Below are 143,765 nucleotides of genomic sequence, written 5' to 3'. Positions count from 1 at the left end.
GATACCTCATTACCCCCCTCACTTTACTAGTTCATCTGCCAACCATTGGCAGCCCTTGGAATCCACTTCACTTGTGCTTGCAAGTCCTCTATTATTCTTTTTAGCTCTCTGAATACGTATCAATAGCTCCAAGCCACTTTTTGCTCATCCTTTAACCATGCAATGACTGTTCTTGAATTTCCATCAGTTTCCACCTCCTTGAAGTTCTATGCTTTTAGCTCCTTAAACCTGTAACTGCTACCCGAATCTCTTCCTTAATTGAGTTTCTTGTTCCCAAAGGACCTACAAGAATTTCTAAGGTATTTCCATTTTCATCCCTGATTGCTCCACCTATGCCTGATGGCCCAGGATTACCCAGGCTGCATCCATCAAAGTTCAGTTTTAGGTGTCCCAAGGATGGAGGTGCCTAGCTAACCACAGGTTTTACTGTCCAAAGATCTGACCTTGCCACTTCTTCCAATTTCTAATGATGTCATACACTGCAAAATCAGAGAATATATCCAAAGTCTTCACCCAATGCACTACTTTGATTGAGATGTTGTCAATATGTTCTTCTAGTTTCCTTTCCTTATCTTTGAAAAGGCGACCATTCCTTTCTAACCACACACTCCACAAAATTGCTGTCCTTGTGAAACTCCAAAGCACAGTTCCCCTTCTCTTTGGCAGGGAGATAAATGAGTTGAGAAATAAACTTTTCAGATCCAAAGGTGGGTCCCACCTGTTTCCAGATAAAGAGAAAAACTCCAGATAGTAGACAGAAAACTGCAGGAGATTAGGAGATGAAAAGAGCTTTTATCATGTCCTCTAGACAGAAGATAAACATTAGGAAATAGTATCAACCAAGGTTTCCTTTTTTGTAATGTACTAATCTTATCGTGATATACCTCCCAACAAAAAGCTCTAATTTTAGGTGGGGTTGGGCCTTTCCAAAAGTTTAGATTTGTCAAAAATCCCTTCAATTCTTTACCAACCAAAAGTATATGTGTTTCTGAATTAAGATCTCACATGATGATTAAATATAATCCCTGTAGTAAGTAAATATATTAACATTTCTGGACTTCTTCAGGTGTTGCAGGAACGAGGTGAGAGCACATCACGTCATGGGCGTGCTACTTTTTCTGTTCTACTATTTCAGGTATTACTCCCTTTTTGGATAAGTGTTAGCTCAATAGGCTTGCTAGTAGAAGATATTATCATAAAATGATTATTGCAAGTTCAATCCACAGTTCAAGTAGTGACTACTGAATTACAAAATGTTTCTTTTTTTTTGGATAAGCAATAGAATTACACAATGGTTCATCATGGGCTTATTTTTAAAAGTAACAAATTAGTTAATTTATTAATACAAAGAACAGGTCAAAAAAGATCTGTTATTGGTGATTTTCACAACAGATATCACTGAAACTGATGATTGAATATGAACTTGAAAGAGAGAAAACAATCTAGCAGTTGGCTGCAAGTTTTCTGGTAAAATAATTTCAGATGTGATCTCATTATGTTCTGGAAAGATGCCTTCTAAAGTAGGGCAATGATGACTTAAAAATAAAAGTACAAAAGTACCCCTGTGCAAAAATTGCTGAAATAACCCTTTTTTGTGACTAATAAACCTGTAATAACCAATTCAAAGATTCTCTAACATCAATAAATCAGCTATTTTTTTGGTAAAACAATAAATCAGCTATAAACTCAGGAAAATATCTAGAAACAACCAATAATTATTAAAGCAGAAAGTAAACAACTAATAGAATTTAGGAATGTGACTACTTCCCTTTCTTTTTCTTTCCTTTTGATTTGTCACATGCCTTCTCAATTTGTTCTTTTTTATTTTGTGATAAGTTCCTCAAATTGGAGTTCTTTAGATTCTAAATAAGTCCCTACACTTGAAGGAGGACTCATCCCCAAGTCTTGCAATACTGGAATTGGAAGATAATATACTCATAAAGATCAACAACGTTGATAGTCTTGGATGTATTCATGGAATTAGGAAGATCCATCATATATGCATTGTCACTAATCTTCTCCAAGATTTTGCAAGTTCCAATCTTCTTTGGGATGCGACTTGTATTGGTTTGTAGGATAAATGTCCTTCCTTGGAAACACCATAACCTCAAAGCCTTATTTGAAAACCTTGGAATGCCTATGCTAGCCAGCTGCTTCTTTATACATGGCTTTGGCTGCTGTTTGCTTCAAGATGTTTCTTTACATCTTCATGACTAGAAATGATCTTATCAATTAAGTGCTCTCCTGCCATTGCTATACCTTGGTATTTTAGGAAGAGGAACTAGGTCATATGCATGTCTAGGAGTACGCCCACAAACAATCTTAAATGGAGTCTTTCCTATAGATAGATTCACCTTGTTGTTATAAGCAAAATCCATTTCTGCAAGAACTAAATCCCATTGCTTAGAAAGGCTACACATATCGTATTGCCAAAAGTTCTATTCATCCCCTTTTCTGAGAATCAGTCTGAGGATGACAAGTGCTGCTGAAATGTAATTCAGAGTGAAGTTATCACAACAAAGTTCTCCAGTAGTGATTAAGAAGCTTTGTTTTATATCTAATATAATGGATTGTGGAATACCCAAGGTTCTAAGTATCGATACACCTTGATACGGTGGAAGGGGTGTATCAGTACTTTGTACCAATTCATTCCTTTTTTTTTTAGTTTTTTTCCCCAAAACAGGGAGGGGGTAGTATCCATGGTTTCTTTTAAATTGGTTGGGATGCTGGGGTATTTCGACGGGCTTTGCTCACAACACCTTGGAAGGCAATTTTTGTCACCCTCCCTAAATTCCTTAGGTTTATAGGGTAAGATGTCTACTCTGGTAATTCTATTCCTTTTCAGGAAGATGTTTTTGTGGGTACTCAGTCCTTGAAAGACTGCTTCCCCTCTCTATTCTATCTCCCTCTTTAAAAAGGAGCTTGTTTCAAAGTTCCTTTCTCCCTTGGTTCTCCCATTGACATTAAATTGAGACTTTGGGTTATGTAGAGGTTTAAGGGATTATGAGTCTGCTTGTGTCTCTGAGCTTTTACTTCTTTTGGACTTTGTTTGTTTGGACCCCCTTAAACTTGATAGAAGAATTTGGACATTGACTTTGAGTGGCTCTGATGGGGATCAACCTAAGGCATATCAAAAGAGAACCAAAGCTGCTCCTATGCTCATTTGGCATCATTGTGAAGACGTGGGGCCCACATGGGAGCTGGGTTATCTGTGCATCAACTTGGGAAGACCCTAGAGTCTTCAATCCACCCTAAGATGCTCTTTGTGTGGTTGAGCTTGCTACTGGACAGGACTTAGTTGGTATATGGTTTTCTTACACTTCTGGACAGCAAGGGTATTTTTGTAATTTTTCATGTTTAGTGGGTTATGTTTGGGAACAGGTCTTCGTCTAGTAATTTCCCTTTGTTTGGCTTTGTGTTTGTAATTGTTTGGGGCAGGTTTAGTCTAATCTAGCTTCTTTTTGTAAGTGGCTTGTTGGGCAAGCTAACTTGGGGGGCAAGTTTCTTTCTTTGGAAGCTTCTTCTTATTAAGCTTGTAAGGTTCATTTGGAAAGACAGTTTTGACTGATGAACAAAGAAGGTTTCTCTATAGAGTTTGGTGTGATTTCCCTCACCCTTAGGTGTGATTGGGTTATCTTCTTTCATCTTCTCTTCTCTTCTCTTCTTTCTTTTAATCTGATATTTGTTACAACCTGAGTTTAGTTGCAAGAATAGTGCTGAATCACAAAGGTCCTGCACTGGGCTCCTTCATTTGTGCCTCATTCTTCAAGTCCCTTTGTTCTACTCCTTCCTTTTCGGTGTTCCCTATCAAAGAAATCTGGTCAAGGCCTATCCCCCCTAAAATAGCTGTTTTCTGTTGGGAAGTTTATTATGGCAAGATCATTACTCTAGATAACATACAAAAGAAGAGGCCTTATTTGTGTTTGTCCCCAAATTGGTTTATTTTGTGTACAGTGCAAAGTGAGGACTGTCAGCACTTGCTGAAACCTTGTTCCTTTGCTTCTAATATTTGGAATTGGGCTTTTATGTTGTTTATGTGTAGGTGGAACTTGCCCTTTGAAGTAAATTTTCTTTTTGATCCTTCTACTTTTGGGTGGCCAATGAAGAGAGGGAAACTAATGTGAAAATGTATCAGAGCAACTATTTTATGGACCATTTGGGAGGAAAGGAATGCTAGAATGTTCCAATAAAAGGAAAGAAGCCTCAATAAAGTAAAGTAGTGTGTATTGACAAGGACAATTCTTTTGCTGAAAACTTCAGACCTTTTTATGAATTATTCTTTTGATGATTTTCGAAAAAGTTGTGTAGAGGTGACCTCCATAGCCTCCAAAAAGAATGGAGACCCCCTTCAGAGGGTGTGTTAAAGCTGAACTTTGATGGAAGCAGTCAAGGTAATTCATGATCTTTGGGTATAGGAGAGATTTTGAGAGATAAGGATAGCAACATTCTACCCTTATTTTCAGGACCAGTGGGAGTTGGCGATTCTACAAGGAATGAGATATTTGCTATGCTACAAGGAATACAAGTAGCCAACCAACATGGAGTGGAGAACTTGATAGTTGAGGGAGACTCTAAGGTGGTAGTAGGTTGGTTGTCTGGTCCAAAAACAATTTTCTAGGGTTATAGGGATCTTCTCAAGAAAGTTAATTGGCTTACAAGGAACATGTCAGTCAAATTTTAGTGGGTTAGCAGATCGGCAAATACTATGGATGATTTTGTGGATAAACAAGGGGCTTCAAGGGTTGAGTTGTTTTGGGCTACCTTATAATTGTATTATGTTAAGAGTGTGGTTATGTTCTCATTTCTGAGGGGAAGTAGCGTCTCATGCCTCCTCTTTTGGTAATTGTACACTTTCTTCTCTTCTTAATAAAATTGCCATTCATTTATAAAAAAAAAAGAAATAAAATGAAGCCAAGAGGAATATTCCACTTAGACAAGGAGTTATATGTAGTAGTGCAAGTTCTACGACATTGGCGACACTACTTAATATCTAAGGAGTTTGCGCTCTATTCTGACCATGAAGCCTTAAAGTACTTGAATTCCCAAAAGAAACTACACTATAGGCATGGAAAGTGGGTATCATTCTTACAAGAATACCAAGCTGGAAATGAGAATAATGTGACCAATGCACTAAGTCGGATGGCTTACATACCTCATTTCATGAATGTCCAAGTCGTTGGTTTTGATTAATTAAAGTAAGACTATGTTGGTTGCAAGGATTTCAGCAAGATGAGTATCCTTCCTTTTCGCTACATAATGGTTATTTGTTTTATGATACCTGCTTATTATTATTTATTATTTATTTTTTATGGTACTTGCTTATGTTTGTCAAATACCTCTTATGGGACTGTTATTTGGGAGTTACGTGCTAGAGGTGTAGTAGGTCATTTTGGTAGAGATAAGACCATTGCTATGGTGGAAGATATATTTTATTGGCCTACCTTAAAGAATGATGTTGCTCATACAATAAAGCAATGTAGAACATGCCAACTTGCCAAAGGATGAAAGCAGAACATTGGGCTATATACACCCCTACCTATTCCTCATGAACCATGGCAAGATGTATCCATGGATTTTGTCCTTAGATTGCCCAAGACTGGTAAGGGTCATGGCATAATCTATCTTGTGGTGGATCGTTTCTCCAAGCCCATTTCTTACCTTGTAGCAAAACACATTATGCTTCACATATCGTTACTATATTTTACAAAGAAGTGGTTCGACTTCATGGAGTGCCTTCTACTATTGTATCAGATTGGGACACCAAGTTTATGAATTATTTTTTAAAGACACTTTGGAAACTACTCAATACTCAGCTGAAATTCTCTATACTGTTTCACCTCCAAACAAATGATCAAATTGAGGTAGTGAATAAAAGCTTGGGAAATCTTTTACAATGTCTAGTTGGTGATCATACTTATAGATGGGATCTAGTGCTTCCAATAGTTAAGTTTGCTACTTTGCTTATAACAACTCGGTAAATAGATCCACAAGAAGAAGTCCATTTGAATTGGTGAATAGTATTCAGCCTAAGTGGCCAATTGACTTAGTTACCTTACCACCAAATACATGTACTAGCGTTGAAGTAGAAGCATTTGCTAGGCACATAAGAGAGATACATGAGGACGTTAGGAGGAAAATTGCTTTGAGAATGATTTATACATGGCTAGAGATGATATTCATCGATGGTTGGTAAATTATCAAGAGGGAGACATGGTTATGGTATGTATAGTTTTAAAATGTCCCTAATTTTCCTAATATTTCCATGACATATTTCCATTTCTATGGGTAGTGACACAAAATTTTGCTAGAATCAACATTTCCCTAATGAACACTACCAACACTACGTGGAGTACAAGAATAGTTTCCATGACATACTTCCATTTCCACTTCCATGGGTAGTAACATGAAATTTTACTGGAATTGACATATTCCACATTGAACACTACCAATACTATGTGGAGTACAAGAGATAGTATTCTAACATAAGTTGGTGACAATATTGTAGGTATGTGAAGTAGCAAGTTATTGTCTACCTAACTTATATGATTACCATTTTGAGCTAACTTAATGTTCATTTCAAATATGAAGCTAAATATTAGTTTTTTTATTTGTGTAATAGATTATTTAGTTAATCTATTACAACCATTTACATTTTCTATGAGTTTAAATTTTGCTTTAACTCATTCTATTATGAAGCTCTAAATCTTAAGGTTTATAGGGCAACTTTAGAACATATTCTTTTGTCTATAACCTTAGTTTCTTAGCTTTGTTTAATGATTTAGAATAAGATAATAATTTAAAAAGGTGTCCCTATGCTTCTTTTATCATTTAAAAAAAATACCATTCTATATTTTGCACATTTTATAGTGTTTCCACCATATCTATAATTTTTATGACATTCCCGTACAATATTTCCGACATTTCCGACATGTTTCTTATATTTGGATGACCGACATTTCCACCAACATCGACATTTCAAACCTTGATGTATATGACCAGAGTGTTTTCCTAAAGGTGTGTAGCTCCACTTCAAGAGTTTAGGCCCTTACAAAATCATCAAGAAGGTAAGTTCTAATGCCTATGTTCTAGAGTTGCCAGATGGGCATGGGAATTAGTCTTATCTTCAATGTTGAGGACTTGACTCCTTACCATGACATGTGGATTCTTTTAAGATTACTATGCCTAATTTGCCAACTATTGCAGCTCTAAATGACATTCTAGAGGATGTTTTAGATGAGGAATTAATATCTACTATTACAGGAGGGCATAAAAAATTCCTTGTCAATTGAAAAAGCAAGCCTATATCTGAGTGTTCTTGGATCATTGCTGAAGACTTTCATCATCTTGACCCAGATCTTTATTTAAGATACCATGGTTTTAAATCGCTGGGGTCGTGTTCTTTCAAGTTGGGGAGAGATGATAGGAATTGATCAGCACCCTTGAAGAATTATTCTAGAAAGAAGGCCTTACAACAGGTCCTGATATGGCATAATGATGGTACTTGGGATTTGGAATGAATTAGAACCAAGGGTATTTTTGTTATTTTACAATTTTTCTGTAGGGTCCAATGATAGGGGCTGAATGTCTATTTATAGTCTGTTAATGTTTAAAATTTCAGAGTCATCGAATAAGTGGAATTAAAGTTTAGTTTGATTCCTACTAGGATTATTATGAGTCTAACTGTTTGACTCCTAGGACTGTTATGAGTCTAACAGTTTGACTCCTAGGATTAATATGAATTTAGAGTCTATAAATATGTATGGACATTTTACACAAAGAATAATGAAGTTTACTGAGTTTTCTTCAGCTTATGCTAAATATGGTGACTGATTCCCATGCCCTAGAGTGATTCTAGGCACCTTGTGAGTGATTGTAGTATTTTCTCTCTTCTTTCTCTCCCTATTTTCTTTCTTATTCCTTCAAGAAGCCATTACAGTCATCAAGAGCCATCAATTTCTGAACGAAGAATGCCATTCAACATTCTCTAAGGACTAGAATGATATGATGTTGCACATCCATATTGTTATATGCATATAATATGGCATCTTCAATTCAATCGGATCAGACTGGAGTTCAGCCTTGTTGGATTGAACTGCCCTCCAAAGCAATTCAATCTCCTGTTGGTTTTTAAAACATTGATTGTAGAATTCTAGATGGAGTGGCCAACAGTGGAATTAATCTAAGGTAGCACTCAACCTTGGGATGCCCACATACTTTTCGAGAATTTTGATAGATTTGTAATGCACCTTGAATTAGATTTGCTACACTGTCAATCCGCCACATCAACTCTTGCTTGCAGTTTGGAAACTATGAATTAATGCTCTTGGTTTATATTGTAGATAGCATTGCAATAGTCCAACTTACCAATAGTATCTGTCAAAGAGCTTCCCTTGAAACGTTAGATAACCCAATTTAGCAGCTGTAACACAGATCTCATATTTCACTGGAGAATGATGAAAAGATGCTCAAAGTAGAGTGAACCATGTTAAAAGTTGAAACCAAGCTAACATTTGCAATGAACTATAATATAAACTGTAGATCTCTACACCAGATGGCCTGGATCCTTTCAAACCTAGGAATCCTGCTTTATAGCAAACTGAATCCTTTCATAGTTTTAGAAGCTTTCCCTCCCGTTCTTGCAAGAAGTTGCAACATGCTACATATGAACCTGAACCAAGGGAGCTGGCATATCTGGTTATTATGGGAAAGACTTAGTATCATTTTTATTACTCTACTCTTGAAATCAGAATGTGACCAAACATTTCCTGACACTTTTATTAGGGCTGCAACTTGAGTGGGCTTGGGTTGAGGAATGAGGATTTGTTAAATTTTTAATGTGTCTTGGGACTGATGAAGTGGATAATTTTCAAACCGGGTATCCAAGTTGCATCCTAATTTTTATCCTCATTGGAAAGGCCTATCTAACCAAGAGTGATGTAATACCATTCAAAACATAGTCAACATAGCAGAAACTTTTATTCAATTGATCTGCATAAATTGGTGCTCTGTATATGGATGTCTGGGTATATTTTCTTCAATTGTAATCAGCTTATTCAAATGTCTGCTCTAACACCATTAAGTTGCTAATATGTTGCTATATGCCAGTAACCAACATGGTCAGCATAGAAAAATCTAATTAATCTGCATATGTTGGTACTCTGAATTGTGGATGCATGGATCTATATTCCTTCTTGATCCTTAAACTCCTATTCCACATTTTTCATTTTATTGGGTTAAATTATTGCTTCTTGATTATGTTGATGCTTTATTTTGATCCTTGAGCCTGATTGCTACAATCTTCTCATTTTTTTTTTCTTTCTTTTTCTTTCCTTGTCTCTTTTCAGGACTTGGCTGTTGTGGTGTTGCTAATACTGATCCCTCTTATTTCGCCAAATTCTTCCAAAGGAGGGGTAACCTTTTCTAGAATTAACCCTTATGCTGTTGTGTACCTCTGATTATTTTATGTTTTATTTTCAATAGGGATTGTTTTCTATTATTGTTCATTTTTATCTTTTAAAAACAGCACACATGCAGAGGAGTTTGAATAGTCTGCTTAGTTACATTTATACCTATGTGAAAGTCCAAAAATGGTTCAATGGCAAGACACTTTGTCAGTCATGGAACTTAGTCTAAAAGTTGAAGTGCCCTTTTTTTTGGTAGAAGCCTGAAATGGATATGGAGTAAATATAAGGTATACATGGCTAACCAAGGTTTTGCTTTTCAGGTTAAAACTGTTGGATTAAAACTTATGACTTCAAGGATTGATAGAAGACATTAAGCTGAACATTTATAATTAGAGGCCAAAATACAAAAATAAAAAAAAAGAAATTTTGTATTGAACCTTGTATCTTGGTTTACAGGGAACTGAAGATCCTTTCTCTGAAGTGTCATTCCAATCATATTAGCCTAAAAAGTAAGCGTAGAATGTGTTCCACTCCCAGAGAGGATGCCATAATGTCCCCACTAACATATGATATTAAGACTTAAGAGATGTTTTGCCATGTTAACATCAAAAGTGCTAAACTTGTTCAAATATTAGATTACATCAAATATGCTCTATTTATCTTCTCAAGACCTGGGTCATCATGAAGATATTATCTTTTTACTGTTCTTTCATTTCTCTTGGCATCATAATTAATTACACTTTGTTCTATCTATCTTTTGAATACCTAAACTGCCTAGTTCCATTATCAAATCTTCCATTATGTTGATAACTCTACATCCATTTCTTGCATCTTTCCCCTTTTCCCTTTTTCTTTTTCTTTTTTTTTTTGTTTTTTGATGCCATGGCCCAACCCCTGGTTTAGATTCTGTATAACATCTTATAATTCTTTACAACTCTTAGGTATATAATTATATCTTTATGATTTTTTAGGACACATTTCCATTTTAAGGGTAAGCATCTTCTGATTATTTTGTGGTATTTGTGGGGTAATATTGTCTTCGGTGTACAGGTTGGTTTTCAGGCCATAGCAGAAGCTCTTGGATTAGCAGCTGCTAAGGCAATTGTTGCTATCACTGCCATAATTGCTGGTGGGCGCTTGGTAATTTTCTGCTTTAAGACATTGCCTCTGCATGAGTAATGGTTCATAGTTTTTTTTTCTTAAGTCATAGAACTTGGAATTTTGAAAAGGCTATTTATTTTGCATTTTTAGTTATAGCATGTTAGAACTGTTGTGTCTATCCTTCAAATTAGCATGAACTAAAATATCACGAAAACTGAATTTGAAAGTTAAGCTTAGGGGTGTGCCAAATGCTTTGAAAATAGGCCAAGTCTCCCAGTACCCTCTATCTATGGATCCAACTAAGCATGGATGGCCTTTTAACATGCTTGCACCTGACAGAAATGAGGTATTCTCTGGATGCCTAGAAAAATAAATCCCTGAACCACCAATAATCATTTATGAATTGTTAGAGTCAGCAACAATAAGGGTAGTTTGGTCTTTTGTTATGTAATTAGAGTTGAGTTGTCTATTTTGTCTCTGTTTAAGTTATGTGTCGCATACTTAATGAGGGACATAATTGTCTTTGTATATCAAGATACACAACCTATAAATAAAAGGGGAGTCAGCTAAGAGAGTAAGTTCTTTTTCTCTGGCCAAACTCTCTATTTTCTTCTCTCTTCTTCCTCTTCTTCCCCTTCTCTCTTTCTTTCTTATTTCAGACCTAGAACTGAACTAGTGCTAACCGAACCACTAACATGGTATCAGAGCTCTGGAAATCAGTCTAGAAATCAGTTTTTCTTCTTCCTATCTTTTTCTTTGCATCGCCATATCAGGTCTGAATTTTTGAGATATCTCATCAACCAGTTAGAAGATCAATAAGGGATCAGAAAGGGTTGATTCTTTTTCCTTATAGGAGGTAATCAGCCTCCAAGTGGCTGTGGTGGTGCTTGTTTCAGTGGTGTGCTAGAAATCCTCTACTTGATGACTCGAAGAAGGCTGGTTTGTGGACAGGTGTGAACAGGTCTTCATAATTGGCTGATAGCATGGTGTTTTCTACCCCATTCAAATTGGATTCCAATTGTTTAGCAGTGCTGGTTAGCATGTATGTGTAGGGACTGATTTTCCTTCCTATTCGTGTCTGAATGTGACAGCAATGAGTTTCAGTGCTGAACCCAGAACCCTACAACAGTGAGTATTTCAGCAACAATTAATTATTTGTGGTGTGGTGTGTGTAGTGAGTGCTGAATAATGAAGGGTGGTATTGGCGATTGAAGTTTTCCTGTTTTTTTTCTTAACAATGGCAACAATCGGAGAGAGTACTGATAATAAATCAGGTGTTATGATTTCCCCCAATTACCTCAATGTACAGAAGACATCCATCAAATTAAATGGTGAGAATTATGTTCCATGGGCTAAGTCGGTAGAAGTGTTTCTGAGAGCCAAGAAGAAGGTAAAACATGTAGAAATTTATTGATAAAAAAAAAAACATGTAGAAATTGCAAAACTCCAATCTGGTTTGAAACCTGTGATAGAAAAGTAAGAGGAAAGAAGATTCTGTAGAGAAGAGAAGAGAAATAGAAAAGAATGGGAAAAAGTGAAAATCAGATCTGGTTGCCCCTTTCATTATCTTATATACTCATAAAAAATCTGGTTACAATGACAAGTATACCCTTAGTAAGTCGGCTACTACTAAAAGACATAAAAAGAACTCTTAACAAAAGTCCATGGTCAAACTTGGCCAGTGCATCGGGGAAGATGGATGCGGAGAAGGGATTCAGAGTGGTTGGAAGATGGCGTTCAGAGGTGACAATGGAAGCCAAGTTGTTCAATTTGGAAGAGGAATGGACCAAAGGTAGTTGTGCTCTGAAAATCAGAGAAAACAATAAGGCGACAATATTGGTGCCGGAGAAGTCGTTGTATGGGTGAAAGGTTTCGTGGATGGAGCTATCAACTCGTTTAAGGAGGAAGGGTGGAAAAATACTATGGCAGTTCCAGGAAAAACCTTTGTAATCGAAGTAAGGAGAAATACCAAGGGGTGGTTCATTACTATGACTGAGCTTTTTGGATTAAGGGGAAAACAGATGGTTTTCTTACCAGAAGGTAAAAGGCAGAAAGGTTGGTTGGTTTTTGTGCAGGTGTTGCAGGCTTTCCTTGTGGCTGTGGAATGGAAGAAGAAAAAAGATGAGAAGGCAGTTGTCCAGAATTCAAAAGCTAGTGACCAAAAGGTTCAGATGGAGGGTATGGTTGGAACCGGTGGGAGTGTAGAGGTGCATGGACCTACTGCTCCTGGTGTGGCGGTTGCCTGCTCCTCTGTACATCAGCGAATTTTGGTGGGGGATGGCACAGATTTTTGGAGGAAATGACTGGTGCTAGTGGCTGACAGGAGCGTGAAGGATTAGCAGAAGGTTCTGGATACTGTAGCTAAGGAGGTAGATTTGGAAAACAAAGCCAGTTTGTTTCCATTTGCAGAGACGAAGGTGATTCTTGATGTAGGCGACCAGGAGCTGTGTTTCACACGGTGGTTGTGGATGGCTGCCTCTTTCAGCTTCAGAACTGGAGCCCTCTCTGCAACAAAGTGGAGGTGAAAGAAGGCTGCTTACGGTTGAAGTTGTTAGGTCTTCCCTTCAATCTTTGGAGGGACTCTGTTCTTGAACAGATTGCTTGTTGCTTGGGTGGGGTTCTGATGGGAACCAACAAAAGAAGTCTGGGGACAGTCGAGCTTCAGGTCGCCGGAATCAAGCTTGAAAACGTCCCAAGATCCCTTGATATCAGTTCAGATGGAGCTTGGGTCAAGGTGTGGGTAGTGTTTGAACTCAAACAGATGTGGTGGGGAAGAAGTCCAAAGGTTGAAGACGAAGCTGTGCTGGCTGGGTGGTGGACACGTGGAGGAAGGAGAGTGGGAAAAGAAGCAAGCCTGCATGGGAATGCCAAAATAGCAATTAACCAGGTGGTGGGGGAAGTCCAGGCAACAAGTCAGCCATTTAAAAGAAATTAATTCAAACTTTTTTGAAAAGAGCAAAAGTGGGGCGGGTTTTTTAACTTTTTCTAACGTGGAGAAGCTCTCAAGTGAACCAAAATTTTCTCTTCCAAGGGCCTGGTCTGAGCCGGGGGGGGGTTATGGTCGGTTCGGTTATTAAACCGAACACTATCTTTAGTGACCCATGTGACCACTTAAAACGTCATGTGGGTCGGGGTTAAGGAGGTGGGAGTTGGGCCGACTATGGACCGCCTCATCGGTCTGTCTTCGTCTTCATTGGGGAGTTCTGTTGGGGACAAGAAGCAGCGGCAGAAAAAGGTATGCAGGGTGAGTTGCTGTGGTTGCGCTGACAAGTTCGTGAAGTTCCAAGCTCTCTGAGATGTTCCGCCAAGAAACCAAACCCTAGATTTGAAAGAGAAAGGTGCGAAGAAGATGCTAGGGCGTACGAAGGATGGGTTCGTTGTAGGGAGATCAGTGAGAACTCGGACGGCAACTTAGTTAGCGGTTCTAGTCTTGGCAGAGTGAAGGACGAGGCAGGTTTCGATGAAGGTGTTTTGGGCATGCACATGGCGGGTTTATTTCAGGGGGACATAAAAGAGGTGAGGAGATGTAGTCCAGGCAGCTTTGAAGGCTCGATTGGCACAGTGGGGGGTCCTGGAACATTGGGAGTAAGTGAGACTGTTGAACCTTATGGGAGTAACCCTTCTTCAAGCCTTTAGATTGTGCAATGCGCAACTAGTGTGGCAAATCAGAAGAACCTGAAGTAGAGCATGAATACATCACCAAGGGGTAAACATTGGGGAGAGAGGACAGATTGCTAGATTAGCCAGAGAATATATTTTGACTCCCAACCAACTTAAGGGGACAGCTAATTACCAACTTCTTGAACCAGTTCGGGAGGCCGAGAATTTATGCTCGGATGTAACCCCACCCCTCCAGTTAATCCCAGGTAACCGAGTCAGTTCAGTTTTTGTTACTGATGAATCTTCTGTGTCCTTTGTTCCAGATTCCGATCCCATTCCAAGCTCTGCAGCCTCTGTATGTGAAGCCAGTGTTGAAGGTAGATGCATTAGTTTTGCGGAGAGGCTGGTGAAGGATCAGGAGGGGGAGCTTATAGGAAGGTATAGAAATGAGAAGGTGTGGGAAATTATTGAAGGAGTTTTCAATGAGTTGGAACAAAATGTCTTGAGGAGGGAGGGTATGATTGAGATCAGAGGGGAGGGGTCTAGAGGGAGTAGATTAGGAAAGAAGAGGAGAGATGAAGGGAAATGTTAGGGGGTGTTTTGGTGGAAGGAAACAGGAAAGGGGATTCAATAGTAAAATTTGTGGGGAAACTAGGTTGTAGATTGGAGAATTTGAACATCCTGAAAGGAGGCTTACAGAAGAGAAAGGAGGAGATCAAAGTGAAGAAAAGGAAACTGAGCGAAGTTGAGAGGTTGAGAAGGGATGTGGAAGGTGATAAAAAGTTTGGGGTGAAAGGAGATAGAAGAAAAGGGGGGAAGTAGTGGGCAGGTGAAGAAGGGACGTAAGAGAGAATTGTTAATGAAGATTCTTAGCTGGAATGTGAGGGGTATAGGAAGTGCAAGGAAAAGAGCTACGATCAAAGAGGTGTTAAAGCAGTTTGATCTTGACATTGTATTAATACAGGAGTCCAAAAGAATGGATTTTGATGGCAGATGGGCTAGGAGTATTTGGAAAGCTAGGGGGATCAGTTGGGTGGCTTTCCCCTCTTGGGGAGCCTCAGGGGGATAGTTACTTTGTGGAAGAAGGATGTGGTTGAAGGTGTGGAGGAGCTTATTGGGAAATATTTAGTTTCACTGAAGTTCAAGCAGCAAGCGGATGGTTACGAGTGGGTTTTGACAAATGTTTATGGTTCAAATGATTACAGAGAGAGGAAGGATTTTTGGGAGGAACTAGTTGATGTCAGAGAACTTTGGGATGGGCCTTGGTGTGTGGGTGGGGATTTCAATGTGATTAGGTTCACGGAGGAAACCAATATTAGCAATCAGAGGGTGACAACTAGTATGAGGAAGTTTAATCGGTTTGTGGATGCTTTTGAACTCAGAGATACCCTTAGCCCAAAAGTCATTCACTTGGTCCAATCTCCAATCAAGTCCTATTTGCTCTAAGCTGGATAGGTTTCTTTTCTCTTTGGATTGGGAAGACCATTGGGGCAACCTTGCATCTAGGGCTCTTCCTAGACTAACCTCAGATCATTGGCCAATTGTGGTATGCAAAGAGGAGAGAAGGAGTGGAGGCCCTTCCCCTTTTAGGTTTGAAAATATGTGGTTGCTCCATCCTGGAAATTCAATATGAAAAAGAAATTCAGCTTTATTATTTTTTTAAGGAAAAGGATTTCTACAATGTTTGCTCAGCTGACAAGTTTGACATTTCAACTCTATCAGGGATACTGATTTAAACAATTTTGGAAACAAAATTTTCAATGACTCAAAATTCAAATAACCAAGACGACTATGCCATAAATAAACCTAACTCATATTGGATTGACTCATAGACTCTGTAGCTGTAAGACCAGACTTTGTGGCTTCAAAACTAGCTTTATTCTCCAAGACTCCAATACATAGAGACCATCGACCATACTACCTCTACCAATTGTCTCCGCCGAGATCAAATCCTATATTACACAAGGAGGGAAAAAGGTTACTAAGCAATTCACTGAATTTGTAATGCTACACATGGAAAACAAGTTTATGGGAAGTTTAGGTACATGCAATACATCTGAGAGTAAGGCTAAATGCAAGAGAAATGGTTACTTGATCAGCTATGGTGGAGAATGAACCATCAGCTAGTCTCAGCTTATCTCTCCTAGAAAGTAGGTTATAGGACAGAAATGAATTGGACTTGCTTGTCATATGATTCGAGGTTCTAGAATTAATGATCCCGGAGATTCTGAAGCATGAGAGGATATATGGAAGGATGTGGCAGAGTTATTTGATGTAGACACAAGGGAAGTCGGGAGTGGTGCCAGAATCCATATGACGAAGTGTCCTACCATACAACTCTAGATGGTCACAGAACGAGTTAATTATATCTTCTTGGGATTGGAACTAGAACAAAGATCTTGATACATAGTGGAACCTGAAGTCTGATGTTCCTAAGTGACACCATGTTGATGAGTTGTACTTCTTCTGATCCTGCTAACTAGGCTTCTTGTTTTGTTCTGGATAGATTTCTTATTTAATTCTTGAGCCCACTTAGGCTTTTCATAGAGATCCCAACAGGTGTCCCTAGTGTGTCTGGATCACTGGCAAGAGTACACCAAAGTTTATCATTGTCATGATGTCATCCACCTTTTTCTAAAAATCACCCTTCTTAAAGGAACTTCCACCACTTGCATTTGCACCTCCACTAACTGCCAAAGCAACCGGTTCCCCCCTCTGAACTATTCATCACATTCCTCCTCTCTTTTGATTGTACCAAGGAATATACCTCCTGGACTGAAGGGAGATCTTTGCTTTCCAAAATCTGCACCCTGATAGACTCATACATAGCTTTTGGCCCCAAAAGAAAAGCGAAAACCTGTCCCTGGGAAACTAGAGACTTGTAGGCCTTGGCATCCTCATCACACTTCCAGTTCATATTCAGATAGTGATCTTACTCCCTCCAGATAGAGGTCAAATTGGAGTAATAAACTGAGTGACTCCTTTCCCCTTGTCTACACGTAGAGGATCAACTTGCAATTGATAGATTTATGCATAGTGTCTTTGCTCAGAGTATGTAAATTGAGCTTGCTCCCAAATTTCACAAGTTGTCTCTGTGCACATAAAGTTTTTCCTTACTTGTAGTATAGAAACTAAAAGCCACAACATCACCATACTATTTTCTTGGTTCCACTTATCATGTTCTGCACTCCCAGACTTTGGCTCCTTAATTTTTCCATTGATGTATCCTATCTTCCCTCTTGCAGTTATGTAAAGTTTAATCCCCTTTGACCACTCTAGGTAGTTAAGTTCATCTAGGGAAATAACAGCCATAGGGAAGTTCAGATCATACCCCCACTCACTCCACCATGAGTAGCAGACACACCAGAAGTGGCTGAATCCTCAGAGACATGGGCAGAGAGCTGTTGTTACTGTCCAGCCACACAGGAAACAATAGAAGAGCAAGCAGCAGACCCCTTAGTCTCACACAAACAGCACTTAAAAATTGTATTCAGTACATTCCACATATAACACGAGGCACTGGAACACTGCAGGAACAGATAGAGGGTCAAAAAGTGACAAGAAACAGATCAGGATGGGTCTAGATAGGCCCTGCGAGCATCAAAAACATCTCCTCTAGGGCATACGATCACTACTTTTTCAAGAACATACTTGCTGTTACTGCAGGTACAGGCCATTCCAGACCTACAAAAGCACTCACCTGAATGCACAAGGATCATGTGATCCACCAAAAAGATGGGAGCACACTTCCAACACCTTCACAGTGGCTGTCACCACTTCTCAGACTATATCTTGGTACATGGCTAAGAGAAGAGGAAAAAAATAGCTGATCCCCTCAAAATCAGTGAATGTGAATATCCTGTATTTAATCCAGAAAGAAAACAGTAGGAAGACAAGGAATCTTTGAACTGCCTTCAGACCCAAGATTCCTGGAAGAAATCAAAGAGTAGAGGAAGGAGAGAAGAGAGAAGAGAGCTGGCAGTGCCAGCTCTACTATTTATATTAGGGCGTCCCTATGGCTCTAAGTACATGTACTGTTAACAGTATCTTCCATCTTCTTTCTTGTATGGACTTTACTTGTGAATGTTCTGCTGAGGGAACCTTTCCCTCCTTTTAATACAAAGGTCCATTACTTAAAGAAAAAAGAAAAGAAATGACAGAATTGTACAAACTTTATTCTTTATGTTCTTTGATGAGAATCATGTTTGGGAAGCTTGAACCTTTTTATGGAATCTAGATTGTCATTTTTGACATTTTACTTTACTTTATTATTTGAGCATGGGGTTCCTATTTACATTTCCCTCCTGTGTTTTGGCAGTTGCTTCGACCAATTTATAAGCAAATTGCAGAGAATCAAAATGCAGAGATATTTTCTGCAAATACACTCCTTGTTATTCTAGGGACTAGCCTGCTTACAGCAAGGGTAGGTGCACTACTGCTGTTAATTTTCCCCCATACACTTCCAACTAAAATTTATGCTTCCCATTTTCTTCTGGAACAGGCTGGGCTTTCTATGGCACTAGGAGCATTTTTGGCTGGCTTGCTTCTTGCAGAAACTGAATTTTCCTTGCAAGTGGAATCAGATATTGCACCATATCGTGGGCTTCTGTTGGGTCTCTTCTTCATGACGGTATGGATTTGATTGTGATTTCAGTGCTCTTGTTTGCATACCCAAGGGTTTCTGATTGATTACTCTTTTTCAAAGACTGCCATGCTAATCCACTCTGAATGTCCTGCTTTCTTGCTGTTTTCATTATCTTCTAACAATTTAGCGTATTCATTTCCTTAACCTGCCTTGCTGTTCCTTAAGCTTCTTTTCTATACTTAGTTTGTTGCATTTAATATTTATTTTTGGTCAACTATTCCATTTTATTCTTTTTTTCCCGTCACATTGTTGCTTAATAAATTTTCTTTATCAGAGATTTAACTGTCCTATGTTATTATGGAATCTCACTTGGATATCTGCAATTGACTTTTTTCATTTCTTCTGGGGTTTCAGGTTGGGATGTCCATTGATCCGAAACTTCTTGTGTCAAATTTTCCAGTTATTTTGGGAACACTGGGACTCTTGATTAGTGGCAAGGCTATATTGGTTGCTTTAGTTGGTAGACTTTTTGGTATTTCAATCATAGCTGCAATAAGAGTTGGTCTTCTTCTTGCACCTGGTGGAGAGTTTGCATTTGTAGCTTTTGGGGAGGCTGTTAATCAGGTTGGCCGTCATTTGAATAAACTACATTGTGTGCAAGCTTTTGTTGTTTTAATACAGGTTACTATGCTTTCTGGTTCTCCTGCATATAATATCTAAATTTGGCAGTTAAATGCTTAAAAAATACAAGACCTTTTCTCTATTAATTTTCCTGTATGATTTCAAGATGATTCATTCAACAGTAGCTTTACTTTATGCATTTTGTCCTAGATAGGAACATGTTTGGTAGATGTGCCTGCATTTTGACCTGGTTTGTGACTCACAGGCTGTTTAGGGGGATATGATACAGTGGATATTTTTTATCAAGATATCTTGTTCTCATAAAATATGTAAATACAAAAGACATTTATTATATACTCCCATTGTACTGTCCCTTAGTGTACAAGGGCACATTTTCACATTTGCTTATTAATATAATATTTTACAGTTTCAAAAATTAATAAAAGCTATCACTATAAAGAGGTGTGTTTTTGTGTTTTCACTAGGGATGTACGTGGTTTATCAAAATAGGATGTATCAAAATCAACACACACACACACACAAATACGTGTATAGTTGTATACATACAAAAATATAAGTATATAGGGAGAAGTCTGTCATATCAAAAACTCATGTGATGAATTTCTATATTATCATTAATATCTGCATAATTTCTTTATATCTGGATGGATCTATGAAACAAATGAACACTTACTACCATGTACATCAACTTAAATAAGGGCATAGTTTTTGTGTTATATACTCTGACCAAGTGATAGGAATTGATCAGCACCCTTGAAGACTTGTTCTAGAAAGAATAAGGCCTTACAACAGGTCCTGATATGGCATAATGATGGTACTTGGGAATTAAACACCAAGGGTATGTTTGCCATTTTACAATTTTTCTGTAGGGTCCAATAATAGGGTTTGATTGTCTATTTTATAGTTTGTTTATGTTTAAAACTTTAGAGTCATTGCATAAGATTAGAGTTATTTGAGTCTTCTTTGAATTGAAATAAGATATGACAACTTAGTTTGAGTCCTATTAGGATTATTGAGCCTAACAGTTTGATTCCTAGGACGGACTATTATGAATCCAACAATTTGACTCTTAGGATTGTTATGTGTTTAGAGTCTATAAATATGTATGGACGTTTTACACAAAGAGCAGTGAAGTTTATTGAATTTTCTTCAGCTTATGCTAACTATGGTGAGCGATTCCCATGCTCTAGAGTGATTCTAAGCACCTTGTGAGTGATTCCAAGTATTTTCTCTCTTTTTTCTCTCCCTATTTTCTCTCTTATTCCTTTAAGAAGCCAGCCATCAACAGCCATAAAATTCTGATCAAAGAACATTCAACATTTTCCAAGGACTAGAACTGAGCTGGTCCTATCAGTTTGGTATCAGAGCCAAGGTTGTAGGCTGTTATCATCATGGCTACATGTGTCAAGGAGTATAGGTGTTGGCTGACTGATAGACAGAGATTCAATGATGTCTACCCTTTGCATGAGAGTTGAAAGTTGAAACCTTTAAAGCACAAGCAAAAGAGCTTCAAGAAGCTAAAGAAGAAGAAATCCAGCAAGAAGCACCCCTAATCAATGAAAGGGATTGAAGACTAAACAAGGGATTTGTCCATGAAGATGATAATGGTAAAGATGAAGGATTTGTTTATCTTAGAGGACGACAAAGAGCTGCAAACTGCACAAGGGTATCACCTGCACAAGCTAATCGAGACTCAAGTACCCATCAAGGGATTGATCAAGAAGCATCGCTCACAAATCTATTTGATGAGATGATGGAACAGGCTGAACATGGTGGTTATGCAGATGATATAGCCAAGAAGGTAAAGGTGGATGTTTTTGATTTCATTGGAGACTTGAATCCTCAATTTTTTTTATATTGGCTGGCTGCACTTATTAGACAGTGTATGCCCTTAGCTCCAATCAGATTGATGTATTTATTGTCATTTATTGTAAATGAATAAAAGTGCATAATTGATTAATGTGATTTGGTGTGTTTCTGTGTAATACCCTTGAACTGGACACTTATGAGACTCGTGTTAGTTTAGAATCTTCACCGTCGTTGGATAGATCATGAGAGATTTATCCTGCCATGGTTGACACTGATGTGCCGCCAAGTTGGTTAGGGTGGCTTGTCTCAGCTACCAGGGTGAGACCTGAGGTACATGCAGTGTGGGTTTTCTTGAAACCCTGAACCAGACCAAATTCCAATATTGCCCTGGACCTTGGAGATAGATGGACAAAACTGAAATGTTACACCTGACCCCTAGACTTGATTATGGTACTTCACTAGGTGTCGGATTAGTCTTTGATATGCCAATCAGTGAAATCCTTAGAGGGGGTCAAAACCTAGGTATATTGGGGCAATCCGAGAATTCATCTGATTGGGTGATCATAGTGACAGGATCAGCCCCTTTGTCGGACAAAGTGAATGATCGGGGAATGCACTCTCTCTGATGAAAACCTAAACTACCAGTAGTGGATTTCAAATGTGTTTGAAATTTGGTTTTGCAAAATATATTTATATAGAGATATACTTATATATTATAGTTTCAAATTGCTTGCAAAAGGTTTTAATTCCTGGGATCCATGTGAGTAGAGAGTGCAGCACTGTACCTTGCAGCCGAGGGAGAGGTCCTCTCTTGTCGGGCAGTGTATAATCATTAAGGGCTGAGAGGTTAAGTGTAAGACCATTTAGGGATAATAAACCTGATGGGCTAATCTCACATAAGTCCATAGTTCCTGAGCCTTTATAAGGTGGCTGGACTCAGGGACCATCTAGTGTAGATGTTGGGTCCACTATGAGCCTATATTGATGGGTTCAGGGGTTTATTTGGCCAGGCCTTGTAACAGAGGCTAGGCTGAACCAATATGGCTTTTGTGGAGATCAATGCTAGGGTCCCATGCCATACAAAGAGAACCAAGTTAGCCAACAGTTAAAGGAAGTGAGCCTAAAAGATTAATGGGCCTTAAAAGCCCACATCGAATTGGGTATTTAATTAGATTAAATAAAAGGTGACAAATTGGGTTTATAATCAGAATAGGATTAGCTAATGGATAAGATAAGTCTTATCCATTTAAGAGTCCAGATTCAAATATAGATTTGAATCAAAAGAATTCTTTCCTAATCATATTAGGAAGCTGATCCAAAAGAGGATTATAAATAGGAGGGTGAATTCTCTTCACAGAGCACTCAACTCAGAATTCTTAGTTTTGCTTTTCTCCCTCTGTTCTTGCCACCACCTACCCTATTCGATCTCCATCTTGGACTGGTCAAGATTTGATCTCGATATTATTTCTTGCTAGAAGAAATAATTTGAAGCTATGCTCACATCCTTGACGTGATTCTTGCTGAAGAACCTCCCTATTGATCTTGCCTCATCCTAAGCTGTGTCAACTTCAGTGGATGACGGATTTGCACTCTCTTTGGATGTGAACACCTACATTGGGAGGAGCATTTGCATGGATTCCATATCAGGTATCTCTCTCCCTAATCTTTGGTCCAGATCTGGTCTGGCTTGTTTCAAGAACGATCCTTGAAAAATGTAGTTTTTCTAAAATTGGGAATAGAATTCCTGGAAGGGAGAGAAATTTTTTGAAATTTCGCCCAGCCTTCCTACATGGTTCAACCATCCATATGATGGATCTCCCTTCCCTTCAGCACTAGAGGAATTTTTTGATTGGTATGACATGATTGATGATCAGAGGAGCAAATTTGCACGTATGAAGCTTGGTGGTCATGTGAAAGTATGGTGGAGAATCATGGAGCGACGATTGGAGAATAGAGGTGATGGTCCTATTTCTACATGGTCAGAAATGAAGAAACATTTGAGGGACAAGCACCTACCAATGGACTACTGAAAGTGAGAGGCAAAAGTTGGCTCGATTCAAGAATGGACTAAGGGCTGAAATCAAGAAAGAGATGGTAATTGCTCAAGTCTTTGACTTGGAGGATGCTTACCAAGTTGCTGTCAAAATTGAGAAGAGTTTAAAGACAAATACAAGGCAATTTGTATCACAAGCTCAGAGTATGCAAATCGTAAGCAAGCTGATGGGGAAAGACTTCTAGGCCGACATATTCTAATGCCAGCTCTAGCCTAGTGGGTCTAGACCTTATCAAGGGGTTGACTATAAGAATAAATCAGTTGCTAGTGGTGTTACTCAGAAAAAAACAGACTGATACTAGTTGCTTTAGATGTGGAGGAAAGGGCCATATTGGCTTACCAATGTCCTACCAAAAGCCTTAATACCATTTATAAAGAAGGCATTGAAGTGGTAGATGATCCAGGTGATGACTTAGCTGAAGAAGAGGGTTATTCTTTCACTAATGATGATGCTTTAGATGAAGACAACAACTATGTTGTAGTTCGGCATATTCTTGCATCTCCAAAGGAAGAAATCAAGGAAGATTGGCTTCGTACAACAATATTTCAAACTATAGTGAAGAGTGGAGACAAGTATTGTAAGCTTATCATAGATGGTGGCAATAGTATGAATGTGATTTCTGAAGGCCTTGTGGATCGGCTAAAGTTGATACCACAACCATACAATTGCTTGGGTTGATAACACAACAATTCTGGTAACTAAATGAGCCCTTGTTACTATTTCTTATGGTAGTTATTCTGATTCTGGTGTGACATTGTCCCTATGAATGTCGGACACATTATTTGGAAGGCCTTGGTTGTATGATAGGGATATCTACCATTGTGAAAGGAAGAAAACATATAACTTCTTATTTAATGGGAAGTGAGTTATCATGAAGCCAATGTCACTAGAAGTTATTAAAAGGCATGCCAGGCCACCTCAAAAGGAGACTTCCAAAGGTCTGTTGTTTAATCTAAGAAAAAACCATTGCATTTGCTCTCCAAAAAAGAGTTTGAAGTAGAAAGCAAGGAGATATGAGTTGTATTTGTTGTAACATCCAAGGAGGCAAAGCAACCAAATGTTGTTCCACTTACTCAAATGCCTAAAGAAATGGTCCAAGTGTTGGATTAGTTTTCAGATTTGGCACTAGAAGAGCTACCTAATGAGTTACCCCCTATGAGAGACATTCAACATTGCTATTGACTTGCAACCAGGGTCACAATTGTCCAACTTACCAGCTTATCGCTGAACTTAAATGACAAGTTGATGACCTCCTAAAGAAAGGTTTTATTAGAGAAAGTCTTAGTCCATGTGCTGTTCCAGCTCTTCTCACTCCAAAGACAAATGGTTCTTGACATATGTGCGTTGATAGTAGAACAATTAACAAGATTACTATCAAGTCTAAGTTCCCAATTCCTAGGTTTGATGGCATGCTTGATATGATGATTGGAGTGATTTTTTTCTAAGATCGATCCAAGGAGTGGCTATCATCAAATACGGATTAGGCCTGGTGATGAGTGGAAGATAACATTTAGGACAAAAGATGGCTTATACAAATGGTTAGTTATGTCATTTGGACTAACCAGTGCCCCTAGTACTTTAATGTTGATGATGCCCAGGTGCTTTGGTCCTTCATTGGCTGTTACCTAGTTGTTTATTTTGATGATATTCTTATATATAGTCATAGTTCAAAAGAGCATATTGATCATCTATGTCAAGTGATGAGAGTTTTACGCCAAGAGAAACTCTACATCAACTTAAAGAAATGCTCTTTCATGACACCCAAAGTTATATTTTGGGGTTTGTTGTTTTTGTTAAAGGCATAAGTGTTGATCCCGAGAAAGTAAAGTCTATCTTAGAATGGCCCCTCCCTACCAAGCTTCCATGGCCTAGCAACTTTTAAAAGATGATTTATTAAGGGGTTCAACACTATCATGCCTCCAATTGCTGATGCAATGAAAAGAGGTGAATTTAATTGGACCAAGCAATGATTTAAAAGGCGTGCCTAGGCGCACAGGTGAGGCGCATTTTGGGGTATGCGCCTTGCCCAGGTCCTAGGCGCACCCCTTTCAAAAGGAGCATGCCTAATGCGCCTTGTGCCTCGGCTCCGTGAACCCCCTATTTGCTAATATTGTTCATTCATTCATTGCAATTAAATATCTTCTTAAAAGGCAATGAAAGTTATAAAATCATTATTTTTTTATGTAAGAAATAAGAATTTTAGACCCTGACATAGACTTGTTCGGGCTTGCCTCTAGGGGTGTGGTACAAAGGCGACTCATAGAATCAAGAATGCAATATGTTTTACATCACATTAGCTACTTGAAGCAATGCAATTAAGGAAAAAAAGAGATTGTGGGTTTTACATGCTTGAAAATGCTTTATATGTTTGCTTTTATTTTTAAATTTTCATTTGAATATGCTTTACATGTTATGTTTATGTATTTTAATTTTAGGTAATAGGTTTTTTAAAACATTTATTTTAAATTTTAAGTTTATATTTTTTTATTAACATTATGTTCAATACTTTTTGCATTTTGTAAAAAACTTTTGGCATTTTTTTGAATTTTCTGACTTTTTTTTTATTTTTTAGTTTTTTTTTTTGTAATTTTGTGCCTTGCTTAAAAAGGCCTTGCACCTCAGGTGCAAATTGGCCCTTGCGCTTTTTTTGCACCTTACCCTTTTAAAACACTGGGACCAAGTCAGCAACAAAAGCATTTGAGACTATTAAGAAGAAAATGATAGAGACACCTATTTTACAACTTCCAAACTTCTCTAAGGTCTTTGAAGTGGCATGTGATGCATCCAATGTAGGAATTGGAGGGGTTCTCATGCAAGAAGGCCATCCCATTGCATTTTGTAGTGAGAAAGTAAATGAAGCCAAGTCGGATGGCTTGGGGGGAGTGGGTTTGTGCTCTATTCAGATAATGAAGCTTTAAAGTACTTGAATTCGCAAAAGGAGCTAAACTATAGGCATGGGAAGTGGGGTTCATTCCTACAAGAATACACTTATGTTCTTAAGCACCAAGCTGGAAATGAGAATAAAGTGGCACATACGCTAAGGTGGATGGCTTACATACTTCCATGAATGTCCAAGTCATTGGTATTGATCAACTAAGCCAAGACTATGCTGGTTGCAAGTATTTCAGCATAATTTATATTAAGTTACAAGCTAGGAAGCAAGATGAGTATCCTTCCTTTTCACTATATATTGGTTATCTGTTTTATGATACCCGCATATGTCTACAAAATACCACTTTACAAAACTTTGTTATTTGGGAGTTATGTGCTGGAGGTGTAGCCAGGTCATTTTGGTAGAGATAAGACCATTGCTATGGTGGAAGACAGTTTTTATTGGACTAGTTTGAAGAATAATATTGCTCGTATAATAAAGCAATGCAGGACATGCCATCTTGCCAAAGTATGGAAGTAGAACATTGGGCTATATACACCCGTACCTATTCCTCGTGAACCATGGCAAGATTTATCCATGGATTTTGTCCTTAGATTGCCCAAGACTGGTAAGGGTCATGGCATAATCTATCTTGTGGTGGATCGTTTCTCCAAGCTCATTTCTTACCTTGTAGCAAAACACATTATGCTTCACATATCGTTACTATATTTTACAAAGAAGTGGTTCAACTTCATGGAGTGCCTTCTACTATTGTATCAGATTGGGACACCAAGTTTATGAATTATTTTTGAAAGACACTTTGGAAACTACTCAATACTCAGCTGAAATTCTCTATATCGTTTCACCCCCAAACAAATGATCAAATTGAGGTAGTGAATAGAAGCTTGGGAAATCTTTTACGATGTCTAGTTGGTGATCATACTTATAGATGGGATCTAGTGCTTCCAATAGTTGAGTTTGCTACTTTGCTCTTAACAGCTCAGTAAATAGATCCACAAGAAGAAGTCCATTTGAATTGGTGACTAGTATTCAGCCTAAGTGGCCAATTGACTTAGTTACCTTACCACCAAATACATGTACTAGCATTGAAGCAGAAGCATTTGCTAGGCACATAAGAGAGATACATGAGGATGTTAGGAGGAAAATTGCATTGAGAATGATTTATACATGGCTAGAGATGATATTCATCGATGGTTGGATATGACAGCTTTGTTTGAGTCCTACTAGGATTATTGAGTCTAATAGTTTGATTCCTAGAACTATTATGAGTCTAACAGTTTGACTCCTAGGGTTATTATGAGTTTAGATTCTATAAATATGCATGGACGTTTTACACAAAGAGCAATGAAGTATATTGAATTTTCTTCAGCTTATGCTAACTATGGTGAGTGATTCCCATGCTCTAGAGTGATTCTAGGCACCGTGTGAGTGATTCCAGGTATTTTCTCTCTTCTTTCTCTCCCTATTTTCTCTCTTATTCCTTCAAGAAGCCATTACAGCTATCAAAAACTGTAAAATTCTTATCAAAGAAGAGCATTCAACATTCTCTAAGGACTAGAACTGAGCTGGTCCTACATCACCAAGATATCAAATTGCATATTGTGTTACATTTACACAATGGTCATGTAGGAAACCATGCACTCATGTTTAGTATTTCTACATGCTTGCATCTAAATTGCGTATACAAGTATGCCTTACTCAAATCATGTTTATGTATCATGTGGCATAGATAATTAGTTACATAAAGAAAGGAAATCAAACAAGCAGTTTTCTTAATGGATAGATCTAAGGCTCCTGTGCCAAATGATTTACAATGGCCTTTTATCAAGATTGCTGTGGCATAGTTAAAAATGATTTATTTGAGGTCTTTAGGGAGTTTGAGGATAATTTTGTTGTTAGCCCTGGAGTTAATGCCACTTTTTTTAGCTCTTGTTCCCAAGAAGGCAGTCACTAAGCATCCTAAGGATTTTAGACCAATCAGCTTGGTGACTAGCATTTACAAAATTCTGATGAAGATCTTATCCTTGAGGATCAAAGTTATACTCCCTTCTCTAATTACTCAAGCTCAAAGTGCTTTTGTACAAGGCAGATGGAGCACTCAAAGTCTGAGCTAGTGGTTGAAGCAAAGAGATTCAGTTTTGAACAGGGATGGTCCAAAGGTAAGAATGCACTGAAGATCAGAGAAAGCAATAGGGCGACAATCTTCTTACCTGAGGATGCAACTCTATGGATGAAAGGATTTGTCGATGGAGCACTTAACTCCATTAAGGAAGAAGGCTGGAAAAACTCCATGACTTTACCATGGAAGAACTTTGAATTGGAACTCAGAAGGAATAAGAAGGGATGGTATATTACCATAACCGAGTTCTTTGGCACTAAAGGAAGACACATGGTGTGTGTACCAGAAGGGAAAAAGCAAACGAGTTGGATGGCCTTCGTGGGAAAGATGCAGTCCTTTCTTGTTGCCGCGGAGAGAAAGGAAGCAGAGGAAGAGGACTTTGGCAAATACAATGAAAGCAAGATTAAGAGGCTCAGGGGGAGGCGAGCAAAACTGAGGAGATTAAGACTATTGAGGAGAAGAGATCACCGCCCTTTGGTGTTGCATTTGCATGCTCCTTTGGACACGACAGGATACTGGTTGAAGATGGGGTCAACAAGTTGAAGAGGAGGATGATTCTGAGGGCAAAAAAGGGAGTGAAAGACTGGACGAAGGTCCTGGAAGCAGTTGCATTGAAGATTGGGTCTGATGTTGAGGTGAACCCTACTCCCATTCGCAGAAAGAGAAGTTCTTGACATCGGTGAGATGGAGTTGTATTTTGACACGGTAATGGTAGATGGATGTCTGATACAAGTCCAAAATTGGACTCCAATTTGCAACGAGGTGGAGTTCAAAGATGGTTGCTCTATGTTGAAGTTACTAGGGTTGCCCTTCAATCTGTGGTGTGAGTCTTTTCTTGAACACATTGTACAAAGCCTGGGGGACTTTTGGTGGAGGTAAATCAGAGAAACCTGGAGGTAGTTGAGCTAAGTGTTGCAGGAATAAAACAAGAAAACTTGCCCCGATCGTTTAAAATCTGCTCCAAGGGAGTCTGGTATCGGGTGTAGGTGGCCTTGGAAGTTGAAGCGTCGTGGTGGGGAAGGTTTCCTGAGGTTGAATATGATGCCATGCTGGCAAGGTGGAGGACACATGGTCAGAAAGGAATGGGGGAGGCGAACATGCTGAAAGAGATTAAAATAGAAAAGTGTCAGTCAACAAGGGTAAACCAATCGACAAGTCAACCAATCAAGGAAGTTAATTTAAAATTTTTTGAATCAGGTTTAAACAGAAGGGGTGTGCTCTCTTATGCTGATGTGGCAAGGAAACATGGTAGCCTTGGTCTTTCTACCTGAGTTGTTTTCTCCGAACAAGCTAGGTTTGTAGGCGGTTAAACCAAGGTTTAAAATGTCGATGTCGATGGAAATGTCGCTTACCAAAATATAGGACATATGTCGGAAATGTCGAGGGGAAATATTGTAAAAATTAGAGACATTGTGGAAATATTATGAAATATGTGGAAATATGCAAAGATATTTTGTAAAATGATAAAAGAAGCATTAATACATATTTCTAGACTATTATCTTATTCCCAACCATTATATAAAGCTAAGAAACTAAGATCAATAACAAATTAGTAAATGACGACTTACTGATTTATTATGCATTTTGATGTTTTTACAAGGTTATCTGATATTTTCTTTTCTTATTTTTAGTTCTGATTTATTATAAATTCTAATATATTTATTTCACACTAGTAAATAGAAATACAATTATTCTGATTTTTTAAATATTAAAGTTATAATACATTATGTTTTATTATAAATTTAATAAACTGATTCTCCTTTTTGTAGTATTAAGTTTATGATAAATTCTGATTTCTTATAAAACTTGATGAATTTATTATGATTTTTAATACTAAATTTATAATAAATTATGATTTAGTATAAAATTTATTAAATTTATTCTGATTTTTTATATTAAATGTAGAATATGGTTTATTGTAAAATTTAATAAACATTTTCTGGTTTTAATAAATATTTTAAAAAATACTAACTAGTTAATATTTTATTACTTGAAAAATATTTTATGTTTTATATTATAAAGTAATTAATTTATTCTTTTGTTAATTCTTTTTATAAATATTTTATTTGAAATATTAATGGAATAATCTATATTAATATATTGTATTATATTAATATAATATACTAATATATTATATTTTTAATGTACATTAGTCGACATCCTGTTGACATTCGTCGACATCTTGTCGACATAATAGGAAAAACTGTATTTTTTTGGTTATTTGGACCGATTTGGTCGACATAATGTCGACCGACATAATGTAATTTTTATATTACCATCCATTTCCATGTCGGTGAGCCTCGACATCGACATATGTTGGGCGACATTAGCGACATTTGGCGACATTTGAAACCATGGGTTAAACCACAAACTCGAGCAGCAAAAACAAAGATCCATGTGACAACTTAAGTGGTCATGTGGATCGGGGTAAGCCTAAGATGAACAGGGTGACAATAGATGGAGCTTCCTGTTTATCATTGTCTAAATCAAAGGGTAAATGAAGGTAAGGAGATTGCAGGGGCGGGAACCAGCTCGAGAGAACTCTCTACAGTGGGTCTCTCGCCAAAACCTAGCAGGTGCTTTTGAAGATCATTGCCCTTCAGAGTGCTCGAACTCCAAGTATGCAAGGGAGAGATTAGAAGAGAGGGAGGAAGTAGATGCTGGTTGGGTGGACTGTAACGTGGAGGACGAAGACTATGTTGTAAGTTTAGATGAAGCCACCAGTATAGGAAGTGTGGATGAAGGAGGTGAATGCGTGGAGGTAGAGGTAGGTACTTTAAACCTTGAAAGGTTATTTCAAGGAGAGTTGAAGGGGAAACGGAGGTCCATTCCAGAGGGTCAGAAGGACGCGCCAAGAGAAGGAAATAAAATAGAGCGTGGCAAGGAAGTTGGGGCAGAAGGCAGTTGGCATAATGTCTATATTCCAAAAACTTCAATCTGTGCAAGGCACTAATAGGAAATAAACTAGGAAAATCAGGGGTTGTGTTGAAACACACCAGAAAGTCGTAAGCGACAAGGTGAGAGAAACGACCACTATTTTAACCGAGAGGCAGAAATGTATTCTCACCAATCCAAGGAGACCGACAAAAACCAAGTCTCGAAACATGGATGGGCAACTGACTACAATAGCTAGAATCCACCTTCCACTTCTTGTGAAAACCCAGGTAACCAAGTGAATTCAGTTTTTGCTACTAATGAATACTCTATGTCTTGAGCACTGATCAAAAAAAAAAAAAAAACTCTTTGTGTTGTGTTCTAGATTCCATTCCCATTCTAAGCCCAACAGCCCAAGGAAGTAAAGCCAACTTGGATGAATGCTGGTGTAAGTGGAGGGAGGGGAAGGCGAAGGGTAGTGGGGAGATGGTGGAAGAAAGGAATAGAAATAGGAAGGCGTGGGAAATCATTGAAAGAATATTTAATGAAGTTGAACAAAATATATTACAAAGAAAGAAGATAAGTGGAACAATAGGGAATGACTCTGAGGAGAGGGGAGTGAGGTGTGAAAGGGCGAGGGGGCAGGAAGAGGAGGAAAGGGTAGTGGAGGAGATCTCTAGTGGAGAGGACTCTATAGCAAACTTTGTGGGAAGACTAGGATGTAAAATGAAGAACTTGAATGAGCTGAAAGTTATGTTACAAAAGAAAAAGGAGTGCACAACTAAGAAGAGGAAATTAAGTGAAATGGAGAGGTTGAAAAGAGATGTTGAAGGAGACAAGTAGTTTGGTGCAAAGGGCGAGAGGAGGAAAGGGGGGAAGTAAAGGGGTGGTGTAGATGGGGAGCTAGGAAAAGGTGGATATGAGGATCTTAAGCTGGAACACGAGGAGTTTAGGAAGTGCAAGGAAAAGAGCTACTATTAAAGAGGTGCTCAAGAGGTTTGACCCAGATATAGTGGTAATTTAGGAGTCCAAAAGAATTGATTTTGATAGCAGATGCGCAAAGAGTATTTGGAGAGCCAGGGGGATTAATTGGGCGGCTGCAACATCTTGGGGAGCCTCAGGAGGGATAGTAACAATGTGGAAGAGGGATGTGCTTCAAGGTTTGGAGGAACTAATTGGCAAATATTCAGTATCTTTGAAATTCAAGCAAATAGAGGATGGGTTTGAGTGGGTGTTAACAAATGTTTATGGACCAACTGACTACAGAGAGAGAACAAATTTGGGAGGAGTTGGGTGATGTAAGGGGCTTATGGGAAGGGCCTTGGTGTATTGGGGGGGGGGACTTCAATGGTTAGGTTCATAGAGGAATCTAATAATCCTAATAAGAGAGTGACTACATGTATGAGGAAGTTTATCCAGTTTGTGGAGGCGTTTGAGCTTAAAGAGATCCCATTAGCCCATAAAACCTTCACTTGGTCCAATCTCCAGTCGTACCCGATCTGTTCTGAGTTGGACAGATTCTTAATCTCAATAGATTGGGAGGAACATTGGGGGAGCTTATCATCCAGAGCACTTCCTAGATTGACTTCAAATCATTGGCCCATAGTGATTGGAAAGGAGGAAAGGAGGTGTGGTGGATCAGCCCCTTTTAGGTTTGAAAATATGTGGCTGCTCCACCCAGGGTTTACTAAGAGAGTCAAATAAGGGAAGTGTAGCCCTTCAGTGGAATAGGAAGGAATGAGGTTTCACAAGAAATTCTAATTTCTGAAAGCAAAGATTGAGGTGCTGGATTTGAATGAGGAAATGAGAGATTTTGAGGAGGGAGACAAGGATCAAAGAGGGGGTTTGAGGGGACAGTTAGAGGATTGTTTCCATAATGAGGAAGTAAGTTGGAGACAAAAATCTCAATGTAGATGGTTGAAGGAGGGAGACAAAAATACTAGCTTTTTTCATTCTATGGCAAATGGCAGGAGAAGGAAAAATTCTATTTCTAGACTGGAAGTTGATGGATAAGTCCTGACCCACCAGAATGAGATAGTAGGGACCTTTATAGAACATTTTAAATCCATTTTTAGAAGGCCTCTAAGTGGGAGGGTGTGGTTAGAAGTGATGGATTGGCTGGATATTGGGGTAGAAAACAGGCAATGGTTGGAAAGGAGATTTGACGTGGAGGAAGTTAGGGAGGTTGTGTTTTCTATGGACAAAACAAAAGTTCCAAACCTGGATGGTTTCACAACGGCTTTTTACTAAGACTGTTGGGATATCCTGGAAAGGGATTTAATACTAGTGTTTAATGAATTCTATAGAAGGGGAGTAATAAATCTTGGGTTGAACTCCACTTTCATTGCAAAGGTGTTGTCTTTAAGATTAAAGCAAGTCTTGCCATCTATAGTTGCACCAAACCAAGGAGCTTTTGTGAAGGGGAGACAGATAACTAATCAGATTTTAATTGCTAATGAGTGTGGAGAATTTCAAAAGGGTCAAAAAAAGGAGTGGTGTGCAAATTGGATCTAGAAAAGGCTTATGATTTGGTGGAGTGATCTTTTTTTGAAGGAGGTTATGATTAACTTCGGGTTCGGGGGAAGATGATGTAAACGGATCTTGGGTGTGTCCGGAATTGCCATTACTCTATGTTGGTAAATGGGATAGTGGTTGACTTCTTCCTAGCTATATTAGGGAATAAGACATGGGGATCCACTCTCCTTTCTTGTTCACATTGACTGCAAATGTACTGTGGAGATTGATCATAGAGCATATTCAAGGGACCTAATTAGAGGATGGAGGATAGGAAGGGAGGAAATGTCTATTACTCATTTATTGTTTGCGGATGATACAATTCTGTTTTGTGAAGGCGGAGACCTGAGGTGGATTAGGAACATAAAGTTGGTGATACAACTCTTTGAGCAAATGTCCAACCTTAAGGTAAACTTTGAGAAAAGTTGTGTAGTGGGAGTAAACATGAAGGGGAGGTCAGGGAATGTGCAGAGGTTTTGGGATGTGAAGTGTCAAGTTGGCCTTTGAATTATCTAGGTTTACCCCTGGGAGACAACCCTAAGAAAGAGAGTTTTTGGGATCCGGTGGTGGAAAATTTTGAGAAGAGACTGACATCTTGGAAGAAGAATTACCTTTCTCTTGGTGGGAGGAATACACTTATTAGGGCCACTCTAGCCAATCTACCCATATACTTCTTGTCTATATTCAAGATTCCAGCAAAGGTGTCTAATAGATTGGAGAAGCTAATGAGAGATTTTTTGTGGGAACCAGGGGAGGAGAAGAGGGATTAGAGGGTGGGTTGGGAGGTGGTGAGTAGGAATAAGAAGTTATGGGAGTTGGGGCTTGGAAATATTAGGAAAAAGAATGAGGCCTTATTGGGGAAATGGATTTGGAGGTTCTCTTTAAAGAGGGAGAGGTTGTGGGCTAAGTAAGTGGCTAGCATTCATGGGCTGGAAGGCAATGGATGGGATTCCAGAATTCTGGCAAGGACTAAAGTGCTTCACCTTGGAAAGCCATCCATGAACTGTTAACTAGTCTTCTCCCCTCTAATCAGGTATGACCTAAACTCAGGCAATTTCATAAAATTTTGGGAACAAACATGGGTGGGGAATGTCCCTTTGAAGGATCAATTTCCATCACTTTATGCCCTCTCGGATTTGAAAAATGATCTCATCCTTTCTTGTCCCCTCATTGTTATGGGCCCGGGCGTAGGATCTCGTCACGGGTCGGTCCACGGGGAAAACCTCCTGTTTTCCCTTGTTCCTCCCTTTTCTTGAGGAACCTATCTTGGCGCCTTAATGGTGATTTGTTCAAGAGATCACCAAACTCTCCTCTGCTCTCTTTCTTGACTGAAATTCTCGATGATCTTATTCAATATTCTCAGCTCCTTAAATAGGAGATTACAAGAGATAAGAGTCCTACTTTTAGGAAGACTCCTTGCTAATTAGGAAGACTCCCTACTAATCTATCCTACTGAACTGATAAGATAAGATAAGATAAGACTCCCTTAATCTATCCTACTGAACTGATAAGATAAGACTCCCTACTAATCCATACTACTGAACTGATAAGATAAGAACACTGAATAGATAAGACTCCTACTAATCCCTACTACTGAAAGCAGATAAGGCAAGAATACTGAATAGATACAGACTGCTGCTGCTGCCGGCATCCACATCACTCATCTTCAAACTCTGGGTTTGGTTGGAATTTGGGGTTGAGAATAGCTGTTAGAGATACAGACTTGAACAGCATTTCAACTCTCCTTGGTCGTCTTGAAAATGTTTTCTTGTACCCCAAAAAGGATGACACTAGAATCTGGACCCCCACCCCATCGGGATCTTTCTCTTGTGCCTCTTTCTTTAAAGTCCTTACCCAGCCAACAAACCCCATTGGCCCTTCTTTCCCTATTAAAGAGATTCGGTGCAAGACAATTCCTTCTAGGGTTGGGAGTTTTTGTTGGGAAACTTTTCTGGAAAGAATCAACACAAGTGATTTGTTTCAAAAGAAGAGACCCAAGACATGCTTATCCCCTCACTGGTGTGTTCTCTGTAAAGCTGATGAAGTGACTGGTTTTCACCTATTGGTCTCTTGCCAGTTTGCAAGAACTATTTGGGAATGGACATTCTCCCTTTGTGGGTACAGCTGGACCCCCCCCCCACCCCACCCACACACACACACTGAATTTGCAGAGTCTATTTTCTTCTTCCTTTTTCAGGTGGCAGCCAAAAAGGGGCAGGACTACGTGGAGATGCTTAAGGGCTGTTGTGTGCTGGTCATTGTGGGAAGAAAGGAACTTAAGGTTTTTCTCCGAAAAGGATAGAAGGGCTGAAAACCTAATAGAGTTTATTCATGTGAGGGTGGTACAGTGGATGAAATTTTCAGAGTTGTTTATAGACTTTACAGCGAATGATTTGCTGAGAAAATGAGGAGAGATTGCCAAGTGTACTCAGGTCAAAACAGGCCAGACTGTGTCCTGGATTCCCTCTCCCTCTGGCTTTGTAAAGCTGAACTTTGATGGTAGTAGTAGAGGGAACCCGGGGATTTCAGGAATTGGGGGTGTGTTTAGAGACGAGAATTGGACTGTTTCTGCCTTGTTCTCATGCCCAATTGGGATGGGTGATTCTCTCAGAGCTGAAATTTATGCTGTTGTGAAAGGTGTCCGAAGAGCTAAGGAAATGAACATTAGAAGACTTGTAATTGTAGGGGACTTGGAGGTTGTAGTAGGGTGGCTGAAAGAAGACTAGACCGGGTTATGGGCTTACAACAATGAAAAGAAAAAGTACAGGTGGATGGTTAAGGACATGGATGTCAAAGTCAGCTGGGTGAAGAGATTTGCTAACTCCTTTGCTGATGGGTTAACTAAGTAGGAAGTTTAGCTCCCCCTCCTTGTACCTTATTGTTCAGATTATTTGATTAATGAAATTGTTGTTATTGATATAAAAAGGATCTTGAAAATGCCTACAATTTGGTGGATTGGAGCTTCCTCTTAGAGGTGTTAAGGAAGTGTGGGTTTAGGGAAAGATGGTGCAAATGGATTAAGGGTTGTCTCACTTCTTGCCATTATTCCATCCTTGTCAATGGAGTAGTTAAGGACTTTTTCCCAGCATGTAGGGGCCTAAGACAAGGTGATCCACTCTCCCCCTTTTTGTTCACTCTTGTTGCTGATGTGTTAAGTAGGATGATTTCAAAAGTGGATAGGGAGGAGCCTGTGAGTGTGTGGACTATGGAGAATAGGAAGCAGTGTTCCAGTGACCCACCTTCAGTTTGCAGATGACACTATAATCTTTTGTGAAGGAAGTGATTTGAGGAAGGTAAGGAACCTTAAGAATTTAATAATATTTTTATTAAGTGTCAAATCTGAAAATCAATTTTGAAAAAAATTGTGTGATTGGAGTTAATATGGGCGATTAGGAATTGGAGGCTATTGCAGATTGCATAGAGCGTTCCACCTCGTCTTGGCCCTTAACTTATCTAGGTCTTCTCCTAAGAGCTAACCCAAAGGAGAGTTAATTTTGGAACACCGTTGTGGAAAAGTTTGGAAAAATGTTGGCAACTTGGAAAAAGAATTATATTTCCTTGGGGGGTAAAGTGACTTGGATCAGATCCACACTTGCTAATTTTCCGGTTTACTTTTTGTCTGTCTTTAAGATTCCTACTAGGGAAGTTAAGAAGATAGAGAAGATGATGAGGGATTTCTTGTGGGAGCCGAGGGCAAGAGAAAGAAGGATCATTTGATTGGGTGGGAGGTAGTTAGTCGAAGTAAGAAAGGAGGACTAGGATTAGGGAATCTTGCTCATAAGAATGAAGTTCTTATAGGGAAGTGGTTGTGGAGATGGCCTTCAAAGAGGGATAGGTTGTGGCATGCAGTGGTGGTGAGTATCCATGGTTGTTCCGGAAATGGTTGGGATGCAGGGGTATCTAGACGCTACTCTTACAACACCTTGGAATGCAATTCAATGCATCCTCCCCCAGTTCCTCCGCTTTGTAAGGTATGATGCTTACTCTAGCATTCTTGTTCTTTTCTGGGAAGACACTTGGGTGGGAAATTTGCCCCTTTAGGACCTGTTCCCCTCTCTTTTCTCTATTTCCCTTTATAAAAAAGAGCATATGTGGCTGTGTCTACCTTTCTTTTATCCACGTATACCCCTTTGTCTATAAATTGGGACCTTGGCTTCCATTGAGGGTTGTGGGATGGGGAATCCTTATCAATTTCTAAGCTCTTATTGTTACTTGATTCTGGTTGCTTAGACTCCAAAAGGTTCGTTTACTTGTGCCTCTTTCTTTAAATCCCATTGCTCTAGTTCTTCTCCTTGGGAATTCCCAGTTAAAGAAGTCTAGTCTAGGCCTATTCCCCCAAAATTAGTTGTCTTTTGTTGGGAAGTTTACTATGGTAAAATCAACATGATGGATAACTTGTAGAAGAAAAGACCTTTCTTGTGTTTATCCCCTAACTGGTGTACCCCGTGCAAAGCGCAGAATGAGAACTGTTACCACTTATTGATTTCCTGTTCTTTCGCTGCAGCTATTTAGAATTGGGTATTTGATTTGTTTGGGTGCAGGTGGAACTTGCCAGCTGAGGTAAATTTGTTGTTTTCTCCATCTACCTTCGTGTGACCCACGAGAAGAGGGAGAATTATGTTAAAGTGTATAAGAGCAGCTCTACTATGGACTATTTGGGAAGAAAGAAATGCCATAATTTTTCAGAAGGAAAGAACCATTCTTGAGGTCGAGTGTATTTTGACAAGGGCTATTCTGTGGCTGAAATCCTTAAAGCTCTTTGAAAATTACTCCTTCGATGATATAAGTAGGAATTGGTCTGCATTTGCCTTCACTTTTTCTAAGAATCCTGGAATTCAAGTAACATGGACTCTGCCTATGGAGGCTTTTGTTAAGCTGAATTTTGATGGGAGTAGTCAGTGCAATCCAGGACCGTCTGGTATTGGTGTACTGAGGGCTGAACTTCTAGCTGCGGTACAGGGGGTACAGATTGCTTGTCAGCCTGAAGTGCAGAACTTAATAATTGAAGGAGATTCCAAGGTGGTTGTAGGATGGTTGGCTGACCCAGGTACTGTCACTTGGGGCTTCAAGGATATTTTAAAAAAAGGTTAAATGGCTCACGAGGAATATGACAGTTAGATTTCAGTGGGTGGGTAGATTGGCAAATGCCTTGGTTGATTATCTTGCTAAACAAGGGGCTACTCATGTTACTTTGTATTGGGCTTCTCTGTAATTGTCTTTGTCCTTTGTTCTGTTTTTTCAACTAAAGGGTTGATGGAATCCTCCATCTCCCATCCTTAAAGGGGAGGTAGTATCTCATGCCTCTCCCTGAATTGTACTCTCTTTGGCTATGCTTTAATAAATCTTACTATTCAATGATCAAAAATAAAAAAGGAAAAAACTATGGACACTAGATGAAAAGGTGATTGTACTAGTTACTGCTGCAGTATGGATAAGCACGTCTAGATTTGTGAATAGGTACTAGAACGAGATTTAGGTGGAATAGGTAATTACTTAAAAAAAGAAAACGAAAAAACTATGCACTGTTTTTTTTTAACTCCTTGAAACAGTTTTTGGATTGATAACCAGGAACATGAGGTTCCTTTTATTATCACCCAGGCACAATATTTTTTTAGTTTGCCTTGTTTGCAAATACACTGGAGTTTCAAGCCAGTATAACATTACTTGTGTAATTAGTATTTTGTTCCTATACAATTTAAGTTGTCAGAGAACATCCTTCATGTTGCACTTTAGTTTCATTGAAAAACTACTAGATTTTCATGAATAACCATTTCTCTGTTTCTAATTAACATTGGTCTTTCCCTGTTTTCATTTCATATGTCATCAAATTATGATGTAAAACTTAAACAGACATCTTTATGTAATAAACTGTTTATAGATGCATGATTAGTAACAACTTAACATCCCTCATGATGCAGCTAGTATTGGTATGACGCAAGCTACTCTAAGGTTCCATGTAGAACCTTTTCTTTGAATTACCATTGTTTTTTTTTTTCTCTTTACCAACATTTATGTTATGTCTTAATACCTAAGGCATACAGATTTATCAATAAAATAAACTGCTTCTATATGTGCTGATCATGATGATCTAAGCCTTATCCCAACACTATGTGGGGTTGGCTACATGAGTCGTGTTTCGCCATTACATTCTGTTTAGTGCCATATCCATGTTAAATTATGAGCGCTTAAATAAAATAAAATAAACTGCTTCTAGATGCATGATTGGTAACTTTGTCTTGTTCTTGTGAGGGGTAATTGTATGTAATTTTAATTACTTCAATGCATTACCTTATTTTGCAGGGAATACTGTCATCTCAACTTTCATCTTTGCTGTTTCTGGTTGTGGGCATCTCTATGGCCCTCACACCATGGCTGGCAGCTGGAGGTCAACTAATTGCATCTCAGTTTGAACAGCATGATGTTAGAAGTTTATTGCCAGTAGAGAGTGAGGTAAGATGTCTAGCAACAAGTGCCTATATGAATATGTCAATTACCAAGGAAATGGACAAATTGAACTTTAACAGTCTCAGATTTCATTGCTTCGAGTGCTTGGCCTAGCAGCTTTATGAAATTGATATAAGTTGCATTATATATGCTCATTATCATTGTCATCCAAGTCTTATCCCAACTATATGGGGTCAACCACATGGATCCTGTTTTTCCATGCCATTCTGTTTAATGCCATACCCATTGTTAAATTACGATCGCTTGAATCATTTCTTACTATTTTGACCCATGTCCCTTTTGGTCTACCCCAATGATTTAAAAGGCACACCTGAGGTGCGCCTGGGCGCACAGGCAAGGCGAATTTCAGGGTATGCACCTTGCTTAGGTCCTAGGCGTGTGCCTGATGCGCCTCAGCCCAGGCGTGCGCCTTTTGAAAATTTGATGCTTTTTTGGAACCCCGTGCCACACCCCTTGAGGCAAGCCCAAACAAGTGTCCACGTTAGGTCTTAAATTCTTTGTGTGAAAACTAAGAATTTAAGACCTAATGTGGACTTGTTTGGGCTTGCCTCGAGGGGCGTGGCACAAAGGCAGCTCGTAGAATCAGGAATATAATATGTTTTACATTACATTAGCTACTTGAAGTAATGCAATTGAGTGAAAAAAGAGATTAGAGGTTTTACATGCTTGGAAATGCTTTTATTTTTAAATTCTCATTTAATATATGCTTTACATCTTATGTTTATGTATTTTAATTTTAGATAATAGGTTTTTTTAAACATTATTTTAAAATTTAAGTTTATATTTTTTATTAATATTATATTTAACATTTTTTTTTGAATTTTTTGGCTTTTTTTTTAATTTTTATCTTTTTTTTGTATTTTTGCGCCTTTTTTCAAAAAGGCATGCACCTTGCGTTGCACCTCAGGTGCAAATTGACCCCTGTGCCACTTTTGCACCTTGTGCTTTTAAAACACTGGTCTACCCCTAGCCCTTTTAGCCTCTTCAACTTGCAATAGATCACTTCTTTTTTCGGGTGTTGTCGATGGTCTTCTATGCACATTACCAAACCGTTTTAATCTACATTCTCTAATTTTATTATCTATCAAAGCTACTCCTAGATTCCTTCGAACGACTCCATTTCTGACCCTATCCTTTCTAGTTTTTCAACTCATCCATCTTAGCATTATACATTTCTGATATGCTATAGAAAATGTTGATAAGTTGTTACATATGATTTCTGTTTTATGCATCTCAAGTTTTGGCAAATTGTGTGTTGCATTAATATTTTGAACTACTGCAACAAATGGATCCAGTACACTCGATAATTTATTCCAAGTTTACACATTTATGTTGCATTTATTTAGCATTACTCTTTTTCATTTCTCAAAGAGGTGTTTGAAAGCCACTTTGTATGAGATAATTCTATTTTAGTTTTTCATTGGATTTGAGTGCCTTGTTACATGATCTAAAATGTTGTTCTGACAGGATTATAAAAGAGATAATGCCATTTTATGATTTCAGGGAATTCTAACATTTCAATTTCATTTTTCCTTCTTACCATTTCTTTAGTACTCCATCTTTGATAATTAAGAAATGTTTTCATATACTATAAAAAAACTAAAATGGAACAATTTTGTTTCCATGTGGCTTTCCAAACATCCCATAAATACACAAACTGTTAAATAGGCAGTTTGTGTATTTATGTAGTAAATGGCTTATATTTCTTAGAAAATGTAGAGATATTGCAATTGTCCTGATACATTTATTGATCACTTAAGTCTTTATTTCTTTTGGTCCAATTTTATTTTCAGACAGATGACTTACAAGACCATATTATCATTTGCGGATTTGGACGTGTTGGACAGGTGTTCTCATGTTTTACATTTGATCTTTCACAAAATAGAAGCAAAGCTTCTTTATTAAGTTCACTCAAATATGCTTATTTATACATTATTGACTAATATTATTGTTTCTACAGATCATTGCACAACTTCTTTCTGAACGATTAATTCCATTTGTTGCTCTTGATGTCAGGAGGTAAGTTTGTCTTTAACATGTCACTTATATGACAGCAGTTATTTGAGGATAGCATGTGGAATTTTCTTCTTTATGAAACACTTGCAAGATAAAAGTTGAGGTTCTTCAATTGACTTCTAGAATTATGTTTAAATGATTTATCATTAACTGTCCATTAAATCTTTGTAATTTATGCAAAGTTTGGTGTTATATTGTGAAATGGTTGCCTCTATTTCTTCCTTTATTTTTGATAGCCATAAGAAAGAAAGTCTGCTAGAGGAAAACAGATCTGAGTAGGAATACCATACTTTCTGCAAAGGTTGTCTATGGGACATCCTCTTTGACAAGAGGTATGTTTTGCTAATGTAATAGACTGCATCAGTGTGGCTGATGGTTTCTGAAGATCCTACTGATGTAGTGTATGTACTAATAATTCTTTCATGGGCCTGGTGGTTTCACACAAGGTTTTAAACACCGGATGATTTGGTCAGCTGAACCTGATGCTAAAACCTTAGATACTGAAATTCCAGTAATTTTTCCTAAATTTTACACCTGGTTCAAATTTGCATCTATTTGTTTGTAATTGTAATTTGCATTATTAATGGATACAGAATTTGCATTTTTTCATTGCCAGTGAAAATTTTGCATCCCAAAAAACTGATGCAAAATTTGCACCATCTTCCTTTTACCTTAATTATTTCATACAAGGTTGGGACCACATAATTTCATTCTTATTTCACTCCTCTCAAACAAACAGCCTTTCTCCTGCCTTCATTTTCTTTCATATAAAGTGGGGACCACATCATTCCACTTCCTATTTTTCTCTTAAAAGAAAACAAAACAATGTCAAATTTGAAGCAAAAGTAAACTGGAATATACACTCAGCCTATTTGCACTCCCATGCATTTACAATAGTGAAATGAATTTGTACTGCAAACAAATTGAGCTTAGAAAAAGGATAAGGTTATTCTTTCCAAATTATTTTAGTCAGAAAAATAAAGTATTTTTACTATGTTATAAGACTAAGTTATCTAAAGACCAACCTATAGCCTGCAACATTGACCCAAACAACTGGGAAAAGAACAAATAATCTAGTAAAACTCATAGCAAGATGACATGAATATAATGACTAACATACCCCTATATACTAAAATAGTCCAAAAATTTACAATATACAGGAAAGTCAATTTTTGGTACACGACCAAAACATTTTGATAGTTATGAACTCCCTCTGAAAACATTAGATTACTGGGTTCTAAAATGGATTTATTGTTTAAATTGAGAATTGGCTCCTAAATGTAAGACAGATGTATGTTTTAGGATTTCAGCCTAACTTCATTTTTCTTTGACAAGTAACGGTAGAATGAAACTAAATTGATATGAATATGAAGGTCCTTCCAGTACAAAAAAAGAGAAATGCAAGGTGCAAGGAGCAGAGGATTTAGTTGATCAATCCTACTTTATAAAAGGGGTCTTTACAACTCTCCCCCTGGCCCAGGTGTACCTTACACAAGGTCAATCCTTGTAACCACTATTCTTGTTAGGGAATCTTCCAAACTACTTGGAGCTTTTAAAATCAACCTTAATGAGCGGCAGTTGAGATTTGTAGCCAAAGCTCTTACTTCTCTAATCAGAAACCTTAGAACCTATTGCGCTTTTTTCCTTTAATCATCAGATTTACCACCACTTGACAGTCCCCTTCAACTTCAGCCAGCTGTTGTAAAAATTTTAATCCTTGTAGTAGAGCTAATAATTCTGCTCTCAAAGGTTCCATCCTAACCTCATTGCAATGACCTTGAGTTCTCTACCTCCTCATTTTCAATAATTTTACAATAAAATAAGTTTGTCCAAAGGCTCAAGGGTTTTTTGAAATGGACTAGTAGGTATACAGTATACCCTGTGAAGGTAAGAGTTTGCGCAGGCCTTAGTATCAATCAGAAAATTGCAAGTAGGAGATGGGTGGGTAAAGTCACAACCAGTTTCCCTTTAACCTCCTTTAGTGTTTATGCATTTTACAAGAATCTTATAGGCAGTAATACAGCATGTAGCTGGGAAGCATATAGATTCTTTTACCATCATTGTTTCGTAAGAGGTTTGGGACTCGGTATTGTTAACCATGAATATAATCAAAAGAATCAGACAAGATAAGAGGGCTTATCTCTGAAAGGGAATCTATAGTATATACATCTTGTTTTATCTTTAATAAAATTTGAAAGTTATTGATCAAAATAATAAAAACAAAAGAACTAGGTTATCAATCATTATATTACATGTGAACACAAAGCCACTGTCCCTTAAATGAATGAACTTGATAAGAATTTCCTTCATGAGCTGCTGTAGGAACTAGTCAAGGGCTTAGTGGTACAAGTAAGAACTGTGTTTTTTTTTTTTTTTATTAGCACACAAGAACTTAATTCTCTTTAGCTATAAAGAGTTTGATTTATTATTGAAGGTCATTAACTTGAACCCGCTTAATTCCTTTGCAATTTACCTTTTTTATTTTGTTGGTCTGGTTAACGGAAGATGTTATTGATAATGATTTTACATGGATACTTAATTAAGCACCAAGGAATGAGACATATGTTACAATTTGGAATAGGCTGGTATTTCTATGGTACGATATGACATGCTAGACATATTAATCTCTTTCTAATTTCAGTGATCGTGTAGCAGTTGGGCGTGCACTTGATCTTCCTGTATATTTTGGAGATGCAGGGAGTCGAGAGGTAAATAAATAAAGCAAAAGTCAAAATCTGAAGTATCTTCAAGAAAAGTCAAATTTAAGTATGCTTCTTTGAAGATGGTATCTGACATTCTTCTTTACATGCATTGGGAATAGGTCCTCCATAAAGTTGGTGCTGAAAGAGCATGTGCTGCTGCCATAACTTTGGATACTCCAGGTGCAAATTATAGAACAGTATGGGCTCTAAGCAAATATTTTCCCAATGTGAAGACTTTTGTCCGTGCCCATGATGTTGACCATGGTCTCAATTTGGAGAAGGCAGGGGCAACAGCGGTATATAATCTATTACTTTTTTTGATAAATAATCCATTACTTTTTTATAAATAACTGGTAATTTATTGCCTAGTGAGTGAAAGAATGATATATGTACAAGAATGTACCCAGCACCCCCTTAAAATAGGCTATTCTGTCACCCATCCCTAATTTCACTTTTGTTTCACATAATTACAAACTTCTCCCTTAAGAAATCACCCCCAATAGAACTGATTTTTATTAGCTCCTTGTCTTGCCAGCATTGTCAGCAAAACCATTGGTTGATCTATGTCTCCATGTGAAGGATGTTCTCTGCTCTACAGACATTCTGCTCACTTCCCTTATATCATACCTGTAATTTTATGGGCTTGTACTATTTTGTTTGAACCATCCTACTACTTTACAGTCTCCTTCCACCACCAGGTTGCTGAACTGTAAGAAGGATGTTCTCAGCTCTACAGACATTCTGCTCACTTCCCTTATATCATACCTGTAATTTTATGGGCTTGTACTATTTTGTTTGAACCATCCTACTACTTTACAGTCTCCTTCCACCACCAGGTTGCTGAACTGTAAGGAATTCCCCAACCTCAGCCATTGCACAACTGTCACCAATTCTGCCATAGAAATCTCCAGCCCTTGCATTATTTTCTTTAGTTCTCTTTTTTCATTTTCCTTCTATTGAGGAAAACTGCAACTTCTTTGGTATTAAGTCTACAATTAGATGTTTTGTCTAACATGACTGTGTTGCAAAAAATAATAATTTACAGGTTGTCCCAGAGACCCTTGAACCAAGTCTACAGTTAGCAGCTGCAGTTCTTGCACAGGTGAACAGAAAGTTGTTGAATCGCATAAATTTGTTGCTTGCGACAAAGATTTTGTTGTTATTCTGAGCTACAAAGTGATTGCATGGCAATTTCTGAATTTAGCATTTCCTTTTTGTTTATCCTTTCCAGGCTAAGCTGCCCACGTCAGAAATTGCAGCTACAATCAATGAGTTTAGGACCCGCCATCTCTCTGAACTTACTGAGGTATAAAACCATGGGATGACTTGATTTTCCCTGTTTGTGCCAGTAGGTCATAGGGGTTCTTATGACTTGCCTTCTTGAGTTTTTCACTGCAGTTATCCTGCCTGAAATGCACGTTGTGATTCCCTTAAATTCAACCTTGTGTTTCTAAATCTAATATGGTTATGTAACTTACATGTATGAAAGAATTCTACCTTGTATTTGGTTGATTTATCAGGTTTGTTTGTCTGCGCAGCTATGTGAAGCTAGTGGAAGTTCTCTTGGCTATGGTTTTTCAAAGGTCATGAGCAAGCCCAAGTCTCAGGCCCCAGATTCTGCAGATGACGATCAAGTAATTGAAGGAACACTTGCAATATAATAACTGCTCTGACAGAAAGCAAAGAGGGAAAATTAAAAAAAAAAAAAAAAAGAGAGAAAAAACTTTGAGAATTGTACAGATTGTTTATTCTACTGATATAATTTGTACAGGAATATATGGGAGAAAACAGCAAAAGCATGCCGTGTTCACAAATAACCGCCCTTTTGATTGATTTTTTGATGTTTATTTGAAAAATCTTTGACCCATTTTTTTTAATTTTCTCGTAAATTGGAGAGTTGTACTTGCTCCTCGGAGTTGAATGAATTCCTGATACCCAGTTGAATGCTTTATCCAAGAAAAAAATTCTTAAGACTTTACAGTGTTTTTCCAATAGTCAGCTCTTAAACAAGATGAGACTTGCTTTCATAATCAGGACCATTCGAATGGGTGGAAGACTGGATGGTGCAGAAGAAATTGAAGGAAGCCGGAAGGCAACTGCCAACCTCCTCTAGTCCTCTTGCTGAATTCTGAATTGGGCATTCAACTTATATCTGATCTTCTCAAATGGCAGGTGTGTGCCACTGAATGCTCTGGAAATCCGAAAGGCATCTGCTTTGAGTTGGCAGGAAAAGGGTGGCCAACGCCAACTCATGGGTCTGCTTTTAAGAGAAAGCTAAGTTATATGGGGAAACAGGAAACTGGAGAAATGGGTTGATGTTCCTCCGTTGCCATAGAGATACTGCGTTCACGGTTTACCGATCAAGCAACCACTATTTATGGTGAACTTGGACTCCATCCAGCTAACTTTATAGGTGCATTGCAGTAATATTATCTGAAAACATGCTTTTAGGTATGAAATTGGTTTATGAAGCAAAAGAAAATAAAACATACTTTTAAGTATGAAATTGGTTTATGAAGCAAAAGAAATTTGGCATTATATGAATAATCCAATCTCATGTTACATTCTGATCTAAAAGGTATATGTGTAAATATTGTGTATCATTACAGCACAGCACCCAGTTATACATTAGAAACATATCCCTTCATGCTTCCCACATGACTACTTATCTCCCCTCTGAAAGAGTGTACATCAAGGTTTTGGCGGATATTTCTGATGTACGACTAGGACTAGATACTGTACTGTTAGCATGTTAATTGCACGCCTATTCATGATCTTCGGTTTAAGGCCCCTGTACCCCCCCCCCCGTACCAGGGGTCTGACCTGAAACTCCCCCTTTAGGGGTGTATTGGGAAGCCCCTGATACGGTATGTATCGGCTAAAACTGGCTAATACGTTGTGATTCTTTGATCCTTGGCTTCAAACAATGTTTTCAACATGTCATTGACCCGGTCGGTTGAGCTGTTCGAACTGTTATCTGGTTAGGATTCTGGGTCCAGTTCAGTCAAGACCTGTTAAATGGTCAAAAACTGTTGATTTGGTTAAGAACCATTTGACCTGGCCGGTTTGATCATTGATCCATTCAACCTGGTGATCGGGTCGTGGGTTGCACATCAATACATGCAAACTTTTGGAGACCATAACTTTGCACTCTGATATCCGATTGGGGTGATTTTTTGTTTTGATTTTGGGTAACTTTTTCGAGATCTATGCATTCCAAGGTGTCATAGGCACTTTGCCCCACTATTTTTGCAAAAAAAAAAAGAAAAACTCTTTTGTGGCCTCAAATTACAAATTTTAATATTTTGTATAAATAAAAATTTAAAAATTGAATTAAAAAACATAAATTAAATATAAAATAATAAATATTACATATCTAAAACATATTTATACATTATTTATTGCTAAAATATATATTTATACATATATACATAATTGCATATACACACATATATTCATATCTATATATATACACACACTTAATATGAATATATGTGATGGTGTGGCACGGTGGAACAGGTGATCCACTACCCGGAGGCAAAAATGCTTCGGCCTCCGGGTTGGTTTTTAAAACATTGGCTTTAAATTAAAGTCGCACCTCTATTCATATTTTACCTTTTTTTAAGTCACCAAAAAATTAAAATGTAAAGAACACTGATGTGGGCCCCACTGCAGTGGTCCCCACTGTGTTCGTAGGACAGCATGTGTAGTTATTTGTTCTAGTTATAGTAGTGTCAGTTTGAGTCAGTTTGTTAATTCAGTTGTTATTTATTTCAGCTTTTGTTTATTTTATGTATTATGTAAGTACTAAGGGCAGATGTGTCATTTCCATTATGTACTAAACATAACCTATAAATAATAAGAAAGTGGCAGCGGCAGATCTGTTAGAATCTGTCGCTCCTTTCAACCACTTGTGTTCTCCTGTTTCTCTTCTATTCTCTCACTTTTCTTCTGTTTTGTAAACCTAAAACCTATTAGGATTCAAGATTGATTACAGTCTTGATCTTCTACTTGGTATCAGAGCCTATCTAGGGCTTCTCATGTGTGTCTAGTCCATCCGACCACATGAGGACTAGCTAGGGTTGGAAGCTTTGAAGAAGTATTCGGTGGCTGAATCTTGGAGATTACCAAGAGAGGTTCGCAGTAGTTGAAGACTTGTTGCGGCTTGCAGAAAGTTGGTAATTAGGAATAAGCAGCGAAGGTTAGGGTTCAGGTAACCCTAGAAGATAGTAAACTGAGGTACATAAGTAAGTATTTTTTATTGAGTTTCAGAGACTGCAATCAGTCGAGATAGGTTGGACCTATCTAGAAGTAGGGGCCGAACTGTGTTCAAGTTTGTTTCTAGGGTTTGACTTGCCGAACTGTGTTTAAGTTTGTTTCTAGGGTTTGACTGTTGGGCCGAACCCCTTCCCTCTCAGAGGTGATTAGTTTTAGGGTTTCATATTGCCCTACGACAAGTCCCACTTGTGCGGATTGCTTGGAGAGTGCAGCTGAGCACTTATTTCAAACCCGCAGTTGAAACCCTAATTTTGCCCTTGCAGCAGTGGGCCCCATAGTAGTGATTTCAGAAAATAGCATCTCAGATTGACAGGTTGCCTGGTACTGTGCATGCCGATTGATTTTAGATCAGATTTGAGTTGATTCCTTGCCTATACTGCGATAAGCGATTGATTTCAGATCAGATTTGGGTTGGTTTCAAATCAGATTTCGGATCAGATCAGATCAGATTTGTGTTGGTTTCGGATCAGTTTTTAGACCTGCTTGTTTGACTCTGTTTTCTGGTATAGTGACTCTAACAATTTGTAGCCACTGAATCTTGATCAAAGATGGAGTTTAAGGGTCAGGGAGAAAGTAGTTTTGGAAACCACAGTTATGGTAGTGTATCTGAAACCGGGTTTTAGATTACAACTATGAGATTTGATGGGTCAAATTATTTGGAGTGGGCTCAATCAGCCATGATGGCTATTGGAGGAAGGGGAAAACTGGGTTACCTCTTGGGAGATGTGAAAGAACCTTCCAAGGAGGACTCAACATACACCAAGTGGGTTCAAGAGAATTATTTGGTTATGGTGTGGCTGTGTAATTCTATGCAGCCACATATCAGCCGAAATTACTTGTGGGAAAAGACAACCAAAGAGATATGGGATGTTGTGAAAGAAACATATTCCCAACCCCTTAATGTTGCCAGAGCCTATGAACTGAAGTGTGAGATGAACAGCCTTAAACAATGAGAGAAACCAGTTTCTGTCTACTTCTCTACCTTGAAATCCTTGTGGCATGAGATTGACCATCTAGAGACCCTTGAGTGGGAGAGTCCCAAAGATGCACAGACTCACAGAAAGCAAGTCGAGACGAATAGGGTATTTGAGTTTCTGGCTGGTTTGAATTCAGAATATGACATTGTGCGACGACAGATATTGACAAGGGATAGTGTGACCCTTTCTCAAGCATACTCCTTGGTGCATAGTGAAGAGACCAGGAAGAAAGTCATGATGCAGCCTCAGCCCTCTTTCCCAGCCTTGACAGCTATTAGACCTAAGCTAGGGGGTGACTCAGAAAGGGACCAGAAGAAGGAAGATAAACGGGATCTGGTAGAAGTGGGGCTGTTTTGAGTTTCTTTCCTCAGGGGGAGAGCAATGAGAGTGGAAGTGGGGCTGGTAGAAGTGGGGTTGTTTTGAGTAGGGCTGTTCCTTTACCTATTCCACTAGATAATGAAGGTTGTAGTGGTGAGGGTGGTCAGAGGGAGCCGGAGTTGAGAGTCTATCACAGGCGATGCAGGCAGGTTGATCCTAGTCATTGGCAGTCCCGGCCAGCTCTAGTTCCTTCCGCGGCTTCAGATCCAGAGCCTACTGAGATACCTCTCACCGTTGCCACTTCCCCTCTTGTGGATGACCTTGATCTCCCTATTGCCATTCGCAAAGGGAAACGACATTGCACCACTTCTACAGCTCACAGCATCTCACAGTTCTTATCCTATGATCGTTTGTCTCCATCTTACCGGTCCTATCTCACTTCCATTGCCGATGTCACTATTCCAAAAACAGTGCAAGAAGCCTTATCAGTTTCAGAATGGAAAGATGCAACGCAAGTCGAAATGGATGCCCTGTTGAAGAATAATACTTGGGCACTGGTTGACCCACCAAAAGGAAAGAAACCGGTGGGATGCAGATGGGTGTTCACTGTGAAGCATAATGTTGATGGCTCTATTGAAATATACAAAGCCTGGCTGGTTGCAAAGGGGTTCACTCAAACTTATGTTATAGACTACTTGGAGACCTTTGCCCCAGTAGCCAAGATGACCACCATCCGAGTTCTGTTATCCCTTGCAGCAAATCATTCTTGGCCCCTGTTTCAGATGGATGTTAAAAATGCCTTTCTGAATGGAGACTTACAAGAAGAGGTTTACATGCAGTTGCCTCCTGGATTCTATGATATAGAGACAGGTAAGAAGGTTTGCCGACTGAACAAGGCATTGTATGGTTTGAAGCAGTCACCTAGAGTTTTGTTTGATAGGTTCAGATTAGCCCTTGGAAAGTTTGGTTATGTACAGGCCCAGTCAGATCATACACTATTCATCAAGAGGGTGGAGTCCTCTCTGACACTACTTACAGTATATGTTGATGATATTGTGGTGACAGGAAATGACAGTCATGAGATTGAGTCCCTCAAACAGCTCATTCATCAAGAGTTTGAGGTGAAAGATCTTGGTGCACTACGGTACTTTTTGGGTATTGAGGTTGCTAGATCCAAGCAGAGGATTTTTATCTCTCAGAGAAAATATATTCTAGATCTGTTGGCGGAAACTGAAAAGTTTGGTGTTAAGCCGGCCAATACACCCATCGAACAAAATCACAAGATTAGTGCAGAGGGCGGAGAGCCTCTTGAAGACAAAGTTATGTTCCAACGGTTGGTTGGAAAGCTCCTATATCTCTGCCTCACTCGGCCGGATATCAGCTATGCAGTTAGTGTTGTTAGCCAGTAGATGCACTCCTCTAGAACTTCTCATCTTCTTGCGGCAGAGAGAATATTAGCATACTTGAAGAGATGCTCGGGTAGAGGTATACTGCTCAAGAACAATAATCACATGAGGGTGGAAGTCTATACAGATGCCGATTGGGCTGGGAGTGTTGATGACAGAAGGTCTACCTCTGGATATTGTGCCCTTGTGGGAGGTAACCATGTCTCTTGGAGGAGTAAGAAGCAGAGTGTTGTTTCCCGCTCCAGTGCTGAAGCGAAATACAGGTCAATGGCTAATGGAGTGGTTGAAATCTTGTGGCTGAGGTCACTACTTGAAGAGTTGGGTATTGACTATGAAAAGCCCTTAATGTTGTATTGTGATAATCAGGCAGTTATTAATATAGCCCACAACCCCATGCAGCATGACAGAACTAAACATATCAAAGTTGATCGACATTTTGTGCGGGAAAGAGTCACATCACAAGAAGTGTGTCTTCCGTACATCACATCTAATATGCAGCTCGCGGATATCTTCACCAAGGCTGTACCAAGGAAGAAGTTAGAGACAAACATATCCAAGTTGGGAATGATAGATATCTACTCCCAACTTGAGGGGGAGTGTAAAGAACACTGATGTGGGCCTCACTACAGTGGTCCCCACTGTGTTCGTAGGACAGCATGTGTAGTTATTTGTTCCAGTTATAGTAGTGTCAATTTGAGTCAGTTTGTTAATTCAGTTGTTATTTATTTCAGCTTTTATTTACTTTATTTATTATGTAAGTACTAAGGACAGATGTGTCATTTCAATTATGTACTAAACATAACCTATAAATAATAAGAAAGTGGCAGCGACAGATTTGTTAGAACCTCTTTTCAACCACTTGTGTTCTCCTGTTTCTCTTCTATTCTCTCACCTTTCTCTCACTTTTCTTTTGTTTTGTAAACTAAAACCTATTAGGATTCAAGACTGATTACAGTCTTGATCTTCTACTTAAAATAATGCTTTTGTTTTAGTTATTTTAGTATATTTTTATACATGGTTGGACTATTGAGTTAATGTTCCCATCTTTTAGTTATTTTGGGTGATTTTGCAATTGATTACCTTGTGCCTAATAAAATAGTTATATTCAAGCTCTTGTCGGTAAAAGCAACCTCAAGCCATTATTTCAAATCATCTGAAACTTGAAAATAGAAACAATTTACTTTTCCAAATTCGCTAGTATTTATTTCAACCTAACGATTTTTGTACTTCTCCTTTTCAATTTAAAACCCAAATTTCCTTTATGCCATATGAAAATAGAATAACAAAAAAAAACCTAAAAGAAAATTAGGTATGAAATACAGAATTGTGTAAATTTTTAAATTATCCTTACTATTTACAAAATTGACTAACTGTACCTTACTGTTTAAATTATCCTTATTCTCTAAGAGCAATCATCCCTGAGAGAATTTGAGTTAAAATCCTTCAAATCTTTCTGTGACCAGCAACTTTGGCCCATAGATGTAATCAATAGTGGCAAGAGACACCTTGGCATTCGAAATGGACTTTGTCTCATCCATCTCTCCCAGAACATGGTCAACAGCTGCCGCAATCCTCCTGATACCATGTCGGTGATTATATTTGTAGAACACAGAAGGGCGATGAAAACCAGACAGAATTATTTCTTTTGGATCTATAGTAACTCAGCGGTGGTAGCTCACTTTATCTCTCTCGACCTGGTACACTGTCTCTCCCTGTCGTTGAAATGTTGGCACACAAGGCGATCTGTTCACGCTCTCACAGGAGCATAATAAATTCACAGCCATAAGTTGTGACACCATCACTTTCGTGACAAATTCCTCCAATGAAAACTTAGCGACCGGGGGTCATCAAATGACATCCGACCAGCATCAAGAGAGAACCTGGGATCTCCGACTGGGGTCACCAAATGACATGCGACCAGCATCAATAGAGAACCTGGGATCTCCGTCCACATCCGTAATTTGCGATCTCCGATTGCGTCTCCTTGAAATGTCTACGGGATGGCTTTTCGGCCTGCATTGTAGTGGAGGTACCGTCAGCACCACCACGCTTCTTCATTTCTGCAATTTCTTGCTAAAAACCGATGCGGCCAACCAGAAACTGCCTGCAATTTCTTTTAAATCCTTTCCCGGAGGCTTCTTAGTCTGCGAATCCAGATCTATGTGATCCTTCATCGTCTTCACTTTGTCTTCTTCCACCTCTTCCTCCTCGTTGTCCTCCTCCTCTTCGATTTCTTCTGCTCTCTTTTCAACAACGATGCTATTCACATTAGTAGGAGCGCGACATCCTGAGAAACCCTAATTTCTTCCTCATTTCCTCCTCTTCCTTCGACTCAAACACCAGACCTGCAACCCCGAAAAACCCTAAGTTTCTGCTTTCTACCTCAATGTCACTCCAGACCTCTTTGCTCTTAGCCTTTCGTTCATCATCAAAGCTAAACAAAGACCAGAGAGTATTCTGTATGCGAACGTCGCAAGACTTCCTCTGCGGCTCGAACACGCCGAAGAAACCCTTGCCTTTGGGACCGGAGAAGGACTTGTTCAGGCGGAGTTCGGGGAAGAAGGAAGAAGAGGCTTCTGGTTGCGTTCTAACCAGAGCGGCGAAAGCTTCCGGTGGGGATGAGATGAATTTGGCGGGATATAAACACAGTCAAATAGGGTTGTCGGTTGAGAGGGAAGGGATGAAGGTAATATTGGGTTTTAAAAAATGTTAATCACATGTGTACAAATTTTAATGGAAAATTAACGAATTCTAACGGTAGGGGCAAAGATAATCAATTGTCAGAAAAATTAAGGATATTTTAAGATAATATAAAATATAGATAGTCAATTTCGCAAATAGTAGAAATAGTTTAAAAAAATTACTTTAAATTTTATATTAAAAAATAAAAATGTGTACTTTTGTATAGATAAATGCATCAACTAGCGTTAAAAAATAAATTTTATATTAAAAATTACTCTAAATATTTGGGCTCCAACGCTCCCACGCTCTTGTTCAATTTCAGGTACTTAAATAGGGGTGCAAGTCGGATCGGGTTAGTTTGGGTTTACGTTAACCCTAACCCAATCCAAATTGTTGAACCCCAATCCTAAAACTTCAGTTTGGCCTAGTTTCTATACTTCTATTTCTTTTTTCAAATGTACTTGTTTCTTAGACTTCAGATTTATGTTAATTCAATATTAACATTATTATGTGTAAAAATATAACTATGATGTTTTAGAAAAGAATTACCTTGTTTCTCAGATTTAAAGGGTTCATATTAATTTAATATTAACATTATTTTCTTTAAAAGAATATAGTTATCCTATTTAAAAAAAGGGGATTTTACCATTCCCTCCACCTAAAGGTGCAAATGGTTCAGTTAACTGAATCATGGTTTTTTAAAACCAAATTGGTTTTATCAATTTTTCTATATCTCCAAACTGATACCACTAGTTAATCGGTTGATCGGTTTAGTTTTTCAATTTTTGGTTTTTTATATTTATAACATAAATATATAATATACGTAATATATTTATAATATATTATATATTATAAATAGATAGTTATAAATATAATATATGTATATATTATATATAATACATATATATTTGGACTTTTTACAAAATATTATGGAAAAGTACGGACAGGCCCAATAAAGATTGCTGAATTCCACTGCAAATCTATAAACATTCAAAATGTCAAAAACCCCCACTCCATACACCAATACTCCCGTGTGAATTGGTATCAATTCTGAGCTGGCACCAACCCCAATTGTACTTTGGGCCTAAAAATTCTAACTTTGGGCTGAACCGTCATTCTCCCAAAAAATTAATACAGTTTTATGAATTAGCAAAATCAGATAAGTTTTCAAATATATTACAAAAGCAGTCAGCGGGACCAAAAGAACAACTTTTTTACCAAATTTCACCTTTTTACAAAAATATGCAAAGACAATGGAGAAGAAAGATAAATTACTATTCATTTGTCTTCCTCCTCCTAAATGGTAGCCTTAGCAAGAAAGGGCAAGAGTCCCATCTCTGTTCCAACTTTTGGCAACCCATCGAACGATGACCTTGGATTTATGGCAAGGTTTCTCACTAGCCTTAAGCAGTAATTTCTTTAGATTTCTTTACGTTCTTCCAGATGAAATCAGAGATCACGGCTTTGAAGATTGCTTTGCTATTGAGATCGCTTCTTTTGTTAAGAAGAAAAATGATAGCCATATGTCTTGTTGTTGAGTAGTATAATTAAATGATTTATTTAACTAAGATCAGGGAAACCAAAATCAATCAAGTTAAATTGTATTTCTTTGCTATAAAAGCTTTCTGGTAATGCAGCTTGTTGTCTTACCAAGAGCAAAATATGGGAAATTATCCAAATGCAAAATATAGGTTGGTAAAAGTAGGGGTGGCAACGAGACGAGCTTTTCACAAGCTGCTCGAGCTCGACTCGTGAAAAGCTCAGCTCGGCTAGTGAGGCTCGCGAGCCGGCTCGAATATATATATATATATATAATATAAAAAATATTATAATTCTTAATTTTTTAAATATCAAATAAAAAATATTTTTATATATAATTTTTTATTTTTATAAAATATTTTTTTCTCAAAATCAAGCTCAAGCTGAGCCGAGCTCAAGCTTATGAATTTTTTACTCGAGTCGAGCTCGAGCTCAAGGTTTTGGCTCGAACCGAGCTCGAGCTCGCCGAGCTTGAGCCTGGTAGTATTCATCTTGGCTCGGCTCGAATCCACCCCTAGGTAGTGAGACAAAACCAAATGCCATTTTAGTAAAAAAAAAAATTAGAAAAATAACACTAACGTTTGAATAGTATATTGGCTAAACAATTGATCATCGTGAATAGGTTGCTGGAGGTGGGGACAGAGGTTGCTCTGCTTTCATTCTAACTTTTCTTCTCTATATGTTATTATATGCTTCTCAAATCTTTTTTATTCTATTCTTTTTTTTTTCATCTTCTCTTTCAACGCTTCTCATTCTCATGTTTTTTGTCTTTTTGGAGTTGAAACAAGTGTTATTCATTTGATTATAAATGCATTTGTTGCTACCAAATGTAGAGCTAAGGGCAACAAGGTAATTTCCAGCGTCTGTGGCCAACAGGTCCAACCTAAGAGAAGAAGTATGCCAGAGGCCTGGGAGTTATCCCAGGGGCGGAGATTCCAACGATCAAGTTAGTGGAGAGTTGCGAGGGGTTGGACCAAGCAAGAAAGGAGATTTAGAGCTTAAGTTCTGGTGTATCTTTACCTCAATGTGGGAGAACCTTTTTATAATTAGAGATTCCTAAGAGGAGTAGTTGGGAGCACGTGGCGGCGGTTGGTAGTGGTTGGTGATAGGTGTTTAGGATACGCCTAGCCGACGCCACGTGTCAGGGTCCGCAGGATGGCTAGGATGTGTTCAGCCGATGCCATGTGTAGAGGTCGGCCAAATACTCCTACATCACTTGCCCCCTACTTTCAAGGTTGTAGAGGTCGAGGTTGTTTGATGGGTTGCATTGAGGCATTGGCTTCAGTCGAAGAGAGTATAGTGTACTTGCATGGAGGCATTGGCTTCGACTGCAAAGCTCTTCTCAGCATTTGAAGGCAATTGCTCCTCTGTTAACCCTTTGCGTTAGTAATGGACCATCTTGGGTCAAGGGGACATGACTGTGGCCGTGCCTCATACGACCATTGGTGCCTCCCGTCATATGTCCATATGCAGGACGGGCGCCATGTGTCTATACGTAGGATGGGCGTCGTGTGTCTGTACGCGGGATGGGCGTCGGGGTGGGTCGACTGAATGAGGCCATGCATGAGACGGTGCAGGGGGGTCCGGTTCGGCGTATCCTTGAGCCCGGAGTCGATAGGCGAACTGGCCCTATCTCTTGGCATTGTTTCGTCTCCTGAGGTCGGTGCCATGTGGAGCCTGTCGGTTTGGGCTGTCAAGTTGGCAAGTTGGCAGCTGTGGGATCAATTAGATTTGAGTTGTACATTTTTCTTTAAATAGGGAAGCTAGTTGAGCAACTCTCCACCATTTGCTTGAAACCTTTTGCCTAGGAGCTACTAAGTACACCTCGGCTATCAACTACCAATCCCCTTAAACTTTCTTCAACAAACATCTTTAGGTAGAGGATTCCTGTCCTCAACATGTCGGTTTCATATTCGGATTGTGAAGAATATAACCTTCTTAACTGGAGTACTCCTAGCAGCACTCCTAGTAGTGGCTGGAGTGACGGTAGTGACTCCGAGAGTTCCTCTCGGATGTCTAGCACCCAAGTGTTGAGGGAGAGAGTCGCATCTCGCGGGGCCGAGCACGATCAGTAGAGTGCGAACTCTACCGATAAGAGCACCGGTTCCACGTGGCCAAGGGTCGACACCCTAGAGAATGTTCTTGGGCACCCTGATGTGGTGGATGTGGAAGAGGTTGAGGAACCCACAGTTGAGGAGCAAGCCGAGGTTGAGCACCGAGGTGTGACGCTAGGGTGTTACCCCCACTCTAACTTAGGCAGCACTCTCAACAAGGTGCAAGTTAGCGCATTGGCCGAGAGGTACTACATTGCAGAGGACTATAGGGTTAGAGTCCCTTGCATGGGTGATAGGTTGTGGCTTGCTCCCGAAGGGGAGGTGTGCATCCACGAGCATTACCTTGACTTTGGACTGCGGTTTCCCTTGCACCCCCTCCTCCCCGAGATCTTGAACCATTACAACCTCACCCTTAGCCAGCTTGCCCCCAATGCCATTAGGACGATAGTGGTTGTATTGGTGATGGCCCATCTCCGAGAGGTGATAGTGATGCTGAATATATTTTAGTGTTTGTTCACATTGAGGAAGCACCCTAATGGGGAGGGCTTGTTTTACTTCCAAGGCTGATGGGGAAGGATGGTGGACAACTCGTCATCTGTCCATAACTAGAAGAAGAAATTCTTCTTCAGTAGTTGCCCTGAGGATTGGTCCTTTGGATTTGGTTGGGGGAGACCAGATACGTTGACCAAGAGGATTAAGCTACACAGCAACGACGAGAAGGCCGTGCTGACTCGGCTTTGGCTGGGCGAAATGATTCACGTCGGACCGTTGGTGAAGGAGGAGGAGGCCTTGGTGATGGCTGGCCTTAGTCCTGCCCCCCTCGGTATGGAAGCTCCCATTGTCAGTCAGTTGTGAAGTTGCTTGAGTTTTGTTGGCATTCTTCTAACTCATTTGCTTCTCTTTCACAAAAATGGAGGTCGGCAGAAAAGCGAAATTATTGGCAGCAGCGTCTAAGAGAGCCATCGAGAAGGAAACTACTGGGAGCATGCCTCAGTGTCAGCCAGATGAGTAGGTTGCATGACAATAGGTCAAGGTCGAGGCGGCCGGTAAAAAGACAAAGGTGCAAAAGCGCCCTGGTGAAACGGCCCGAGACCCCCAGGCCAAAAGGCTTTAGCCGCGTGAGTAATGCAGGCCTAAGGGGACCTCGGGCGGGTTGTATCATGCGGAGCCTCAATCGTTTGATCCCCGGGACAACGACCCGCTCACTGCTTGTCGGACCTTCTGGCCAACATGGAGTGTCTGAGAGGGGGACTCTTTGTTGGTTCCAAGCATCGACCATCAGCTAGCGATCAACATGGTCCTCCTCGGGGACTGCCAGTCCTAGACATAGTATTCGATGGATTCAGTCTGGGACACACTGTTAGACAAGGCCGCTGAGGTATGCACGCACTTCTTCTAGATTGTTGCATCGTCAAGGTCTTTTTGGCGGTATGTGATTAACATTTTTCCTTTCTTAGGTGTAGATGGTCACTTGCTCGAGTGGCCATTATGATAAGGTCGAGGTGTTGATTTAGCAACTTCGGTGGGCGCAAAAGGAGATCAAGTGCCAAAAGTAGTAAACGGTCGAGGCGCAATTAGTCGAGAAGCTGTCGAGGGCCAAGCACGCAATGAGCACGAGTGTCGTAAGAAGTTCAAGACCGAGGTGGCCAATAACAAAAAGCTCATGAAGTTGTTGAAGTCCTCCTTGGCATCGATGGATCAACAGTTGGAGGAGTCGGCCATAAAGGCAATCGAAAAATATAAGACCTTGGAGGAACATGAAACAGACTTGACCTTCTTTGCCTCCCAAGCTTACTTGGAGGGCTTTGAGGACTGCAAAGCCTAGGTGACGAAGATCCTTTTGAGTTTCAACATCAGCTACCTAGATCCGTTCACCGCTGAAACTCGACAAATAGTAGATATAGTAGGGATGGATGACAGTCCAATCGTTGATGTTGTTGCCAACGCCATTGCCCAAGCCACCACTTAGACTGGAGGGGGCCAATAAACTTTATTCTTTGTATTCTTTTGTTTGGGCCTGCATGCCCTTGATACTTGTGTATTTTTCTTCTTTTTTGTAAGGGGTCGATGTTTGGTTCGAGCATATAACCTTAAGGAAGGTTGTATGCTTTGGAGCCGATGTCTGGTCTAAGCGTATAACCTTAAGGAAGGTTGTATGTTGCGGTCGGCCGGCCGAGGGGTCCTAACAGCTGGAGGGAACAAGAACATTTACACAAAGAGAGATATGAGGTGAGAGGAACTTTGCACTTTTCATTCAAAATTTTTCACTAAGGCATTTACAACTCTATTGATAGTACATTTGGAGATTCTCAGAGCTCCAGGTGTGAGGCACTGGTCTTCCACTCATGTGTTCTAGCCGAGAGCTGTTGGGTCCTACTACTTGCTTGATTTTGTAGGGCCCTTCTCAGTTTGGACCAAGCTTTTCAATGTCAGTTTAGGGATCATGACTTTTCTGAGGATGAGGTCGCCTTCCTTGAAATGATGCTCTCTGACTCAGGAGTTGTAGTATCTTGCAACTCTTTGTTGGTATGTTGTGACCCTAATTTAGGCTTCTTCTCAGACACCTTCCAATAGGTTGAGATTGTTCCATAACTCTTCACTATTCTTGGCTTCCTGGTAGGCCTTGGTTCGAAGTGTTTGCTAGCCAATTTCTATTGGAATGACAACTTTTGTTCCATATGTCAAGTTGAAGGGGGTTTCACCTATGGCAGTTTGAGGTGTCGTTCGGTATTCCCAAAGAATGTTGTACAGTTTGTTTGCCCAAATCCCTTTGGCTCTGTCTAGTCTTGCCTTTAATCCGTCTAGGATTGTCCTATTGGTGACCTCGGCTGGCTCTGCTTCCCTTGGCATTGGAGGATTCATCTACAAACAAGGTCTAGGTCGGCATTTGCTCTTTCTCGTGTTCAAGGGCCTAGCTGTGGTTAAAGGTGCATTCAATCAAGAAGTCTACCAATGCTTGCGCCTTTATAACAGGTCTTAGCTGGTAGTGTAAATCAAACTTCAACAACTCGATAGCCCATTTGGTTAGCCAACCCAAGGTCTCAAGCTTCGAGAGCACCGACTTTAGGGGCTGGTCAGTTAACACCAAAATACTGTGGGCTTGAAAGTAAGGCCTCAGCTTCCTGGCCGAGATCACTAGTGCAAAGGCTACTTTTTCTACTTTTGGGTATCTAGTCTTGGCCTTGTGGTGCACCATGTTGATGTAATACTCTAGCCTCTGAACTCCCTTGTCTTCCCGAACCAACACTTAGCTTACAGCCTCATTCCCAATCAGGAGGTACAAGAATAAAATCTCTCTGAGGAGGGGCCTTGTGAGCAAGGGTGGTGACACGAGGTAGGACTTCAATTCCTCGAAGGCTTTCTATCACTCTTCTATCCATTGGAAACCCTTCAACTTCTTGATGGCTCAGAAGAAGGGTATGCAACAATTGACTGATTTGGACATGAACTAGCTGAGGGCCGCGACTCGGTCGGTGAGTCTCTAGGTTTCTTTGATTGACTAAGGGGGCTCCATGTCTAGTATGGCTTGTATTTTCTTAGGGTTGGCCTCTATGCCTCGTTGGGTGACTACAAATCCCAAGAATTTTTTCGATGTGAACCCAAAGGCACACTTGGTGGGGCTCAGCTTCATGTTATATTTTCTCAATACCCCAAATGTCTCACTAAGGTCCGAGGTGTGCTGGCTAGCCCTAAGACTCTTCACAATCATGTCGTCAACATAGGCTTTGACATTTCCCCCATCTACTTTTAGAAGATCTTGTTCACCAACCTCTGGTAGGTGGCACTGATGTTCTTCAGTCCAAAAGACATCACCTTATAATAGTAGGTGTTGTGCTCGATGATGAATGAGATCTTCTCCCAACAGTCATAAGCCAAGCATCTATATTGTGGCATCAACGAGGTTGTCAAACCTCGACAAAGGAAAGTTGTGTTTAGGGTAGGCCTTGTTGAGATTTGTGAAATTAATACAGATGCATCATTTCCCATTAGCCTTCTTAACCATGACCACGTTAGATAGCCATTTAGGGTAGTGTACCTCTCTTATGAAGCCAACGCCGAGTAGCTTGTCCACCTCCTCTCCGATGGTTTTCCAACACTCCGGTGCAAAGTTCATCTTCTTTTGCTGAACCGACCTACAACTCAAGTCTACGATCAATCTATGAGTAATGACTGAGGGGTCAATTCTTGGCATATCAGCGGCGGACCAAGCAAACACGTTGGGAACTTCATGACAAGGTGGTAAGATGAGACGAACGCCTTAAGTGTGTGAAAAGTCTACCTCCCTATGATGGCGTCGTAGAGCGAGCCTATCTTAACAACCAAGAACTTTGTCATCCGAGTGACATGTTGAGGTTCAGTCCCTATGGTGACCGGTAGAGTTATTTTTCCTTCAGGCCTGACAACTGCCCTAGAGAAGCTGACAAGTGGCACGTCAATGGGTTGTAGTCGGTCTGGTGTTAGCTGCATCTTCTCAGACGTCTCATAGAACAGAATATCGGCTGAGGAGCCATTGTCTATGAGGATCCTCTTCACCATGTAGTTGGAGATGGTCATTGACACCACCAACGCATCATCGTAGGGCATAAACACCCCTCATAGGTCATTGCCAGAGAAGGAAATAAGTTCCTCCAACCTTAGCTTCTTCGTTGCTTGGCTCTAGATGTTGTATTGCCTAGTGTATGCCTTTTGAGATGAGGTGGATGCTCCCCCCGAGGTCAAACCTTCGGCTATAACTTCTTTAACTCCGACGATGATTGCGGGGCTCAGCTTATGACTGTTGGGAGGATGACGTTGGGGCATTGCCTTCAACAAAGTCCTTTAAGTGCCCGTGGCAGATGAGGGACTCGATCTTGTTCTTGAGTTCGTAGTAGTCCTCGGTGTCGTGGCCGGTTCCACGGTGGTACTTGTAGTATTTCTTGGAATTCCCTCTTCTCAGGTTTCTCTTCAACTTAGATGGCCACTTCATGAATTCCTCCTTCCTTACTTGCATCAGTATGTGCGTTTGGGAGGAGTTTAGTGGTGTGTACTTATTGAAGGAAGAGGTTGACGGCTTCTTCTCTACACCTTAGTTGTTGGGACCGTCTTCATGGCCATCTCTTTCCCTTCCTCTTCTTTTCATTGGGCCTTCGGTTGGCCTCGACTTCTAGTTCTTAGAGGCACTTGTTGGCTTTAGCTCTTCGGTGGTGATGTACTTTTGAACCTTCTTCAAAAACTCAGCTTTGGTCTTGGGCAGAGTCTTGGAGAGGGACCAGCTGAGGGGTCTAGATCGGAGGCCATTGATGGTCGCGTGCATAGAGACCGAGGGGTCTATGTCCTTGACCTCGAGTTCTTCCTAGTTGAACCTCTTCATATATGCTCGAAGGTTCTCTTCGCGCTTTTACTTGATGGACATTAGGTAAATGACATTTTTCTGACATCGTTGACTGCTCATGAAGTGGCCCAGGAAGGGGTCCGCAAACTATTCCTATGAGCTGATGGAGTGTGGAGGCAGTGTGGAGAACCATCGACATGCTGATCCTTTTAACATGGCTTGGAAGGCCCAACACATGACAGTGCCAGAGTACCCGCGTAGGAGCATGAGGGCCCAAAAGCTTTCGAGGTGGTCTTTAGGGTTTGTGCTCCTGTCTTAGGTCTCTAATGTCGAGGCCTTGAAATTTGGTGGGAGGGATCAGAGAGAATGGAATCTACAAATGCCTCCATTCGGCTGGATGAGGCATGGAAACTGGTGGAGGCATCACCTTGGCCCTCCTTTAACTGCCAAAGCTGGTCCTGAAGGGCGCCAATTTGTGCTTGAATGTCTCCGAAGCACTAGTCGATGTAGGGCATTGTTTCTTCGGAATGATCTTGGTTCTCTTGTATGTAGGACAGGCCAACCTTGTTCCCAGAGTGATCGAATGCCAATATGTTCTGGGCCTTGCAAGCGCAACAATCATTGAGGATGTCGCGGAGGCCAGAGACTGGAGGGGGAGAGGCGTGGCGTCAGCCTCCTGCCCCCAGAGGGGGACTATGGTGGCCTGAGCGCCTGCCGTCGTCCTAGTTGTTCACAGTGTGATGATGCTGATGGTCTTGCTTCTTGCGATCGACATGGGATCCTACAGGGTTGCCCCCTCCGTTGGAGAGCCAAGGGGTCTTGGAATGGGGCTTGCTAGCCCATCGGCTACTATTGTCAGAATTTGAGCGGTTGACCCCTTTCGGGCCCCCCAAGTGTTGGCTTAGTGGGGTGTGGGCGGATCGCCCTCCGCGCTGTTCGTGGCTCCTAGCGGGGCCTACCCTGTGAGTGGCTTCCTGTTGGATGCCCTATGTTGTCTAATTGCTGGGTTAGGTTGTCTAGCCTGCTTAGGACCAGCTTGAACTAGTTGATTGTAACTAAGTTTTGGATGTTAAGGACAGGGTCTTGCTTGTCAACCATTTTAGGGATGCTAGTCGATTAAATTAGGTTAGTTTTTTTCTTAAGGGAAAGTTTTGAAGAAGTGTTCCCATAGACGGCACCAATTGTTGCTACCAAATGCGGTGCTGAAGGCAACAAGGTAATTTCTAGCGTCCGAGGCTGATAGGTCCAACCTGAGAGAAGAAGTATGTCAGAGGCCCTGGGAGTTATCTCAGGGATGAAGACTTCGATGGTCAAGTTAGCCAAGAGCTGTGAGTGGTCGGACCAAGCAAGAAAGGAGATTTGGAGCTTAAGTTCCGGTGTATCTTTACCTCAATGTAAGAGCCCCTTTTTATAGTCAAAGTTGCTTGAGAGGAGGAGTAGTTGGGAGCAGGTGGCGGCGGTTGGTAGTGGTTGGTGATGGGTGGTCAGGATACATCTGCCCGATGCCACATATTAGGGTCCGTGAGATGGCTGGGATGCGTTCGGCCAACGCCATGTGTCAAGATCTACAGGTCGGCCAAATACTCCTACATCAGCAATATTCATTCGCATTGTTTTGTTTATTTGGGTTCTTGTTTTTGTTATCTTATTTGATTTTAGTGAATTGGTTGAGTGTCACTATGTTACATTTGGGTTTTTCTGTCTCAACTTTGCAAGTTAAAGGACCTTTTGCATTACTTTTGATAAAAATCTAGTTTATAAGAAAGGATTGCAGGCCAAAACTTCCAAGCTATTGAGTACAATACCTCCGTTGTTACGATAGATCTACAAGCTTCAGAGATTCCAAGGAAAGGCTCCATTCCTAGAGAGAGAGAGAGAGAGAGAGATGGTGTAATGGGTGGGAATGGCCTTGCTGGTGGGATTTTAACGAGGGGCAATTCGGTGAAAAAAGTTCGATGTTTTGTCTTGCTAATTTTTTTTGTAATTTGTTTTGAAACATATCTGATTTTGTTAATATGTAAAACTTTATTAATTTTTTTTTTGTAAAAAGCCCTTTTATATATAATATATAGATAGTATGTGAGATATTATACATATATATACTAAATAAATAAATAAATACATATATTGGTCAGTTCAATTAAATGCATTTCTAGGTTAATCGAAAACCAAACCGATCCTTCATTTTTTTAGAAATATCAAACCAATTAGTTTGATTAACCACATTTTTCGATTTGATTTTCTTGGTTTAGTTTGATTTTTCATTTTTTCGGTTTTTAATGAGCACCCCTACCTCAAAATTCATAATTTGATCGTACAATTTGGGTTAGTGTCAGGGGGGAAAGATTCCTAATTCATGGGGGATGGTGTTTATTGGGGGAGCTGGGAATAAATACATTTTGAGATTATTCCCAATTCTGAGGTGAAATGGATTGTAAAAAGTCCATACAAATCAATGTTTTGAAAAACCGAATTGGATTGGCTGGTTGGATTGAGATCTAGCCCCATGGCTGGTCTGGATGTACCCCCAAAACCGGTGTGTTGAAAAAACACAAATAACCGGCCATGCGACTAGTTCAACCGGCGAACTGTAGATCCGATCCCGGTTTTCTATAACTGGTTGATTTTTTCCATATTCATATTTAGTACAAAAAGACAAAAAAAGCCAAATTGGGCCAAACAGGCCCTTAGGTCCAACCGGATCCTAAGTTTCCAACCTAGCCAAAGAAAAGTAGAAAACTATCGATCTATTTCTCTCCTCTTCCTCTCTATTCATTCAAACCTAACCTAACACCACCACCAGTGTCTCTAGCTCTACGGCTGCCATTACTGCCGCCGACAGGTACTCTCTCTCCTCCTCTTTCTTCTTCTTCTTCTTGTCGATGAACTCTGTTCACCACACACGTCCCTCTCCCTCTAAATCCACTAGCTGGTTCCTCTCCTCCTCCTCCTCCTCCTCCTCCTTCTTCTTCTTCTTCTTCTTCTTCTTCCACTGATTTCTAAATTAGAAACCTGATTTTTGCAACATTTGTTTTCTAATTCTACAACATTTATTCATTATTGATTAGGCTTTTTATAGTTTAGTTTATAGTTTACACTTAAATTTTTAATGTTTATTTTTTAATTACTGAACTTGATTATTTAATTACTCATAGTTTTGTAACTTCTGATTACAAGTTTGCTCAAAATTGAAATTCCAATTTGATTTTTGCTTTAGACTTGGAATTTGATCTTTCCTTTAGGCTTTCACTTCAATCCACCAAGTGGAGTTCCAACTAATTGTTCAGTGACTTTAGTCTTGCATGTTAGCCTACCTAATTGTCTAAGCCCTTCGAAATAACTGAAAATTGAAATTGAATTCAGAATTGTGATAGTGATAATGTGATACTAAAATAGCTGGAAATTGAAATGAGTTTTACTTTGATTATACTAGTGATGATGGTGGTTATAATTAGGATTGAGTCTTGAATTTTATTGGATTGTTGATGTATTTGTTTTCATCGTGGGACATACTGTCTTAAACCTTCAAAGTTTGAAGTGTTATCGACTTATTTCTATTTTGGACTAACTTTCCTTCATATTCATTAAGTTTTTTGAATTTTATTTATTATTACATTAACATGGTTCGACCTCCAGTTAGACCCCAGTCAGACCTTGACCCATGAACCTCTCTCATCGATAAAAAGCGCCTTTTAAACTTAAAACTAAAAAAAAAAATGCCTTTTCAATCCTAACCCTAATTCGAACTTCAATCCAACCCTAAGTTTTCGGGCTGGGTTCGGGTTGTGTTTGGGCTAACCCGCCCAAGTTGCAACCCTACTTTTAAACCGTTTGATGACTTTGGCTTCTATACGACCATATGTTGGAGGGTAGGTCCGACAACGGATGACTTGTAGGAACAAAGGAGCCACGTGGCACGCCCTGATCGCTAAACCTCACTCTCTTTCCTCTCCGTTTTATCCTCAACGATTCCCCCCGACACGAACTTTTAGCTCTCTCTCTCTCTCTCTCAACTCGACTATTCTTTTTCTGAGGCTGAGCAGAGAAAACCGCCATTATCTCAATGCTCCGTTTCTCCATTTGATGAATTCACTCCTGCTTCCCGGCCTTGGAACACAGTTAAGCAGATGGACGGTCTCACTCTCACCACCGGCTGCTCCCGTCGGTTTCTTCACTCCTCCGCGAGAGCTCGAACAATTAACCACCACTTTTTCTCTCGTCGACCTGGTTTTCTCGTTTTCGCTTCCAAAGACGGTCCCAATCTTGACCATTGGGACCAAATGGAGCTCAAGTTTGGTCGAATGCTTGGAGAAGACCCCAAACTAACCCTAGCCAAGGTCTGCCTCCTTACTCGACTCCTTTCTGCTAACTTCTAGCTTTCTTCTATGGTTCTTGCTTATTATTTGTGTACTTAGAAGAAGGAATTGCATATTTTTTCTGCAGATAATGGGAAGAAAATCGAACCCGGATATCTCTTATCTGGAAATCGAGAAATCATTTCAGAAGAACAGAGGCAAATTAAATGACAACATCAAGGAGGTTCCATTTGATGAGAGCAGTGAGGAAGGACAGGAGCAATTATCTACTTCCTTGGACAGCTTGAATTTGTTGCGACCTGTTCCGAAGAAAGGATTCAAACTTAAGGCCGAGGAGAAGGTGCCCGTAACCCAGATAAGAAAGCCAAGCCAACCAGTTGGCAAGGCAGTTGATACTACCAAGAGCAGCATTCCTAATGTAATATTGCGGAAACCTTCCACTTTTAATGAAGATGACGTTGATATGGAGAAATCTTCGTCGAGGTTAAAGATTAAGCCAAACTTGTTCTTGAAGATGCGAAAGGAGCAACCTAAGGAGAGTTTTAGTGATATTACGCTTTTGAAGAAGCCTGGACTGATAAGTGTCCCTACGGATTCTGGTGAAGCTGTTGAAGATCGCTTAATGTCTGCGTCTTCAAAAGCTGCTGATAATCTTGAAAACGATACTTTGAGCGTGTCTGCATCTGTTGGAATGGCTGACGCGGCTGAGAAAATAGGTAATGCACTAGTTTGCTAATTGTTTATTTTGGTGGTTGAAGTTCTAAAAACTAATGCCGTACTTTTTTTTTATTTTTTAAGGATTACAGCCACTTGAGCAGAGTGATTTGGGTTCTGCTGGAAAGAAAGCTTCTGTATCTCAGCCTTTGAATACACTCTCTGTAGAGACCGCATTGCTAGGAAAACCTCAGAGGTTTTCTAAACATCTCCATTTTTTATAGTTTCTCCATTTTCTGCTCGTCAAACGTTGCTTTGTCATTGAAGGGATTATTGAATTGTAGGTTGGACATATCTTCAAGAGAAAGATCACCTCCTGCTAGAGTAGAGTCTGTCCGTGTGAGTTCTGAAAACTATAGTGATGCGGCTGAAATTGAAAAGTTCCTACAAACTCCACCCCTACAGGTGATGGTCATTCTCTTACTTGATTCCTATATTTGAACTTCGAAATAATAGGTATATGTTCTTGATTACTGAGGAAGATAAGGATTTTGAAGAGCCATGCCAATGATCCTTTCTGATAAACCATTCTCCTAAATTACGTTTAGCCTCCTGCTTTTGAATTCTCAACTTTCACCAGTACAATTGAATTCTGAGTATGTTAGATAATTGCAGGAACATGAAGATGCTGACTGGACCAGGGCAGAAGATCTCCTTAAGACAGGAGGGAGGGAAGAAGTAGAATTAATTAGCTGTAGCACCAGAGGTTTTGTTGTAAGTTCCCTCAGAAACTATATTTCTTCTCTGCTGGTTTAGTATGACCTTCATGCCTAAGACCTTGTCCATGCTTTGTTTGTGCAGTAGTGCTATACAGCATGATTCTAACAATTTCATCATTTCTATTCATGTTGACCTTTTTTTTTTCTTTTTGTATCATTTCCAGGCATCTTTTGGCTCTTTGATTGGATTTTTGCCATACCGAAATCTTGGTGCCAAGTGGAAATTCTTAGCTTTTGAATCATGGTTGAGAAAAAAAGGCTTAGACCCATCTATGTACAAGCAAAATTTAGGCATTGTTGGAAGTTACGAAGTTCAGAACAAAAATGTTCCTCTAGATCAAAATCCCAGTCTTGTTGAGCAGCAAAATAATGGAATACTGACACCAGACATGAAATTGGAAGATCTTCTTGAGATTTATGACCAAGAGAAAATCAAATTCTTGTCATCTTTTGTTGGTCAGGTTTGGAGAATTCAACTTGGGATCAGTATTCTTATCATTTCCATTTTGAATCTTGATTTCATGCAAGCCTTTCTGTTTTGCAGAGGATCAAAGTGAATGTGGTGCTGGCTGACAGGAACTCTAGGAAGTTAATGTTCTCAGGGAGGCCAAAAGAAAAGGAAGAATTGGTTGAGAAGAAGAGAAATCTCATGGTAAGTTGGTTCCTGTTTCCTGTAGTGCTTGCAAATATCTATTGTTTGGAGAAGAGTTTCAAAGGGTTTTCATGAATTTCATGCCTCCAATAAAGCACCTGCAAAAATCTGATTTTAGCAATTAAGCCCTCCTTTTGCATGAAAAACCATTTTGCACTTAAGTTGCAAGTTTACCTATATGTTTAACAGACCAACTTTATCCAACGAACCAAATGGTGACGCTTGAGAATTATCAAAAAAAAATGGTGATGTTTGCCAACAATTGAAGCTTACCCTTGTTTGAAAATACCAAATTATGATTTCATTCTAAAACTTGTTTTTATTGTTGATGAATTCTCTTTTTTTTGCAGGCTAAACTCAGTGTAGGGGATGTTGTGAAATGTACTATCAAGAAGATCACTTATTTTGGCATATTTGTTGAGGTAAATTGAAGGTTCTGCTCCTTTTCTTTCCTTTTACTTTAACTATTACTCTTATTATCATCTTCAACATGATCATCATTTTAGTTCATGATATTCCTAACCCATATAAACTTTTGAAGGTTGAAGGAGTTCCAGCTCTAATTCACCAGTCAGAAGTCTCATGGGATGCAACCTTGGATCCCTCATCCTTTTTCAAAATTGGGCAGGTATTTGAGTGTATTATGATCAGTATATTGCAAAGTGTTTTTTATTTACGGATTTAGAATTTGTGAACTGAGAAAATAATTTATGGGATAAGTCTAAGAAGATACAATTATGGAGTCTGTCTTTGTCCATATGAGGCATGCCTTTCCCATTGCGTTAGCTGAATTAGAGAGAGGAATTTGCTTGGTCTTTCATTTGTTGCTGCTTTTAGTTCTCACTGTTGAATATCCTCTTTCCAAAATATTCTTCAAGTTCTTATGAAAACGATTGTGGTTTCAGATGGTGGAAGCAAAAGTTCATCAGTTGGATTTTTCACTTGAACGCATCACCTTATCCTTAAAAGAAACTACGGTACTCTTATGGACTGACCATTGCCATTATCCTGGTTACCTTATTAAGAAAGTTGTGATAAACTAATGGTTATTTTTTTATCTTCATTTTATCTTTTTTCTTTCTTTTATTGCAGCCAGACCCACTAATTGAAGCCTTGGAGTCTGTAGTTGGTGATCACAATTCTTTGGACGGGAGGCTCGAAGCAGCAAAATCAGATGTTGAGGTTATTGAATCCAGTCTGATATTGTGAATATATATATATACATGTTTTAGTATTTCAGATAAACTTGAAGTAAGTGGGTTTCAGAGATTATTTTAACGGTAGTTGAGACTTCTACAAGAACTTGTTAATAAAATGCAAGGCAATCATCTAAAATTAATCTTACGGTGGTATAACTTGTTCAATGATGTTCTACATACACATTTGTGTTACCATGAAAATTGAACCTCCTCAACTAGACTGCTCAAGCTGTAGACTAACTAAATCCAAGGCTTCTATTGAAGGTGTATTTTTTTTTTCCCTTTGGAATTTTAGGAGCTAAAGAAAGGATGTGAAAGAAAACTCACCAGAGAAACATCTAATAATCATTAAATCACAGATGGGATCAGAAAGTGGAGGGAAGTGGCAAGGATTTCTACAAGAAAGACACCAATAAGAAGAGATTAAATACCATATAAAGGTGGCTTCCTAAAGCTTAACTTTAATGGTAGCGGTATTGGGAATCTAGGTCCATCAGGAATAGGATGTTTTTCAGAAATAGGAAGGCCATATAGTGGCACTGTTTTTGGGTCCAATTGGCATAGGGGACTCCTTAAGGGCAGAGATTATGGCGGTTATAGAAGGAGTACAAAGGGCAAAGAAGATGAATATCACCAAGTTAATTATTGAAGGAGATTCAAATGAAAGCTATTGATATTTCAACTCTCTCACAATGAAGGAGGTGGTTGTGGATTCGCCAAGAGATATCAATGACAATCTCAAACTGTTGGAGAGAAATTTGGTGGGGCGTTTTGTTAATTATGATCCTGATGCAAAAGTAATGGGGAGATGGGTGGTTGTAGAATGGTGTCCTAAAAGTTCTCTTCATGTTAGAAAACTGAGTGTTGATTTTTTCCTCTTTATCTTCGGCAATGTGAAGGAAGTGAGAGATGTTTTAGTTTGAGAATTGTTAGACAATCATGCCCTTAGCTCCAATCAGATTGATGTATCTTTTGACATTTATTGTAAATGAATAAAGTACATAATTGATTCATGTCATTGTGGTGCGTTTCTGTGTAATACTCTTAAATTTGACGCTTATGACATTGGTGCTAGTTTAGAATCTTCACAACCATTTGATAGATTTGGGGAGATTTATCCTGCCAAGGTTGACACTGATGTGTCGCCAAGTTGGTTGGGGTGGCTTGTCTCAACTGCCAGGGTGAGACCTGAGGTACATGTAGTGTGGGTTTTCTTGAAACCCTAAATCGGACCAAATTCTAGTATTGCTCTGGACCTTGGAGATAGATGGGCAAAACTGGAATGTTACACCTGACCCCTAGACTCGATGCACTAGGTGTCGGATTGGATTGTCTTTGATATGCCAATCAGTGAGATCCTTAGAGGGGGTCAAAACCTAGGTGTGTTGGGGTAGTTTGAGAATTCACCTGAGTGGGTGATCATAGTGATAGAATTAGCCCCTTTGTCGGACAAAGTGAATGATCGGGTAATGCACTATCTCTGATAGAAACCTAAACTGCTGGCAGTTGATTTCAAACGTTGATGGACTCAGGGGTTCACTGTCTCCTACAGTGAATTCGGCTAGGCTTTGTAATAAAGGTTGGGCTGAACCCATGTGGCTGATGTGTATATCAATGTTAGGGTCTCACGCCATACAAAGAGAGCCAGCTGGGCAGCAGGTTAAGGAGTAAGTGAGCACATAAGCTTAATGGGCCTAAAGCCCAATTCGAACTGGGCTTAAGTTAGTTAATTAAAAGGGGGCCAATTCAGTTTTAAACTGATTAGGATTAGCTGAAGGATAAGATAAGTCTTATCCATTTAAGAGTCCAGATCCAAATATAAGATTTGGATTAGGAAACTCTCTCCTAATTAGATTAGGAGGCTGATCCAAGAAGGCCATAAATAAGGGCGAATTCCTCAGATTTTCACAACAGCAAATTGCAAAATTCTTCCCCTGTTCTTGCCGCCCCTACCCAGTTCGATCTCCACTTGTGGATCTGATCAAGAAAGGTTCTTGATATTGTTTCTTAGTAGAAGAAACAATCTGAAGTCGTGCTCACCAGCCCTTGCTCGATTCTTGCTGAAGAACCATCATGCTGATCCTGCTTCACTACACACTGTGTCATCTTTAGTGGAAGCGGGTTTTGGTCTTCTCTTTGGGTGCGAACACCTACGTTGGGAGTTACTGTTACTTCGTATCAGGTATATCCCTCACTTCCTAATAGTTTCAGATCTGGTCCGGTTTTGGATTCAAGAACGAAAATTGATAATGCAGTTTTCTAAATTAGGGAATACGATTCCCGAATGGGAGAGAGAAATTTTTGAAATCTCGCCCAACCTTCCTGCAGGGTTCGGCTATCCATATGATGGATCTCCCATCCCTTCAAGAACAGGGTATGACCAATGTTTTAAAACGCGGAGGCGTGACGCGAGGCGTTCCACTACCTAGAGGCATGAGGCGTAGTTCAGAATGCAAGAGGCGTAAGCCTCCTTAAGAGGAGGGGGGTTAGGAGGAAGGAGGAAGGGGAGGAGGATGAAGAGAAAGGGGGGTGGGGTTGGGTCTGGGGGCAAAGCCCCCTTGCCGAAGGGGCAAGGGGCAAACCACTTTCTTTCCCCTTATCTTTTCTTCCCTTCCCTTTCCTTTCCTTTTCTTTCATTTTCTCTCTTTTTTTTCTTCTCTTTCTTTTTCTTTCCCTTCCCTTTCTTTTCCTTTCTTTTTTTTTCTGTCTTTTTATATAAGATGTGCATACACCTCTAGCACGCCTCATGAAAAATGCGCATGAGGCATAAGTGGTAATGTGGTATTATACCAGTATTCTGCCCAAGACAGCCATTGAACCGATTTGGTGGGTCCGTCTCCTGCAAAGCACCTGAGGTAAGTCTTGAGTCAGCGGTTCACTACCTCTGTCTGGCCGTCAGACTGGGATGATAACTCGTGGAATGACACAACTGAGTTCCTTGAAGCCGGAAATATTCCTGCCAGAAATGGCTCATGAATGTGGGGTTGCGGTCTATTATAATGGCAGTAGGAGTCCCATGCAGTCCTGCAACTTCTTGAACAAAAACCTTAGCCACTTGTGCTGCTGAGTAAGGGTGGGATAGGGGTATGGCGTGAGCGTATTTGCTCAGTCTATCAACCACCACCAATATCACTATCTTCCCTGCTGACTTAGGCAACCCAGAAATGAAATCCATGGAAATTTCGTCCCATACCTGATCGGGAATGGGGTAGAGCTGTAGCAGCCCAGCAGGAGCCTGTGTGTTGTACTTCTGCTGTTGACAAACGTGGCATGCCACAATGAAATCTTGGATCATCTTCTTCATTCCTTGCCAGTAATAGTGTTCAGCTAGCTGTCTGTAAGTTCTTAGGACCCCAGAGTGACCTCCCAGAGGTGATTCATGAAAGAGATGAATCAAAGTCATTACTGTAGGATGAGTGTGGGGAAATGACCAGCCGATTCTTGTAGAATAAGGTGGTGCCTACCACAGAATATCCAGGTACTGCAGCTGGATCTGTCTGCCACTTCTTCCGCAGGGAGCCCAATTCACAATCTTGCTGGGCTTCCTCTTTAATTTGCTCTACTAAATGGTAGATGGGCTGGGAAACCTGTATGTGAAGCAATTCCTCCTGCCTGGACAGAGCGTCAATGGTGAAATCATAGCCCATGAGCCGAAAAACCCACTTCTGTTGTTCCAGTGTGAGAACTCGCTGGTCCAAGAGATGTTTTAGGCTTCGCTGGTCCGACCGAACTGTGAACCTGCCAACCTAGGAGATAGCCCCACCACTTGTGTACTGCTAGAGCTACTGCCATCAGTTCCTTCTCATAGGTGGACTTGCCTAGGGCTGAAGGTGTGAGTGCCTTGCTGAAAAAGGAGATGGGCTGTCCTCTTTGCATGAGAACATCCCCGTTGCCTCATCCCGAGGCATCACATTCTACCACAAACTCTTTAGAGAAATCAGGAAGAGCTAGTTTGGGGGTGTAGTAACTTCCTTCTTGAGATCAATGAAGGCTTCCTTGGCTTGATCAGTCCACTGAAAAGAGTCTCTTCGAAGCAGCTGGGTCAAGGGTGCCATCAATGCTCCATGGTGTCTAATGAAATGCCGGTAGTAACCAGTCAAGCCCAAGAACCTGCGAAAGCTTTTGACTGAGTTGGGCCTGGCCCAATTTGCCATGGTCGCTACTTTGTTTGGATCCGTCTTGACCTGTCCACCTGAAATGATATGGCCCAAGTAGTGTATTTGTGTCTTACCAAAAGCACACTTAGAGAGAGTAGCATATAATCTGTTTTTTCTGACAATGTCCAAAGTGGATTTGAGGTGCACCATGTGAGAGGCCCATGTAGGACTGACTGTATACTAAGATATCGTCAAAAAAGACGAGTATGAACTGGTTCAGATGTGACAGGAAGAGGTCATTCATTAGGGCTTTGGAAGGTTGACGGTGCACTGGTCAAGCTAAATGGCATGACCAAAAATTCATAATGTCCATTTTGCGTGCGAAAAGCAGTTTTGTGCACATCCTCTGGGTGGACCCGGATATGATGGTAACTTGACCGAAGATCCAACTTGGAGAAATAGACTGCTTGTCGCAGCTCATCAAGCAGTTCCTTTATGAGAGGAATCGAGAAACTGTCCTTTATGGTGATTTTGTTCAACGCCCTGTAATCAATACAAAACCTCCAAGTCCCGTCTTTTATTCAGACCAACAAGAAGGGTGAAGCATATGGGCTGTGGCTTGGTTGTATCCGTCCTTTATTGAGCATCTCCTATACACTTCTCTCTATCTCAACCCGCTGACAGAGAGGGTATTCGTAGGACTTGACCTTGGTGGGCGGGGCTCTTGGGTAGGTGGGGATTTTGTGGTCATGGGGGCGAGGTGGTGGAAGGTGCAATTGTTCATTGAAGACATTCTCATAATCGGACAGGAGCTGTTGGAGTTGATGTTGCTCCTCTGGGGTGGTATTGGGGGTAACAGGGCAAGTAAGAGTTGGTTCGTTTTCCATGGACCCAAAATGAATCAGAGTGGCGACCTCATGATGCTGATAGTATTTAATGATTGCTTGGGTGGTTTTGGGTGTGGGTCTGCCGAGCTAAACCCCCTGTAGAAGATAGTAGTATCCATTAAGTGTGAACTCCATTGTTAATTGGGCCCAATCACAGACCACTTGGCCCAATTGTTTCAACCACTGAATACCCAGTACCACGTCCAACCCAGTAAACTCTAAGGTGTAAAGGTCCACCTAGAAGAGACCTCCTTGTATTTTTAGGCCCACCTCCTTGCAACATCTATCACACCAAATGTAGTGTCCATTTGCCACCCGTACAGAAAACAGGCTCGTGGGTTGTATTGCTAGGCCCAACCGTTTGGTCAAGGCCGTGTTGATAAAGTTCATACTACTCTCACTGTCTATCAGAATCGAAACCCCTCTAGCCCAATGAGTCCATGCACTCACATTGTTTGATATGGGTGCAAACTGATTAAAGCTTGTAGGAAGATCTTGGCATGCTCTGTTTCCGAGATTTCTTGGTTCACTTCCTCGAGTGGGTCTACCTTCGGTTCGGGGTTGTCTTCCAAGGGGTCATCCAATTGAAGGGTGAAGAATTGCTGTGATTTGCACCGGTGATTGGGAAAAAACTTCTCATCACAGTTATAGCACAATCCTTTTTCCTGATGTGCCTGCATCTCTATCCATGACAACCTCTTGATGATGGGAACAACGGGCGGTGGGTTTGGCTTGGGTGATATCAGATTAGATTTGGGTGGGGGAGTCTTAAGTATAGGTCCCACGGGTCGAGTCAGGCATTTAAGGCAGTTGAGCCTCTCCTCTTGGAGTTTGGCTAGACCCACCATGGCTAGCAGGGAGGTCGGCTGCATTGCCTTAACCTCGATCCAAATATTGTCCCGCAAGCCCCCGATGAAACACCTTGTGAGGGCATTCTCCGGCCAGCCAATGACTTGGGTTGCTAGCCACTCAAACTCGACTTGATAATCCCTTACAGTCTTGGTCTGCTTTACACTCGACAATGCCTCATCATAGTTATCTAGACCCGACGGTCCAAAACGGACAGTGAGGGCTTGAGTGAACTCGAACCAAGAAACCTGGGGGTGATTCCGATGATACCATTGGTACTAGAGGATTGCTTCACCGTCCAAGTGGATGGAAGCAACCTACATCTTTTGGTTGGCAGGGGTCTCGTGGTACTGAAAGTACCGTTCAACACTATATATCCAAGGGATCGGATCCTCTCCTGAGTACAGAGGAAAGTCCACCTTGGCAAAACGTCCGGTGAAGCCTCCACCTCTCTTGCTGGTTCCACTGCTCAAAGCCTCTCCTTCGTTCTCTTTGGTTGGTGCCGCAATGATATTCTCGTACTGGACTACGACGGTGGAGAGGACCTCCTTCAATTCCCTCAAGTCGCCGGCTACCTTGCTGACTTCATTCTCCACATGGCTTACTCGATCATCCATGGTAGTGTTGGTCATCTCGGATCGTTGCTCTGATACCAAATAATAAGATTGAAAATTCAAGGAGCTACTTCGAGGGAGCTCAACCTCCTAAAATCAGATTACAATGGAGAGATGAGGGGGGGGGGTGAGAGAAGGAATGAACAGAGAGATGACATAAAGGTAAGAATTCAATTATTCTCTTCCGCCAAGTCGTTACATAACAACCTCATTTTATAATCACTCGGTAGCCTTCACTAGTGCTAGCTGTAGTGGGCTGACGTGCCCTTCTGGTGTATATGTATTTGATAGGAGGCTTGTATGGGATATTGCCTCTGCCTTTTGGAATATGAATTTGGGCTTGGGCCGAGTGCTGGGCCTAATCAAGGCGAGGAGCACTAGCTGGGTTCTTATTAGACACGTTCTCCAAAAGTTCAGGATTGGGAGTTGGTACCCATTAATCAGTGCGATTAGAGACATAGGTCCCTCAAGCTTGGTGTGGTTAAACATATATGGAATTCCTTTGCTTTTGTGGTGTTTCCAAACTTTTAAAGCCATGGGAGATGCGTGTGGAAGGTTCAGGTTCATGGATTCAAGAATAAGTTCTTGGCGAAACCTTGCTGTTGCTCGTATTTTAGTAAAAGTTGCAGAGATTCATTTGGTGCCCACATTGTTATCCCTGTGCTTTGCTGGAGAGAACTCCAGTCTAAGGTTAGTGGTTGAAGGTTTGTATCCACTAAGATTGGTTAATAAGTTGTCTCGATGGAGGGAGATAAGTAGCAAGAGTCGGTTGCCTTCTACTGTGTTGGAAGGAAAGACGAGCAGGCAAGTTGGAGAGGAAGGGACGAAGGTTGAAGGTGAGGGTAAGCTTTGGCATTAAAGAAAAAATTAATGGTTGTAAGGATAATTTGGCAAATGTGGGTCACATTGAAAATGGAGAGAGTAGGACCCCAAAAACTGGATGTGGGTTCCACTCAATTTCAGATAAGGAGGATCAGCTTAGCCTGCTCGCCCTAGCGAATAGGGAGGTTGGTGGGGAGGGGGGACACATGGAAGGCCAAGAGAAGAGGAACTTAGGGTTAGATAAGGGAGAGGAAGAGTCTCTATTTTGAACATTGAGATGCTTTGGGTTGAGAAGTTGGTATTAGGGTCGAGTGAGGCCCATTTCAAGAAGCCCAAGTCTTTTGTTAGAAAGAAGTGCAGTAGTTTGGATCATTTAAGGGTAGATAAGAGGAAGGCAATTATTTGCAAACACCCGAAAGTTAAAAAATGCAGGAGCTTGAAATCATTTTCCTCAAGGAAGGTACAAGAGGGGAAGGAAGAGTAATGGGAATTGGCACTCTTCAGATATGACAAAAGGAAGAAGGAGAAGGGCATCGAGAAGTCTGAGGTGGAGAATATGGAACATGAAGTTGATCGAAGAGGTATTTCTGAAGATTACACCCCCGTTTGTTGCAATCATAACAAGAATGATGCTGGTTCGCTTTCTGGCACAGTGAACTAGAAGACGGCTGAATTGAATCGGGTTGTTTTCTCTTCTGAGGAGGATTTTTTGGCTTGCAATCCTAGGGGATTTGTAACGGAGTGAAGGATAGGTCGGGGGAGAGGAGGAAGGAAGATGCGGTAGGGGTTGGCAATGTTGAATTTGGAAAAGTTTTAGGAGTTGTGATAGTGGAGCAAATGAGGTTAATGGTGCAACTGTCTGCGAATCTCCCCAAGTAGACTGCTCAGATGCCATTCATAGTCCTTTTGTGCAAGTGGTGATTGGAAAGGTAGGGGTGGCAAATGGAAGGTTTAGCCAGTCATAAGTTGGTGAGGAAACTGCAACTTTTGAAAGAAAAACTAAGAAGTAGAAGGCTGAAGGTTTGGGGTAGAGAGGAGAGTAGAAAGGAGGAGGTTCTGGAAGGTATGGCGAGGCTGGACAGGTTAGAAGAAGGGGCTTTAATGAGGGAGGCACAATTGGAAAGGGAAGGATTGAGGGGAGAATTGGAAAGAATCATTTTGAAGGAAGAAATAAGATGGAGGCAGAAGTCTAGGGCTATTCTAAGAGAGGAGGATAAGAATTCAGCATATTTTCATGCTTTTGCAAGTGCCATAAGGAGGAGAAACCTTATCACAAGAATTGAGGTAGGGGAGGACATGGAGGATACTTGTGAAGGGATTCAGAGTAAGGTTATGGAATTCTTCAAGGGGCTATATAGGGAGAGGGGATGGAGTTGGGTGGCTCTAGGGGGCTTGGAGCCTAAAAAGCTGAGCAATTTTGTTGCAAATTGGCTAGAAAGAGAGATAGAGATTGAAGAAGTTAGTGAAGCTCTGAAAAAAGTTAAATGGGGATAAAGCCCCAGGGCCGGATGGGTTTAGTTTCAATTTTGTCAAGGCTGGTTGGAGTTTCTTGGAAGATGACTTTGTTCAGATGATCAAGGAATTCTGTGATGCAAAAGAACTTGACAAGGGAATCAATGCCACCCTGCATTGCACAAATTCAAAAGAACTTGACAAGGGAACCAATAAGCTTGATCAGTTGCCCCTAAAAGCTATTAGCTAAGGTGCTGTCCAGGAGGTTGAGGGATGTGATTCATGAGGTGGTGGGAGAAACCTAAATGGCATTTGTGGAAGGGAGGCAAATTTTGGATGGAGTGTTGGTGGCCAGTGAGTGCATTGACTCTAGGATAAGGAGCAGGAGACTGGGGCTGGTATATAAAATTGACATTGAGAAAGTATACAATCATGTGGAGTGGGGATTCTTGGAAGAGATGCAAAGGCTAATGGGGTTTGGAGAGAAATGGAGAAGTTGTGGGATGTTTGCATGTATATTGCCTGTCTCTTTTCTTTACTTCTCAATGGTGTCTCTTCGTAGTTTTTTCATGCTTCTAAAGGGCTTCAAGAAGGGGATCCAATCTCCCCATTGTTGTTGGTGCTAGTGATGGAAGTGCTGAATTTGCTTATGGTTAAGGCTTCTCAGCTGGGTTGGGTTGAAGGCTTCAAAGTGGGTGAAGAGGGTCCTTGCATTTCCCATCTTCAATATGCTGATGACACTCTCATTTTCTTGGATGCCTCAGTTGACCAGGTGCTGAACCTTAGGGCTATATTGGCTAACTTTGAGATGCTCACAGGTTTGAAAGTGAACCTAGCTAAAAGCTCGTTGATTGGGGCGAGGGAAATAGGGAGGGAGGAGCTGGAGCAGTTTGCTACGGTGTTTGAATGTCAGATAGGGGAGTTGCCATTTCAGTATCTGGGTCTTCCAATAGGGTCTAAAGCTTTTGCAGCAGAAATAGGCTAGTAGTTGAAAGAGTGGAGAAAAGGCTTGAGAGTTGGAACGCAAAGTGCCTGTCTCTGGGGGGTAGAATCACAATAGTCAGGAGTGCTCTCTCTAGCTTACTGACTTTTTACCTCTCTACTCAAGATTCCAGCAAAAATGGCAGAAAAAAATTGAGAAGTTACAGAGAGATTTTTTGTAGGAAGGTGCAGGGGGAGCAATTGGGAATTAGAAGGGTCAGAGTTTTCAACAAGGCCCTTTTGGGTAAGTGGCTGTGGAGGTTTGGGCTGGGAAGGGAGAGAGAGTCTCTTTGGAGGAGGGTAGTGGCTGAGAAATATAGGTTGGTGAGGTTTGGTTGGGAATCAAGGGAGGTCTCAAATTCTTATGGGGTGAGTGTATGGAAAGGAACAGTGCAATTCAATCAAGTGTTTAAAACTTAAGTTAGCTTTAAGGTGGGTGGTGGGTAAAGGACAAGAATTTTGGGAAGACGAATGGTGTGAAGCAGGGAAGCTCTGTGAGGTATGTCCGAAGCTCTACAAGCTGACTGAGCATCAAAGTCAAGGCTGACCAATGCTTTTTGCAGGACCAGGAGGTAGAAGAATGTATTCATCTGCTGGAAAAGCTTCAGAAAATTGAAGTCTTACCCTTTTTGAGGGACGGGATGTGGTGGAAAGAGTGCAAGAATGGGGTGTTTTCTGTGAAGTCGTTCTACATGGTGTTGGTGAAGGATCAGCTGAACTCAGATCAAGTGGAGGGGATTTGGGGGAACCCTGTTTCACCTAGAGTGGAAACTTTCGCTTGGTTAGTTGCTTTGGACAGCATACTAACTGCTGACCATCTAAAAATTAAAGGGATCTACTTGGCAAATGTTTGTGTTTTATGCTGGGCGGGTGAAGAAACTGTTTTACACCTGTTCTATACTTGCAAGGCAGCAAAGGTTATTTGGAGATTTTACTTCTTTTTACAGCAGAAATCTTTTCTTCATGGCCAAATTTTAGAGGGAGCAGGAAAGCAAGGATAGTTTGGAGCTTCATTCCCTTTGCAGTGTGCTGCGTTCTATGGAATGAAAGAAACAGAAGACTCTTTGATTACAAATAAAAGAACACTGAAACACTAGTCTCTCTGGTTGGGAAGCTAGTAGCAGATTGGGTTTGGGTGCTACCAGATTTTGATCAAATCAGCAGATCAGAAATGGGGGAGAATTTTTGGAATGTTCTTGAAATTCAGTTGATGTAATTTGGATTAGTTTCTGTTCTTAACAAGAGTTTGTTTTGATGTGTGTATAGAGGTGACATCTTGTCACCTATTAGTTTGTATTTCACTTTTTGAATTAATGAATTTTCATTTACTCTTCAAGAAAAAAAGGTAGGCTGGACTTAGGTCGGAGAAGGGTGGTAGAGAATGATGTGGTCACAACAGAAGAGGTGGCTCCCAAGAAATCTCGTGGAGCAAGGAGTGCACACATTGTTCATGTTACCAAGATCTTTTCTTGCTAAAACTTGGTTTGGCGGGGGCAGGACCTACAAAAAAATTACAAAAAGGTTTACAAGAGGAGAGGGGCAAAGACAATAGTGCCCACATTCGAAGATACTAGAGGTGTGGACTTTCAGGTTAATAATAGTTCGGAATCTCAGATGGGTAACCTTCAGCTTGAAAAAGGAAATGGAAACGACTCCAGTTCTGAAGCGAGAAGTCCTGATAGTAGTCAAGACTCTTAGGTGGAGAGGTCTGGAAAGCTTCCTATTTGAGAACATTGTGGAGAAAGAAGTTGAGAATTGCAAAAGCCTTGGCTTGTTCTTTTGGGGAGGGGAGGAGTTTTCTAGGAAGGCCTTTGAGGAATTTGAGAGGAGGGAAGAAAGTTTGAAGAGAATGGAAATTGGGGAGAGAAGAGAGAGGTGGGATGAGGATATTAATGGACAAGAGGAAGTGTTCAAAGGGGAGGATTAGGAGTTGGTTGCCTGGTTCCTTTTGTATTCTCTTTTTTCTTTCAGTGAATTTCTCTTTATCCTTCAAAATGAAAATGTTGGTGATTGGGTGGTTGCAAGATGTTGAGGCTGCTCTATGGTCTTATCGAATTGAACTAAGAGGATTAAATGGCTGACTAGAGGAATGAATGTGAGACTTCAATGGGTAAAAAGGGAAGTAAATAGCATGGCTGAGGCTTTAGCCAAGCAAGGGGTGGGAAAAAAATCAAGGGTTTTGGGCACAGTTGTTAGAAAGTAAAAAAATATGAGAGATAAGAGTCCTTATCTCTTCAAAGAGTGAGTGTATATCTACATTATAATTATCTCTTTTGAGCCTTGGAATTGAGAAATACACCTGTAGTAATTCAGAAAATATAGGAAAAGAAAGAAAGAAAGGAAGAGAAAGGAGAAGAAAGTGGTTTCAGCAGTAGGTTGTGGAAGAAGAGAAAAGAAGATTTTGAATCTCTCTAGCCCCCTTGATCTCTTTTATTAACTTATTTCTAAAATTAAATACAATTACTTGGATGCCCTTAATGGGGCGGCCAGCACTAAAGAAATAATTAAAGAAAACAGAAAAAAGTCCATAACTAAGGCCCATAACCAACAAACATAACCTTAAAAACTACTTAAAAGAAATAAAAAACACTAAGGTCCATTCTGCCCATTCTCAATACAATAATTAATAAAGTTGCTGCTTATTGATAAAAAAAGATGGAATCTACTGGTTGAACACTTTTAAAATCTGATTTCATGATGGGACTATCTATGGATGAACTATCCTTAGGAGGGGTTTTGACAAGCCTGCTATTTTACATGTGGATGTTGTGGTGACATCTCAGGTTTCACATGCTTGCAATTTTACCATCATTTTGTAAGTTCTAGCCCATTATCCTTTGACCATGTGCTACAAGAACCCTCCTCTATCATTATATGTATGTTTGTGTGTGGAATGTAGTTTTAGTGCCTGTTGTAGTGTTGTTTATACAAGACAACATCCATTGCCCAACACACCATAGAATGTAGGAATCATAGTATGCTCATGTTCATGGGCCTGTTAATTTAATTGGGTGTCTGTTTGGCCTTCAATATAAACCTACTTATGGACCTTAATTAGCCAGAAGCTGAGCTTTCAATAGGCCTGCACTAAGGTGTAGAGGTGGAATTTTCCTCTGGTAGATGAATCCCGTTGGAGCTTGCCAAAGAGAAACACTGAAGAAAGAAGATACCAGTTTGTGATTTCTTAAGCAATTAGGAAGTTAGTGTTAGTGTGCTAAATATATCTTTCTTTTCTGTTACAAGTCTGCTTTCTTTTTCTATGGCTAAATCAGTTTTAAATTGAAATTGGGCAGTGGGCTGATGTGGAATCACTTATTAAAGAACTTGAACAGATTGAAGGTATCCAGTCAGTCTCAAAAGGCCGTTTTTTCTTGAGCCCTGGCTTAGCTCCTACGTTTCAGGTACTTCCTCTCTTTATTCATAAATTTATGTTTTTTTATAAGTTTATTCGTAAACTTACGTTATTGATCAGACAGAAAATAGAACTCTTGAAACTTGGTAGAAATAAAATGAGTTTATGCAGTCCAAGCCAGCTAACCTTTGCAAGGTTATTAATAAGTGCAAAGGGAGCACGATAAGAATAATGTACAAACTAGATATTGATCAAAAGAATAAGAGCCAATTCTCCTCTCTGGTCTTGTCAAATTGTTGGTCCATGAGGTTTTTCTGGAAGAAAAGTCTATTGGATTGGAACTAAAGACTGAACTCATGGGAAGCTGAAGTGGAGAAGTTTTTCATTTGGTGAGTAGATGGAACTGATTATTGAAGAGAAGAAATTTTTATTTGAGAGCGGAAGGGCCAGCGGAAAGAACCTGTTAAAAATTAGGGAGGATAGGAGGGCCACGATACTATTGTTTGAGGAAGGAGTGGCATGGTTAAAGGGTTTTATTGATGGTGTTATACAATCGATTAGGACAATAGGATGGAAAAATGTCTTCGAACTGGGAAAGAAGAGGTACGAAGTGGAACTGAGATGCAATGGTAAAGGCTAGTTCATCATGGTCACAGAATATTTCGACGCAAGAAAACAATTGCTTTGCTTACCGGAAGGGAAGAAGAAACAAGGTTGGATGGCCTTTGCTGCAGCAGTTTCTTGTCTCTGTCGATGTGGTGTTGGAGAAAGAACAAAGTTCAGCACCCATTAAAAGCCTGGAGAAGCCGTTGAAGAAGAGCTCATGCAGTGATGGTGAACTTATTTCGAGCTCTAATACAGGGGTGAAGCTGTGGTTTGAGGGTGAGAAAGAAGACTGGGAGCGGAGAATGGTGATCTCAGCGAGCAAAGCATTACAAGATTGGGGGAACGTCCTAAACTCAGTGGTGCACAACTTGAAGCTGGAGTCCGAGGTTGCTCTGAAACCATTCTCAGACAGTAAGGCAGTGTTGAGAATTGACGATGAAAAAATCAGGGGATTTACATCTTTTGAATGTGAAGAAGGTTTGATTCAGATTCAAAACTGGAAACCATTGTGTAATGAGATGGAATATGTCTGTGGAAGTTTCCTGCTCAAATTGGTAGGTCTTCCCTTCCATCTCTGGAGTGAAGCAAATCTGGGAAATATTGTGAAGCTGCTGGGCGGAGAAATGGAGGAAGTCCATCTACAAGATTTTCGTGCCGCTGTGGTTAGGATGGTCGGGGTGAGACCGGAATCGCTCCCAAGAACAATAGAGGTTCTTGCTGAAGGTACATGGTTTAAAGTATGGTTGGTTTCAGAGGTGGAGGCAGAGCTGTGGGGACGAAGACCCAAGGTAGAAGACGATGCTGACGTGGAGGGTTGGACTACTAGGGGCCTACAGCTGGAGGGTAAGACTGAACATAGGGGGCAGCTTAGAAAGGAAGCTGAAAAGTCGGTGGGAGAGAACCAAAAGCTACGAAATCTATTAAAAGAAATAAATTCAAAATTTTTTGAATTAACTGGTAATTCGAAGGGACAAGACACCTTCGCTGACGTGGTTAAAAAGGGAGATTTTTGCAGGTCGAGTCATCTGAACCGGTGGGTGGACCGATCGGCTCAGCCAGAAGGGGGAATCCCTACCCACGTGATTGTTTAAGTGAGCACGTGGGTCAGGGGAGACGGTTGGGGACTATAGACGATAGACATCGTCTATCTTCTTCTTCGAAAATTTTGGACGGGGGCGCTGTAGGTGATCTCAGGCAGTCAGAGCGAAGCTAAAGTACTCTCCGGTGGGTGCCTTGCGCAGTTCCTGAAACACCCAGGGAGGGACGAACATCACAAGACAGACCAAACCCCAGGTACGATCGAGCTCATCTCGAGGAAAAGGATGGTTTTGACGAGGGCTGGGTGGACTGCGAAATGGAGGAAGAAGACGTGGAAGAAGTTTCGGATAGCCAGTCCAGTTTAGGCAGTGTTTTGGGTGAGAAGTTTTCAGAGGAAGAAGCTGTTGCAAATTTTGATCTGGATACATTGTTCTCACAAAGACCAGGTTCGATAACGTCTCACTGTGCTGAGGAAGAGCCGTACATTGTTGTCGCTGAACACATTTCGAACTCTGGGGGTGGAAACTCTAACTCACACTCAGAAGCTACGTCTCAAAATCTCCTTACCGAACATGTTTTTTGTAAGGGATCCCTCGAGACTTCTCAAAAGCAATACAGGGACATAGTGGGGAGGCATAAACAGGTGGGTAAGAGTTGTGATCTCTGTTTAACAGAGGTGACGGAAAGGCTAACTAATCAGAACCGAACCTTGAAACCAGATGGAACCCACATTCCTTATCAGGGCCAGACTGTTTCTGTATCTGTAAAGAGACTAGGCCCAAGCAAGATAGTTCGTCCCATCTAGCTTAATTGTGGTAACACCCGTCAAAACGAAATCTACTAGAGTAGGTCCAGAAGCTGGCACCTGCTTGAACTCACTTCCGTATGTCTCCATTAATCAAACGAAAATCAAAGAACAGAAAATTTTGACTATGTAAACTTACTTGAAGTCAAACCAGAACTTGGGTGCTTGAAAAACTAGGGTTTTGCTCCGTCCAATAGATGGGCGGGAGAGAGAAGACACTGCCGCACCTACCAGAGTAACCCAAACTCTTCCAAACCTGAACCGCCCTCCTTTAGCAGTCACAAGACACCTTCCAAGCACAGAGCGCCACACCCAAGCTTCACCTTTCCTAGTAACTCAAAAATCTCTAGTTGGCTAGGGTTTTGGGCAGCAGAAAAACAACATCACTTCTTGGCAAAATCTGGCTAGAACTAAACTCTCCAAACCCTTCTACCAACTAGGCAAGTGATTCTCTATACTATAGAGAACCTATCTCTCCATACACTCTCTTGATTTTAGAGTGTACAGGAACAAAGAAAAAAAAAAGAAGAAAGAGGAACTGAACCCGCTCTGATACCAAGATGTAAATCAGTCCTCTAATATCAAGATTAAATTTAGTGATTAGAAGAATAGAACAGATCTGAATAACTGTATAAGAGAGGAAGATGGCGAAGAGAAGATGTAAGAGAAGAAGTCGAATTAATTACCCTTCTCCTCTAACCCTATTTTTTATTAATCTCTAAAAAATTGATGATGACAAGTATACCCTTAAGTGGGCGGCCAACTTGGCAGTTACATAAAGAAAGTAAAATAAGAACAAATAACAGGCCCATTAAGTGAGGCCCATCAACATAAAATAAAAGATAAAATAAAGGATATCACATGAGAGGCTGTTAGGGCCCATTCGGCCCAGTCTCTTTACAGTATCCAACTCCAACACTCCCAATCTTCCCTACCACAACCCAGGTAACCGTGTCCTTTCGTTTTGTGATATTAACTATTGCTTTTTGACTTCCGTGCCAAATACAGATCCCAACCCAGAGGCTGCAGCCCTTGAAGGAGGGGATGGGGTGAGAGAAAATAGAAGCGACAGGGAGGGTCAGGAGAGAGTAGGGAATGAAGGAGAAACAGAAAAAAGAAAAGAATCCTGGAAATCCTAGAGTGTTTGTTAAATGAAGCAGTGGTGGAAAACAATTCAAAGGAAGGGTCAAAGGGAGTTAGAGTAGAGGGTTTTGAGGAAGGAGATAGAAGGGGGGAGACAACAACAGTGGAGGGAAGTAGAAATTCAAGTGTAATAGATGTAATTAGTAAGGATTCTGTAGTGGGTTTTGTACAGAAACTGGGGTGCAAATTGAAAGATTCAAATGCTCTCAAAGTATTTTTGAAAACAAAGAAAGAAGCAAAATCTAAAAGGAGAAAAGTGAGTGAGGCTGAAAGGCTGCTAAAGGAGGTGGGAGGAGATAGAAGTTTGAAGGTTAAAGGAGAAAGAAGGAAGAGGAATAACTGAGGGCAGGAGGGTCTAAGGGGAAAGAAGATAGTTAGATGAGGATCTTAAGCTGGAATGTCAGAGGTTTGGGAAGTGCTAGGAAGAGAGTAGTAATAAAAGAGGCCATCAAGAAAACAGACCCAGATGTGGTACTTTTGCAGGAGACCAAGAGAGTAGATTTTGACATTAGGTGGGCAAGGAGTGTCTGGAGAGGCAGGGGGATTAGCTAGGCGGCTCTGCCTTGTTGGGGGTCTGCGGGGGGTGTTGTCACAATGTGGAAGAATGAAGTACTCATAGGTCAGGAAGAGTTAATAGGCCAATTTTCAATTTCTTTGAAGTTTAAACAAGTGGAGGATGGGTTTGAATGGGTGCTTACCAATGCATATGGTCCAAATGATTACAGAGAGAGAAGGAAGTTGTGGGAAGAACTGGCTGATATAAGGGGACTATGGGAAGGGCCTTGGTGTCTTGGAGGTGACTTTAATGTTATAAGATTCTTGGAAGAGACAAATAGTCCGAGGCGGAGATCGACCTTGAGTACGAGGAAATTCAATCAATTTGTGGATGTTTACGAGCTTAAAGAGATCCCACTATCACACAACTGTTTTACTTGGTCCAATCTCCAAGTGAACCCGATTTGCTCTAAGCTGGATAGATTTCTCTTCTCAAATGATTGGGAAGAATATTGGGGAATCTAAACTCTAGAGCATATCCAAGGGTGACTTCAGACCATTGGCCTATTGTAATCTGTAGGGAGGAAGTGTGAGAAGTGCTGGTCCTGCTCCCTTTAGGTTTGAAAACATGTGGCTAGGACACCCAGGGTTCATAAAGAAAGTTAAAGAGTGGTGGCTAGAAAGCAATCCAATAGTGAAATGGAGTGGAATGAGGTTTCATAAGAAGCTCCAATATTTGAAAGGCAAAATCAAGGAGTGGAATCTGTAAATGGTTGAAGGAGGGGGATAGGAATACCAAATTTTTTCATGCGATGGCAAGTGGAAGAAGAAGAAGGAATTTTGTATCAAGTTTGGAGATTGAAGGGGTTACAATATCCACCCAAAGAGAAATAGCAGGGGCTTTTGCAAACCACTTTAGATCTATCTTTAGAAAACCCCTAAATAATAGGGTGTGGATTGAGGGTATGGAATGGCCAACTTTGTACATAGAGGATAGGGATTGGTTGGAAAGGAAATTTGAAGTGGAAGAGATAAGGGAGCCAGTGTTCTCTATGGATATATCAAAGGCACCAGGCCCAGATGGTTTTGCGATGGCTTTTTATCAAGATTGCTGGGAGATATTAAAGGAAGATCTATGGACTGTGTTTGATGAATTCCACTCTAGAGGGGTGATCAACCTAGGGCTGAACTCCACTTTTATTGCACTGGTTCCTAAGAAGAGGAATGCATGTCACCCAAAGGATTTTAGGCCGATCAGCCTAGTCAACAGCCTTTATAAGATTATCACCAAGGTACTGTCCATCAGAATAAGGAAAGTGCTCCCAACAATTATAGTAGATAATCAAGGAGCCTTTGTGAAGGGGAGACAGATAACAGATCAGATTCTAATAGCAAATGAGAGCTTGGAGGAGTTTAAGAGATCCAAGAAAAAAGGGTTGATTTGTAAACTGGATTTGGAAAAGGCTTATGATTTGGTGGATTGGTCTTTCTTGATGGAGGTGATGACCAATTTTGGTTTTGGGGATAATTGGTGTAGATGGGTCTTGGGTTGTATCAGGAACTGCCATTACTCCATACTGGTAAATGGGACAGTGGTCGATTTCTTCCTAGCCTTGAGAGGGATTAGACAAGGAGACCCCCTCTCTCCCTTGTTATTTACTTTGGTAGCTGAAGTTCTGGGGAGACTAATTTATAGATCAGATTCCAGGGGCTTAATCAGAGGTTGGAGAGTTAGGAGGGAGCTTGTGCCACTCACACATTTGCAATTTGCAGATTGCACCATACTCTTTTGTGAAGCAGGGGACCCTAACAGGGTTAGAAATTTGAAGCTCACTATACGACATTTTGAGCAAATGTCAAACCTTAAGGTGAATTTTGAGAAGAGTTGTATAGTTGGGGTAAATATGGGTGAGGGGGAGATCTCTGAGGCTGCAAACATCTTAGAATGTGCAATAGCAAACTGGCCCCTTAATTACCTTGGTTTTCCATTGGGTGATAACCCTCAGAAAGGTGAGTTTTGGGTTCCGGTTGTGGAGTGGTTTGAAATGAAATTAGCAACTTGGAAGAAAAACTATTTGTTTCTTGGAGGGAGAACCACTCTAATCAGGTCTACTTTAGCTAACCTTCCTATTTACTTTTTGTCAATCTTCAAGATTCCGAAAAGGTGGCTAGTAGATTAGAAAAACTAATGAGAGACTTTCTCTGGGAGCCGGGGGAGGAGAAGAAGGATCATAGGGTGGGGTGGGAGATGGTTTGTAGGAGTAAGAAGGAGGGAGGTTTGGGTATCGGGAATTTAAGGAATAGGAACTTGGCTCTTCTGGGGAAATGGCTTTGGAGGTTCTCATTGGAGAAGGACAAACTTTGGGTGAAGATAGTAGAAAGTACTCATGGGGTTGCAACAAATGGATGGGACTCTGGGATTCTGGCAAGGAGTACAAGAGCATCTCCTTGGAAAGCTATTCAAGCTATTCTACCTTTGTTCTCTCCATGGATTAGGTATGACTTGCACTCAGGCAATCTCATTAATTTTTGGGAACATGTTTGGATTGGGGACTCCTCCCTAAAAGACCAATTCCCAAGCCTTTTTGCCCTTTCCACTTTTAAAAATGAACTGGTGTCTTCATTCATTGTTCCTTCTAATTCTATTTCTGTGGTCGGCTGGAACTTGGGCCTGCGAAGAGATATCAAGGACACAGAGCTTGATGGTATCTCATCACTGTTATCCATTCTTAAAGGGGTGTTCCTAGAGCCAACAAAGGCAGATAGTAGAATTTGGACTCTCACCCCCTCTGGTTCTTTCACTTGTGCCTCTTTCTTTAGCACTCTCACACGTTCTTCTTCTATGGGCTTGTCTTTCCTTGTTAAAGAGGTGTGGTGTCATCCTATACCTCCTAAGGTTGGGAGTTTCTGTTGGGAATCCTTTCTGGAAAGAGTTAACACAACAGATTTACTTCAAAGAAAAATACCCAATAGTTTTTTTTTGTCCTCACTGGTGTGCCCTCTGTAAAGATGATGGTGAGTCTGGATATCACTTACTAATCTCCTATCGGTTCACTAACATCATTTGGGAGTGGTGTACTTCTTTGTTTGGGTGCAGGTGGACCCCCCTTTCGAATGTGCAAAGCCTATTCACATGTGTGCCGTTTCAGCCAACAAAAAGGGCCAAGTTTATGTGGAGGTGTATGAGGGCTGCAGTCTGTTGGATTATTTGGGAGGAGAGAAATTCACGAATATTTACAGATAAGGAGAGAAGTTTGGAAGCAATGCTGGAGGTCATCCACATTAGGGTTATACACTGGCTGAAAACCTTGGCTCTGTTCGCAGAATTCTCAGTTGATGAACTGCAAAGAAAGTGGAAGGTGATGGCAGAACTTGTTCCAATGAGGAAGGCCTCAAATGTTGGTTGGGTCCCCCCACTCCATGACTTTGCTAAAATGAACTTTGATGGCAGCAGCTTGGGCAATCCAGGGCCATCCGGAATAGGAGGAGTAATAAGAAATGAACAAGGGAAGCTGTTAGCTATGTATTCTGGACCAATTGGGGTGGGAGATTCTTTGAGAGCTGAGATTCTTGCAGCTCTTGAAAGGGTACAAAGAATCAAAGATATGCATATTAACAAGTTGATCATAGAAGGAGATTCTGAAGTGGTGGTAAACTGGCTGAAAAAGGATAGTCTTAGACTTTGGAATTACAATAATGAAAAGAGGAAATTCAAGTGGCTGACTAAGGACATGGAAATCCAATACAAATGGGTAAAAAGAAGTGCGAACTCTTTGGCAGATGGTCTAGCTAGACAAGGGGTGAACAGACATTCTATTTTTTGGGCTGTCTTGTAATTTTTGTTCTTTTGATGGTTAATGGTTGTTCTTGGGAGCTAAGAATGTTTAACCCCCTTGCTCTGTAATTTTCTCATATTTTTAATATTAATTCAATCCACAGTTATTGATAAAAAAAAAAAAAAGAATAAGAGCCAAACCTAGTGCTATACAATCAAGTCATCTATACAAGCATCCTATGGTAGAGACGGCCTCCTCTACATTCTTTCCTGATTCAACGCTGATTTTCATAATTTGTCAGTTGTGTCATTAAGTTCCCTGTAACTCGTCAGCATGTCAGCACCATTGAGGCCTAATAACACATCCTGACTTCCACTTTAGTGGAATTAGCCTTTCGAATAAGTCTGTTCATCTGTTCAGAAGACAAGACAATATGCCTGCCAGACACCTGTTATTTGGTGTTAGAGTAGTCTATCCTACGCTATCCTATTATTTGGCCTAAACAATATGCCCAGCAGATGCCTATTTCCTGAGCCAAGGAAAATGAAGGCCAAATGATTTTTCCAACCTATAGTCCTGAAATTATCTCTGAACCCTTTGAAACTCATTCTTAACCTCCTAGTCTCATCCTTGGGTCATAGCCATCCTACATTATTTGGTACTAGAGCATGCCACTATTCTACATTATTTGGTATTAGAGTAGTCTAGCCTACATTATTTGTTATGAGAGTTATTGGTCATGTAGCAGCTCCTCTTGGCTCAGGTCTCTGAACCTTGTGAGTTGTGATCACAAACCAAAGTGGAAAAAGATTAAAGAAAATTTACTCTAATTTCCATTAGATTACCTACATCGAGTCTCGTGTTTTTTATTCCTTGTTCAAGTTGTTTACTTGAGAGAAACTAAATAAATTAAATCAAGGGGTTTTTTAGCACTTTGGTGGCTCTTATTTGGGTTTCATAATGAACTCTCTAAGGTTCCCATTTGCTAGATCTCAAATGCTTACATTCTTTTAAACTTTGACAAAATTTAAAAAATTCTGGAATCAATTTCATGTGATTCTGAGTTTCTGGACATCCAATAGTCACGAATTTAGTGTTCCCCAATGAAATCCTGGCATTATTAATCCATACCAACTTCATCCATAAAAGAGATTAATGCAAAAAAAAAAAAATCCTATCTTTCTCACCGTTTTTTTTTTTTTGTAATATCCTTTCCACTTTGAATAATTCTATAATATGCCCTGCCTTAATGGATGATAGATGTAACTTGGGTGGTTGGTACTATGGATTTTAACTATGAATCACGTTCTGGTTAAATCTTCTGTGTGCCCTTGCTCACAATATGCTAGTATACAGTCCATGGATTGAAAAAGCATCTGGTTATGGACACTTGGAAAGTAAAGAATTTTCACCAGTTTTGTCTTCATATCTTGAATTTTGCTCTAACTTTTTTCTTTTGATCTCTAAAGGGTATTTTGAACTATTTGATGGATTCTACTATTTTTTTCCTCCTGCCATGGCTCTTTCTTTGCTGCAGGTCTATATGGCTTCCATGTTTGAAAGTCAGTACAAGTTACTTGCTCGATCTGGAAACAAAGTACAAGAGGTATGTATTACAGAAATCCAGATTTTGTCCTCACCAGTGTTTTAAAAGGTGTGGGAGGTGTATGCCTGGAGGCACGCCTCCAGGCGAGGCACTCCCAAAACGTCCTGAGGCGTATGCCAGAGGCGCTGACACCTCTGAGGCGTACGCCTCATGTTCTTTTTTCATGAGGTGTGTGTGCTGGAGGTGTACGCCTCATGCACCTCATGCACACATTATATAAAAAGACTGAAAAAAAAAAGAAAAAAAGAAAAAAAAGGAAAGGAAAGGAAAAGAAAAAGAAAGGGAAGGGAAAGAAAAAGAAAAAAAGAGAAGAAAAAAAAGAGAAAAGGGAAGAAAAGATAAGGGGAAGGAAAGTGGTCTGCCTCCAGCCTTTCAACTAGTGCTATGCATCTTATTCTTAATATAAAATATTTTTATTAAAAATAAAGAAAAAATGAGATCCCCCCCTTCCTCTTCTTCCTCCCCCTTCTTCCTCCTGATCCTCCTCTTTAAAGAGGCTTACACCTCATTGTGTTTGGGAGGTTTACGCCTCTTATGTTCTTAACTACGCCTCATGCCTCTAGGTAGTGGAATGCCTTGTGTCACGCCTCCACGTTTTAAAACATTGGTTCTCACAGCCTTTTGCAGCCATGTGTTGGGAACATCTCAATACTTATATGTTTTTATTCATGGGGAGATGTTCCCAATGCACAGGTACAAGGGGCTGTGAGGATGGCATGACAATGGTTTTGTGAGGATAAAATCTGATTTCATATTCCAGTATACCTACTGGAATATTGCACTCTTTTTGTTATTAGCCAGAACATTGGGAAAAACGGATTTACATTAACTGGTTCATACTACAAATGTAAACTAGCCTGATGGGAACCCACCTCATTATCTGCAAGAACATTACCTTTCCCTTATATGAGCTCTCTCTCTCCCTCCATGTGTGTGTGTCTCTCCTGGCTCATCCATCCCAAAGCATGATTTTGATGGTTCTGGTGCTCATTTACTGCCCAAAATGGTGGTCCTCAAGTTAGTTTCAGCATCCATCCCGATTTGTCAAGATGAATTTCTAGTTATACGTGTTGGGATTAGGGGCATACTCCCAGCCTGCTCTTTAACTGGTTTTCTTCATTCTGACTTCAATTCATGCTTCTTGAATTGGCTGCAATGAATTGCATTTGCATTGACAGTTTAGAAGCAGTTCACCAACCATTAAGAAGAATGTCAAAACAATGATGCTTAAGTGCATTCTCCAATCTTTGATTTTCTTTATCATGCCAAGACAAGGGGGTTCTTATTGATATATCATATTATAAAACATTACCAACTGTTTGGGAGTAAAAGTAGTATTAAGAAACCACATTGTTTTATCTCAGTACTGTATTTTCACTCTTTGAAACAGTACTCAAGAGTTAGACAAGGCTCATGTGTTGCTTGGAAACCATGTAGAATATAATTATATTTTTCTTTTTCATTGTATCTAGATGTATAAGCTCATCCAGAATATGGCTATCACTAATATGTTAAATTGAATTTTAAACTGAGAAAATACATTAACATAGTTTTTAAGGTGCCAAGGCGAGGCTAGGCGACAGGGGGGCACTTCTATAGGGAACCTAAGGTAGTTCCCTAGGTTCCATAACTATATTTCCTTAACAATTATCCATAATTTTCATAAAAAAAAGTATAAACGTCATGTTAAAGTATAGAAAATCAACATATTCATGACAATAAAAAGAGGAAAGAAAAGAAAGTTCAAAAAATATAGGGGCTGAACACCTATTTTTGTTATAGGAAAAGAGGAAGAAGAATAAGAAGCAAAATTTTATGTTCGTCCTTATTGGGTTCAGGTTTTGAAGTCTTTGAGGGTTTGATACAACATTAGCAATGTTTGTGTTGATTAAACCCTAGCATATAAGAAAACAAAAAAGAAATTAGTATATAAACACACAAAATGAATATTTTAGTTTAATAATGTCTATTTTATAATTATAATATAAAAAATTAAGAATATAAAACTATTCTATAACACAATGTACCAAACTTCCTGGTTATTAGGTGAGCTGACCCTCCAAGGGTACCTTGTTGCCTAGGTGTTACCTTTGACAACTATGTATATTAATAGAATTTTGGAAATAGAAATGATGAGTTCTTAGAATTTCAAAGGTTGTACCATTCAATTTAAGAAAACTCAATAGTCCAAAAGCTATGTAAAATCACAATGAAATGATTCATTGCTGCCTGATTTCTGAAGTCTCCTCTCCCTATTCTCATCAAAGCACTCTATTGTAGAGGAAGTCTACATGGGTGCAGCATCATTGTACTTCCCAATGTTCTCAGTCCTTATTGAGGGGTTCTGAACCAACATAGCATTGAACATGCTTATATATACACTCGTCAATGTCTGTTATTTCCCTGTTCTACTTTCCCTCCAGTATGATTTTATTGCCAAATACTTGGTATTTGATTTATTAGGAGTACTAAATCTGTATGTGTTTCTCCATTGGACAGGTGATAGTACAAGCCTCCTTGGACAAGGAAGAGCTGAAAGCTGCAATTTTGACGTGTACAAATAGAGTTGTATAGAGAGTAAATAGTCTGCTCTATTTAATATCTCCATAGGTTGTTTTAAATCCCCTATACCCTGTTTTTGAAGCCCATTTATCAAATTGGAAATGTCTGCAATCTTTCATTTGAAGGTTCAATCCCATCATACGTGCGCAGGAGAAGGGGAAATATGGCAAAAAAAGAATGAAGAGGCAAGTTAAAGATTCCCTCGGCTGCCTCTTAGCGTGATACACTTACCAATTGTCTTAATCAGGCTCCCTGCTTACAGAAATTCCTTTGTACTCAAGAATCAAGATGCAAATAATGATAATTAATAATGTTATTCTTATCCCGTTATTGTTTCTTGCAAGGCTGAGCTACTTTCTAAGTTTCTATGCAGGTTTTATGGTTTCTTAAAGAATTATTTTTGCTCTACTTTTGGTAGCTTATATACACAGTTGGGCTTTATGCCCACTTATCCAGACCATCCCATTCCACATACCCGCCCCCCAAAAAGTGATTAGGGCCTTAGGGGTTGTTTGGTTTCTGTTTCCGTTTTTGTATGGCTTGAAAAATGAGAAAAACAGTTATATATATAATATATATATATATATATATATATATATATATATATATATATATATATATATATTGACAGGTGCCGTTAGACACCATTAGGTGCCACATAAGCAAAATGCCTATAGATGGTATGGATGGCACTGTTTTTCAGATAAATGACAATGGGACCAAACACGATATTATTCAAATAATGGAGGTTTGGATTGTTGGATATTATTTTATTTAATTATATATTTATTTGGTGACTAAGAAGCATGTAATATAAAGGCATCTAATATAAGGACATATGAGTTGTTGATCAGACAACGGGGGACAAGCAATGCCAATACTCAACAAGTTTTTACACGAGATGGGCCTGGAGAGTTTCTCCGTTCCTTGTGGCCATTAACGTGGTTGGTATTTTATTGCACGAGGAATTTTATGCAACCTTTCAAACAGGAAAGAAAGAGACAGACCCTTTTACCTAATAAATGATAATGTTAAGACGCTTAGTTCCTGTAACTATACTTTTGTCTTTTGGGATTATCCATTATGCTTTTTCCTTTTTTGGGGGCGGGTGTTTGGAGTTGATCAGCTTTCAAATTAATGAACTCTACGCCAGATTGACCGTTTCGGATACAGAGAAGGGGAGATTGGAGTTACCTACAATCCAACTGGATCTGCATTTCTCGAGCTAAACAAATGTTTTTAGGTTCACGGCTTTACGCATCACGTCATCAGGAGACTCCCACAAGGCACAAGCTAGGCACGCCGCACGCCTACCTCAATAGACAAAAATCAAGGTGATGTTTGGCATTGATGCCATTGCTCCGGAAAATGGTGATACATCAGCGCCACATTGAAAAAATTGGTGTTTTAGAAAATGACGTGTGGAATGTTGTTCCAAATCATGCTTTGAAAATCAAGAAGGTGTGGTATGGGGAAACGCCGAATTTGACGTTTTCTCAATTTGGAGCTCATTCCTGCCAACGATGCAGTGACATGGCATCCAACATGTATTATATTTAAATTGATATGGTGCATCACAATGCACCATTTTTTTATGTCAATTTTTTTTTGCGAAATTGTACTATTTTTAAATTATTACATTTTTCAGCAATTTACTCACATTTTTATGTCATTCTATTCTAGGCTTTTTATCAGTTTGTTTTTGTGGTTTTCTTTATATATATTTTCTATTTTTCCATGCAATTTCATTCATTTTTCTGATTTTCATACTTTGTTCTATATTTTTTCATTTGTCTAAATTTTTCTATATTAATGTATGAATTTTTTTTGCTTTTTTTCCATGTAATTTTCAGAATTTTTGCTATTTTCCTCATGATACCTGGCAGCAACGTTTCCAAACAAACAAAAAAAAAAGATACCATTTTCTAAGAAAACAGTGCTTCCAACCCATACTATATGTTGTATATGCCATGGTATACGCAGTATTGTATCGGTACTTAGAAACACACGGAATGCCTTTTTTTCTTCAAATTTTGGTTTTTAGGAAGCTAAAAATAGGTTTTGGGGTTCCGAAAGGGGCATATCTTTTTCAAAAGATACGATACGATATGTCCGATACGGGGCGTATTGTATCAATACTTTAAACCTTGGTATATGCAACATCGATACCAAACACATACCAAATTATTTTGCTGGTGTGGTAGTTGTTTACGTTTGATTGAAAAAACAAAATCACTCGCATTGTCAAATAACCTCATATTGTGAAACGATGTGTTGCAGAGCTGTAGGGCCATTGTATCTTGGGGTGTGATTTGGGTGAATCCAATCCAAGACGGAACTGACCCAGCCTAAAATTTTATATAGGCTCGACTCAAGAATTTGGACTTTTTTTATTTTTTGGGCTGGATCTAGGTCTAGTCGTTAGATAACCTACACCTAGCTTTGAATTACATAATGGCTTGTGAGTCTTTGGCTCCTCATCTAAAACTGTTGGATCTATACGGCAAATGCAGAAGACGAGTCAAGGCCTTAAAGTATTATGGGGCTTCTCGAAGAAACCCGTAGAAGTTATTCCAACAAATAAGAAATTTAAGGTTTCTTTGTTTTTTTTTCTAATAAAAGGAAAAAGAATGGAGTAATTTCTTTTTGAAAGGAATTTTCTGATGCATTAGTTAATTAAAAGGATGAAGTCAGGGTCTAGTAAAAATGTTGTTTTGTGCAATGACACCTTAAGGATGCAGCTAGGGTGTGTTGATTCTAAGAAAGAAATCTGATTTACTGAGGAGAATTCCCTTGTTATAAATAAGTGGACTTCGAAGGCTGTCCCACAACAGCCTCCAAGGGAGAAATAAAGATCTTTAGTTGGAATTGTCAAAGGGTGGGATCCCCCTCAACAATCCAAGCCATTCATGAAGCCCTAAGAGTAGAAAAGGCAAAAATAGTTTTCCTAATGGAAATAAAATGTTCTCTGTTGTTGTGTAAATCCAAATTAAGATGCTTTAATGATTGTGATTGTTGGGGAGTTGATTCAAGGGGTTAACTTTGGTTGTTGGGGCCCAACAGCATAGGCTGTTGAGATAGTTTCTAGGCTGGGCACATTCTAGGCAGTTCACCTATTCATGCCCATGCTTTGGTTTTTAGTAAAAATAAATTAAGATGTAATTACTAATTTACCCATTCTCATGGTAATGTGGCATTTTCAGAAATTCTCTCAACAGCATAGGCTATTGGCCCCCAACAGCTAAAGTTTTTCCTAATTCAAGTGGGCTAGTGAAGCAAATAAGAGTAGAAAAGGAATCTTATTGAACAAATGGAAAGGTCTGGCTAGTTCAATTAATGTGCCTTGGCTTTGCATTAGAGATCTCAACATTATTCTCCATGGTTATAATAAAGAAAGAGGTAGATCACTGAGGTGGACTACCCTAAAGCGATTTTGAAGTGTAGTGGAGCAATTCTCTTTATTGGAAGTTGCTTCACATGGTCCTAGGTACACGTGGTCACACAATAGTCATGATTTAGACAATGTTAGAGCAAGATTAGATTGGGCTCTCTATAATGACAATATTAGAGAAAGATTAGATTGGACAAAAAGTCCTTCGGGTTGAGCAAATGTTGGTGACCCATTGTGATTTCATAGGTGTTCTTACCTAATGCTAGAGCAAGAAAATAAAGGGTCCGAAGCAATTTATCCTGAGAGAAAAATGACATGCTCTTAAGATTGACAAGGACAAGTCTAATTTTGACAAAAGGAAAGTTGGGGTGTTGCCTATTGGAGGCTAACCTTGATGTCCTCCTAAAATGAGAGGAGATTATGTGGGCCTAGAGAGCAAAGGTTAATTGGCTAAGATTTGGTGATAGGAACACAAAATTTTATCATATGTCTACAATTAGAAGGAGAGCAAGAAATAAAATAGTTAGACTAAAGGGTGACTTCGGAGTTTGGGTTGAGGAGGAAGAGAGCATTCATAACATAACATGCTGGTGAGCCGTTTTTGGAGACATTTTTAAGACTTCAAACCCATCCGGTATTGAAGACTATCTGAGTTTTTTGAGCTAGTTATCAGTTTAGATCAGAATGCCTTGCTCCAAAGAGAAGTAGAGGAAGCAAAAAAAAAAAGTGCTTTTTCAGACGGCACCCCTAAAGGCCCCTAGGCCGGATAGGTATCCAAATTCTTTATACCAAAGCTGTTGGGATGTGGTAGGTTCAGACCTATGTAAAGCAGTAAAGGCATTCTTTCAAAGTGGTCATATCCTCAAAGAGTCAAATGAGACTTTCATTACTCTCATTCCAAAGGTAAAAAACCCAGTCACCTGCTGGTTTTAGGCCAATTAGTTTATGTAACACTAGCTACAAAGTCATTGCAAAAATTTGGCAAATGGATTGCAACCTTTAGTGGAAGGAATTATTGGTAAAATCAAAGTGCATTCATCTCGGGGAGGTTAATATATGATAATATCTTAATTACTCATGAAATTATGCATCGCTTATAAACAAGTAAGAACAAATCATATTACATGGCAATTAAGATAAATATGAGCAAGGCATATGATATAGTAGAGTGGTCATTCCTAAAAGCAATTTTGGAGAAGTTTGGTTTCGGCCCCAAATGGGTGGGGTAGATCATGGAATATGTCTCATCATTCTCTTACAAGATCCTTATTAATGGTGCCCCAAGTGAATAATTACTCCCCTCCAGGGGGTTGGGGCAAGGGAACCCCCTTTCCCCTTACCTATTCCTTTTATGCTTTGAAGTACTTTTTAAGAAGATTCAATTTTTAGTTTCTACTAGTTTATTTTCAAGCATTAGACTAACTCATCAGTGTCTTACCATCTCCTACTTGTTTTATTTTTTGTAGATGATAGCTACTTCTATACAAAGAAGGAGCTATGTTGGTGGAAGCAATCAAAGAATATGGGGTAGTTTCAAGCCAATAGGTGAACTTTGACAAATCAGAAATTTATTTTAGTAAAAAGATGCATCTAAGACTTAAAAGCATTGTGGCTAGAGGTCTTTACTTTAAGTTGGTCTCAAAATCCTCAAATTACTTAAGTCTTACCTATTCCTTCTATGCTCTGAAGTGTTCTCTAAAAAGATTTAGTTTTTAGTTTCTACAGGTCTGTTTTTTGGCATTAGACTAACCCATCAGTATCCTACCATTTCCCACTTGTTTTCTTTCTTTTTTTTTTTGTAGATGATAACTACTTCTTTACAAAGGCTTCTCTCCAAGAAGGAGCTATGTTGGTGGAAGCAATCAAAGAATATGGGGTAGTTTCAAGCCAATAGGTGAACTTTGATAAATCAGAAATTTATTTTAGTAAAAAGATGCATCTAAGACTTAAAAGCATTGTGGCTAGAGGTCTTTACTTTAAGTTGGTCTCAAAATCCTCAAATTACTTAAGTCTTACCTATTCCTTCTATGCTCTGAAGTGTTCTCTAAAAAGATTTAGTTTTTAGTTTCTACAGGTCTGTTTTTTGGCATTAGACTAACCCATCAGTATCCTACCATTTCCCACTTGTTTTCTTTCTTTTTTTTTTGTAGATGATAACTACTTCTTTACAAAGGCTTCTCTCCAAGAAGGAGCTATGTTGGTGGAAGCAATCAAAGAATATGGGGTAGTTTCAGGCCAACAAGTGAACTTTGATAAATCAAAAATTTATTTTAGTAAAAAGATGCATCTAAGACTTAAAAGCATTGTGGTTAGAGGTCTTTACTTTAAGTTGGTCTCAAAATCCTCAAATTACTTAGGTCTTACCTATTCCTTCTATGCTCTGAAGTGTTCTCTAAAAGGATTTAGATTTTAGTTTCTACAGGTCTGTATTCTGGCATTAGACTAACCCATCAGTATCCTACCATCTCCCACTTGTTTTTTTTTTTTTTTTTGGTTGATGATAACTACTTCTTTACAAAGGCTTCTCTCCAAGAAGGAACTATGTTGGTGGAAGCAATCAAAGAATATGGGGTATTTTCAGGCCAACATGTGAACTTTGATAAATCAGAAATTTATTTTAGTAAAAAGATGCATCTAAGACTTAAAAGCATTGTGGTTAGAGGTCTTTACTTTAAATTGGTCTCAAAATCCTCAAATTACTTAGGTCTTACCTATTCCTTCTATGCTCTGAAGTGTTCTCTAAAAAGATTTAGTTTTTAGTTTCTACAGGTTTATTTTCTGGCATTAGACTAACCCATCAATATCCTACCATCTCCCACTTGTTTTTTTTTTTTGTGTAGATGATAACTACTTCTTTACAAAGGCTTCTCTTCAAGAAGGAGCCATGTTGGTGGAAGCAATCAAAGAATATGGGGCAGTTTCGGGCTAGTAGGTGAACTTTGATAAATCATAAACTTATTTTAGTAAAAAGATGAATCTAAGACTTAAAAGCATTGTGGCTAGAGGTCTTCACTTTCAGTTGGTCTCAAAACCCTCAAATTACTTAGGTCTTGCCTCAGAGGTTGGTAGCTTGAAGGTAGAGGATTTTTCTAATGCTGTTGAGAAGGTTCAAGACAAAACACCATCTTGGTTTAGTCTCTTCCTAACCCCTATTGGTAAAGACCCTTCTCAAGGCAGTAATTGCAGCTATCCTTGCGTATGTCATGTCCTGCATTTTGGTTCTAAAGAATATTTGTGATAGGCTCTCAAAACTTCATAGATAGTTCTGGTGGGGCAAAACCCAATCGAGAGGTAATAAAGTGTACTGGTTGAATTTGAATCAAGTTTGGAAGAATAAATTCAATGGATGCTTAGGATTTAGGGACCCTCACTATCATAACTTGTCTCTTCTTGCCAAACTTGATTGGAGGATAGTTAATAATGAGGATTCTCTATGGGCTCAACTTATGAAGGCCAAGTATGTCAAATGAAAGAATTTTGTAAGAGATGATTATAAAATTTGGATCTTGGGAATGGAGAAGTGTCATTGCAAGGAGGGAGGTTTTCTAAAAAGGGTTTTGTTGGGGAGTGAATGAGGGGCAGGTGATCTTCATTTGGGAGGACCCATGGATCCCCTCGGTTAAAGGGGGTAGAATAATGGGCCCTAGACCATACCAACTTTCTCAGGGGATGGTATTTAATTTTATTGACCATGAGAGCAAAAGCTGGAGGGAGGATGTTATTAGAAGTACTATCCCTGATGGTTTTGTAGATCACATTCTTAGCATTTCTCTAGCAGATGTGGATGGTCAGATAGGTTGTTATGGTTTCCTAATAGTAAAGGTGCCTTCTCAGCTAGATCTGCATACTTCCTAGCAAAGGCTTTACAAGAAGGCTTTTGTTCTTATGCAGTGGCTCCAGGTAATAATAAAGTAATGTGGAGCAGCCATCTAGGTGGAACCTAAAGTTAAAACCTTTGTGTGGAGAGCTTTGAATGAAGCTATTGTAGTAAATGATGCTAGAGCTAGGTGGGGTTTGGTGAATAGTGTTCTTTGCCCAATTTGCAAGAAAAAAGAAGAATTAGCTATCCGTGTCATCTGTTTATGTGAGCATGCTAGGAACATTTGGCAAAGCATCAATTTTTTTCTCAATTTTGATCATGTGTTAGAAGACCTTCATTTCATATGTTGTGCTGCAAGTATTTTAGCTAATGATATTATGTTGTTGAACAGGATGATAAATGACCCGATGGAGATGATCTTGATGAGGAAAGACACTACTCCCATTTTTTTTTGTTCGGAAAGTTGAATTAGACTGCCTTAGCTTGATATTGAGCGTCAATGCTAGGTCATTGGATGCCAGTGTTGAGGCCTTCTTTTTGTTTAAAGATATTGCAAAATTGATAAAAAAAAACCAGGGTCTCAATTTCTTACACTAGGAGATCCAGTAATGGAGTGGCCCGTGCCTTAGCTCGTAAAGGTTTAACAGATCAAGGTGTCTTTGTTGGTGATTGCCCGAATTAGCTTCAGCAGTTAGTGCAAGAGGAGAAGAAACAATCAATGTCCTAGTCTTTAGTTGACTAGGTTGTTTTTTGTTGTTTTTTCTTTTTTGTTTTTCATACCTGTTTTGTAGTGGCGTGGTGGTTTTTTTTGCTACTCTGTTGTTTATTTATTTTTTTCAATTCTTTGTTTGTTCTGCTTATTTTTTATCTCTTTTCTGTGCTTTGGCCTTAGTAATGGAAAGTTTTATAGTTTACTTCAAAAAAAAAAATTGCATAAATGCATACATATATGTATAATTTTAGAGTGGGATCATTGATTAACCTGAGCTTGATCCAGGCTTGAGTCCAACCCAAGTGCATCAAATTAAAATACGGGTTGGGCTCAGGTTGGGATGATTGGACTTGACCCTACACTTGGTCTAGGCTTCGGCCTTAAGCCCAAATCTTAAGGTTGGGCTTAGTTGACTATAAACACAGCCCAACCCACTAGACTTGCACCCCTAGTTGTATGATCTTGTATTAGGGGTGCAAATGGACCAGATCATGGTCTGAATCTGATCCTATTTTTGTAAGATTCAAACCCTCCAGGTCAAATTTTTGGATCAAATTGGATGATCCAAATGAAAATCAGATCGAATTTGGATCACCCCTAACCGATTTGATCCAACCTATATATTATATTGTATTTTTGTAATATATTTATTTATATTGCATCTTGCCATCTTTGTAATTTTTTTTATAATAAAAGGCATGTATATATACATCATGGTTTTCAAAACTAGACTGGACTGGACGATCAGACTGGAAAAACTGGGAATCGGTCACCCTAGAATCATCTTTTTGGACAAAAATCATTGATTTGGTCAGCAAATCGCTGACCCAGGCGGTCGAACCGTTCGAACTGTCTAACAGCTTTTGAGCATTTATTGTTATTATTATTATTATTATTATTATTATTATTATTATTATTATTATTATTATTATTATTATTTCTTTTGTTAGAATGAGTTATCTATTCGGTTCGAACAATTAGACCGTTTAACCTAGGAACCGTATCTGAATGTCTGGTTCAATTTTAAAACCCTTGATATGCATGATGAAAATACTTGTATTTTTTTGTTTTTTATATAAATTGTTATACTTTTTCTTTTAATAATTTATTATTTTTTTCAGAAATTAAATTGGATAGGATTAGATTCGGATATCTCCGACATCCTTAACATATTTTCCGTTTGCATTCCTTATCTTGTATCATTGTATGTCATCATCCGGTCATCCCCTCTACCCTACCCTAGAGTGAGAGTGTATTACCCTAAATTGGGGCCTGTATCTTTCTGAAATTTGGGGTGATTCTTGTTTTAATAGCTTCTTACAAATATTTTATTTATAGTTGGCCTGCCCCACTTAAAATTCTAATTGTAGCTTATATCGATCGTGTTTGCCAAGCATCAAACGACAGCTATTATTGGTGTACCTTGCTGCTTGGTCTACGTTATTATACTTCCACTCTTAAGTCTTTGACTCTTGATTCTTGTCCCCTATTCCTCTCCAGTTTCCAGCTGCTCAAAAACAAATAGCCGTACTACTAATCCTGTATTGAATATCTGGATATAGTGATCAGATTTAACTGATTATTGACCAGTTTAACTCTTCTGCTTACTTCTGTTTCTCTTCGTTGATTAATGGAGTGAGGTGAGTGGTGAGACTCATGTTATTTGTTTCTTGACTTTTCCTGGAACTTCATCCCCACACAAGTCCTTATTGTTCCTTTTTCTTGCAGTATAAGTGCCACTTCAGAATATTACTACCTTTTAAATTTAAATCATGTACACTGGCAGAAAATCCGACATTGTGCTTTACAATCTTGCATAGAGTTGTCTCTCTCTCCTCTCTGCGTATTCTTGTGTTTTTATTTTTATTATTATTTTTTTTAATTTTCTGTGGAAGCTTAAGAGGGAAAAGAAGGAAAGGAAAGAGAGGAAATATGGGTTCCGGAACAAGCACCTTCGTAATCAGATGGATCAACTTCCTCACCATGGTAACCTTTTCTTATCTTCCCTTTCCTGTTTGTTTTTTTTTCTCCCTTTTTGCTTTACTTTCTTCCTTTCTCTTCTTCATCTTAAAGTGAAAACTCTGTTGTATTACCTGCTGGAACCTTCGTCAAGCTCCTTTGTTTCTTTCATCTTCTTCGAGTATCGTTTCCAACTATCTCCTTAATGGGTTTTGTTTCTTTTGCCATTTCTTTCTTAGCCTTTTTATTCCAATTATTGTTTTATTTGATTTTCTCTCATTTGCGTTTATTTTAGTGTCTCATGTTAATGCTATCTGCTTCTTTCATTTTATATTTGAGTATTAATTTAGTTTTTTGACATATTGATGATTTGCTGCTAATATGCAACTGTGTGGCTGTTCTTCATTTTATAGTTTTGTAAAATGAAATGTTTTTCTATCCTTTTTTTGATTGGATTTTCCCCTCCTTATTCTAGTTCAAGACTTTCCTGTGAGTTATTCTTTATCCCGTTACAAAAAAGAACAAAAAATGCGCTTCTCTTTACGTGCTATTAAAATGAAAATACAGAAAAGCGCATCACAGTCCTTTGATTTTAAGAAGGTTGATGTTCTCTCCATGTGTTTCCTGTGCAGCTAATTGCAGTAGCTGTCATTTGTTTTGGGGTGTGGATGAATACTCACCAAGACGGCTGCCGAAAGTCACTCGCTTTCCCTGTTCTAGGTCTTGGCGGCCTCATTCTTCTCATGTAGGCTATCCATCTCTGATTTTCTTTGGAGCACTCCCCTCCCAACAGAGGGGGAAAAACGCATGAACATTTATCTATATTAAAGTGAACAACGCTTTCTTTCCTTTTCAGATCTTTAATTGGGTTTATGGGCGCATTGAAGAATATCTCCATATTGCTCTGGATTGTATCCTTGAATTAGTTTCTTCATCTCTTTTCATTCTAAGCTCCTTACCTTTCATTTCTTTTTTTTTTTTTTTCTTTTATAATATTTTCTCGGGACTTGACCTTTACTCTGTGCTTCCAGTATCTAGTGATGTTATGCCTGATCTTAGTGGGAATTCTGGTATTCACAGTACTAGCGTAAGTATTGCCAATGCAAAAGCTGAAGTGGTATTCACAGTACTTAATCCAATATCTTCTTCAGTTTCCTGTTTTAAAAGTTATTATTTTGAAAATAGGGATTGAGGTTTCTTTGTATATCCTCTCCTGGAAGTGCAATATGTTCTTTTTTAGCAACAAAATTATTTTCTTTCTTTGGCCTAGTAAAGAACTTGATACAAAACTAATTATACAGAATTCTTTTTATATGAAAAATCCAAAAGAAGTTATATTGCTAAATAAACATCGTTTTTTCTTGAAAATGTTTTTGCTCCATTATAAACCAGATTAGTTAACAAAATAATAAAAAATATTGTTTGAGTTCCTGTTTATATATCCGAGTTTGTATTACTATGGATGCTCCATGAAATTCTCGAAAGTTTCTTTCTTTGACTCAACAACATTAGAACCATGGTAATTAAGGATCTGTAAAAAATGGACTATTTGGCAGAGCTCAATGTTCCATCTTAACTTTTTCCAACCTCCACTCCAAATACCCATTATCTCCCATTAATATAAAAGGTTATTTCCCAATGTTTGTCACAGCTATATGGGGTCTTGGGAGGGGTAGACTGGATACAGCCCTAACCTCTGGCATTTTTTGCACAAAGTGGCTGCTCTCAGACTCGAACCCCTGTTTTCACATTTGCCAGCCCGAGATTTTTCCGCTACACCAAGTAATGACCCCTACTATCTCCCATTAATATAAAATGGCACTTATGTTATAGCCAAACAGGTTAAGGTCTTTTCTAATATCAGTTTCTTTGCTGGTTTAAATTGAAGATTATTATTTTTTTAGTTTACCAAAATTCTGCAATCTTGTATAAGACTTATGTAATTAGAGCTCAGCTTCTGAACTACTTTTCCTTTAAGTTTAATCAAGATTTTACTTATATGGAAATGAAGACTTACCCTTACCATTTAACCTTTTTCTGTTTGTTGATCCTTCTATAAAGAGTGTAATCAATAGATCTTCAAGGATGAGTTCTATCATATTGAGAAATTAATAAAGAGGATGGAAACCTTCTGTTTTTGTGGTGAAATTCAATCCTTATGGAATATGGAACAATACATTTTGCCATGTTTCAAGATTGTTGACAGAACTTTGTTTTTAATTGTACAATTTGTACTTATAATGTATAGTTTTTGTACAGCTGACTGTCATTCTCATGGAACATCTATATTTCTATTGTTTGTATATTGTAACGGTCTTTTCCCTTTTGTACAATAAATTATCTGCTGCCATCCCAATGGAAGGCCTAGTTAAATTGGTCTTCCTCAATGTTGAAATAAAAAGGATCTTCAAGTCCCTGAAACTGTACTTAGATTCAAATCTCTCATGTTGATATGGTAATTCCAGGGTCCAGGATGCTATATTGTCTAATTCTGAAACACATATCTTCGTTGTTGCAATTCCATGTTGCTACTTAAGGGACTGTTTGATCACAGCTGAAGTAGCTGAACTGAATGGCTTATTGTTTTGTCTTTTAGTGAATAAGTTATTAAGGAGATTGTGGGCTCCTCTTAATGGCTGAAGCTGAAGTGGGTTGATTACTACACCTTTGAATGTTTTATTATCTATTTTTTTTTTATCTACTACAGGACAAAGCAATAAGTCATTCAGTTCAGCCATTTCAGCCTCCACCAACAACCCCTAACACTTAAATACATATATTGTGTACTGTAAGATTTGACTGCGGCAAGATAGTTAAAGATTTTGTGTGTGTGTGTATATATATATATATATTGGACAAAAACTATCAATGATTAGGGCTGCAATTGGATGGGCCCGACCTAGGTCCAGGCTGACCCAGCCTGAGCTTTTGCTAGGGTTTCTTGAATTTTTGGGCTTTGGGTTGGGCCTGAAAGCTTGGGTTTTACCAAAAACTTGGATTGGAATTAGGTTGAGGCCTCGTGTAGCCTGAGCCTACCTAACCTTCCATAATATATTTATCCATGCATGTATGCATATTGTGTATTTATGATATGTATATATGTATATACATTATGTATTTAAACTATTATTTGCATTATCTAGCATATTTACAATATGTACATGATTAACCCAGCCTCACTATCATGCACAAACATGTACACGCATATTATATATGTTTCGTTTTTTCAACTACATATATGTATGCATGTATTCATAGAATATATGTGCATTATGTAATGGCATTGTACTTTTTTTATTTCTTATTTATAAATTTGATTGTATAACCCACATAAAAGTAAACGTGCAAAAACATGACAAGAAACCTTCCAAACCTGAGCCACCTGCCCAGGCCTGGACAAAACCGAGCCCAGTCTGAGTTGTATTGGGTTTAACTTGGTTGGCTTTGGGTTGGCAAACTTGGGATTTGACCTCAGGTTGGAACAGGCCTGCGCCTGAGGTCTAGATTTTTGAGTTCCCTGGTTGGTCAAGTTGGTCCTAAACCTGACCCAACCAGATCAAGTTGTATCACTATCAATGATGCATTTCATTTCAGGGTATGCTGCATGAATAAATGCTAAAATCTGATTCTCTTGTGCTTATAGGTTCATTGTAACAAATAATGGATCTGGTCATTCCAAAGCTGGTATTCGGTAAGAGTACATGCCATTTCATATGACCATAAAGTTAAAGGTTGAGCGTTATAATTCCTTTATAATTAGACTAGAACCCTTGCTGTATTATGTATTCCAACATTATAATGAAGTTCTAGACAAAAAAAGGGGGAAGAATAAATTAATAGTGAAGGGGGCATAGCCTATGTTAAAATAAAAATAAGAAAAAGAAGAAAAGAGATGAGTAACCCCCTCCAGAAAAAGAAAAAGTACAATAAAGACTTGCAACTTAGTAGGTTTGCCATGAGTAAAGCCAGACCATGTTTTGAATTGAATACTGTATTCATATTATTCATTGGGTACACATCAGTTATGGGCAAGGCACCATAAATAAATGCAAGGCATTCAGTAATTCGACCAACCTTCTTTTGTCTGATTATCTGTTCAGGTACAAGGAGTATCAACTTCAAGATTACAGTTCTTGGTTTTTGAAAGAAGTAAGACATTTTTCTTGATATTAGCAATCTGAAGAATTGATGCTTGCATGCAAAATCTTATCTAGTTTAATATCCTGCATTGTGGTTCTGTTTGTAGTTGAATAACACACGGAACTGGGAGCAATTGAAGACCTGTCTTGTGAAATCTGAAGACTGTAATAATCTCTCCAAGAAATATAAGGTCACTGTTCCAATGTGGTTTCTTCTTCCAAGTCTTTTTCTTTTTGTTAACCGTCTCCAATTCAATATCCAACATTAATATGCCTTGTTCCATTTTCACATTTTGGTAACTTCCGTGCAGACTCTTAAACAGTACAAAATGGCAAAACTCACCCCTATTGAGGCTGGTTGTTGTCGACCACCATCTGAGTATGAATCTTGCATATTCCTAAATGCCTGAGTTGGTGTTTAGATAAACTTTCTCCATTAGTTTACCATTTACCATGTTTGTGGTAAATGTATGTTTACCACATATGAATGGCAGTGCTCTGGTTGAATTTCTTATTACACTTTTCAGGTGTGGCTACCCTGCTGTAAATGCTTCATATTATGACTTGAGTTTTCATCCGGTTAGTTCTAACAATGACTGCAAACTCTACAAAAACTCCCGAGCCATAAGGTGTTACAGTTGTGATTCTTGCAAGTAAGAAGGGGAAAAGGAATTGCGATTTTTTTTCTTATTTTTGTGTAGTATTTCACTCAATTATGAGTTTTTCTTCAATGATCATTTTAGGGCTGGAGTTGCGCAATACATGAAAACTGAATGGAGAGTGGTTGCGATCTTTAATGTGATTCTGTTTGTTGTCTTGGTAAGGACTTGGTACCTTTAGTTTTTTCATAGAAGTAGAGTCATAAGAAAAAAGTCTTAACAATCCAAAATAAATTATTAACATTTAAAACTTTATAGTTTCAGATGGGTCAAACTGATTTGAGTCCCCTTGCTTAATGACTGGAACTACCATCATGCCATCAATAAATTTCATGTTGAAATGCATTCAACTCGTGAAAAACTGCTGGCTTTAGATTAAGGGTTAGACATGTTATAGGGAGAATAAGAAAGTTAGAGGGTTACAGAATATCCAATCACCTTTTAAAATTGAGTACAGAAATTTATATTTTCTCCATCTAGCTATCATTATTTTAAAAGGTAACGTGTTGTATTATTGCTATCAGAAAGTGAGAATACAATAGTTAGCCCTGTAAAATACTAATACTGTGCATGGGACCGAATCCATTCTGTTAGCAAGATATTAACAAGAAAACAAAACTCCCTGTGTGGATAACCAAGAACATAACTTTCCTTTGATTTTTCCCAAAACATCCTGCTCACTGGTACTTCTTTGCTCAAGGATCTGGACATTTCTCTCAGCCCAAACACACCCAAAATCCACTGCAGGCAACAAATCTCAGACCATCTTTCGCCTCCTAGTTAATCTCCCAAGCTACCAGCTTAGCAGGAATGACTTTATATCTTTACTGTTTTCTCCATGTATCATGATCTTCTCATCGGGATGACATGGTGATCTAGGATTATCCAAAACAACTTGTAACTGCTTTAAGCCATGGCAAACGCATAGGGACATTCAAATAAGACATAATTCCCATATTACATTGACATCTATCACTAAAATGGTTTTAAGTTATAACTTCATCGAAACACATTGGATTTGTAAAAAACTTGGTCTCGACTCTTGATGGATAGGTAACATATAATGATGATAAAATCATATTAAATGGACCAGGTTTTGACACCTGAAAATTTTACTAAAAGAAAAAATGCCGAAATTGCATCTTCAATTTTTCAAAATTTCTAAAAATTCTATAATAAGACTCTACAGACCATCTTTTCCTTTTAAGATGATTAGTCCTATTCCTAAAACACAGATAAATCGGAAAATGGCTACTAAAAGACTCACCATTGATTAAAATAAAAAACATCCAAAAAATATGAAATTGCCACCAGTTGAAGAATTGGAAAAAATTGATTTTTTTCTTCATGGTTTCTTTCCTTTTCTTTTATACTGCATTACATGGTAAGAAGTGTCCATTCATATGTTCAGTTTTGTCAGACCCAGACTAGAATTGTTGGTTAAACCGTCAAGTCTGTGACCTAGTCCCAAAACTAGTTTCTGAAATCATGCTACCAGATGCTAACTTTACCATTATAACCCCAACACTTGCCATGGCCTAACGTCAATACACAACCATCCTACCTATAACTTGTTGTAGAATTGTATCATCCTGTCTTCGTTATTTTTCATAATATTCACATTTTTTCTTTGAGTCGGTCAAGCAATCAGTCCAAACAGTTAAACCGTTAAGACTTGTGATCCTCCAGTCTCGGCAATTGAATTGCCAATACATATGGTTTCTCTTGACTTGTAGTATTGATCACTGACATTTCTTTTGTTCTATGTTATTAGTCAATGATCTACTTTGTGGGATGCTGTGCAAGAAGAAATGCTGCCAGGAGTTGTTCGTCCAAAGTTTGAAAAGAACTGCTCTCCCAATACGTCACTCGCGAGGAAATTAAGACTCATTTCCCAATATTCATGGATTATTCCATGCATTCACAAAGATGAAGGCAACGGGTAATGAGAAATGTACAATGTTGGCATTCCTTTGGGTCTGCAGTTGTGGATTTTTTTTTTTCCCTACAGGCAGTGAAAGCATAATTCTGAGTTTGTTGCTTTCATATTAGGGTGTTGTCATCATCCAAAGCCTTATCTCAATTTCATGGGGTTGGTTACATGAATCCTATTTCGCCATTTCATTCTGTTCAAAGCCATATTCATTGTAGGGTGTGTGCAATGACGGGAATATTAATCCATCAATGGACCTAGAAAGTGCAGCTCCTGTGGTTCTGTGTCAAATTATACCGATTTTAAGAATTAATCAACCCTAGAAAGCTGGAATAAAATGATGCACATACTGGGCTGGGCCAGTATGGAACCCACATCTTGTGTAAGGAACACTAAGATATTCACTTGTACTATCTTGCCCAGCCAAGGTTCAAAATATCGATATGCCAGTAGGGGCGTATTGGGAGAATCGATATCTTGTTTTTTTACTTTCTTTTATTTTTTTTTCCGAAACTAGTTAGGGGGGCTGGTTTAGGGCTCTTCCACCCCCTGAACCGATCAGACCCTCGATACATCCACTGTAGAGACGTATCAGAAGGGTCTCGGAATGATACGGGTTGATACTTTGAACCTCGTGCTCAGCCCAGTGTTTGTCTCCTGCCAATTTGGATTTGGACTCCTGAAACCACACCCAATCCAAAAACTAACCTCTATAGCTGATCTGATTCATGTTAGACCTCGTAATATCCACATCTTACAGACTTTAGTTGTTCTGGTCCAGGGGTGCTCATGGCTTGGTTAAAAACCAAACCGGTATCACCTATTTTCCATTACTTACAACCGAAACTGAACCGAAATAAGTGGTTAATTCTAGTTGGTTCACTGGTTAACTGCTCTTTGGTTTTTCAATTTTTTTTTATATTGTAATTTTCATTCAAAAAAAATCTTCCCCTTCCAAAATAGTAAAGAAAGGATTTCTATAGCCTAATAACCGAAAAAAAAAAAAAACTCATCTATCAAAACAAAAACAACCAATCCACCATTAAACGATTATCCTGGATCAAGAATACAAGATAGCCTATACATCTAATGTCTATATCCATTAACCAATCAACCTGTACATCCATATCCCCTTCCAAAAGTAGCAAAAACAATCTAACCTGTACATCCATTTCCCCTTCCAAAAATAGCAAAAAACAATCTAACCTGTACATCCATTTCCCCTTCCAAAAATAGCAAAAACAATCTAACCTGTACATCCATTTCCCCTTCCAAAACAGCGAAAACAATTAACCTGTACATCCATTAACTAATCCAGCCAAAACCAATAAATCTATCCGTTAACCACCATTAACCATCATTAACTATTAAACAATCAACCTGAATCAAGATAATTTCTACATCTATCATAAAAAAAAAAAAATCAACCTATACATCTAATAAGCAATATCCACCCAAAACCAATGATCTTGCAAATCTGTTAAGGAATTAACCAATCCATTAACCATTAAACAATCAATCTATACATGATACATCTATTATTAAAAAAAACCAACCTTTACATCTATTCTCTCTCTCTCTCTCTCTCTCTCTCTATATATATATATATATATATATATCCATTAACCAATCTAACTCAAAACCAATAAACCTACATATTCATTAATCGATTCACTTGTACATTTAATAATAAACCAATATCATGAAAGTTGTAACCAATAAACCTAGTGGTAACCGTTCAACTTGTATCATAAAATTGGCAACCACTAACCAATAAACCAATCAATCTATATTATGATAAACTAATCAATCTTTAATTGCCATAAAATAAATGTTGTAAAAGTTCAACATCATCCATGGTATTATTAAAATAACATAATACAAAAGTTTAAGTCCTACATCAGCCTTCAACAAGAGTCCATTCAACAAAAGTTATTTCGATTTCTTGATTCTTGACGTCAACACTCAATCATCAATATTAACAAAATGATCTTTCTCAGTGATAGATGATATCCATACAAAATAGATTAAGACAAATGTAAATTAACATTACTATAATGAAATAAACATGAACAAAAAAAAAATAGAAAACATAAAACTTAATTTTGTATTTTCAAGTTCATCTAAACTCTCCTCTATATGAACATAGATAACCATGTGATTTTTGTAACCAATCTTGTCCACAAATGCTAGCTTACACCATTTTTAGAGTTAAAGAACTACGAAATGAATCAAGCACGTGGCTTCTAGTTCCAAAAGTTATCTCGGATGCAATTATAGATATGAGTATAACTAATAAATCCTGAGTCAACAAAATAAAGCACTTGATATCTACAGAAATTAATTTTCCACCAACTCAATATTTTAAATAATTTATTTATTTTCGGATCTTCACATTCCTTCCCTAATTATCTATAAAATTCTATTTTGTTATTTACACATTGGCTTGCCTTTTGCTTTTTATATAGTGTATTCATAAAATCAACATCTTTCACACTATCAACTTCCATTTCATTTGTGTTTTGAGATTGATTAGTTGATTGAGCATTATGAAATGATTGGGTTGAACTATAAAACTTAAACATGGAAACCAAAACTTGTTTCACCTTATCTTTCAACATTTGAGCATTACCAACATCATATGATTCACTAATAACCCAATCCATGTATTCCAATTTATATTAAGAATTATCACAATGAGCAACATGATATTGATATTATTCACATTTTCCCAATACTTTTCAAAATTTTTATCTTGGAAGATATAAAATTAACACTAAAATCATCATTACTATACCTTCTATAAAATAACAATCCTAATACTATAATTTTTTTTTCACATATACATTTCTAATGGCATAAGGTGAGCAAGATAATTTTAATGCAGTTCTATAGAAAATTAAAAAAAAAAAAGGCAACAAAGCCGGGCCTATTCCTAATCATCATTAGGCAAACCTTATTTTTAGAATTAGTAAGATCCTTTACATACTATCAATACTTTTCAACAAATTAAATACCTTCTAGAATTTTAAAACATATTCCAATATCAAGTAAGTAGAGTTTTCTCTAGTTTCAACATCTAGATAAACAAGACTCTACTCACTATCTTTTCTTTTTCTACACAATCCTTAAACCTTTGCGATCATATTGGAGAAAACCTTGCATTATTTTACTGTATAATGAATCCTAAAAATAAAAGCATCCAATTATAACAATCCCTCTCTTACAATTAGACTCAAAATATGTGCACCACATCTCGTATCTAAGAACTCACTCTTTAAGACACTTCCCTTCAAATTATTGAATCTCCTTTTCTACATATTGAATCCATATATCATTTGAGTTTGCATTATCTATTGTTATAGTGAAAACCCTTTTAATGCCCTAATCAAACAAGTATATCCAATAGCTTTGCCAAACATTTCTCTTGAATGTTTCAAAATTGGACAAAAATTATAATTTTTTAAAATTATAATTTTGACATGATGTCCATGTATTGGTAGTAAGGCAGACCCTCGATGGAAAATTTTTAAAATACTTCTTCAATTTCCTCTTCTCCCTATAGAGATAATAATAATCCCTAATTACAGCGTGGTGTGAAGAAACTATAAATCATGGTTGTGTCATGCCACAAAAGCCATGAAATCCCTCCCATTCCACATGCTTAAAGGGCAATTCATCTAAAATAACCATCATAGTAAATGCCTTTATACAATTTTCTTGGTCAAACTTGTAAGGTACAAGTGATAGTGTGTGGTGCTCTCTTTTTTGCATTTTAATATGAAGACTCCAAGGTTTTTTTTTTGTCTCTTGTCCACATTAAGAGGATACTCCTTACATTTAAACAAATGATTAATCAAACTAGTACCACCTATAGTAGGACAAACTAAGTCCTTACCACAATAGTTACACAATACTATTTTCTTTTCTTTTTTTTTTTTGGTACATCGAAAAAAGGCTCTAACAAAGGTGATGTGTAGAGCTGCCCTAAAGATCTGAAAGTTTGATTCTGTTACACATTGCTCTTTGATCACTTTTAACCTTACAATCCATCCTAGTGAAGGTGATCCCACACCCAAGTTTTTTACTTAGAAGTAGAAGAGATGCTAATCTTTGAATTAATCTCTAGAATAAGTGGATTTGACGAGTTATCAACATTACTTGGAGGTATAGGAGAAAGGTTTGTGCTTGTACCATTAAGTAGATGATAGATACTTTGACTATGCCATTGTATTATTATCACCCATACTTGACATCTAATGAATAAAAAGTTGTATGTTTAATTAAAAATAATAATCAAGTGTTATCAATGAACCAATCAATCTCACACCCTATTCCCTATATAATTGCAAAAAAAAAAAATCTGAAATTCATAATCACATTAATGGTATTAAAGCTTTAAACTATATAATAGAGTGATAAACATTTGCAAAAATTTAAAATAACCACAACATTGAACTCAGTCCTTGAAAAATTTGAAAGATAAAAGAATCAAAGAAGACAATATATCATTATTAATTTTATTTATATCAAATAAAAAATAAAACACAATATTTTTTAAAATGAAATGCAAAACCTTAAAGTTGGAGACTTGAATTGAGAAGTCTCAAAGCCTAAAGTTTTAAATGATAGAATCTCATAGCTGAAATCTTAAAATAAAATGCTATGTGCCATGATTGAAGCTCTATGGAATGAATGGTCTATGAACTGAAATAATGGCAATGGCAAGACGGGTTGCTTGTAGTTTTCATTTTGAGATTTCCTTCTATTGATCCTAATTGGATTGCCTTGACCCATCAAACACTAATAAGAACAAGAAAACTCTAATTGTTGACAAAGAAGATAAGAAAATTAGATAGTTAAGAGTTGAAACCTTAATATCAATTGGCAAGAAGAGAAGAAGCTAAAAGGTATTGTAGCTATAGCTTTTTACAAGAAAATGTATCAATCAATCTATCTATCTAACTATAAACTAAGGTGGATATAAGGTTTTTTCCTCTACTTGTAACCCATGTAGTTGGGACGAGGCTTGAGTTGAGAGAATTGAAGAAAGATGGAAAACTCAAATAAGCTAATGAAAAAAATCCAAATCCTGGAATTCTATACAAAAGGTAAAGTTAAATGAACTAACTAAAAGGATCAAGGTCTTAAAGTTAAATTGAAAGAAAAGAACCAAGGTCATCAAGTATTGTTTACAATTATTTTCAATTGGTTAGAGGTACTGTCAATGACAAAAAACAAAATCAATTCAATAATAAAAAAAAGGTGGAAAGAATTATTAGATGCAAACCCTTTAAATAGGATAACAATAAGTAAGGGAAATAGAAGTTTTAAAAGAATCAAAACTTACAAAAATTTATCAATAAAACTTCTTTCTATTGATCAATTGCTCATCACTATATTGAGCTCTGATAAAATACAGTCTGGAAATAATATCAACTACTTGAAATTTAAAACAACAAAATATTTCCTACTTATATGAAAACACATCTGTTTACAAAAGTTTGGCGGAGCAATAACTGCTACTATGATGATTAGATGGCAAGGGAAGATTAAACCATCAGTCATAGCCTCATAGGATTGTTTTTACTTTATTTTTATCTAATAACATACTAGAAAAAACATATTATAAAAGAAACTCCTTCAAAAGAGAAGGGTCTGGGGCAATGGATTGGACTAACCCACATAATAGCTAGGTGAACAAGAATACAATAGTAGTCTAAGTTCATTTAGCATTTAAGACACAATTTCTATTGATTTCTTCTAAAATCTTTACTCCATCTGACTACATTTGGAGAACCCACTTCAATCAAGGGAAGTGAGGATCTTAATTCTTGTTTCTTTTTATTTTCAGTTATAGAAAAACAACCCAATAAAAGGGGGAAAACAACAAAAAATCAAAGAAAAGATGGGCAAGTGGGTTCTCTCTAATATAGTACTATAGCCATTAGATCAAGCAAGTCCAAAAATAGTTAGATCATTAGTTGAATAGTTGTTACCGACAAATAAAGTAATGACTGTGATTCATGAGGCGGCGCAAGCAAGTGCAAAAGTAGAGGAGCCTTCAACTTCAACCAAGTCTATAATACTAATACAGAGGTGGTAGTGGTTTAGGAGTCTGAGTTCCTTCTTGGCTTCTTTCTTGTGCGACTAAATGAAAGTCTATAATGGATTGAATTGTTTGATGAATCGGAGAATGCCAAAATGAAGATTAGAGAGAGTGAGAGAAAGGCATTCTTCTTTCTTCAATGACCAGGTGAAGTTCACTCTTTGGTTTAGACTTAGAGAGATTAGAGAGATGAGAAATTGAGAGATACAGCACACGATAGTACCAGGAGGGAGAACATTGGACAGCGGAGTACTAGAGGCTATGGTTCTTCTTCTTCATTGTTTGTTCACTATTCAACACTTCAGTTTTCGACTGTAGTTTGCACTGTGTAGAGGCTAGAGAGAGATGGGAGTTAAGAGGAGCTAGGGTTTCAAAACTTTGAAGTAAAAGGGAAAAGGGTGGTCAATGTTCAACTTAGGATTTTTGGGAGAGGAAGGTTTAAAATTGTAAAAATTTAAAAGTTGAAAACTTGTTTTAAATATACCGGTTCAATTTAGTTAACCGCTGTTTTTTAATTGAAAACCAAACCTCAACGTTAACCAAAATTTTTTATTTTGTTTCCTCGGTTCAATTTGGCTTTTTCAGTTTTTCAATTTTTGATGAGCACCCCTACCCCTAGTTCGGGAATTCATGGCCTAGTTCAAGTCCAAAATTTTGAAAAGGCCTTCCCATTTGACCATTGGGCTTCCCGTTGAAAACCCAACTTGAGAAGTATTGATGTCGAGTGAGTTTTATTCTTAGTTGAGTTCAATCTATTGTATAATGAGGAGAGTAATCAAAATTGGGTACCTTGTGTACATTTGCAGAACATATACACAATAATTGGACACCATTTTTAACCTAAAAACTTAAGCTATTAGGCTGTGAGTCATCTTTGTATACAAGTCTTTTGCTTTTCTTATTGGAAAAATCTATGACAGGAATGACATGATACCAGAAATGATTTGATCAATCAAAACTCTGGTGAATTTTAAGGAAAACCCACTTGATTTAATTTGTTACCACTTTTATGATGCTGATTGATTCGTTATAAGCTTTTCTGGCATCATAGTGCAACCCTTTCTTATTTCTTTCCAATGTTAGGTTCTGCACTATGCATCTGAACAATTTTCTCCTCGTGTGAATCTCTCCCATATCAAATATGAGAGTACATTCCCATGAGTGGAAAGCATCATGTGAGATCAATTGCTCTTGTCAACTATTTATCTATAGGGAAGCCAACAAAGTTATGGGAGTCATCGCATGCATCCATCATACTTGTGTCCAACCTGTTTGGGTTATGGTTGATCTAGCCCTGCGTGCCACATGATGGCTTTCATGGCTATTTTATTTCTTCGGCCACGTCGACACCACATAGGATGGATAAGCGCGACCAAGAAGAGGAGCCTCGTATGGATAAGGAGGACAACTCTATCGGGGATTAAGATTTATCCGAAGACCTCAGCGAATAACCTCATCCCGACAACACCAAAAGCCTCATCCGAATCGAATATGGATATTCGGCTATAAATAGGTAACCTTCGCTCAAGGTAAGGGACTTTTGACTCCTCAGACTCCATACTGTTACTCTACTTTTGCTCAGACCGACATTATTCTCAACTGCTCGGCCCGACCACCCGTCTCTCATATCATTGACTTGAGTGTCAAAGTGCCTATCCGGAGAACAACTCCTCGGGCCTCTAATCTCTTTCTTGGTTTCGGATTTTGTTATGCGACTTCATCCTTCCACCTCGGCTTCATCATGATTATCTAACTACAATTTTGATTCTGAACACTTCGGATCAAACAACATCACAAACAAAGGACCAAACCTTTGGTTTCGACATCATACATAAGAATTATATACAAAAGTTGGACACTAACTTTAAGACTTAACCCAAAATCTTAAACCGTTAGGTTGTTGACCAATCTTTATATATTAAGTCCCATGCCTTTTTTGTTTTTCAATTCCTTTCCAATGTGGGATTTTACAATGTATGTGCATCCTAACACAACCATAGTTGTAGATCTATGTACCAAAATTTGAAGTTAAAGAGTTTCAGGTTGAAAATAAAAGTATAACACTAATAAAAATTTGTTTAATTTATATTTGAATCATTTTTGTATTTATATTTTCAATAAATGTTGCTGGATTGGATCTTAATTGAACCAATTGGAGTTGTTACAAATTTTTTCCAATATGAAGGGATACACTAATTAAGATCCAATATCTAATTTGAGTAGATTCTGGTCAGATTGACTGAATGAATGACATCGTAGGAGATGAACATATTGTTGCAATTCCAAGATGTGAGTTTGGGCCAAGATGAGAGTAGCATATACATCTTCTGACTTACTCTCTATTGCAACCTTACATCTGCACTTCCTGAGAATCCTCAAAAAAGTAAATATTCAACTTGAAGCCATATTTCCCAACCGAGCTTATAATTGGTGAGAATCAAAGTGAGAGATCAGCATATGGGACAACACATCTATCCCCAATGTAAATAGATAGTGCCCTACCATAAGAAAATTCAACATTTTAGCATATTTTCCCAAGTCGGGAAGGGATTTGTAACAATTCTAGCAGTCTAGAGATTATTGCCATATTAGCCTTTAGAACAACTTAGATCCATAAGGCAGATGGTTTAGTCAAGAATTTCCAACAAAACTTCACTATTAAAGTTAAGGTCCGTTTGATTTGTAGTCGGAATCAGAATCGAAATCGAAATCCTCCGGCATTAGAATCGGAATGATCCATTCCCATAGTTTGTTTGGTTCAGATAGGAGTGAGAATGAGAATTAAAATAAGCAGGAATGAGATTTCATTCCTAATGAGGGCGAATTTGGCCCTCCAATGACATTATGACACCTGGCACCTCATGACATTTAGGTGCAGCTCGCCATCATGTAGCCTGGCACCTTACAGGCAGCTCACCACTAGGCAGCTCGTCATCATGTAGCCTGGCATCTTACAGGCAACTTGCCACTAGGCAGCTCGCCATCATGTAGCCTGGCACCTTACAGGCAGCTCACCACTAGGCAGCTCGTCATCATGTAGCCTGGCATCTTACAGGCAACTTGCCACTAGGCAGCTCGCCATCATGTAGCCTAGCACCTTACAGACAGCTCGCCATCATGTAGCCTGACACCTTATAGGTAACTCGCCACTAGGTAGCTCGCCATCATGTAGCTTGGCACCTTATAGACAGCTCACCACTAGGCAGTTCGCCATCATGTAGCCTAACACCTTACAGGCAGCTCGCCATCATATAGCTTGGCACCTTACAGACAGCTCGCCACTAGGCAGTTCGCCATCATATAGCCTGACACCTTACAAACAGCTCGCCACTAGGCAGCTCGCCATCATGTAGCCTGGCACCTTACAGGCAGCTCGCCATTAGACCTGTTCATGGGCCGGGTGGCCCGACGGGCCAGCCCGGCCCGGCCCAACCCCCGGACGGGCTTGAACAGGCTTTTTGGCCCGCGGGCTTAACCTCGGGCCAAAAAGCCTGACCCGCATAAAATTCGAGCTGGGCTCAGGCTTTGCCAAAATAGCCCGACCCGAGCCCAACCCGGCCCGACCTATAGTTAAACCTAAGTAAACCTAGCCCGGCCTATAGTTAAACCTAAGTAAAAACCCTATGTGATGTCCATTTGAATAAATTTTTTGATTTGAGAAGGTTGTTGATTCACTTGTAGGCCCATTGTTCATTTAAATAGGGGAAAAAAACATCTGAATTAAAATAGATAATGTCTATCTGAATAGGGAAAAATTCGAATTTCTTTTATTAGGTCGGACTTCGGGCTTTTTATCAGGGCCGGGCTCAGGCCCAAGTTGTAGGCCTGTTGGTCGGGCCGGGCTCGAGCTCAAGCCTAACATTTTTCTGTTAATAATGAGTCAAAGCCCGGCCCAAACCTGGCCCGACTCGACCAATGAACAGGTCTATTCGCCATCATGTAGCCTGACACCTTACAGGCAGTTCACCACTAGGCAGCTCGCCATCATGTAGCCTGGCACCTTACAGACAGATCGCCACTAGGCAACTCGCCATCATGTAGCTTGGCACCTTACAGGCAGCTCACCATCATGTAGCCTAGCACCTTACAGGCAACTCGCCACTAGGCAGCTCGCCATCATATAGCCTGGCACCTAACAGACAACTCGCCATCATGTAGCCTGGCACCTTACAGACAGCTCGCCACTAGGCAGCTTGCCATCATGTAGCCTGGCACCTTACAGACAGCCCGACACTTCACAGGCAGCTTGCCATCATGTAGCCTGACACCTTACAGACAAATCGGCACTTCACAGGCAGTTCACCACTAGGCAACTCGACACTTACAGATAGCTCGCCACTGCATGACAACCCTGAGGAGCTCACCACCGTACCCCGCATTTTACGGGATTGTGACTTGTAACGACTATATTAGCTCACCCACTCCCCGATTTAGGCAAAAATGGGCAACCTTACCGGTTGATGGCTTTATCCCCACCTAACACGAAAATAGGTCTCATCACAGCGGGAATCCAGGAACTGCTCCACCAAACCCACGAAGACTCCAGTATATAAAGGCCTCACCCCTTGAGGGGCGAAGGAGGGGAGGAGGTGGTAATCTCTACTCTCTCTCTAGCTCTCTCATTCTCTAATATCATTTTCAGCTCACAACTAAGTGCTGACTTAGCCATCGGAGTGACCTCGCCAGGTAAACACCCCTAGGTTCTCTGATTCACTTCTTGCAGGTTCCTCGGTTTCCGCCGTCTACAAAGATGAGCAGATCATCTCCTGCAGGGAGGATGAGTTCCTCAGTTCCCGCCATCTACAAAGATGAGCATATCATTTCCTACAGGGAAGATGGGTTCCTCAGTTCCTGCCGTCTACAAAGATGAGCAGATCATTTCCTGTAGGGAGCAACTGGGTTGTGCTACACTAGGGAGCTCCACTTCAGCCTCTGAGTCACCGGCCACTTGGGAGCAGACGAAATGATGAGGTACTTAACCAAAAAAAAATGATACGTGACCAGAAATCGTTACATCAATTCCCAAGGTAGGGGCAAGGAATGGCCACTCCCTCAAATGGGGAAATGCCATTCCAACAGAAATGAGAATGAGATTCCAATTCCTCCCAACCAAACAGTTGGAATCGGAATAGCGCCCGTTCCAATTCCGATTCTAGATCCCTATTCCTGCAAACCAAATGGATTTTGGTGGTATGCGTTATAAAAACCCAAACCATCTATCTTAGGATATAGCAATGAATCCCAATATTTTAGGTCAAATGCTACCATCACAACCACCGCACCAAAATTCATGACAAATTGAATTGGTCGAAGAACATACATATTTAGGAATAGTAAGTGAATGTGCATAGTGGGCACACTTTCAAGAGTAGATTTAATTAGGATTAATCACCCCACTTGCATTGAGAAAGGGTTTTAGTCTTTCACCTGGTGAGTTTGTTGCACACCTTTGCAACAAGAGATTTTCAAGTGAATATCTTAGACCACTAATTAGAGGTGTTTGTTATTGGTTGTTTGGTATGGTTTTCTAAATTTTAGAAACCAGTCCAAACCATAAACCATATTAAACCGAATTATTAAGATATATTTATTAATGTATATACATATGTTTAAACATATGTATGTATTCATTAAACATTTTATATATTATTGCTGTTTGTTTCAATTTTTAACTTGTATATTGATGCTCGAGGAGTTGCGTATGTTAGAGAAAGTGTGAATGTAGTTTATATAATAATAATAGGTGACACTTGTTAACATTTTAGTTTGACATTTGAATTATATTTGTTATTTATGTAGGTATGCATATTATTTGGTCTTTCTAATTGGGTTAAACCCAATGAAATGGCCTAAACCATATTAGAAATTGGACAATGGTTTGATTTCTATAGTAAAATGGTTTGATTTGGTATGAGAATATCTCAAACTGTAATTTACTGATTTGGTTTGAGATTTTCTCCAAACTGAACCAAACCAGACTATGAACACCCCTACTACAGATAGAAGAATGTACCACTCAAATATATCTCCTTGGGATTCATGACTTTTACGCCCAAATAATTAGATAACTAATGTCTAGTTTTCAGGTATGTATTTTACTGAAATGGACAATAGATTTATGATAATTTACTTCTTGTCCAAACCATTTCTAGACAAGATCCAATTATTGTTTATAGATGATTTACTATTATTTGGACCAATTATCTTTTTGGGTCCTAGTTAAATAGTGGTTTTTATGAGTTGTATGGGCTAACCACGATTACTAATAAAATCATGAACCAATGAGCATTTGGGTTTTTTGTTCAGTCTTAGTCTTACGACATTACAATATTAGTATACAATAAAGGGGTTTTTACCGTTCAGACCACCCTTAAAAATCTTAACTCCACTGTACAGGTGGAATGAATCCTGACCATGAACCGATGTTAAACTCACGGGCAGATGCGGTTTATAAAGGGGACTACTTGTAGACTAGGAGAGGGCTTTAATTTCAAATTTCTGAGGAGAAGTGCAGTCTATATTATCCCCATAATTAATAAAAGTACTAAGTTTTTTTGGTAAAAAAGACCAAAGGATTTTATTACGTTGGATATTCAAAATGGACATCAAGAACTCAAAATAAAAGTATTTAGATCAAATATGGGTTTTGTTATAAAAGGTGAAAGGAAGAGGCTGAGATTTTTCCTCACCATTATATTTTCACACTCTAGTTAAGCCAATATATTATATTATGTCAATGGGTTCAGCTATGATATATTATGTGTTTGGTTCTGTTTATGTTAATTGGGTGGGCGTTTATCAAAAAAACGTTTATCTGATAAACACCCACTTTAAATGTTTTTCTTTTTGTTGTTTTGTTAAGCTTATTTTGGGTTAAACGCCACTTTACAATTCAGCAACAATAAACCTTTTTCCATTTCATGCTGTTTGGTGGCACGTTTCAAGAAACAGCCATATGGATGATTCAGTGTGACACTTTCATTGTGGTGTATAGGATGCATTACATGTGCTTGAATTTGAAGACCGATTTTCAGATCCAACAGTTAATATATGATATAATCTACATCCAACGGTGGATATATGACACTTCCACTTTGTCTCTCTCTCTCTCTTTGTTACCTATAAGGGAATGATGGCTATTATTGCTATTCAAAAGAAAACTGAGCAAAACAACACGGAATTGTTTTACATTTCTGAAATGTAAAGTTGCTAATATCTCTCTTCTTTCCAACATTTTATCGGATCACATTTTTTTTTTCTTTTGAATAACAAAGATACCATTGGCAAGGTAGATCAATTTGGACTTGGCTTGGGGACTAGCTAGAGAAACTGGGAAAGTAGTAGTCCAGGTGAGTTCTTGGCTTGAAGGAGATCCGGCCGGTCTCAGACTAAGAACAATTAAGCATTGTCTTTGTTCTTTAACAACCATCCCCTATCTGAACAATTAAACACTGCCTAGTGGGGAGTTCTTCATTGATTCATCGATCAGGCAAAGGGTCGTCCAGATTCGATCCTTTGCTGAAATGAATCTGGTATGGCCATGTCTGAGGAAGCCCATATATCTCTAAGCTCTAAAGCCTGCCGTACCGTGCACTGGACAGTCTGGACTTGAGCTTAGAGAAATGGTTCTTCACTCTTCAGTCTTACCCCATGTACCCAAGTTCCAGCTAGTTAATTAGAAACTGGCAAAGCAAAACTGATACTTTGGAAACTGGAGCCGGCATGACCCAATGTGTTTTTCCATTTCAATCTTGAAGATAACTACCATGAACTCAAAGATGTTCATTGGATACTGTATTTGCGAAGCATAGCACAAGCATAATAATGGACGAAAATAGAAAATAACCCTAGATCTCATAGATTAAAACATACCCTCTGTTTTGCCTTTGATTGTTGTAGATACGAGAAATTCTCTCCCTGGGATCAAAGAAAACAGAGAGAAAAATCAGAGACCTTGCTGAAGGTTAGGGAAAACCAAATGTTAGGAGAAAACAGAGACCTTCCCGGCATCAACTACTCCTCCCTCTGGCGAAGGCTCCTCTCTCCAATCGTCGCTAGGGTGTTTTTCTCTACGGGCGGTGAAGATTCCTTTCTCTGGTTTGTGCTTTAAGACTTAGGTCATCGATGAGAGAAACAAAACATATTGGGATGGTAGATTCGGGTTGCACTGGATCAAAACTTAAGTGCGCCATTTCAGCCGACACGTAGGATCCATGTCAACACAATGTTTCATGAAACACACAGCCGTTGGAGGAAGTGAGAAATTCTCACTTCCCCTAACGACTAATTTCACGAAAATCTATAAAAATAAACGCTGAAACATTTTTTTGTGTTTTTTTAATAAATGCGTGTACCAAACAGTGGTTTTGAAGCCAATAAACGTTTATTGTGCCAAATGCTAATATGGCTTTGAGGTGGCACCGTTTTTTCAATAAACGTAAATGGAACCGAACATCCCCATAATCAATTAGTATCATGAAAGGGGTAATCGAATCTTGTTTCTTTCCCCATATGAATAAGGGTGCCAATTGACCATTTTTGGATTGGACCCCATCCAGTCCAAAATCAATTTGGACGGATTGGATAGACCAACAAGACATATTGGATTGGATCAATCCAATCCAAAATATTTGTTAAATTGGATCGGACCTAATCCATTCGTAACAAATTTATATTGGATTAAGTTGGATTAAGCCAATATCTAGTCCATTGATATAAGATAAGAATGTATGTGTTAATGAACGGAATTTGGATTGAGACCAATCTAAAGCAAAATGAATTTAAATTGAACAGTCCAAACATTAAATTGAACCCGTCAAAATTAGTCCAAAACATACATTGGGTTAAATTAAACCTATTACATTTATAATGGAATCACATTGCACTGGATTAGATGTTGGACAGTTTTGTATGCCCTTAGCTTCAATCAGAATGATGTATTTTATGAGTTTATTGTAAATGAATAAAAGTGCATATTTGATTCATGTTCCCTTGGTATGTTTCTGTGTAATACCCTTAAACTGGACACTTAATGAGATTCGTATTAGTTTAGAATGTTCACAGCTAGTGGGTCGGTCTGGGGAGACCTGTCCTGGTAAGGCTGACACTGTTGTGCCACCAAGTCAGTTGGGGTGGCCTGTCTCAGCTGCTAGGGTGAGACCCTAGGCACATACAGTGTAGGATTAATTGAATCTTTGAACTGGACCAGATTTCTAGTATTGTCCTGGACCTTGGAGATTAATGGGCAAAATTGGAAAGTTACACCCGACCCCTAGACTTGATTATGATACTGCACTAGGTGTCGGATTGAGCTGTCTTTGATGTACCAATCAGTGAGATCCTTAGCAGGGGTCAAAACCTGGGTATGTTGGGACAGTCTGAGAATTCATCTGAGTGGGTGATCATACTGACAGGATCAGCCCCTTTGTCGGACAAAGGTAATGATTGGAGATGCGCTCTCACTGATGGAAACCAAGATTGCCGGCAGCCGATTTTAATCATTGAGATTTGTTTTGCAAAATATATTTTATATGAGATATAAAAGTATATATATTATGGTTTCTAAAATGTTTGCAAAAGGTTTTAATTCCCGGGATCCATATAAGTAGAGAGTGCAACACTGTTCCTTGCAACCGAGGGAGAGGTCCTCTCTTGTTGGGCAGTGTTTGATCATTATGGGCTGAGAGGTTAAGTGTAAGACCATTGAGGATAATACGTGATGGGCTAATCTTGCATCTGCCCACAGTCCCTGGGTGTTACAAGGTGGCTTGGCCCAGGAAGCACTTAGGGTAAGTGTTGGGCCCATAGAGCCCATTTGATGGATTTTAGGGGGTGCACTGTCCATAACAGTGTATTCGGCCAGGCCTTGTAACAAAGGCTGGGCCGAACCCATGTGGCTGATGTGTAGATCAATGCTTGGGTCCCACGCCATACAAGGAAGCCCAACTAGATATCAGTTAGGAAAGTTAAGTGAGCACATAAGCTTAATGGGCCTAAAGCCCATTTCGAATTAGACTTATTTAATAAGTTAAATATGGGCAAATTCTGAGATGGATCAGCAGATAGGATAGGGTTAAGACCCTATCCACTCAGAGAGTCCAGATCTGAATATGCTTCAGATCTAAAAACCTCCTAATGAGATTAGGAGAAGGTTGATCTAATCTGCAGATAAGATAAGGGTTTATCCTTATCACCTAAAGAAAGGTCTGATCCAAATATGATTTGGATCAGCAGCTCTCAATTGGATTAGGAGCTAATCTTTTAGGGTTACAAAAGCAGGGTAGAATCACATAATCAAATCCTCTTCAGAGCTGAAAATCAGAGAAGAAAGATTTCTGCAATCCCTGCAAAGATCTTTCTTGCTGCCTCCTTCTTGCAGCCGCCAGACATCCAGTTCGATCTCCAGTTGTGGGAGAAGTCAAGATTCGATTTTGACATCAGTTCTTTGAGAAAGAATTGATAGGAAGCTGTGCTCACGTGCCATCCTGTTGTTTCTTGTGAAGGACAGAATTCTTGGAGAAGAATACTGCTGATTCTGCTCCATCCTACACTGCGCCATCTTCAGTGGGAGCAGTCTTTGGATCCTTCCTTGGGCGTGAACACCTTCATTGGGAGATACTTTTTCTCCATATCAGGTATAATCCTCTCCTACTCCCTTTGGTTCAGATCTGGTTCAATTTATGGTTCAAGATTGATCATTGAAAATATGATTTTCTAAATAGGGAATGTGATTCCCAGTTAAAAGGGAGAGAAAAATTTTTGAAATTCGCCCCTTTATTCCGCAAGATTTGGACGTCCATACGATTAATCTCTCATCCCTTCATTAGATTAGACCAAATTCAATCCAATTTACAACCTTGCATATCATACAAACACATTAATATCGAGCCCGATTTGCACTTGCCATGGATCTCATATCCGAGGCGCACATTCAAAACATCTCTCTTATTTGTATATTATTATATATGTGAAATATTCTTAATACATGTTGGATGTGGCTGTAATATCACTATTAAGAGAGCTTTATGAATTGCAAATCCCAATTCATTAATGTCATAGGGTTCGGATCTGCTGACAGCAAGGCCACGGGCATCCTACCACACGTCACTAAACATTGGCTGTAATTTCAAAAACCGATATTCCCGATGTATAATTGGATGCGTGTGCCCAGCAGCAATGTGATGTGATCAGCATATCCGAACTTATCATTTGCATGTGATGCTGCCCACGGACATAGTGCATCAACCCCGTCAGATCGGATCATTTGCATCAATCCGATGGAAGATGTTCCCAATGCACGGATGCAAGTGGACGGTGGAGGACAAATTTTGAGATGATCAAATCCGGATTCTCAATTAATGGTGATGATAGTTACTTTTAACCTCAGCGTGTTCGTTATTTTGTATCCTTTATCCGTATATTTCTTTTTTCCTTCAGCATTTGTTTCCTTGACACTGAAAAGAGATCTTCTGTCACAGGGTTTCGAGCTCCTCTCTCCCGGTTCGAACGATTTCTCGTCGTTTGGATACTTTTGGTATTCGTGGCTTCACTCAGGTTTGTTTCAACGGAATCTCGATTCTTTTACCGCAATCTCGCATACGATTCGACACGACGTTTTTTTCCTTCTGTGCTGCTCTTTCGGCGGCAAGATTTCAAGAAATGTATGACATCTTCGATAAAATACTTCGTTTCTGTGTTCTTTTCTCTCTCGATTGTAGTTTGCTATATGTCTCGGTTTATGGGATTGCGTTCTAATCATTTTTCGTTGTAATATGTTGATAAATTGTTGGAAAATGAAGCCCTGGAGATATTGTATGGTGGGCTCAGACTCAGGTCGTTCCTTTCAAGAAGAAGGAGAAGAACAATCGATTATGTTCCGCCCGTTTCTCGATTAAATATAAGAAAAAGAAAAAGAAAATCTTGTTGTGCATAACCTAGCAATCTCTTATGTTTTCCATGATGGAATTTGGCCTCTCATTCATGGTTATTTATCTATTTATTTATTATTCTTCATCCCTTATTTATCTATTTATTTATTATTCTTTATCCCTTGTTTGGTTGAGAGCGTTGAAAACTATCAGTTGGCTAAGTAGCTTGTATCCCTCCTCCCCTTAATAAAACGAAAGAAGAGAAAAAGCAAAGTTACTAGGCCGATTATTAGAGACCTTTTTTAAAAAAAAAAGAAAAAGAAAATTATAGACTTTTATTTTGGATATGGGAACCTGTAATTGTACAGCAACTTATCTGAGGAGAGTATTGCCCCGCTGCTGAACAGAATCTACTACTGTTGCTTGCCATTTGATTATTATGTTGCTTTCTCCTTCTGATGTTTAGTCCAAAAGAAGTTCCTGCTATGCATTTAGAGACTTGCTTTTTAGTTTATAGGTTTTGGAGTTTGGGTGTTTTCTTATATGATTTCCTTGTCTAGTTGATGGTGTGCTGATTTGAGAATTGTGCGCACTTTGGAAATCCTTATGTACTCTAATATTATTGATAATAATAGGAGGAGAAAAAAGAAAGAAAAGTAAGATTCATGGTCTCTTATGCTTCTTCATTCAAGCAAATATTTGGATTTCTTAACAAGGATGCAGAATCGGGAGAAAATGTACAATAAGAGATGCATTCTCGTATAAGAAAGTTCTCCACCATGATAGGGTAGCATATGGACTATTTTAATAGTTTTTACTTTTTATAGAGTGTCTGTGAGTCGATTTTTCATCTTTGTGAGTTAGACTCCCTAACACATGTCAGATTCTGATTCCCATGTCTATGTCCAAGCAACACTGCTCTTAGGAATCAATGACTACATCCCTGTATGAGTTCCTTTTTATCATACAACTTTGTGGCTAGGTCAGTGTCAAGTTCTTTGAAATCTTGTGTCCTTTTTCATTTACACATTTTTCTATGTACATTTTAGCCGTAAATAGATAGAAACAGATTTTAAACTACGGAACTTAGGGCTGTAAATGAAATGGATTTACAACCATCAGAGTTTGGTTCAATTAGAAAAATGCATGTATTTAATTCAATTCAAAATCCAATTGTAGCTATGGGGTGTTGGATCAAATTTGAATCGGATCTTCGGATCTAATGCAAGTTTGATAATCTTTTATGTGCCTTATCAGATTCTAGTTTGTCCCCCTGTTATATCCTTTAGTTTTACAGAAACAAAAAAAAAAAAAAAAACGAAGAAAGAAAAAAGAAAAAGGCAAAAAAGATCCCTAATACAAACAAAAACAGGCAAAATGCTTTTCCATTGAAATGCAGTACACAAATTGAGAAAACAGAAAATTAGAAAAGAGGATGAGAGTGGACTACTCAAAAACCAAGCTGACAAAAATATGGATAAATAAAAATGGAAAAGAAAAAAAAAGGCATAGTAGAATTAGCTGCTTTCTTTTAATTTATTGCACCTTGCAAGTCATGAGTGGCTTAGTAAAATATGTATCTCTTTCTACTTTGTTACAACGATTGGTGGTGAAATATGATTAAGTTTTTTTTTTTTTTTTTTTTTTTTTTTTTTTTTTTTCTCTTTTGGGTGGGATTAGATTGGGGGAGATGATGCACACTCCTTGCAAATCTTCATTTCCTCCTTCAAATCTATTCTCTAACAGTGTGAGAGGCTTTACTAGAGCTTTACTGGTTTGGTTGATGGTTGCATATTAGAATGAGAAAATATGATTTACAGAACCTTTTGATAGGGGTTCCTTGGAGGTATCTAAAAGTCACAGCAAGTTTTATACATTGCCAATAGAGTAGGGAGGTTTTAGATTTCCCTTAAAATAAATACCAATCAATGGGAGAATATTCCATGGATGTATGCTGGGGTAGGTTGGTAAACTAACATCCCAAGTATGTAATGCATGTTTTAGTTGGACTTGGATCTTAATTAGAACCAATTATTAAATAGTTCCTGCTTACATTGCCCAAGTTTGGTTTGTTTCTCTGTCTAGACCATCCATGTTTGAATAATTAGATAGGGGTGCAGACTTTTGGATCCTGTTGACAGGCCTAATGACACTCCTTGATACAATAAAAAAAATGTAAGAATGATATTCTATGGGAAGCATGAGGAACATGCATAAATGAAAGCAGTGTTTCATGGACTCTTCTAAATAGTTGAAGTGTCTGTGTTGGGCATATGTTGGATTGTAACACTCCAATGGATTCTTGAGGAACACTTCTTCGTAACATTTTCCTTTCTCTTTGTATTTGACATAAATGAACAGTTAATTACATAATGTTATTCTTTAAAAAAATATGGACTGTTTTAACAGTGTATACTTGCGTAAAGATGTATCCACCAGTCCTGCTTTTTTTTCTTGCCAAGTCAGATTCCCAGACAAGCAGTTGTTTTTTGATTCCCTTGTTTGTACCCATGCAATGTGGAATAAAAGATATATGTACTTGTTTTTTGTTTATGTTTTCACAGGATACAGTTAATTTCCACCTGTATATTACTTATCTGTTTCAGTATCTTTGATGATGCAGCATTATTTGGATTAAGCTCCTGCTTTTTATGTACTTTGTTTGTACCAAATAAATATGAGGAAGTATATGGCATCAGATGCTCCAGGTATTTTGGATGAAAGTAATGAAGAACCAAATGAGCAATTAACTGAGGAAGAAGAGGATTCAACTGAGGACCCATCAGAAGAATCTGTTTCTTGGTCATCTTCAGACAGCCACAATCATGGAAATGGAAAGCCAAATGAGGAACCAGGTGCCAAACAACAGGAGCAATCAACAGAACTATCTGAAGATCCTATTTCTCAGCCATCTGCTGACAATGACAATGATATGACTGAACATCAAAGTAAGGAGCTGACTGAAGCTACATCTAGGCCTTCAGGTGGTTACATTGATGATAGTGAGCACAAATTGGAATTTCATCCAATCATTTTGAATGAAAAGAAACGGGAACTAGATGCAATAGCAGATGACTCAGTTCCATTGCTGGTTTTTCCTTCAGAAAAGAAGTGCAAGCGAGAGCAGTTCTTGGAATCAGATGACAGGTCTTCTGTTACAGAGATCCAGAACAAGTCTAAAACTTCCAAGGCCTTTGTTGCTGATGAACATGCTTCCGAGCAACAGGAACATACAGGAAGTTCAGGAAAACGAAGACGGAGTAGATGGGATCCACAGCCTGAGAATGAGGGGGAAGCAGATGGTCATATGACTAGTAAAAAGAAGAAAACCAGGTGGGATGGTGATGATTCTCAGATAAAAATGCTAGGCCCAATTCAACTCCCAGACTTTGTGAAGGAATCTAATTCTGAAGCTGTCAATGATCCTGAAATTAAGAAGTTGAAGATGAGGCTTATAGAGATAAATAGGAAATTGCAAGGATCAGAGATCCATGATGACAGGCCAGAGGAAGAAAGATCCCCATCTCCCCCTCCACTGTATGATAACTTTGGAATCAGAATAAACTCAAGGGACATCAGATCCCATCAGAAGCTTATCCAAGAAAGGCAATGTATCGTTTCAATGTTGATTCAAAAGAATCCCACCTTTAAACCTCCCTCTGACTACAAGCCCCCAAAACTCTACAGGAAACTTTACATACCCTTGAAGGAATATCCTGGATATAATTTCATTGGTCTTATATTAGGCCCTCGTGGGAACACACAGAAGAGAATGGAGAAGAGAACTGGGGCCAGGATTGTAATAAGGGGTAGAGGATCAGTGAAAGATGGGAAGGCAAAACAAAAACCTGATCCATCTGATAATGATGACCTACATGTCTTGGTAGAGGCAGATGACCAGAAGTCATTGGATGAAGCAGTTACAATGGTTGAAGATCTGCTAAATCCAGTGAGTGAGAGGATGAATGAGCACAAACGTGCACAGTTACAGGAGCTTGCTGAGCTGAATGCAATGGTTAGAGATGTAAATTCACCAAAGGTCATGGGTGAACAGGGACATGAGCCTAGGTCATACACTAGTGGATCCAAATATGCAGTTGCTTGTGATACATGTGGTAGCAGAAACCATGCAACTATAGGTTGTCCCTTGACTGCTTCAGCACCTGGTAGCCATGCTGACAACCAATATCGTAGCTTTCTTGCTGATCTTGGGGGTGGAATGGGCCCCAACTTCAGCACCTCACCAATTTCTGGTAGCACTCCCCATGGTTTTAGTAGTTTTGGCTTTGGTACGAACTCTTGTTATTATTCTCAACCCAGCATAAATTTGACTCCAAATATGGAAGACAAGTACAACAATGTTGATGAAAGGAAGCTGTATGTGGGTTGTCTTCCTCAAAGTGTGGATGAAAACAAGTTATTTGAGATGTTCTCGCCTTTTGGCAGGCTTACTGAAGCAAAAGTAATAAAAGAAAGAACCACAGGTTTGAGCAAAGGCTATGGGTTTGTTAGGTATGATGATCCTACAAGTGCTGCTAGAGCTGTGACATGCATGAACGGTCGAAGTTTTGATGGCAGAATGTTGGCAGTGAGAGTAGCCAGTTGTCCAGTAGCAGTGGGATCCTCGGTGAATAGCCTTTCAAAGTATGAAGGCCCCTCGGCACTATTTCAAGATAGCCCTGGTCAAACAGGCTGGCCAGGTCCACCAGGTTCATTGCTGACTGAATCTCAAACTTCCTGTTTCAAGGGTGACTGGTTAGGTTTTCCTCATTCCTCCACCTCACCGCAACATGGTACTTTAAGTAAACAATTCCATTTATCTTATGGGTCATCATATGACATTCAGATCTCATCACCTGTTTCTTTTGCAAGATTTCCTGGTAATCCAAATTATGGTTCCTAATATTGACAGCTGAAAGGAAGATAGCCATATGGTACATATTCAGAAGGTTGCTTTGGTACCTACAAATTTCTTCTCTGTTACTTTTGCTACGAGTTTGAAAATTACTTCCCACTACAAATTTGAAAATTACTTCCCATGTGACGGGTAATTTCCATCTCCAAATGTTAAATGTAATTTCCCCCTTTTTTCCTCGTCTCCTTTCTTTTGGAAATTGCTTTAGGCATTTAATTTGTTTTGCAAGATGAACAAATTTCTCAATCAGTGTATGCTCTTAAATATTCTTAATGCAAGCTTCTACCAAAATATCTGTATAAACATCTCATCTGCTGAGGTAGTTGTGGTCAAAGAAATTGGTGCATTCATCATTCACACCACGGGCTTTTTAGCACAAGGGGAATGGGCGTGTCATGAATACATGTCCTAGCTGTACATGGGTGCAATCCAGCATCGCAGCAATTGGCATGTCTCCACTCTCCACTGTGGACAATTCTCCGGGAACTCCATGGGGACTTCTGCCAAGGAAGCTTTCCACAAAGTGAGAGTCCCTGCGTGAAATTTCTCCTGGTTGGGAAACTGGGAATATATGAGAGTTTTTTTTACTGGGTTTTTATCTTAAAAAATATAAAAAATGGAGATGGGAGACATTCTATCTTGCACGTTTCCAAATGGTGTTACGTAAGAGGGACATATACTATCCCTAGGCTGTGATTGGTTGCAATGCAAATAAATTTGCACTGGTATAAAACTATGGCGGGATATAAAATTTGATCTATTCTTGTTTCAAATTTTAATTTTTTTGTTTGATTGCAGTACAAATGAAGTGATTTGAATATAAATCAAAGCGTGATGCAGATATGCAAAGAATGAGAATATGACACTCATCTCATCTCTAGTGGCCTATGAGCACAAAAGCAATGCTTGATTTCTAAGTCGAATTGTTTACCAAAATAAAAAAGATTTCTTGGCCGAAGTATGCAAAGGATATTAAGACTTTCCTGTCTGTACCTATTTTTCATTATGCTTTAAATTTCATCACAGATTTAAGCAGATAATGCTTGCTGATGTTCATCTGGCAATTTATTTCACGTTCTAAAAAGACAATTTATATTCAAGAGTTAAAAAATGACGATATATAATTTGAGTACACGAAATTGCTAGTTTCCATAGTTCGTACCGGCACAAGATTTCATTTCTATTCTAAAATATTACATATTTAACTTGCACTACTGCTTACTGCTGGTTGTGCAGCACTTATTTTTACCAATGTAAAAATTACAATGACATAAAATTGAACACATGAAATTGCCGTTGCCATAAATTTAAGAGCTTTGATTGTGCATAGCAAGGAAGAGAGCTGTACAATTGCTCTTCTGTATCCTCGGGGCTGGTAACTGTAATCAAAATGGAAGAACAACTTCAAATCAGTGGTAGCACAGGGAGAAGAAAGAAGAACAAAATAAAACAAAGCAGAAACACAAATCTAGATTGGTGGCTTTTCCCTTTTTCTTTCTCCTATCCTTTTTTTACCCTCTTTCCATTGATCTGCACTGCTAGTACAAGGAGACCATTCAGATTGCATTTGTCATCTGTTTTTAGGTACAGTTGATAAAAAATAATTTCTACTGCATTTTTATTTATTACTATTAGTTTTGTCACCGATAAAAAACCATTTCATTTTGTGCAAAATCTACTTTAGGCAGATGTATGTTTCCACATTTACATAAGGTTCTAGTATAGATTTTCCCTTGTATTTAGGGAAGGATTTAGATACAAATAACAAGAGAATCTATCAGTCACTACTTTATCAAGTCTATCCTATTTATTTCAATTTTTGAAAGACCTAGGGACCGTTTGTCAAGTCTTTTTCAAAAGATCTTCTGGAAGTTTTGACAGTCAAAAAACGATATGAGCTTTTGCATCAACATCTTAACAGCTTTAAGACTGTTTGGTTAAGGCGCACCTGTCCACACGTCTTTCTGCGCGAAAATGAGTTGAAAAAAAGGCAAAAAGCTTCATTTGGAGCTTTTCGAAAATAATTCAAAATGAACTTCCCATATCTTTTCGGAGCTGTGGCTTTCGGCGGTCAGATTTATTTGAAAATAGTGAGTGCCACTACTAGCGACCTACTGATTGGGTTTGATTTGATTCGTGTAATACTTAAATCAAATCTCATGAATTGAAACTGAAAGCATCAATTTCACAGTTTTGGCACAGGTAAACTGTCCAACCACCTGTTCTAGATATCAATAAGTTTTAGGGCTAAAACCAAAAATAAAGGCTTTAGATGTATTGCAGTAGCTCCACCAAGAACTTACTTTATCTAATTCAAGGTGGAGCCATGACAACACATCAAAGGTTTTGATTTAGTTGTTTCAGCACATCAAAACAAAGAAAAGCAAGGTTACTCTACAAGGGATTGCAGCTGACCTTTGTGACCCACCGTTCGCTCTGATTCATAGATTTCATAGTCGTTTCCTACCTGAAGATGCAAACTCTAGCTACCTTAGTCCAACAAATATTGTTAAATATATAAGCATAATGAAAATCATCAAAGGATGAAATAAGAAACTATAGTTGAACAAAAAGGTTACCTTGTAAGTTTTGTCCCCAAAGAAGTGAATTTCAAGAAAATCGTCAAGGTATCTCAAGCAATATGTCTTGTCCCAACCATTGGGAAATACCTGTGACAAATATTTTTCAAAAAATAAATTATACTCCATAGATTTATCCCTGTAGATTTTTGTTTTTAACTCTCTCTCTTGAAGAACAGAAACCATTTTTGGCCGTATGTTGTGAACCTGAATCATATTTTTCGCAGATGAAAAAAGGGATCTTGATTATTAAGCAAGTATTTCCAGTTATTTATTGGAAAAGAAAAAGTTTATACCTTATCATACTTTTCGAATTCATCCCGCTCTTCCTGACTGCAATTTCTCCCAATCGGTGATACATTAAGCATCCCACTTCGGAACTCTATGAATGTTCCCCTGGAAAGCAAAAGAGAGAATCATATTCTGATCTTTTAGTTAACTTACAGGAATATTAGTGAATTTTACCAACCTTTTTATTGGGATATCCAAATCAGCAATATAATGGAGTGTAAAATCAATAAACTCCTGCAAAATTTTCAAGAGGTAATAAAAACTTCATAATTACAAAATATAATCCTGGTATCTTCCAGGTAAACCCCCACTACGTTACCAAAGAAAATCAACCTAAGTAGTGCACATGCAGAGGATGAATATAATAAAATGGCCCCAGCTTAGGAATCTAGCAATGTCAATTCGAACCAAGGCATGAATAGGCCAGTTTTGAGAATTTGTTTTATGGGAATCCTTACCTTTACTTTAGGGTAGTGATTTGGCACATCCCATTTCTGATAAAGGGGAAAGCCCCTGATCATGAAACAAAAAATGTACAAATTGTAGAAGATAAAAATATCACCAAGCTTTGACCTTTATACCATTACAAACAACGGTTTAATTGTCTTATACAAACACGGATGATATAGCATATATGACATAATTTTGCTTGACACGAGATATTTTCTAGCCAGGATAATCTGACTTTGGATCCCAACCCCTGCATATGTACCGGCATGCCATTAGTAAACCATACTTGGGGGCTAACCAGAAGCAACCTATGTTTAAATATAAATTCTCTTAAAGAGAAGCCATTGGTAATACAGGGAAAATCTCACCTTGAGTTTTTCTTCTCCAAGGAATGATTTCAAGCTCTGACAGAGAAAAAAGAATCCATGTTTCACTAAATGGATAGTTCTCATACAAGAAAATAGAAAATGCATATAGTAGTGATTAAATGAAATTGGTAGACTGCTTAAGAACTCCAAGCTTTATTTCGAGGGATAATTAATATTTAATATGATAGTTGGTCGTATATGATTATATGCTTACACATACATACATCCTAAAGTAGTCCAGAAGAAGAATAGCACCAAAAGAGATGACTGATAAGGTAGTTACAGCTAAAAACTTCTCTACATTCATGGTTTTGGTTGTTTCATGACTAAAGGGTATTGATATTGAAGCAAATGCCCACTTTGGTAAAGCAGTTTGATGATAACATATAGAACTGCAAATCTACTAACCTAAGATGCATTATAAAGGCTAGGGGTACAAATGCTTGATCAGGTAACATGGATGTAAGCTTCATTTCTTCAAATCTGTGACATGGACATCAATCCATATAATTTTGATAGTGTAGTTGACTGTATTTTATCATTTCTTTAAGAAAGAATAAAAAAATCATATATTTGTTTGATGCAAATGTCATCAAAATTTTAATATATACAAATGCATTAAGATTATCTCAACATAACTTGGAAACAATACCTGAGTGTGCGACAAGGCCATTTTCAGAGAAGACATAATCATAATCATGATAACTGCAAGGATAAGAAATGATCATTATAAAGCTTCAAACATGGTAACATGGAAAGTTGGAAACTAACACATTCACTTGGAGATTCAGTCAAAAGCTATGCCTTATAAAACAGTATAAAGTTAGACAAATATGATAACAAGTAAGAATAGTTTGCAAATAAAGTGCAACAATTTTAGTTGAATTCCTATTTCGGACAAGTCATACATTTTATGATTTCACAACAGATGATACAGAATTTCAGGGTTTTTCATGGTATCCAAGTCAGTTTTATAATGTAAAATTAAAAGGGAAATGAGAGCAAAGATAGAAATTCAACCAGATCCCTCTAAATGCATGATAAAATAGATAGTTCACTGTTCACATTCAATGGCGTTTAAGTGAATATTATGGATCCTGGAATTGTAACTTATCATTCAATTATATGATTAAATTTTATTTACTATGGTTCCAAATTCAGGGTAAAAATTTCCAGCATTATCACAACACGTATCAATCAAGACTCGCTAGGAAATGATGCAAGCCTTTTCTTAGCTTCCTGCTTTTCTGCTTGAGGACATCTAAAGGAAATATAATCTGAAGTGATGACCTTTGTCCATTCATACAAACCGGAAAGTCGGACAAAAGGGAAAGAAACCATAACCCAAAGACTGACCAGCTGAGCCCAACTACCTCTGCAACCAGTAACCATTAACAAATTTTGCTGCTCTACTTGACAAGGCCCCCAATAAAGATATTGCCTCTTTACTCCTCTTTCCAGACATCTGCTAACATTAATTAATTGATCTTGGCATCCACCCGAATGAGCAGTTCTTCCTTAATGTCAGAGATTTTATTTCCCTTAGGAGATATCTAATGGCCCAAGGACCATCTGGTTGTGACAGCATCCTGATGCAGTCAGTTGATAACAGTTTGGGAGTCGTCAAGTGTAACAATCCAGTTGATAACAATTTGGGATTCAACAAGTGCTCAATATTTTCAAGAATGTAAATGGACAAATAGCAACTACTCAAGCAGGAAACAATACCGAGATGAGCAATGGAGAAAAGTGCATCCTTTCTGACAAGGGGATTCAAGTTATATGGGCATTCAAGTTGCAAGGCATGCTACAAAATATGGGAACCAGCAAGATCTGTTTTGCCAAACCTTGCTTTTAAGGCTAAATTCTATTTGGGCATCCAAGTTACCTTTAAGCATATGAAAAAGGTCAGGGGCAATAAAAAACAAACCTGTTCTACCAAGCTGCTCTGATATCTTAGCAAGATCAGATCCTCCAACCACACCAACTGTCACAACCTGCAATTGGAATAACCTGTTGTAATATAAATGGGATCTATTACGGAATGGTACTGTCCTTATCCTTTCTGCTATACAGATATGAAGGCGGCATGACCAAGTACCTCGCGAAGCTTCTGCGTGAACTCTAACATATTTGGAGTTGCTACCTAACATTCAATAGAGACAAACTGACTAAGAGATAGAACTACAGAAACCAGTTTTTAAGTTTCCACAATAACTATACAACTCAAGCTTTTCGAACAAAAACAAGGAGGTTGAGTAAGGCAATATCAACAAAATTGTTACTAGAAGATTCGGTCAAGTCTCGAGAAAAAAAATTAAAAAAACTTGGCAACTACTGACCCCAGAGAGGGGAGAGCGGAGAATGCAGTTCCATATCAAGAGATTTCTAACTAAACATAAATCAAAAAGCAAAATAATCAATTAAGAAAAACAGAAGAGATGCATAATCGACTAAGTTACAGCTTCAACAACCCGTTTCACATGTCAATCAGAATACCGATAACAATAAGGGCAACAAAGAAAAGCCATACCTTTCTTGGAGCTGTAAGCGTACCATCCACATCAAATAAAGCAATCACACCAGGCTTCCTTATAGCCATTGTTATTATAATGCTTCCTGCCACCAAATCAACAAAATTGTAGAACTTCTAAACTATCCTCAATACCATGTGGACCTAATTGCTCAAAAGCGAAAAGTAAACAAGATGCATCTGAATTCCACTGAATCAACTCGGTTTCTGCGTATACTAGGAGAGTGACGTTGTGAACTCTACCAATTTTGTTGAAACCCGAGTTCAGATTCTGTAGCGAGATGAAGTCGACTCGGCAGATTCGAGTCGAGTATCAATAAGTGAGCCCCCATGGATGTGCAAACGAACTCCGAGACGCACTACGAAATTCGTACTAGTCGACTCAATTCAGTTTGGTTGTTGTATGCACAAAACCGAAACGTTGATTTCACAAAATGAAGCCCAAACATACAGTGGATACTGCTGGAACAGGGGAATTAGAAGGGAGACGTTTCGATACAAGGCCAGTAATACAGAAACATACAATAACAATCCACCAAGGGAACATGAAAAAACAATAGAAAGAATGCAGGAATGCAACCGCTCGAATTGCGCCGAAAGCAAATATCAGCTCCAAATCTACGCTAAGAAGCAGAAGAAAAGAAAAGGAAAGGAGGAATGTACCTCTAGTAATTCAACGAAATGGATGTGGCGCGAAATTCCTCCACAATTAGCGGGTTTCTCTGGATACAGTTGCAATCGCGGCAGATGGTTAAATGGTGTTGAGTTGAGCGCAGATCTACAGACTTGTTTAATTTAACTAACACTCTCCTTCTTCTGAGTGTAGGTGCACTGTAGAACGTAGACAGCCAGATCTGGAGACTAACGATTAACGAACACTATCTTTTCTTGTTGAAGGCGCACTTTAGAATTTTTATGATTCGATGTGACATTGATGTTCTTTCGTAGATATATATGCAGAATGGATAGGAGAAGAAAATCGTCCGATATCCTTCTTTGACGGTTGTGCGTCTGACAGTAGCAATTTTTGGTTTTGGTCCCAAACCCAATATCAACAAAAATAATATTTTTAATATAATTTTTAGAATAAATTAACTTTTTAAAAAAATATCAAATAAGGGCAGTTCACCTCCATCGGACCTCTAAAATAACGAGATGACACTTGTTCAATCGAGCACCGATGAAGGGATGGTAATGAACTGCAGCAATAATTGGTTTGGTGGGCCTTCGACACTACATGCACAAGACCTGCCGAATCTTCAATAGATGAAAACCATGGAATTTAGATTTTAAACTGTCCAGAACTAAAAAATAAATAGATGCAAAGATAAAGATTGAATCATGATCAACAATCTTGACTTGTATTAGCATCGGAACTTGAATCTTGAATATATGGATTACATATAAAACTTGGACCTTTTCACGGTATAAAAAGTAGAAAAGAGAAAAATCAAAGATAAAATTGAATCTTTGGGAATAATAGGAGATTGAATTTAACTCTGTATTGGCGGAAATTTACAGCACCAAACCGAGATAATGTCGGAATGATAATCAGAAGTCAGAACCAATCTGGGCATAGAGTGCTTGCTCAGCTGCAAGACCTCTCTAGGGTTCCGGTTGCATTGAGCATGAGAGAGGAGTTAGGGTTTTTCCACGACTAGAAACGAGGTATGTGTTTTCTTGAACTCGCATACATGGACCTTTCACTAACAATAAGGGCTGTCACGTCATTTAATGTCTTCAGCTTTCAAAATTAATGGAACTCGCCTCTTAATAACATTTTGCCGTTTGGGTCCTAAGCACCGTTTACAACAGAGCAGAGCGGAGATGGAGAAATCACTGTGAGAAATCACCTTAACTCTCCTTCTTTGCTTTGCTCTGCTGTGAACGGTGAGAATATGCTTTGAATTTGGAATAACTTAGATGTAGAGAAGAAGAAGAAGAAAGGAGAGAGACCGGAGGTGGGTGAGATTAGAGGAGGAAGGAAATTGCCCTTATAGTATATTTTTTCA

At 38.9% G+C, this 143,765-nt stretch overlaps 5 protein-coding genes across 13 annotated transcripts in view; 4 read left to right on the top strand and 1 right to left on the bottom strand.

The window, feature by feature from the left end:
- The window catches only part of LOC104608739 (K(+) efflux antiporter 2, chloroplastic-like), a 53,274-nt gene extending 6,518 nt beyond the window's left edge, over nt 1-46,756 (top strand). Inside the window, exons 8-21 of the mRNA XM_010274816.3 lie at nt 1,067-1,135; nt 9,345-9,410; nt 10,455-10,544; nt 18,424-18,528; nt 18,607-18,735; nt 19,105-19,314; nt 39,896-40,045; nt 41,854-41,907; nt 42,021-42,079; nt 44,718-44,784; nt 44,898-45,074; nt 45,824-45,880; nt 46,010-46,084; nt 46,317-46,756. Of these exons, the coding sequence (XP_010273118.1) occupies nt 1,067-1,135; nt 9,345-9,410; nt 10,455-10,544; nt 18,424-18,528; nt 18,607-18,735; nt 19,105-19,314; nt 39,896-40,045; nt 41,854-41,907; nt 42,021-42,079; nt 44,718-44,784; nt 44,898-45,074; nt 45,824-45,880; nt 46,010-46,084; nt 46,317-46,439 (1,431 nt within the window). The 3' untranslated portion in view covers nt 46,440-46,756. The remainder of the gene's footprint in view (nt 1-1,066; nt 1,136-9,344; nt 9,411-10,454; nt 10,545-18,423; nt 18,529-18,606; nt 18,736-19,104; nt 19,315-39,895; nt 40,046-41,853; nt 41,908-42,020; nt 42,080-44,717; nt 44,785-44,897; nt 45,075-45,823; nt 45,881-46,009; nt 46,085-46,316) is intronic.
- Nucleotides 46,757-67,332: 20,576 nt separating this feature from the next.
- Nucleotides 67,333-96,350, top strand: LOC104608740 (Nucleic acid-binding, OB-fold-like protein). 3 transcript variants are annotated; one of them, XM_010274818.3, is made up of 15 exons: nt 67,333-67,680; nt 67,787-68,375; nt 68,458-68,569; nt 68,658-68,778; nt 68,989-69,087; nt 69,257-69,553; nt 69,637-69,744; nt 70,095-70,166; nt 70,286-70,372; nt 70,650-70,721; nt 70,837-70,926; nt 83,939-84,046; nt 93,398-93,466; nt 95,966-96,043; nt 96,154-96,350. In XM_010274818.3, the coding sequence occupies exons 1-14, from the start codon at nt 67,471-67,473 to the stop codon at nt 96,038-96,040; spliced, it is 2,109 nt and encodes a 702-aa protein (XP_010273120.1). In that variant the 5' UTR covers nt 67,333-67,470; the 3' UTR covers nt 96,041-96,043; nt 96,154-96,350. The 3 variants fall into 3 exon arrangements, with proteins under 3 accessions (XP_010273120.1, XP_088746290.1, XP_010273119.1); XM_088890164.1 differs by lacking the exon at nt 93,398-93,466; XM_010274817.3 differs by having other exon boundaries at nt 95,966-96,350.
- A 9,048-nt stretch (nt 96,351-105,398) lies between these two features.
- Nucleotides 105,399-112,915, top strand: LOC104608741 (tetraspanin-10-like). Of its 3 annotated transcripts, none has more exons than XM_010274819.3 (12): nt 105,399-105,591; nt 105,680-105,937; nt 106,543-106,655; nt 106,767-106,821; nt 106,942-106,997; nt 109,554-109,601; nt 110,011-110,059; nt 110,157-110,240; nt 110,361-110,428; nt 110,577-110,702; nt 110,793-110,868; nt 112,483-112,915. In XM_010274819.3, the coding sequence occupies exons 2-12, from the start codon at nt 105,884-105,886 to the stop codon at nt 112,549-112,551; spliced, it is 798 nt and encodes a 265-aa protein (XP_010273121.1). In that variant the 5' UTR covers nt 105,399-105,591; nt 105,680-105,883; the 3' UTR covers nt 112,552-112,915. The 3 variants fall into 3 exon arrangements, with proteins under 3 accessions (XP_010273121.1, XP_010273122.1, XP_088746434.1); XM_010274820.3 differs by having other exon boundaries at nt 105,451-105,591; nt 105,847-105,937; XM_088890308.1 differs by having other exon boundaries at nt 105,457-105,586; nt 105,847-105,937.
- A 17,193-nt stretch (nt 112,916-130,108) lies between these two features.
- On the top strand, nt 130,109-135,835 carry LOC104608792 (splicing factor-like protein 1). Of its 4 annotated transcripts, none has more exons than XR_016077644.1 (2): nt 130,109-130,410; nt 130,549-131,956. XR_016077644.1 is itself a non-coding variant. In XM_088890285.1 (2 exons), exon 2 carries the CDS (start codon nt 133,295-133,297, stop codon nt 135,518-135,520), a length of 2,226 nt encoding a protein of 741 aa, XP_088746411.1. In that variant the 5' UTR covers nt 130,147-130,303; nt 133,241-133,294; the 3' UTR covers nt 135,521-135,835. The 4 variants fall into 4 exon arrangements, 3 of the variants coding, with proteins under 3 accessions (XP_088746411.1, XP_088746412.1, XP_088746413.1); XM_088890285.1 differs by lacking the exon at nt 130,549-131,956 and adding an exon at nt 133,241-135,835 and having other exon boundaries at nt 130,147-130,303; XM_088890286.1 differs by lacking the exon at nt 130,549-131,956 and adding an exon at nt 133,241-135,835 and having other exon boundaries at nt 130,188-130,410.
- Nucleotides 135,836-136,627: 792 nt separating this feature from the next.
- On the bottom strand, nt 136,628-143,464 carry LOC104608742 (phosphomannomutase-like). 2 transcript variants are annotated; one of them, XM_010274821.3, is made up of 13 exons: nt 143,252-143,464; nt 142,894-143,010; nt 142,417-142,764; nt 141,754-141,839; nt 141,322-141,366; nt 141,151-141,217; nt 139,873-139,925; nt 139,221-139,256; nt 138,581-138,636; nt 138,408-138,507; nt 138,112-138,201; nt 137,948-137,999; nt 136,628-136,911 (listed from the first exon to the last, which is right to left on the bottom strand). In XM_010274821.3, exons 4-13 carry the CDS (start codon nt 141,820-141,822, stop codon nt 136,793-136,795), a joined length of 687 nt encoding a protein of 228 aa, XP_010273123.1. In that variant the 5' UTR covers nt 141,823-141,839; nt 142,417-142,764; nt 142,894-143,010; nt 143,252-143,464; the 3' UTR covers nt 136,628-136,792. The 2 variants fall into 2 exon arrangements, with proteins under 2 accessions (XP_010273123.1, XP_088746414.1); XM_088890288.1 differs by lacking the exons at nt 142,417-142,764; nt 142,894-143,010; nt 143,252-143,464 and adding an exon at nt 141,997-142,410 and having other exon boundaries at nt 138,112-138,318.
- Between the last annotated feature and the right edge of the window lie 301 nt (nt 143,465-143,765).

Source organism: Nelumbo nucifera, chromosome 6 (genome assembly GCF_055504915.1).
Source record: "Nelumbo nucifera cultivar China Antique chromosome 6, China Antique-T2T, whole genome shotgun sequence".
In the NCBI taxonomy this organism is placed as follows: Eukaryota; Viridiplantae; Streptophyta; class Magnoliopsida; order Proteales; family Nelumbonaceae; genus Nelumbo; species Nelumbo nucifera.
This window is presented reverse-complemented; position numbering and strand designations above follow the sequence as displayed.

Coding starts and splice junctions, on each gene's coding strand:
- LOC104608740 (XM_010274818.3), top strand. CDS start 67,471: ATGGACGGTCTCACTCTCACCACCGGCTGCTCCCGTCGGTTTCTTCAC. Junction 68,779..68,988: donor TACAAACTCCACCCCTACAG/GTGATGGTCATT, acceptor AGATAATTGCAG/GAACATGAAGATGCTGACTG. Junction 93,467..95,965: donor CTGGAAACAAAGTACAAGAG/GTATGTATTACA, acceptor TCCATTGGACAG/GTGATAGTACAAGCCTCCTT.
- LOC104608741 (XM_088890308.1), top strand. Junction 106,656..106,766: donor GGCGGCCTCATTCTTCTCAT/GTAGGCTATCCA, acceptor TTTCCTTTTCAG/ATCTTTAATTGGGTTTATGG. Junction 110,703..110,792: donor TACAGTTGTGATTCTTGCAA/GTAAGAAGGGGA, acceptor TGATCATTTTAG/GGCTGGAGTTGCGCAATACA.
- LOC104608792 (XM_088890285.1), top strand. CDS start 133,295: ATGAGGAAGTATATGGCATCAGATGCTCCAGGTATTTTGGATGAAAGT.
- LOC104608742 (XM_088890288.1), bottom strand. CDS start 141,822: ATGGCTATAAGGAAGCCTGGTGTGATTGCTTTATTTGATGTGGATGGT. Junction 141,218..141,321: donor TCACGCAGAAGCTTCGCGAG/GTACTTGGTCAT, acceptor TTCCAATTGCAG/GTTGTGACAGTTGGTGTGGT. Junction 138,508..138,580: donor TTGGATATCCCAATAAAAAG/GTTGGTAAAATT, acceptor TTTGCTTTCCAG/GGGAACATTCATAGAGTTCC.